Raw genomic sequence first — 138600 nt, 5'->3', positions numbered from 1 at the left:
CCAGGAGAGGACCCTCAATGCTCCTTAGAAACACACTTGCCCCAGTGTTCAGCAGGTGCCAGCGCCTTTGCAAAGCACTTGGTTACATCAGACACCAAACAGGATCAATCCCTGCTGTATTTAGTAACTATGAATTTGGACTTTTACCTGGAAACGTCAGCCCTAACGCACAAATCAACCTCACCATGACATGTGCCTGCCCAGATCTCTGGCAGCACAAAGACCTGTGACTTTGTGCTCTTGCTCGTCACTGTTAAAGTAGGGCCAACCAACCCAGAACAAGTGGCTCTGGGTCTAGACTGCCTGGGGCGGACAGCCTGGTACCTCTGTCACAGAGTGACCAGTTCTAAGCCACCTCAGGAGGAGAAGGACCAGGTGTGCAGCCCTCAGATACCTACTCAGACACGGCCTTGGCTCCCCAGTCAAAGACGTTCCCAGCTAACAGCCCCTTCACCAGGGCGAGCTGCCGCTCCTCCCAGCCTAGGGAGTCCAGTGAGCGCGTCACACTCTGAAAGCATTTTAGTGCAAGGCCGTTTTCTTTCTGCTTCACCTGTGGGAAAGACACACAGGCATGGCTTTGTCGGTGCTCACCCTGAAGGTGGGCCCACACCCCTCGCTGTAGCCTTTAGGGAGGTCTCTGCAAGGCGGCAGATGAAGGGGGCTCACTGAGGACAGCAAACACTAACTGACCAGGGAGAAGGGGACACTTGGTGTCATGCTCCTGAGAGATGTCGCTCAGGCCTGGGAGTACCACGCTACTTACTGACCTGGGGCAGTCCTCGGGGCTACCTGGTGTTGGGTGAAGCAGGGAGGCACTTTGGCCCACGAGATTAAGTGGAGTCAGGAGGGCACTGAGTACGCACCCCTGGAAGCTACTGTGTATGGGCAACTGAGTAAGGACAATATGGCTGACAACAGGGAAAGAAGGGGCCCATGGCTCCTAGCCAGAGGGACGGAGGAGCGCTAACACACGGCTGCAGTGGCTGCACCCCAGCTCCTAGAGTAGAGCTGTGCACTGAGAACCAGGCAGTGTGAGTGCAGACCTCCCAAGGGTGGCACAGGAAAATGCTCCTGAGCCCTCTGCGCCTACCATAGCCTGTGTGGCTCACCTTGGAGTAGGGATCTGGGAAGTTGAATTCATTCAAACAGTGTTCTCTCGTGTCCAGCAGGCTGCGCACAGTCAGCGTCCCATAAGCACTGCGGACAAAACCAGGATTGAGGATGGCTGAAGAAGACAGAGCCCAGGAAAGCCCTGTACCCAGAAAGGTATCCTTCCTTCCTCAGGGGCCACAGGCAGGGGCTGGCCTGGGGTCACAGGACTCACAAGGGCTGGTGCCGCAGGGTCTGTAGTTTGCCCCAGTACTTCTGCCGGAACTTCTCTGCCCTCTCAACTGCATCCATGGATTCTGGCTGGCTGGCCACAGCTCGCTTCACCACCTGCCAACACCAGAGGGGTCAAATAAGGTCTTCCAGAGGCAGCACAGGCCGAGGGCAGGCACAGCCTGCTGAGGCTTTGCCCAGCTGTGCTGGGACATACTTGCACAGCTACAAGCACAGTAATGGTAATAGTGCTGTCTGTCTGGTACTTTAGCTTTCAAAGACACCACCCTTGCCTAGCTAGCATCCTGATGCTGCTTTGGGAGACAGAAAGAGACCATGGGGCTTCCCTGGCAGCTACAAAGACTAAGGCTCTGATTTATTCCAAGATTTGCTGCTTGGGACCCAGGGCTGTGTTCCTCATTCACCACACACCCAGATGTCTGAAAGAGGTTTAGGAATTCCTACAGTGGCCACAACCTTCGAGCCTGCCTGAGCTCGAGGTTTAGCCCTGCCCCACACCTCCCAGAAGCTGACACTACCACTATACACAGCGCTGGCATTGGAAAAGGTAGAAAACGCACAAGGAGGCGTATGGCTTGAATTTGAAGTGCTCCCAAAAGAGCCCACGTGTTGAAGGCTTGGTCCCTGATGCAAGCAGTACTCAGAGGCCGGCCTTTGGAAGGCGAGCTCTTCACTGATGGAATCAAAATGTTAAGACCATAGTGAAGTAGAATATGGGAGGTGGGGGCCTGGCTGAGGAAAAAGTCACTAGGGGCTTGCCCTGTGAGAGAGAAACTGTGTGTGTGTGTGTGTGTGTGTGTGTGTGTGTGTGTTTTTCCTGAGATAGGATCTTACTATCTAGCCCTGGCTGGCTTTGAACTCCCTATACAGACAAGACTGGCCTCTGACTCACTGAGATCTGCCTGCCTCTGCCTCCTGAGTACTGGCAACAAAGGCGTAGGCCATCACAACTGCCTTGAAGGATAACTCTTGTTCTGGCTCCTTCTAATCTCCCCCTCTCTGCCCCGAGTTGCCAGAGTTGGCAGCTTTGCTGTAGTGTGCCCGCCTTGCCATAGGGTCTTTCTACCATTTCTGTCAGACTCTGACATTGAGACAGAAAAGAATGAACAAAGAAACGGCACCACAAAGCAACATACAATCCTATTCACGCCAGAATCACAACAGGTGCCTGGCGTGGTGGTGCAGGCTACTGTAATCCCAGCACTCAGCAGGCTGAAGCAAAGGATCCAATCCTGAGCTACAGAGTAAAAGCTTTCTGCAAAAAAGGCCAAAAGCAAGGAGGCCTGCGTGATGGCTTACCTGCTGGAAAGATGTAAACAGTGAAGGCGCATGCTGCTCTGAAGAGCCGTGTCACTTGCTATGTCATGCCCATACCCTACACTCTGTCGGAGACAGGCATACTCTTTCCTTACTAAGACCACATGACCTCTGGAAGATGTGTCTGCCCTCTTCCCCTCCTTTCCCCTGTTGACCCTCGTAGGGATGGAGCCGGCTGAGCCCAGGAGCAGCCCAGGTGCTGGGAGACCACATGGTCTCCACTTGCTGTGTCTTGGAGCCTCACCCCATCCAGGGCCTCCTCGAAGCATGTGAGCCAGTACTGACGGGCCAGTGCATCATCGGTGAGGTCTACTGTGTCAGGCACATAGGAGGACGGGTCCAGGAGGAGGGGCAGGTTCACCAGGGGCCTCTCCAGACGGTCCATTTCCAACAGGTCAAACTACGAGGACAAGAAGAGGTCAGTGGGAAGGCTGCTGTCATAAAGGTCACAACTTGGATGTAAGCTCTGGCTTTCATCACGAATGCAGTAACTCCACCTGCCTTCTTGCAGCACCAGCCAGACTTCCTGGATTCTGCCCATGGCTTGGCTGTGGCTGTGAAGTGAGTCTATGCTTGAAAGCTTCAGATCAGCTCCCACCTGCTCCCTGAACCACCACCCACTTATTCTGACAGCAGCCTGTGGCTCCTAAGCTGGCCCTGGCTGCTCGCACACTGGCTCATGCTGCCTCCCTCCCGGCACTCAGCTTGAGTTGTATCTCTGGTTCTCAACGGTGCTGGGGAGCTGCAGTGCTAAGTCCCAGCAGCTCTCTGGCCCTCGGTCTCATCTGTGTGAGTTCTGGCAGACTTGCTGCTGGTACACGCCCTGGCATCTGTCTTGTCCAGCTGATATGCTGTCTGCACAAAGCACTACAGGGCTGCTCCTCATACACTGGCCCTGAGACTCCATCAGGAAAACCAGATACTTAGGTGGCCACATGAACTGAAGAGCCACTGGTGCCGAGCCCACATGTGTTCTGGAGCCATGGCCCGCCCTGCTAGCACTTTCTATTTTAAGTTGAGAGGGACAGAAACAGCGTGTGCACAGCAGTGAGGTGAACCATGCTGTCCGTGCCCAGCACCAGCTCTTGGCCCAGAGAAGTGTGACCTCTGCTCCAAAGCCGCCTCTGTTTGACCTCAAGTGTCTATCAGCCACACCACACTCCAGAACTCAAGCCCCTCTGCCAAGGGATTTCAACTGCAATGACTGAACATGAACTCTGGATTAAGACTCACAGCTTGGACAGAACCACAGGCGTAAATGCTTGCAAACCCCGGGGACACATACAGGTGGAAAGTTAGCAAGAAAGGTCTGAGAAATTCCCAAGCTGAGCAGAAACGGGCAGGGGTTGCCTACACTAACCACTGGGTCACCACTGATACCCCAGCCTCAGCGCCCCCTGCGCACAAGAACACATAGCTCTCCAGCTTCATGTCACTAGTTACTGCACTACCAGGTTTCCCATTCTGTAGGTCTTGCCATTGCCAGGGTGGGGCTGGCTTTCCTGGCAGAGATCCTGAGCCTTATCTCTGTGTCTCTTGGCACTGTTCACCTCTAAGACTGCTTAGCACCTGTCAGCTGTGTCTCTGTGACAAGTTATCCCAGCACAGGCGATGCAGGTCCCAAGGTGTGGGCCAGAGTGGGGCAGGCACCGCTCACCCTGCCGTGTTCTACTGAGGGAAGCGTGAGCCGCCTTTCAGTACCAACAGAAGAACAACTTTGATTGCCGTTGTCTCCCTTCATCTCAGGATCCACATGGTGGGCCACAACATGGCCACTTGACAAATTAAAAACCAAGGGTGGGAGATGCCCATTTCAGAGCAGCCTTCCCCGCCCGGCCTGGCCCACAGACAAATGCCCAGGGGGCATGTGGAGCGCTCTCACCGTAGAAGCCCGGACTCCCTACCAAGGGATGCTGGGTCACCACAGTGCCAGCGATCTTGTCCCAGGGCAGTGGCTTACTTCCTGCTTCTACAAGTTGCCTTTCATTCCAACTGCCCATTTCCCAGACATACATGGCATCTGAGTTACAAAAAGCTCCATAGCCAACTGTCAGACGGCCAAACAGCTCACAAAATGGCTACTACACCACAGAGCCCTAACGGAGGGCTCTAACAAGGCAGGTGCTAAGGAGTCTCCTAAGCCACCAGTTCTGCAGTGCTCAGCCTGCCTCTGGCCAGGTGAGCCCAATGTCTGCAGTCACAGTGGATTTCATCCTACTGTGGAGACAAGAGGAACAGATCTAAATCATTCCAGGGAGACTTCCCAAAAAACACAAATCTTCTGGCAGGGAACTCTGACAAAGGTAGACCTACTCGGCCTCTCAGGCTCCCGAGGGCTCTGGAAGCCTCTGTGCCTCCTGCCCTCTAGTCTAATTTGTCATCAACATAAAACCAGCCTGTGTGGCGAGAGGCCACAGTGGAGACGGCTGGGCAGGCTGCTCCGGAAGGGCCTGCTACTCACTGTGCCGCTCCTTGCCCGCTGTGTCGGGCACAGCTCGGGCGACGTGCTCATCAGCCCGGAGCTGGCTGCGTAGTTCTCACCCCAGCTGTACTGGTTTGGATCTGGAAAAACGAGAAGCTGGTCACCGTCTCAGCCTCGCCCTTGATTCAAAGGGGAAAGTAGAGGAGGAAAAGGGATAAAATCATTGGTCTATTTACATGCTACGGATTTCCCCTTTCTGTGGCTTCCTCGAGCCTCGTGCCCCACCCCCCGTTCCCCGCTCTCCCACCCGAGTGCCCAGCCAGGGGCGCAGGCCATGCCCTGCACAGCTGGCCACCACTCACTGCAGCGACTCTACTCACTGTCTTGCTCGGCTCCTTTTAAAAACGCCCCGATGGCTCCCAGGTAGCCTTCATGTCTCAGGAAGAGTGCCTGGACTTCACCCTGCCCCGGCCCAAGCCCACAGATAATGGGTCAGCGGCCAGTCAGATCCACTGTGGACCCACCACGCTAGGGCACCAGCTCCTTCAAGGCTGCCTGATAGATAGCCTGCCAACAGATGCCTGCATATCACAGGCTAGCCTGCCGGCTATGGAACCTGATGGGAAGACAGACTCCACAAACCCGCCCTGAGCTTGCTAGTGCCCATTCCTGAGCGCCAATCTATAGCACTCCACTAGCCCGCATACCCCAGACCCACGTGAGGCTCCCTCACTAAAGGACAGTCCCTGATTGCCCTTCATTGTAACAGGCTTACACCCAATGTACAGAGTGCCAAACTGGCTGGGAGGAAGGTGCAGTTGACCAGGTCTGGCTGGGCGGGAGAGCCAGCCATCTTATCTTCCCAAGGAGCCTGCTGGCAAGGAACTATGACTGTGCCCCAGCTCAGAGCATTGCAATGTGCCCCTCGGGTATGAGTTCTAGTCAGCAGGTGGCCATTTTGGGACAGTTTCAGGGGTATGTTGGAGCAACCAGGATGAGCTGAGCCCACACTAGTATGGGGACAGAAAATTAGGTGCGGTCACCTTGGAGAAGAAGTTAATGCTGTAGGTGATTGTGCGCATGGTCACAGGGTGACCCCGGATGAAGAAGCCCCCAAAGTAGACCCTGTCTAAGCCGTGAAGCTTAGCGTAGAGACAGGCGAGCTGTCCAATGTCATTGCTGATCATGTGCAGCAGGCTCTTGGCCATGTCTTCTTTGGAGAACTCTGAGAGGGGAATGAAAACAGAACCCAGGGCCTGAGGTCAGTGTCACTGGGTGACAGCCAGCCAGAGGGGAGGGGGCGGGAACAGAGCTCTGGGATGTGAGGCCCAACTCCATCCCAGATGAACGAGGCTTTGTTTCCAAGAAAGAACAAATATCCTAACTGCTTTTCCTAGCTTGTATTTTCCCAGAAATGGAGGCTGAGGTAGCCATCTGGCAATATTCTAATGAACTAGAGCGGGATTCTGGGAAGGTGAACCCTGGAGGCCCAACATGAACAGTCTCAGGGGGATCTGTGAGATCTGTCTCTCCACACTAGCAGGCACTGAAGCTGGCTGTGTCTGGGTCATTAAGGGCGGATCCCGGCAGGTACCTCTGTCGGCAGTGGCTGACTTCCCGAAACTGCTTGCGATGAGATTGCCGCTCAGGCCCAGGGTCTGGTGGGCCCCACCGTAGATGTCCTGGACCAGCATGTCCACATTGGCATGCCGGCCTCTGGAGGCCAGCTGCAGCAGCTCATCAAACTTCTGTGGAAGCAGAGCAGTGCACGGTAGTGAGGGCCGAGCAGCCAGTGCACCCTCACCACTCTGGACAGCAGAGAGGAGCCTGCAGTCAGATGTGAATGGCCCTCCCTCAGCACATGGGGCAAGGGCAGGTTCTGGCAAGCTGGACACTAGACCACTGAGCTGGCAGAGCTCTGGCAGTTCAAAGCCCTTGCCCTTCAGAATGTGAACGGCTCACTCAGTCACAGGGATCCACGACCTCTCCCTACAGCCAGGATAAAGGCTTGGGAGAGGCTTCTGCAGACATGTACTGAGGACCGTCTAAGAGCCACAGAGTGGGCATTCTGCAGGGAATACCTTTGTTTTGGTGAGCAGAGCCCCAAGGCCCCAGAAGGTGCCTCCTCCAATGGAGCTTCCACCAATCCACTCGAACCGGTCCTCTGTCTCCACCTAAGGAAGAACAGGGCATGCATTGGGCTGCAGGCCACATAGGCTGCTAGGATGCTGGCGTCAGGGCTGCCACGACCTTCCTCAAGAGTTTGCGAGCGAACCCTTGGTGGCACCGATGCAAGTGGTCAGTGCTCAACTATCATGACAATGATGGCTCTATGAAGGGTCAGACCTGTGCCATGCCCAGCAAAGGCTGTGACACAGCACACACACAGCCACCAGGCACTGAGCCTTTCAGCTGTCATTCTGTGGCCTCTCACCTTCACAATGGAGACGCCGGAGCCAATGTTGACTAGGAGGTAGGGGAAGATGTTGGGGTGGTTGGTTTGAAATCGGAACTCTGGGTCTGAGTCTTTCTGGTACATGAAGGCCTCATGTGGGATGTTCTTCAGCACGAAGTTGCACCCCTTAATCAAGCAGGTCATTACATCCTCTTTGTCTACCCTGGAAATGAAAGAACCTAGTCACAAGAGTCAACCAAGGTGCACCTGCTGGGAGGCAGCACAGAGCAGCCAGACTGCCCACCGGTTCTCAGCCAGCAAGGCCACCTGGGCAGCGCCCCCACACAGCACCACAATTAGCATGGAAGTTCAGGGCCCCACCACCACACTGCAGGCACCACAAGTCAGGTCCCTACTCACTTCAGACGCAGCTTCTCCTCGATGAGGTCCTTGAACTTGTAGGCTCCGCCCCCAGTGGCCTGGATGACCTTGGTCTCAGTGTTGACTAGGTGGTCTCTGATGAAGTCCAGGCAGGCTTCCATGTAGGTATTCTCAAACTTGATGAAATGCAGGCGAGCTGTGATCTCCTCCTGAACTGAGATCTCATAGGGCGGCTCATGGTCCTGTTCCATGTCCTGGGAAGAGTTAAGAAGTCTTCAAGAGGCAAGGATAGCCTCGAGCGCCCTGCCCCAGCACATTAAGCATTTACTCAACTGTGACACACAAAATACCTGACGTTAGCTTAGGCCAAGGCATAGACAGCAGAGAGAGGAAAAAGGCCTGCGTACAAGACAAGGAGCAGTGCAAGGGAAGGCATTCTCACAAAGGGTAGGAAAGGACACCTCACAAGAAGTCAGGGAAGAGCAATCAACTTCAGGACCATAGTGTTAACATATGTAAACAGCAGGGGACAACAAACAAAAATGACAATATGAAGTCCAAGGCTGGCGGGAAGCAGCTATCATGTCCATTTCCACTGATGCATCTGCCTACCTTTCCCGGGTGGTCAAAAGACCTCACTTTGGCCACTTTGTGCTGTACGGTGGAATAGTATGCCAACTTGGTCAATGATCCACCTACAAGGAGAAGACAAAAACCACGAAAAATTCAGGACAGTGCAAAGGAGACCCTTAGATCTGCCTCCTTCCTCCAAGCTCCCGGCGGTACTCAGACAGTTCAACAGTCTCGTCCTCCAACACTCGAGTCTGTGGACAAGGTGCTTAGTGCTTTATGAACTTAAGTCACGGATGAGAGGATCGGGTACCAATCACTGTGGGAAGGAACTTTTTTCTTCACAGGTCCTGTGCCCCACTCAGGATAGTAACTAATCTTGAGTTCAAGGCTTCCCTCCCCACACTCACAAAGCCTCGAGGCAGAGCCAGAGCCACTGCGCTCGGCTGTCCCCGGTTTTAAAGAAATTTAGTTTCCAAGATCTGGGGAGAGGCTCCGTGGATAAAGCATTAGCCTTGTCACCATGGGGGGCTGAGCTCAGATGCCCAGAACCCATAGGATGGTTAATACATGCTTATAACCCCAGCAATCACAAAATGGGAAGAAAAACAGATTCCTAGCCAGTCTAGCCTACTTGGTAAAGCTCCAGGCAAGTTAGAGATAAGAAGGTGAAGAAAGGTCTAAGGAACAGCCTGACGTGGGCCTCTGATCACCTCTCTCTAAACACTCAGTTACAAAACCAGGCCTGGACATGCAGCTGACTGTAATTCCAGCTAACAGGGAGGCGGAGGCAGGAGGATCACAAGTTCAAGGCTAGCTCAGACAGCTTAGTGTCAAACAATAAAACATGAGATGTGGGCTGAGGGCCGAGGACACCATGAAAGTGTGGTCTACTCTATGTGGAGTGTTTTCTTCCAGCTGGAAGAAGAAAGATGTCATTTGCAGGAAAGGGGAAACAAGCGGAGATGATCAGATTCGGTGAACCAAGCCAGTCTCAGAAAGAGACTTACTCCTCTCATTTGTGCTTCCTGGACTTTATATAGGCATGTAAAACTGTGTGTGTGTGTTTGTATACACGTGTGACAGGAGAGAGTAAGATGTCTGGGGAGACAAAATAAGGAGAGGGAGGGGCACAGCACAAGCAGAGAACAGGAGCGGAAATATCCTCGGCATACAAGGCACACATCTGAGGAGATAAAAAACAAAGAAAGGGATGGGGTGCAGCTCAGTGGTAGACACGTGCCTGCACATGTGGGCCCCAAATAAGCAGACCCGTCTGTCCACAGCTGACCTTTCATCTTAACAGATCAGGGTGGGTAATACCTGGCATCTTTGAGATGCACAGGGTCAGCAGGGAGGGCTTACCTACAGGGACTAGGGTCAGGAGCGGGCCCATGGAGCAGGCCAAGACCCACAAGTAGGCAAAGGAACTAAGTAAGTCACCAGCCTTCACCGGCCCCAGGCTTTTTTGTTTGCTGTTTTTAAAAATTTTTGTTTTTATATCGTAATTGTCAGGGGCATTATTTTTATTTCATGTGTATGGATGTCTTGCCTAAACAAATGCCTGAGCACCATGTCCATGAAGTGCCTGAGGAGGCCAGAAGAGGGCGTCGGTTCTCCTTGTGAATGGAGTTACAGGTGGTTGTTGGCCACCACATAGATGCTGGGAACTGAATGGAGTCCAATGAATGATCAGTGGTTTTTTTTTTCTACTGCTTATCCATTTTCTTCAGTTTGTGAGGCAGGGATTCATTATGCAGACCGAGCTGGCCTTGAACCTATGGAGTTCCATCTGCTTCTGCTTCCCAAGCGCTGGGATTAAAGGTATGCACCAATCGCCACACCTGGGGTCAGGCAGACTCTCCACATCTTTACATAGCCCTGTCACCATGGAATACTACACACTGCCAACCTCTGGGCTCCAGAAAAAGCACGAGTCCTCTGTCCACTTGAGCCACATACTCCATACACTGCACTGTCAGAGAAGTGCATGCCGAGGACAAGCTCCTGCAGGCAGAAAAGATACCTTCTAGTTTGTAGTTGCAATTGCAGATTCATGGGCCCCCAGGTAACACGTGGGGAAAATGGGACTGCCCGCAACCTGCTGTGGTGGCATCTCTCAGAGGCCTGACCAGGCAAAGGTTTCTCAGTGGCAGGGTAACGGTAAAACGGCTATTTGTAAGTGTTGGCTTTGAAGAAATACTAAGGGGATCAGATACTCAAATTCACAGACGTGCAGGACCAAGGTGCTTGGAGGCCAGAGTTCTCCCTTCTGTGAAACTGACACAATGCAGTCTGTCCTGTCCAAGCAGGACACGGAGAGGCCCATTTTTGGTTTAGTGAGTGCATCATGAGCTTTATCTCATCTGTGGCCATAGTCCTAAGCCTCCTGATCTCTCTTTCCTGCCCCTAATCCCAGCCTGTCCTCAGGCTTGTCTGATTCTAAATGCTTTTGTAATTCACTCTGAGGACACTCTGTTTCCTAAAAGACTGTGCAAAGGGACGGAGTTGTGCTTTAAGCAGGTCATCGGAAATCACAGGAAAGCCACTGAGATGGGTCAGGGTGTAGAGGTGCTTGCTGTCTGGAGTTTGATCCGCAGGACCCACATGGTGGAAGGAGAGAATCCCACCAAGTTGTCCTCTGACTTTCCCATGTACACTGCAGCCCCAGAAGGGCAGGAAAGCCTCGTGCTTACTACCCCAGAGTCTCTTCCTGCCTCTGTGCCCTTCCTACTGCCTGGGTTTCCAGAAGTGAATCATCTTGGCTGATATCAGTGTCCCCATCCAAGAAAGGGAAAGGGCTCGCCAAGTACGCAGAACAGCTGAGGCTTCCTGGATCCAGGGACACAGCGAGGAAAGGGGAAACAGGAGAAGTCTGTTTTTAAACAACACTGTGACAAGCATGTTTTGTAGGTTCCTGAGCTGTCAACCCCAACCTGAGCTGTGATCTCCCATCAGTTGCAGGGGAAAAAAAGGAAAAAAGAGAAAGGAAGGAAGAAAATTAAAAAAAGGTCTGTTCTCAGGAACGCATGACCTTCCAAGCTCAGATTCAGGACTCAGACTGACGGAAGCAAAACCCAACACTAAACATACCCTGCAGTGACCCTCCCTTGCAATGTCCTTCTGTCAAGAGAGCCCGTATCTGGCCTCAGGCCTTCAGTTTGAGGGCACCTCTCCACTACAGATCAGGTTTTATGGCTGTTGGTTAGATGGTCTCTGGGTACCACATAGATTATCTGAGATGAACCCTATTTTCTCAACTGCCTGATGATGCTCAAATTCATTTTCAACTGCTTTGCAGACATAGTTATTTAATTTTGTCTCCTTCCCAAAGAACAAGTGTAAGACCACCGAACAAAGCACAAAACCTAGCCAGGGAGTGAAGGTTTCGTAATCTTGGGACAGCTGCCTTGGGGGTCATTGGAGAGGTTTGGTTGTGGACAGTCCCCTCTGCTGGGGATGCAAGCTCATCACTTCTAGCTCAATATACAGCCAGTTACCACGTTATCTCAGGTGTTACTAGAATCTTGGCTGGTGCTACTCCCCCATCACCCCAGCCCTTGATAAAGCTGAAGCACAGGCCAGGCCAGTAGGCCATCTTTGCTTTCCCATCCACTCTCATTCCTCCCAAGAATGAGCACGTCAGAGACAACCCAAAAGGCAAGAGGGCAGGGAACATATTCAATATTCCAGTAGTAAAGAGAATCTTCAGTCTGTTAACAACCCAGGCTTTTCAAGAAGGCTAAGAGCCAGGAACACACCTATTCATTCACGGAGATAAGTCCAAGAGAGTGGCTGTTGCCCGGCTGTGTGGGGCCTCACTGACCACGCTGGCATCAAGAGACACACGGAAAAACGCCTGCAAGCAGTTGGGTGCAAAGCTCTCCAATAACATGACGCAAAGCAGAGTGTTTGGGGGACGGGGTGGGGGGATGTTGGCCGGTTCCCATCCTGGATCTGCTATCTACGAATCGAAAGAGCCCGGAGAAAACTAGCCTTGTTCTCCACATCTGCACACCAGGACGATGACAGAACCTCCCTGAGGACTTGTTAGTGAGCACGAGGCTGCCCAACGCGAGAAGGGGATCTAAGGTGGGTGTGGAGCGGGTCAGCAGGAAGGTGAACCACCAGGCTCGAAGGAGGCGGGGGCCGTAGCCACGGTCCACGCTGGGCGCTTTACAACTCAGAGCTCGACTAGTGTCCAGGCCCAACGTCCTCCACAGCTGTCTGGGAAGCTGGAGCTCCTGCGGACTGCGCCACGGGGTCAAGGCCAGCCACATCCCGGGGTATTCTGAGATTAGGACCCTCGAGGCTACCCGCCCCGCCCGTCCCTCCACCGAGCCACGCGGACTACGAGGCCCGACGTGCCCCGCTCCAAGCGCGCAGCGCCTACCGGGAGCTGGAGTCCGACAGCCGGCTCGGCCCCGCAACTTGATGCTGCACACACTATTAGTCCCAAGAGGCTGTGCGGCGACCCGTGAGGCTGTGCGCATGGCCCGCGCCCCCGCCCTTCGTCCTTCCCGCCGCCCCCGCTGGTCGCCCCTGCCCGCTGCTCTGGCCACCCTCTCGAGTGCCGGGTCCGCGTCTACCTATGTCAATGGCGAAGCGCTTGGCGTTCTCCAGGTTTCGGAAGATCTCGTCGGGGGGCAGCGTGATGCTCTTGTCCAGACTGTCCCCGCCGCTCCCGCCGCCACTCGCTCCACGCTCCGCCATTTTGAAAGTGCCCGGCCAGCCTCATCAGCCATGGAAATATATGCGCATATAATTGACTGCTAAACGACTGCGTGCATAAATTATGCTAATGTTCCCCGCCCCCTCGCCTGTGCTGGAGGCCAGGCCACTCGACTGTCCTAGACAAGTGTCCTTAGAGGCCAGGACTGCGGAAGGGAGGGCTGTTATTCTCCAAACTACCAATATGAAGCTTTTGGAATATTGTTCTTTCACTAAGCTGGCTAGATGCTAACTTGGGTTGAGCCTGGGGAACCTGTTTTCAGATCTGCTGTGAGGTTGGACCTGCAAGCTGGTGTAATTTCGATTTTTGCTAGGTTAACCCATCATCCCGGTTCCCCAAAGACGTGGGACCTTCAGTGCTAAAACTCCCATGTTAATTGGTGTAGTTTTAAGGACCCTACACACTCAAAGAATGCCCAGCCATGGGGAAGGGATATGGGATAGAGTCGTGTGTCTGCAGCTGGGGAAGATCGGTACTTTAATAGCAATCTGCAGAAAGTATAGGGGAGAGAGAAGAGAGTGCCTGAAAGAGGAGGCAGGGCTCCAAAGTGGATGTGATCTGGAGTTCCCGTTGACCTAAGTCCTTTGAGAGAGAGCACTGTGTCCTCCAAGAGGTCATAACTTAATCTCTTGCTCTTAGGTTCTGTCTGCAGGCCGTCGCTTAATTGACTTCCTAGGCTCCTGGAGCATAGGGTTGAGGCAATGCGCACAGGCTCAGCTGCCATATATCTAGATTGACTCAGGGAAGAGGAGCCTTGTATGTCTGAGCCTGCCAACAGAGTGGGCATACTCTGAGTGGGAGAGCCTGCTCCAGGATGGCAGGGCTCCTCAGAGTGAGGTGACTCAGCATCTTCAGTCCCTGTGAGTGGGGTATGCTTGGCCTGTGTTCAGGACACTCCACAAGGGCAGTTGCCTCTTCCCCTATTTGTAGATGCTCTGCTGCTCCCTTGGTAAGCTAAGTGAGTGAAGATGAGGTTCTCTGTCCTTGTTTACTCTATGTGGGTGGGCCTCAGCAGGATCCTCAGACAGAAAGGAATGAGAAGGGCGGGGGAAGGGGTGTTGATGAACTGCTGGATGGGTAAGATCCAGTAGGGGCAGGGGCCACATCTGTGACTTTGTCATTCAAAAGACATGAGGACACACCTTCCCACTCCTTGCTCCATGGGTTTTGCCCTTGAGACACCCGGAAACTGTGGTTCTAGAGCCCTGTGAACTTAACCAATCTTCTTATAGCCTGCCTTAGCAATGGACCGACCATACCTACCAGGTTCATGGCTTGGATGGAATGGGTCAGCCCTGGCCTGGCCACCTTGTGGAAGGGGAGGGCATTATGAACTGCCTAGGCAGGTGGACTAAGGGAAGCGGGAGCTAGAATGGATACTTTCTCAGGTTTGGCACAGCGGAGCCTCTTGCTGCTGCAAGGGGTCCACTGAGGCCCTCAGCTTCCTCTCAGTGGACAGAGTGGAGGATCTGCAGTTGTTAGGATCCCTTCCCCCACCCTCGCTTGGGAGCTAGCGGGAACCCACGGCCGCCCACGTCTTGTTCACCATGAGAGCACAGCTCCTCTTCATCTCCCACCCGCCCTTTTTCTCTATGTCAGAGGACCACCAACAAGCACCCCTCCTGATCCTGGTTTGTGACATGGTAGATCCACCGCCGGTCGAGGGGCAGGCCACTCCTATGGCTGCCAAGGACAGACCAGAGGCACAGACATGGAGGGCTTGATATTTTATTTGAAGCCTTCAGAACAGCCCGTGTTCTCCCACATGACCAAGAGTTCAAATTCTAAGTACAAAATCGTGCCCACATGCACCCACCCATACAAAGGAATCCTTTAAGGATCGTCCTGGAGATCCCCACCCTCCCAGACAGCCCACTGTGAGCGTGCATCAGACAGCCAAGGCCATGCGGACCTTAAGATGAGGTCCCATGGGCCCTACGCCCACGCAGGGTGCTTTCCTATGAGGAAACACCTGCAGTTCCGCCTTCACAAAAGGCAAATGTGCCCAGGGCACAGCCCGCCTGCAGGGTGCTTGCCCAGCAGCAGCGGGCCCTGAAGAAAGTCCTCTACGGGCTGGGGTGAGCCAACCCCCGACTCTACAAATATCATAGAACCCCCGGTGGTGACCGGAAACTTCGCAGAAGTCACTTGCTGAAATGCAAACACAAAACAACCCCACAGGGTTGGACAGGTGGCAGAGGGTGGGCCCTGATTATCCCCAAATAACAACTCTGCACACACATTCTCTAAGAATGACCCTCCTGCTGGCCAGCCAGCCTGGGGAGGGAGCCTTCGGAAGAAGGTAGCGGCCAACCTGGGGCTGAACAGTGGCTGGGGAATGTCTTCCCACATCCAGAGGACTGAGCTTGTCCTCTGGTCTGCTCCAGGCACCCATCGGCCGCTGGGTCACCAGGGCCTCCAGAGGCCGCAGGCGGGTTGGCGCGAGGTGGAAACGGCGGCAGCCGCCTTCGCGGATGAGCGCGCCGGTTGGGGCGCAGCGCCGGGCACCGGGGGCTCCTTGGCAGGCGCGGCTGGAGCTGGGGGTCGCTGGAAGTGGTAAAGCAGCTTCATCTGCGTGTCGCTGGCGGCGTGCAGGGTCAGGAACTGCACCGCCTCCTGCAGGCACCACGAGTAGCCCTCACTGTAGTCCTGGTGCAAGCTCTTGGGGCCGGCGGCCGCGGCGAAGGCTGTGGGGAGACGGAGCGGCATGAGTGGGACGCGCGCGGTGGGAGCCACACCAGCGGGGAGCAGGAGGCGGGCGCAGGCGCCGGGCTCACCTTTGCTGTGCTTTAGGTAGCTGACGGCCATCTCCAGGATGTCGGCCTTCTCCAGTTTGGAGTTGGGCTGGTGTCGCGCGAACTCCTGCTCCAGCAGCAGCTTCAGCTGCTCTATGCTGCTGTTGATGCGGTCCCGACGCATCTTCTCCACCACCGGCTTCCGCAGCTGCAGGAGGAGAGGCGTCAGGTGGGCGGCGGACGCCGGAGGCCCGGGGGAAACGGGACGGCGTGCGCCGGGCGAGTGGCACTTACTCGGTTTTTCTCCTTGGGACTGAGCATCTCCACCGCCACGGTACTTGGGGCCATGCCTGGAGCTCTGGAGGCGATTGGCGAGCGGAGCGGAGCGTGTAGAGCCAGGCGTCCTGGGCTGGCGCGGCCCGGACCCCAGCACGCCAGCCCTATATAGGCGCGGGCAGTGGCTCGGCGCCTGGGGTCCGGGTGCCGCGGCCGTTCCCACACTCGGCGGCCAATGGCGGCGCCGGCCGCACAAAGGCGCCGGCCCATTAGCGCACGCTAAATTGCCTGTGAATTGGCGCGGGCACAATGGTCGCTCCCCGAGGAGCAGGTGGGCCGCGCGGCACAATGTCCGGGCTGTGGGAACGCGCTCGCCCTCATTAGCATCCCGGGGCCTGATGCTGAGAGCCCCGCGCCTCAATATGCTGCCTTTTCCCAGGCCGCGGAGAGGTGGGGAGGGCAGGAAGGAGTGCTCCCCCCTTCTCTCCCTTCCTCCCTCCCACTCCCCAGAGGCTCCCCACCGCTGGCTGGCAGAGGCCACAGGCGCAGAGAAATGAGAGTTTTACAATGAACAGACAGCGGCTTCCAGAGGAGTGGGCACCCTCCCCAGCTGGGACCTGTTGCCCAGAGGCACTCCCTCAAACAGATGCTGCTGCCGTGCCATTCGCAGGTATAGGATGAGTGAGGGACTCGGGTGTTTAGGATTTAGGACTCAGATGCTTTATTGCCAGTTCCCCAAACTGTCAGTTGAGAGGAATGACTTCTCCGCAGCTAGAAATGGCTACCGCATGGAGCCTGCCAGGCATACTTCTAGGCTAGCTGAATTTGCTTTGTATAGTGCCTAGCATGAAGCCCGCAGGAACCCCTGCACCCACAGGGTTATCTGGGCTGCTCTTAGGTCACCGGGTGCCACAATGCATCTCTGAAACAGTACGACCTTGCCTCCTTCATGCTGTCTGTGATCACTGCTCTCATGGCTTTTAGGAAACCTTGGCTGCCCTTAACTCCTCTCATGATGCACACCCCCCACGTGTATGTGTGCGTTCCAGTTTCACTCAGCATTTTGTGTGGATAGGTATAAGGAGGGAGGAGACCTGAGAATAAGCCCCCGTATGAATGCTGTGCCCGTGTGGATGGGACCTTTTGGAAGAACTGGTAACTGTGGTGCCTAACCAGGTGACCCTTGGAAAAACTGGTAACTGTGGTGCCTAACCAGGTGACCTTACTAGTCACACCCTGGACACCTAGGGGGTGGCCATGTGGGAGTGTCCCTCCATCTGGAACCTGTACTATTTCCCCAATACTCTGAGAGGCTGAGGGAGGAGATGAGGCCTGTGCTGCCTCCCAGGGGCAACTTGGCCAGATCCAAAACAATAGCCAGTGCAGAATGAAACCAGCTTCTCTGCATGGATGTCAGCCATGTCTGAGCTCAGGAACCAAAGGGCCTTCACAGTGTCCACTCAGGGCCCTCCTGTTATGGTAGTGGCCCACTGCTGTAAGTGATCTATTCATCAGGTCTTGTACCAGAAGCTCTTAGCACAGGGGGTTGTTGGGTTACCATGGATGGAAGCATCTGAGACAGAGGCTTGGCTTTGAGACAGCACGGGATGGTCTGTCTAATATAAGATACAGGTGCAGAATTCACCTCCCCTAGACACTGCCACACACACATACCCAGTTCCTCTCTGAGGGCCCTGTTTGATATAGAAGGGCAGAGGTACCCTATAAGCTCAGGACGGAGGCTCAGAGCTGTGTGCCTAGGCCTCTGCTTCTTCAGCCCTGTGGATGAGCAGTGGCTGGCACTATGTGGTGGGCAAGCAGCCTCCTCAGACTACAAGGCAGAGGAGCCCTGGTGGTGCTCAGTGAGATCTTGTTTGCAGCCAACAAGAAGTTCACACCATGCCGTGGATCTTGGATTCCTGGGAGTAGGGAGGGCAGGAAAACCTGGTCACCCGTGTGCTTGCCTGTCCTATATGCCCTGCAAGAAGGGCTCAGGAGCCCCATTAGGTGTTCAGAGGGCCAAGGGACTGCAAACAGACCAGGGAGGGTATGAAACCCACCAACTGGAAACAGAGTCTGAGCCTGAGCCTATGTGTGCCTGGACCATTGCTCCTGGCTGCCTGCAGGAAGGATCCAATACTGTACTCAGATATGGGGGTCATCCAGGCACAGACTCGCTTCCCAAGACTTTGGTGGGGACAGTAGGCTAAGGCTTGTGTTCTGTACGTCCCCTGAGCCAGCTCCTTGCCTAGACAAGACGCGTGCCAGGAGATATGGCCCAACCTCCATCCTACCCACCCACCCACGCACCCGCAGTGGGTTAGGAGAGCGGGCCTTCCAGAGGTGAGGGTGGTGGGTGGGCCACCCCCTCCCCGCTCCTCCTCACCCCCCCTCCCGCCACAAACCCTAGCAGCTTTGATCCAATTTTCAGTTGTGGGAAATATGAAATGAATGGTGTTAAATCCCAGCCGGATGAAAGGCTGGTTGCCTCCCCGAGTGCGGGCCAGATGGCAGCCCAGGCGGCCTCTGAGGCACACGCCTGGCCTTTGTGGGCCGTTTAACACTGTGAATGGGGCCAAAGTGTGGGAAACTCTCTGGGCTCCTGGCTCACACCATTCGACTTGAGTAGCTGCAAAGGGGGAGGGGTAAAGGCTGCCTCTGGCTGGCGGGCTTTGCCTGGCAGAAGCGCTGCGGGTGGGGGAGGAGCTTTGGGCGCCTCCTGCCACCCCAGCCGCTTGCGGCGGGATAGGCGTCCTCCCCTACTTTGCCCTTCCTGTGCATCCCACCTGAGCGCTCTATAGGACTGGGCAAAGGGACAGTGTTAAGGGTCAGGGTCTGGAGTTGGCAAGGCACCTCTGTTGGTTGCTCACACTAATTTGTACATTGGGGTGGAAGTGGGGAATCCTGTAAACTGAGTCTGCCCCGGCATCCCAGTCCCTTCTTAATAAGCTGGCCAAGGAGCTCCTTGGATGAGAAAGGGAAGTTGCAGGATACTCTGCTCCCAGTCTCTGAAGGAAGTCTCATTTTGGATGAGAGTAGAGAGCCCTGTGATAAATAGTTTGGAGGGCACAGAAAAAATTAAATAGAATTATTTTATAACTCAGAAATTCTGCCTCCATATCTATGTTCATAAACATTATAAGCAGACTCAAGCTTTTCTGTACCAGCGTCCACAGTTGTACTGTACACAGGAGTCAAGAAGCCAGGGCCACCCAAGTGTTCTCGGACCAAAGGACAGATAAAGAACAGACGAATCTTTAGAGAAGAAGATTGCTCGTCCATACACAGCGCGGATGAACCTTGAGGGTGTTATGCTAAGGAGACAAACCAGCCCCAAAAGGACAGATCCTGTGTGACTCCAGTTATGGGAGGGACCTAGAGTCGTCAAATCTGTGGGCAGAAAGTGGAACAGAGACTGTCAAGAGCTGGGGCGGGAGGAAGATGGGGTGTCGGTGCTTAACAGGGACAGTTCTGGCTTTGGAAGATGAACATGGGTGGTGGTGACAGCTGTGTCACAGCGTGAGTATATTTAACAAGTGTGAACAGAAGTGGGTGAATTTTTATGTATATTTGGCCACAGTTGGAAGAGCCATAGACATGATGGTGCTTGTGTGAATGTGGGGAGATGCTGGGCCCTACATCTCCAGCCCTTGGTCCGTCCCTGGTTCCAGAGATTTACAGTGGATGAGATGAGGGGTGAAGAGGGTTGGAATGAGGATGGGCCTGGGAAATGGAGGGGGAGCCTGCTGCTCCCTCCAACTCCCCCTCCTGGGAACATGAGGCAAGGAAGCGACCTTATCTGGGATTGTGGGGACATATTCTCCACAAGTCACAACCACACCGGGCTTGTCCTATGCTGAGCCCTGTCCTGGTTCCAACCAGCCTTCAGTCCTTGGCCTTCTGCTGTAAGATGCCTTCTTTTCCCTGGCCAGACCATGGGGAAGGACAGCTGACCAAGGAGGGAGTTGATCCTGTGGCAGAGAGGGATACTTAGTGGTTGCTGAGTCCGTTGGCCTTGGGTGATAGGAGGGGTGGGCTCTCTTGGGTTCTGCAGGCAGAATCTGCCGTGTGTGTGTGTGTGTGTGTGTGTGTGTGTCGGGGGGTGGGGGTGGAGGGGTATACATAACTAAGGCTACACCTGCTAAATGCAGGGCATGGAAAGCAGGACAGTGACTTCCCAGACAGGCAGTGCGGTGAGAGCTTCTGTCTTCAGTTCAACAGCCAGCAGCAGAAGTCAAGAGACTTGCCAAGGCATGTGAATTGTGGGTCAGTAGACCCTGTGTGTTAAAAGTGCCAAACACTTACTCGGCAGGCAGTCTATCATGACTTCCCCAGTTTACATTCGACACCAAGGCACCCAGCCACAAGCCACCCTCCTCTACTTACCAGCACAGAGAACAAGTCCACATCCAGGCTAGGATTTTTTTTTCCTTGATTGAGACAGGGGATTACCATGTGCCCCACCCCCACCCCGCTGGCCTCAAATCAGAGATTCTCCTGCCTCACCTTCCTGAGGGTAGAGATCCCTGACATGTGCCGCCACACCTAGCTAAGGCTGGGATTCTAAGACCCTCAACATTTGCTTGCTTGCTTACTTTCCTGGGTCATCAAGGCAGGTGGGGACAGCTCTAGGAGAGAAGTATTCAGAGCAGAGAGCGAGCGTCAGGTGCTAAAGTGGTGGCTGTGGGGGACAGTCTATAGGAATGGATGGGTGCTTGGGGGTTGGGTAGGGTGAAGAGATGCTGTAGTCCTCTAGTCTGACCTTTGGGTATGTACCCCAAGTGTGAGGAAATTGACACACCTATCAAAAGGAACCAATGCTCTGGATGGTAGATAACCAAATAACTAGTGCAGGGTCAGTGGGTAGCTGCAAAAGGCTGCCAGTAAGTCACACACTCAATGCCTTTTGTAAATCCTTTGGCTGACAGGTCCTCTATGGGGCTAGGAGGAAAGCCTGGAGCTCTCCCTGGCCAGCCTGACTCTTCCCCGTTCCTAAGAACTAGACTAAGGACCTGTATCCAAGATGGCAGGGTTCTTTCCCCCTGCCCACTGTGTCTCTTCCCTTGCTCGGTAGAGGCCAGTGCACAGGGGCGGAGCAGAGGGCAAGCATGGCCTTGCACTGGGTAGAGGAGTTCTGAAAGTGGGGTAAGAGATCCTAACATGCAGCAGGTGATTTTCGGGCTGTGGGTTGGGTCTAGCATGGAGTTACAGTGAAGACCAGTGAAGAAAGATAACTACTGACCAGAAGGCCCACGGGACATGGCGGTACACACACAGAGATCCCCAAGTGTTGACATGGCTTGGAACACCGGGTTTTCTTAACGACACTTTCGTCTTACATTTATGTATTTGTTTATTTGTTTATTTATTTATTGTGTGTTTATGTGTGTGTGTGTAAAGGTCACAGGACAACTTGCAGAAGTCAGTTTTTGCCCAGTACATGGTCTCCAGAAATCAACAGGCTTGACAGCAAGGCCCTCACTTACAGAGCCATCTCTCTAGTAGTTCTGTCAAGTCAACATTTTCTTTTTTTTCTTTTTTTCTTTTTTCTTTAAAAAAAAAAAAACAAAAACAAAAAAACAGGGTTTCTCTGTATAGCCCTGGCTGTACAGGGCTCACTCTGTAAACCAGGCTGGCCTCGAACTCAGAAATCCGCCTGCCTCTGCCTCCCAGAGTGCTGGGATTACAGGTGTGTGCCACCATCGCCCAGCAAGCCAACATTTTCTTACACAGACATTTACCACTGTGTAATGCATAAATAACTTCTGCACACACACACACACACACATGAATACCCTGTCACACAAGCCACACATAGAGACATGCACACAAGCACGCACACACATACATAGCTCCACATTCCTGTTCCTGCAGGCCCAGGGGGCACACTGGCATGAACATCTGCACAGCCGTGTGTGCTGGTGCCTGTGTGTGTCCATACACAGATGCCCATGCCTGTGCAGTCATATACGTGCGCCATGTTTAGGAACACTGTCTCCAGCCTGGTCCTGCTGCTCTCACCTCTCAGATGCCCTGGCCAGCCAAGCATTTCTCTCTACTGCCCTTCCTTGGAATAGATACCTAGGTGCTGTGATGGAGGGAGGAACTGTGTGGCCACCATTACCTTCCCATCCTGTGACACAAGGCTGGGTCAGAAGCAGGACAGTGTATGCTCTGTTGCAGGCTTACCTGGGTCTTGAGGAATGGACTCCAGGTTGTAAGGAGACACCTGCCCCCTGTAATCCCTCTCCCACCTCCACACACAGGGAGGGCCTTGCTGAGCTGTACCTCTTCTGGGCTCTGGCTTAGAAGGAGCATCTCACCTGTGCCCAAACAACAGGTGCCTGGGCATCTGCACTGTACATAGTACTAAGCCAGAGCCACCAAATCAGCGGGCAGCGCCTCCCTACCCACCTCTTGCTTTCACTTTCACGTCAACCTGACCTGAGAGGGTAAGAATATCTATAGAAGGGCTGGGGGTGGGGTGGGGGCTTGAATATATCGATTTCAAGCCCACGGACTAGACTGGGGTTACCCCAGGAATGTCCCTGAAGGGGCCGAGTCCCGGACCCCAGAGCTGCTGGCATCCTCTGAAGGTCACAACCCTGGTCCCCTGCTGTGACTCAGGCAGCCTCAGGCTCTTCTAAAGGCTGCTCATGCATGCCCCCTCTACTTTGCACCTCCCTCTGCCCCAGTCTTTTTGGCTTACCAGTGCCCGACCCCACCCAGGGTTCTGGTGATGGTGGCGGGCCTGGAGCTATCCCATCTCCAAAACCTCCTTTCTCATCTGATTGAGGTGGGGCCTGGGACTGGGAGACATAGTGAGGACACAAGTCCACGCCCTCACCCTCTGTTCCCTCTGGGCCTGGAGACCCCCAGGTCTGGGGAGGTATGTTTCACGGTCCCATGTCCCCACTGGGTGGGCGCTCTGCTTGAGAGGCATTTGGGTAGCTGTGAGGTGGGGGCCATCCTCCTGAGGTTCCTGGAACTCCGAGCACTGCAGCCCTTGGCAGCCCCACATCCCAAAGTCTTGAGAGCAGTTTTTGCATCCGCTTCGCGCTGCCTTAGGGAAAGGGCGGGGGAGGGGGGAAGGGGGGAGGACTCAGGACAACGGAGGTGGGTGGTGGGAAAACTGGGGGCGGGGATGCTCTCAAGGCGGTGAAGGGATTAGGTCGATCCAGCCCACGTGGCCACGCTCTGTCCACCAGCCCCCAGTGGGCCAGGGTAGTGCCGGGTCGCAGTCCCAAGCTGCTTAAAAACTCCGTGGTGTCAGAGAGCAGCCCCTTCCCAACCCCTGAAAAGCAGACGAGCCCTTTATTGCTCTATTATAACACGGAGCCAGATGGTCTTTTGGGAGCTACCCTCCTTATGCCCCCCACCGCCGCCCTCATTCATTCAGAAGCAGGCCCCGGCACTAATGCCGAGGGGCTGGGCACACTTCCCGCGCTGCCCGCCGCCACCGTAGTGTGGGAACCGCGGCCTAGAGTGAGGATCATGGTGACATGAACAGGGGAGGCTGCCCCAGCCTGAGTCAGACGCGGGTTGTCCTCATCCTTGGCTCTCAATCTTGAGAGCGGATACAGGTCTGCCCCCAGAAACCATCCTCGTGTCTCCCCAGCTATGTGGCACATGTCATCACATTTAAACCTGTTTCTGCCTCAGTTTTCTTATCTGCAAAGTGGGGACAATGGTAGGGGCCCTCAATGGGTTTAGGAGGTCAGAGGCAGGTAGTTGGCAAGTATGGAGCACCAGGACCTCCTTGATCCCCCGACCCCCAGAATGATATTCACATTCTAAAGCAACCAACATCCAAACAAGAATGATCCGTGGTGTGAGACGTGGCATGAGATTAAAATGTCAGGGTAGCTGTTGAAATCTTGGTGTGCAGCCATCCATTACCTATGCCTATCTTATACAATACCAGAGGAGGACCAGGGAGGTGCCATCCACCCAGACTAGAATAGTTATCATGCAGCCCTTTACAGAAAACAGCTGTCCCCACTCTATCCCAAAGGATTCTTACTTTTCCCCTCTCAGGTCTGAGGCTGACGTGGGAGCTCCCACGTGTGTGGGGGGGAACAAGGTGGTTTTCGCAAAGCAGAATTACCTCCGGACACCCAGCATCATCATACCTATTGGACAGGTAGACAAACTGAGGCACAGAAAAAAAAATTCAAGGCCAAGTTGCAAATGGTGGCTTAGGCCAGAGTGGAAGGGCCCGAGATTGAGGCAGGGAGGGGAAAACCTTGGGTCCTGTCAGAAAGGACACAGGTGGATCCTGAACCCTCAGTGAGTCACAAGTATTTCTTCCAGGGTCTGCCAATGTCTCCAGACTTAGAAGTGCCTGTTGCCTTCCCCAGCTGTGGTATGAATAGTAATTGGCTTAGCTTGTGTGTGAGGAGCTCCTCAGATTTTCAGGGTCATCAGGACCCACTAAATACGCACGGGATACAACACTTCCCGAAAGGAACAGACCCAGGGTGAGTGGCAGCTGTGAAGAAGCAAGCAAGGGAGCCTTTGGGGGATGGCGGCCGGCTGCACCTGAACGTGAGGAGAAGACCAAGAGCCCTGTCAGGGACTGGGGTTCCTGGGCAATGCCTGGGATGGCCTCTGTAGCAGATCAATTGCACGGGATGCCTGAGACTGGGGACCCTGGGACTCTGATTGGAGGTCCCTTCCTTACCACATCAGCTAGCAGAATATCGATCATCCCACTCTTCTGCTAATGTCTGAGACAGGCAGGAACCAAACCCTGCAAGCACAGTCAGATGGTGTCTCTAGAAGACTCTAACATTTAGGGAGATTACAGATAGGGCTCAGACCCATAACCCAGAGAAACCTCATCATGATCCCTTAATACCTGTTCTGTCCGTCCGTCCATCCGTCCATCTTACTGTCTGTCTTTTTTCCTGAGACAGGGCTTCTCTGTGTAGCCCTGGCTGTCGTGGGACTCACTCTGTAAACCAGGCTGTCCTTGAACTCAAAGATCTACCTGCCTCTGCCTGCTGAGTGCTGGGATTAAAGGTGTGTTTCACCGATGACTCCTGGTCTCTCTCTTGGGGTCCAACTCCAACGCCAGCATAGGCTGTTCACCTCATCAGCTGTCTCTTTGGGACCTGACGTGCATTGCGGTTGCCACCTTGTGGTACCCTCCCATGCAGACTGGCCAGCCAGGATCAATGGATGCTTCTAGCCCAGCATGGAGGCTCCCAGTGAGGCTCACAATGACCTGCAGGGAGGACCCATACCCCAGGATCCCAGCCACATCAGGCACTTCCCACAGCAGTGGGTGAGTGGGTGTCCCCTGGGACTCTTCACAGGTAGAGAGACTACAGGGAGGTTTTGTCAGATCCTACAGCTTCCAGCTTAGGAGGAGGCAAGTCAAACTGCCCATTTCTCACCTGGCAATACCTGTGTGCTCTGATAAGTGCCCACTATGTGCCAGGCTCTGGAGTAGATGGACAAAGGGACTGAGCAAAAGAGGGCCTCTAGATGCTCCTCAAATCTGGCAGTGACTTGTATCTTGAAGAATTTCAGCTTTCCACCCTTCTCCCAGGACGGAGACTCTACTTGGAAATGTTCTAGTAGGTCCCAGAGTCCCCTGAGGTTTCCACAGGTGCCCTGGACAGTCCTCAGCATCTCCCCCAGGACAGCAAGCAACCCCTTCCAGCCCCACTTCCACCTTCTGCTTCTCCTCATGAGATGGAGAGGAGGAAGCCAAACCTTTCTGTATTGCAGTGAGCCCCATATGTGTGCCTGAGACCACTTGGTGGGGCCTAAGGGTGGCAAGGCAGTTCTGCCTTCTTTGTGGGGGAGGGGGGAGAGGAGAGAGGAGAAGAGGAGATGAGGAGGAGGAGGAGAGAGAAGGAAGAGGAGAGAGAAAGAAGGAAGAGAGAGGAGGAAACGAAAGAGAGAGCAACACACACACACACACACACACACACACACACACAGAGAGAGAGAGAGAGAGAGGTTGAATGAATCATTTGGGCGGAGGCCTGCTCTGGGTGGGTTCCCACACCCCACCCCCTGCCTTATACATTCATCCCCACAAAAGGCGCGTGCGCAGCAACAAACTCATTCGCCACGGGGCTGCCCGCGCTTTGTGAGCCAAGCTCCTGGCCCCAGAGGCCATCTGGGGAGCAGTCCTCAGGGCGGGCAGGGTGGGGGCTTCCCCCTAGGCGGCCTTTGAGGCCCTGGACAGCGGCCACAGCTCCCTGGCAACCCTGTTGGATGTCATCACATCTGGCCTCAAGGGCACGCCCAGGAGTCGCGATCTCTTCTCTTGTAAGGTGTGAGACGTGTACTCTAGGGAAGGTTTACCTACTGCTTTAACCACGGCCATGAGCACAGGGTTCAAAGCCACGAGTTGCTACTACATAGAAGCTGGGTCGTCCGGGTCTCAGTTTTCCCATCTATGGAATGGGGCTGATGGCCGTCCCACCCAGGTGTTCGACGAGGAGCACAGTGGACAGAGAGGAGTCTTCAGAGTGGCCTTGGACTCAAAGCTGCTGGACGTCTCCATTCCTGAGCCTCAGGCACTGGCAGGCTCTTCATTTGGTTTCCTAGCGGGACCTATACATATGTTCTGGATTTACACATGGGAGTCCAAAGTGATGGAGGGCAGCTAGGTGTGGCCCTCCCATAGCCCCAGCTCTGAGCTAGGAGGAGGACATCCTACTCAGCTTCTAGGCTGTAGGTGTTGAATAAGTGCATTTCCCTGCCAAGCCCCTGACTGTGGCCCTGCTGAGGGCATATAGGGTAGAGAGAAAAGAGAGAGGACTCAGGTGGGTGAGTCCTAGCTCCTTCTGCAGCGCTGCCTGTGTAGCGGCATCTCTAAGTCTAGGCAGCTGGGCTGGTAGGGCAGGAGCCGGAGTGTTTGAGGGTCTTTCCACTTAAGAATATTTCCTGGCCAAAGGGCTCCTGGGGCCAGAGCCTGGTGGACAGACCCTCTCCGGGGGGTGTCCCTGCCCCCAACCTTGCTGGGGAGGGGGTCCTTGAGAGGGTATCCTGCAGGCTCAGAGAGATAATCCCGGCTTTTGAGAGGCTGTGAGAGGCTGGCCCGGGGACTTTCCCACAGCCCCACATAAAGGGCCGGGCGCCAGCTGCTCTCCCACAAAAGACGCCAGGCCATTCAGGGCCTCCAGGCAGGCGGGGCCCTCAGAGCAGCTATCACAGCCTACCTGGCCACCCTCAAGTCAGACCAAGAATACAAGGAGGTTCCTTCCTGTTGACCAATGAGAGGCCAAGATGTCCCCCAGAGCTGGAGACCAAGGTGCAGTTTTATATCAAGTTCCTCAGAGTAGCTACCCCTCCCTTTTGCCCAAGGCTGGCACCATTCCTGGGCTCCTTCACTCAGCCTCAGGGCCCGGGCAAAGGACTCCCAGGAAGACCCTGCATGCTCTTGCCACTATGCCTGGCACAGTGCCTCTGCTGCTGCCTCTGCCATCGTTGGGCTGCCCTGTCTCCTTTCCTCCTGCCACACGTCCTGCCCAGAGTCACACTGGCTGGCACACCTCCTTGCTCCCTCGCTTGCCCATGATGCCCTCTCTCTGCATTCACTTCTACCCTGCCCTCCCAGCAACCCAGCCTGCCACTCAACCTGAGGGACAAAGAGGGGCATGGTGACCATGTTATCTGGACACCTCAGTCACCTTATCTGATGTGAGGAGCAGTAGTGCCCAGTCTCTGGGCAAGTGGAAGAGACTCTCAAGTTTAGCTGTTTAGAAATGCCAGTCTGGATAGAGTGGTACACCTGAGACTCCAGCATTTGGGGGACAAGGCAGGGGCAGGAGTATCAGGAGTCTGCCATTATCATTGGCAACACAGTGAGTTCAAAACTAGCTTGGCTTATGTGGCCAAAACCAAATGCAATAACCAAACAAAAAAGAGAAAGGGGAGGAATTTACTAAGTCTTGGAGATGTTGGGGGAAGGATGGAGGTGGGGGTCCTCTTTCCCTGGGAGTTAGCTACCTGAACCAGAACTGAGGTAAGAACTAGCCTGGGAGAGAGAGGTGTGTGGGGCTTCCTGGGGAAGGTGATTACTAGAGCATTGAGTGTAGGGGTGAAGGCAGCTGGGGACCTCTGGGAATGATGGTCTTGACATTTTTAGAGCTGTTCCTGACGTTATTAAAATAAATCTGATTAATTGTGCACAGGTGTGCATGAGTGCACGCACACACACACATATATACAGAGGCACGCATGCATGCATGCACGCACGCACACACGCACACGTACAGGTGGAGGCAAGGGGACGGCCAGGGGACAATCTGTATGATTAAGTTCTCTCTTTCTATAATGTGGATTTCTGGGATTGAACTCTGGCTATCATCAGGCTCGGTCTTTATCCAGCATCTCACTGACCCTGACCAAGTTGACTGACAAGATGGAAAGCAAGAGGAACACTAGTCCTGTGCCCTTCCTGTAGGAAGCTGGGACCAGGGAAGAAGCTGGCTAATGACACCCATCTCTAGACCCTGGCTGCAGTGTGCAAGGCAGTGACAACATTCTCAGGGACTGGAAGGTTAAGATCCAAGGGCGTGGGACTGAAGAGATATAGCTCAGTGGTTAAGAGCACTGACTGCTCTTCCAGAGGCTCTGAGTTCAAATCCCAGCAACCACATGGTGGCTCACAACCATCTGATGCCCTATTCTGGAGTGTCTGAAGACAGCTACAGTGTACTTATATATAATAAATAAATAAATCTTAAAATAATAAAAGATCCAAGTGTGAGGAGCCTACCAGCCAGAGTCCAGTGCATCCCAGGGTGTGGCTGCAGCTGAGCTCCACCTCTCACTCCTAATGAATCGTAGCCCAGCCCCTCTTGGGAGGGTTCATGCTCTGTTGTCCAATCCTGCCTCTCCATTGGCTCCTGGGCGTGGGAAAAAACCGCTAGAGACCACACCAACCCCTCCATCCACCCTGCCTTAAAGGCACGCTGACCTCCGGTCTGGCTGCTTTCCACAGAGTCCCCAGCTCTAGGAATGACGAGAGAGTCTGGCCCTTACAGTGTGGGTCCATCAGGGACCTGGAGGCAGCCTGGACTTTTCCTGTTGGAGGTTTGTGGGAGCGGGGTGGCCAGTAGCCCTGCCAAAGCTGGGAACAAGGAGGCTGCATCCCAGGATAACCTTGGCCTGGTGGGAGATAGTGGCTGACTTATGGCCCTGCCTCGGTTTACGCGTCTCTGGCCTCTCCCCCTTACTCTCTGCAGCAAAGAAACATACCAGAGAGAATTGGGAAGGAGAGGTCAGAGCCCCTCCAGCCTTCTTTCTGCATCAAGTGGTAGTCTAGGTGACAAGAGATACATACTGCCACCCAAGTGGGGCACGCTGGAGCAGCCCCTGCCCATAGGGGGCGGGGTGGAGACCTGTTGGCTATGGTTCCAAGGCCTTGGAAACAGGGGTGAAGGCCAGGGTTGCTGGCATGGTTCTTCCTGCAATCGGGACTCTTGTGTGTCCTCTCCTACTTTTTGACTGGCTCCAGAGCAGGGACTGATGGGTTGCCTGCCCTGACACTGGTCCTGAGCCACCGCCTGTCTTCATTTTGGAGAAAGGGTGCCAGGGCACAGGATTTGTGTATTGCAAAGGCTGTACACTGTCTGACTTGTCCACGGCAGAGGAGTCTGGACCAACACGCCACAGAGGATGGATGCATAGGGAGTATCTTTGTGAACTTTCCAGCCAGACCAGAGCTGGATCCTGTTCCTCCCAGGCTGGGTAGGGGGCTTCGTGTTTTATATTGGAATAAGGCTGGATGGACAAATGCTGTCCACCATGCTGTGCACTGGGTGCTGTAGCAGTATGGGGCTGTTTGGGGGATCCCCGGGGCAACACCAGGCATGTGTGTGAGTGCACACAGTGCATACTTCAGAGAGAGGACAGCACAGGCTTTGAATAAAGGCACGGGTGAGCAGTCTCCAAAGTCTGAGTCTGTCACTCATCCTGAGCCTGACTGCAGCCCTGAGGTCCTGGGTACTACCCATGCTGACCATATGTTGAGGGCTTCCTGGGCTGCTGGGCCCCTATCTGTCCTGCTGGCTTCATCCCTGATTCTGTGGCTAAGCCACAGGCCACTTTGGGTCCAAATGACTGGAAGGACCCTCAGGGATGCTTTCAGTAATGCTGACTCCTCCCCCTAGTGTGAGTTGAGGAGGCTGATGTACCCAGCACCCTAGGAGCCATGATATTAGCTGCACAGTCCCAGGGGTAAAGCATACTATGTCTGTTGCAGAGAGGAGCAGTTATGGGACCATGTGACATTAAGAAGTCAAGTGGGGCTGGTGATGGGCTCTCTGTCTCCCTCCCTCTCTGTTTCATTCCTCTGCCTCTCAGGTGCTACCATTGCTCAGTTAGGGATGTGGAATTCTTAAGAAAACGCAGCCCCAAACGTCCTGCAGAGGGACGCCTGGCTGTGAGGTGCATGGAGCAGCCAGGCCTGGGTTTTGCTGCCCTCTAGTGGCTCAGAGGAAGAAAAGTAAGCAGTGTTTCCCACACAAGAGGGACGTCTTGGCGTTCTCAGCCACCACCAGAGGTCACTCTTCAGCACTAGGCTGAGGAGGGAGGAGACCAGAATGGTTCTTTCCCAAGTTCTGGTAAAGTTGGTTCTGGTTCTGGTAAAGACTCAGATGGGAAGTCACCTCTCTCGGGAATTTCCTGTCCCTGTGGAGACTTCCGTAGCACCCAGCATGACCTGGCAGAGGCTCGTTGGCTGAACAGGGTATCGAAGCCTTTGTCCCTTCCCATAGAGACCTTGAACCGTCTCTGGCTATCTTGTCAATGGAGCTTCTGTGTCTATGTGGTCTGAACTGCTCCCCTGGGTACCTCCACTTCACTTCTATATTTGGTTACTTCACCTATTAGCATGTCTGTATTCAGGGAGAGGTCAGCCTGAGGACCTCCTGTGCCTCATTACCCAGCAGACAGTAGGTGCTTCTTAAACAGAGGAGGACTCTTGGTACCTGAGAAGCCCAGGACTCAGGTGAGGCCCAGTTTCCTCATGAGGGGCAATGCCTGAGACAGAGGCCTGCTCAGACCTAGCTGGGGCTTCTGTCTGGGGATGGGGCTTTCCTAGCTATGTAGAAAGAGAGAGAAGCAATCTCTATATAACTTGGCATCAGCTTACATGGGTGGTTCATGGTCCCCAGAGCCTGTCTGTCATTTACATGTGTGGATGTGTGTGTGTGTGAGAGTGTGTGTGTGTGTATGTGTGTGTATGTGTGCGTGTGTGTTGGGAGCAAGACTTGACAGCACTTCTTGTTTGGGCACAATCTGAGGACAGATATCTAAGGACTTTGGGTGTCACAGGATTCAGGCCTAGGGTCCATCATTGATCACTAAGGGATATCCAGGAGGTAAAGCCACATCTACTTGGCATCCAGATCTTTCACGTGAAGTCCACACCTCATGGGACCTTTGTGTTCAGACCAGGGACCGCTGTCCCTTGTTCTGAAAGTGCTGGTCACACTTGTGGGACTTATTTTCTCAGGGCACAGTGGACAGGGGAAAGAGCTGGCAGGCCCAGATGAGCATCTGTCCCTCTCTGTAGCCTCCATCAGGAACTCCAAGGTGTCTCTTGGCCTACTATCTCAGTCCATAGGCGACAGGGTCAACATGGCTTATCATGACAGTTTCGAAGACCAGAGTCCACTCTGCCGAGAGAAACGTGTTGAGAGAACTTGAGGCTGCCCTGCAGCTGGACTGAGAGTGTGCATGCTGGAGGGACCTGGGCTACCTCTGACCTAGTCCGTTGTGCCCTAGGATTCTCCTCCTCTGGGACACTGTCTTCTATTCCTGCATTGCCCTAGCCCCAAGACCCTTCTATCAGAGGACTGATCCTAGATTTTGCTGCTCTCAGACCAGGGAGGTCTGGACAGTCAGCCAGCATGTTACCAGAACCTACCGCCCCTCAACTCTAAAGTCTTTTTTAATGTTTTATTATTATTTATGAGTACACTGTCACTGTCTTCAGACACACCAGATGAGGGCATCGGATCCCACTATAGATGGTTGTGAGCCATCATGTGGTTGCTGGGAATTGAACTCAGGACCTCTGGAAGAGCAGTCAGTGCTCCTAACCACTGGGCCATCTCTCACCTGCCGCCCCTCAAATGCTAACTGAATGTTTGAGAGGCTGGAGGAATGAGTGTGGACAGGACAAGTGAATTCATGCATGAGAAAACGTTTGTTCGAGTGAATGACCAAAAGAATTGCTGTGGCAGGCAGTGCATTTAACAAGTAAGGGAGGGGATGCTTTCCCCTGCCTTGGGAAAGCCCCTTAGGGAGTCAAGGCTAGAGTCTTGCTACACATCAATCAAAACTTTACATATTTCCTCTGTAAATTTGTGTTCCGTGATCCTCTTTATGTAAAAAAGAAAAAAAGGCGGGGTGGGGAGAGAGGTCATTTGAGAACCTCTTCTTTTCACTGTGATAAGTCAGTGGAAAATAAGCTCATGTTTTGCTTTAAGAAGAAAGCTCAGCTCAGCAGGCTGCAGGAAGTGCAGCGGTTGGAGGTTTTGACTGTACCTCCTGATTTCCCTTTTGTGCCTGTGAGCTAAGCTGAGGCAGAGGCCAAGGCCCAGGTCTCAGGCTATGCTCAGTAACTTCATAGGCAACGTGCAAATCCCTGCTCTCCCATTGGGCACACTTTCCTTTTCCTCCCTTTCATCTTTGCTGGTAAATCAAGAGACAACCACCGGTAATGCTCACGAAGGAAGTCTTGCCAGTGTTGACTGGGTCACGGTGAAGACCTAAGGGTTCCTCCTGGTGAGATGGCTCAGTTGTTAAGAGTACGGTACTGTATTCAAGCAGGGGCCTGAGTTCTGTTCACAACACCATACTGGGTAGCCACCTTTACTCCAGCTCCAGGTGATCTAAGGCCCTCTTCTGATCTATAAGGCCACAACACACACTTATACATATCTACACACACACACACACACACTTGCACACTCTTACACACATACATATACCATGTACACACATGCACACCCACATATGCACACACATGTACACAAATACACACACATACACATACCATGTACAAACATGCACACATACATATGCACACACATGCATGCACACACACTCACACACATGCACACACATATACACACACATGTGCACACATACACACATATGCACACACATGCACATACATGCACACACATACACACACACGTGAAAATGAAATAACACATCTATAAGAAATGTAGGGCTTTAATTTTTGTATTTTGAGATAGTATTACTATATAGACTAACCTGGCTTGGAATTCTTTGTCCTCCTGCCTCAGACTCTTGAGGGATGGGACCATAGAAATGCATTTTAAAGAAATACAGTGAGTCAGGAATGGTAATGTATGACTTTTAATCCCATCGTTTGAGAGGCAGAGGCAGGTGGATCTCTATGAGTCTGAGGTCACCTTGGTTTACATAGTGAATTCCAGAGCAGCCAGGCCTACACAGGGAGACCCTATCTCCAAAACAAAACAAAATTATAGTAAAATGTACATGATGTAAAGTCTTTTAGCCACTCTCAAGCTCTTGATACACTAGTGTAAAGCACACTTCCTGTTCTTTTCAAAAAACACTTATTACTATTTTATTTTCAAGATATTTTATTTAGCTTAATTCTATGTATAAATGTTTGCCCATATGCATGCCTGCCCATCACATGCTTGCAGTGGCTGAAGAGCTCAAAAGAGGGCGTCAGACTTTACAGACAGTGGTGAGAGCCTATGTGAGTGCTGGAAACTGAAACTAGGTCCTGAGCCAGCTCTCCAGCTCCTGTCTTTATTATTTTAAGTTCCGTGTGTGTTTGTGTGTATGTCTGTGTATGTGCACGAACATGCCAGAACCTGTGGAAGCTGGAGGGGGGCATTGGGTCCTCTGCAGCTGGAGTTGCAGTCGTAAGTAGCACACACACTCATGCAAATGCACATACTCACGCAGGTCTGAGAAATCTCAGGTCCCTTTCAAGAGCACTGCATGCTCTTCACCTCTGAGCCTTCTCTCCAGACCCCCATTTTTCGCATGGCCGTCAGCACCGGCCACATCCAGAACATTTCTGTTGTCTTCGTGGACACCCTTCTCTGGGGCCCCATGTCTTCCTTTGCCTGGATCTCACGGTCCCAAGCACTCTGTGTCTGGCTTGTCTCTCTCAGTGCAGTACCCTCGGAGCTCATCCATGCTGTGAGCAGATGCCAATGCTCCATTTATTCTTGGTGGGTCAGTGACATTTCACAGTAGGATTTTGTTCTCTACCTGACAGAGGACAGATACTTGCTCCTTCCACTTTTCAACTGCTGGGAATCATGGGATATGAATGTCCATGGGCCTGCCCTGGAGTGGCCTCTGGGGATAAGGGTTAGACCCGAACCCTTGAGTTCAAGGCTAAAGGGTGGGGGAGGGGAAAGTCTGCCTGTCTGTGGAGGTGGGCTACACAACTGGACTTGACTGGGAAAGGCATGGCCTCTTGGTTCTGCCTGGTAGTCCAAGATTCACAGGGCTGTGAGCATTCATTCATCCATTGCTTGCAAATACCTTTCTGGTAAAAGGGGCAATATCTGGCAGAGATGTTTTCAAGCCACAGCAGAAGTGAAAGGAGGAACGACAGTCCATGTTGCTTTCCATCAACTCCTGGGGGACAGACATGGCTAGCACTTTTCAGGACTCAGATGAGGAGACACACATTCGTGCTCACAGACGTCAAACATGTCATGTCATGTCCGTGTGTGTTTTTGCATGTGTGTGTGTGTGAGAGAGAGAGAGAGAGAGAAAGAGAGAGAGAGAGAGAGAGAGAGAGAGAGAGAGAGAGAGAGAGAGAAAGACTGAGTGTGTGTAGGGTGTGTGTGTGTGTGTGTGTGTGTGTGTGAAAGACTATGTGTGTATGTAAGTGTGTGTGTAGGGTATGTGTATTATGTGTGTGTGAGTGGGTGTGTCTGTGGTGTGTCTATGTGAGTGTTTGTATGTGTGTGGGAATATGTGATATGTATCTCTGTGTGTGTGAGTATGAGTGTGTGCTTGTACGTGTATTTGTGTGAGTGCATGTGTGTATGTGTGTATGTGTTTGTATGTGTGTGTGTGAGAGAGAAAGAGACTGTGTATACATGAATATGTGTGTGTTTGTGTAGGGTATGTGTGTGAGTATGTATATGTGAGAGAGAAAGACTGTGTGTATATATGAGTGTGTGTGTAAGGTATGTGTATGTGTGTTGTGTGTGAGTGGGTGTGTATGTGTGTCTGTGTGTTTGGTGTATATGTATGTGTGTGTGGTGTATGTGTGTGAGTGTGAGTGTATGTGTTTCTGTGGGTGTCTCTGTGTGAGTGCATGTGTTTGTATGCATGTGTGTGGTATGTATGTGAGTGTTTGTGTGTGTTGTATGTGTGAGTGTTTGTGTGTGTGTGAATGGGTGTGTGTATTTTGGGGGAATCAAACTTAGACCCTCATTCCTATGCAATGAGCACTTCACTGTTACTGACTGAGCTATTTCCCTAGCTCCTGGGGACAGGGCTTCTGAGTTCATACTCTGAGCCCAATGTCCAGACTGTGGAGATGGGACTTTAGGTGACTAATGTTAGGTGAGGTCATTAGAGTGACCTTGAAGATATGATCAGAGGCACCAGGGATGTCAGTAGATAAACAGAAGGTGCCATCTATGGCTAGGAAGAATGTATGGGAGGGGCCAGCCTCGCCACATCTTTGAGCCAAGTCCATACCCGTAGGACCATTAAGGTGTAACTATTTCTTCTTTTTTTGCCATTGCAGTAGATAATTGAGTCAAAGTCTCATGTAGACCAGACTGGCCTCAACCTTGCTATGTAAGCAAATGATGACTTTGAACAATTTCTTTTTCTTTTAAGATAGGGTCTCACTGTGTAGCCCTGGCTATCCCAGAACTCTGTATGTTGACCAGGCTGGCCTCAACTCAAAGACATTTACTTGCCTTTACTTCCAGGCAGGGTGACCTTGAAATTCTGATTCTTCTGTCTCTACCTTCAGGAACTGGGATCGCCACAACTCAGCTTGAGTACTTGTTCAGTCCCATCTGTGCTGTCTCGTCATGGCCTCCAGACCAGCTCCGTTGGCGCCTCCTTCCTGGGTCTTTCCGTCCCTCCCGATTATTCTGCTTGACCTAGAGCTTCATACAGATGCAGCCATATGGTTTCATCCTTCGTGCTTGCCTCCTGCATGAAGCCCGGGCTCAGAGCACATGTGCTGTGTGTCCACAGTTTGTCCGTTTGTCCTGTCCTCCTTGCAAAGCAGGACCTCAGCTTGTTCTCTTTCTTCTGGGAGGAAGATTCTGAAGCCATTTCCCATTCTAAGAGGTCTGAACTGAGTCACTGCCAACTTTTCTCTAAAACATTTATTTATTTTGCACATGTTATAAGCACACACGTGTGTGCACATGCCTGTGTGCCTATATATGGAGGACAGAGGTTGACATTGAATGTTTTCCTTGATCATTTTCTACCCTATTTTTTGAGACAAGGTGTCTCACTGAACCTGGAGGTTTCTGTTCTAGCCAGGATGTCTCGCCATTGAACCCTAGGATCTGTTAATTTCTGGCCCTTCGGTTCAAGAATTACAGACACATGCCACCATGCCCAGTTTTAAAACGAGTACCAGGGATCTGAACTCAGATCCAGCCAGCACTTTACCTAGTGAGCCATCTCCCCTGCCCTGCTTCTGACATCAGTAGATGTTTGTGTACAGACCTGTGTTTCAGTTGGATAAGTAGCTGGGGATTGATTTACACAGATGGTGTGTGGCTAACTGTGCCCTTCCCCCAGCCTTGAGCAGGCTGAATAGACCTTAAGTGTTTGCCACAGTTGGTCTTCCACTGATCTGGGTGGAGTCTTCTGCCTTGTCCCACCTGCAGTCTCCTACAGGAGCAGACTGCCTGCTGAGCTTGCTCGCTCCACATATCCAGCTGAAACCAAGGGTGGATCTGTGGACTCTCTTTATGTAAATACAGTGCTAAGCACTAAACTTTGAGCCTTGATCAGGAACTTTTGTTTTGGCTTCATCTTCTCTTGCCCCCTCCCCTCCCCTCTTCATTCCCAGCCTCCCTTCCAGGTACCCAGTTCATCCATGGCTGCTGGACAGCTACAACTAACTATAAGACTGGACCAAAACGGTTTCACCATCTACAACCTCGTAAGAGCTCTCGTTGCTCCACATCCTTATGGCTCGTGGTTGGGACAGTAGTTCTCTCATGGTGGACGGCCCCTGCTGTGGTGTTAACTTGAATGTCTTAATGACTAATGATGTGTAGAGTCTCCTTTGGATTCTTTGGTGAAGTCAGATTTTTTTAAAAATTTATGTTAAGAAAATCTAGCTTGAGCCAGATGATGGTATATGCCTTTAATCTCAGCATTTGGGAGGCAGAGTCAAGTAGGTCTCTGAGTATGGGGCTAGCTAGCCTGGTCTAGCAAGTTCCAAGACAGAGAAGAACGGAAGGAAGGAAGGAAGGAAGGAAGGAAGGAAGGAAGGAAGGAAGGAAGAAAAGAAAGAAAGAAAGAATAAAATACAGACTAGGTTATGGGGACTGAAGAGATGGCTGAAGCTATTAAGAGTACTGGCTGGCCGGGCAGTGGGGGGCGCAAGCCTTTAATCCCAACACTTGAGAGGCAGAGGCAGGCAGATTTCTGAGTTCGAGGCCAGCTTGGTCTACAGAGTGAGTTCCAGGACAGCTAGGGTTACACAGAGAAATCCTGTCTTGAAAAAGCAAAACAAAACAAAGGAGTACTGGCTGCTCTTACAGAGGACTGGGGTTCAAGTCCCAGCACCCACATAATGGCTCACAACCATCTGTAATTGTCCCAGAGGAATTGGTGCCCTCTTCTTGCCTCTGTGGGCATCAAGCCATTGTGTGGTGCACGTGTGTGAATGCAGGCAAAACACTCATACACATAAAATAAAAATAAATAAAATCTCAAAAAAAACACTGAAAAAATCAACAAAAAAAGTAGGTTGTTTGTTGTTACAGTTTAGAGTCTAAATGCTACCCAATGGCACAGCTTAGGACAGTCCTGGGGAGTGGTGGAACCTGGAGAAGATGGAGCCTAGTGGGAGGAAATGAGGTCACTACATGGGACCCCAGCCTCTCCCTCTCTCTTTGCTCCTCATCTGTGTTGGGTGAGCATCCTTGACTCTCAGGTTTACTATAGCTTCAGCGCTGTAGGGACTGGTGTTAAGATTCTAAGCTCCACTCCACGGTTACCTGGCAACAGCCAGGTATGCCCCTCCCCACAGTTACCTGGCAACAGCCAGGTAGGCCTGGCCTACTATAAAAGAGGATGCTCAGCCTCTTCCTCTCTCTCTTGTGTTTCTTATTCTCTCTCTCTCAGCTTCTCTCTCGCCCCCCTTGGGCTCTCCTCCCCTCCCCCCTTTCTCCATGTGGTCATGGCCAGCCTCTGCTTCTCTACTCTCTCCCTCTCTCTGCCTTTCTCTGCCTCTACTACCCTCTTAACTCCCCTTCCCATGCCCTGAATAGACTCTATTCTATACTATACCATTGTGTGTCTGATCCCTCAGTGGGAAGGGATGCCTCGGCATGGGCCACAGAGGAACCCCTTCCCCCACACCTCCGTAGAACATATTCTCACACTTCTTTCTCTTTTTATGATCATAACAACTGGAATTACAGTTCCTCTTAAAAGCTGATGATCTCAGATATTTTGTTACCATCACGGAAAACTGAATAGCATGTTTGTCTTCTCAGGGAATTATATGAATTAAAAGGTGTTCTGGCTACAGATTTGCACTCTGTGAGGGTTTTTCCTGCTGTGTGGCTCCTCTCATTGCCTTAGCAACACACTCTTGAGTGCAGACTGCAGACATCCTTTGTCTTCACACAGCACTGTTTCTTTTGTTTTCTTCCCTGCTTCTGTGGTTTCTACCCACTCAAAGACACTGTTACCTGCTCAAGGTCACATGCATGGTTTCCTGTGTTCCCTCTGGCTTTTGTAGGTTCGGTGTTTACAGTCAGAGCTATGGTCTGTCTGCCTACTGGATTTCACTACGGTAGCCACAGATGTCAGAACACACTGTTGATCTCTATGCTTTTAATACTATTTTATTGCTATTATTTTTCATATGAAGTCCCACTGTGGAGCTCAGGCTGGCCTAAAACCTTCTTTTACATGCTCTTCCCCCAATGATGAGATTATAAACCCAATTTGCTATTTTTTAAGAGATTTATTTTAGTGTGTGTGTGTGTGTGTGTGTGTGAGTACAAGTGCCCATGGAAGCCAGAAGTGAGCGTCAGATCCCCTGGAACAGAAGCTACAGGTGGAGCGAGCTGTCCAATGTGGGTCCTGGACCTGAACTCCAGTCTGCTGCAAGATCTGCAAGTGCTTTTAAGTGCTGAGCCATCTTTCCAGTCTTAGAAGGCCACCTTCTCAGATAGCCAACTCTCTGGATAAAACAAACTTCCTGTTATGCCTTTACGGTGACAGGCAGTATGAGGTGGCATATTCCGGATCTAGTCACATTTTCCTGCTCTGGAGGTGACTAGTAGTTTCCAGCTAAATGCTAAACGCCGTTTTGACTACTTGATGACCTGGATTTTGTGGGGTAGGGTGACGTCTCGTCTGAGGGATGCTGTGCCTTGTGCTGGAGCACAGCCAGGAGCTTGGTGCTCACATTACTCTCCCTACAGCACCCTCTGTGGTAAAGTGGTGCTCTGGTGGGTCTTCTCTAAGACTCTCTACTGAGCTCTGGCCTTCCCAAGGCTCACTGGCTTCCAAGGCTACTTCCAAAGTAGTCTCACACTGGTTCTTGGAAGCTCTGTGAGTACCTGCATCCCACAGTTTTCCAGTGCTCAGGGGACACGCTCAGCACATACAGTTGACCACCTGTGTGTTCTTGCTCCCTTCTTTCTGAGCATCATTTAAGTACCACAAGCCCTTCCCTGTCAACCCAGCAAGACATCATGACTTTCTCAGCTTATCCCAGCTCCCAGCCTCTGAGCAGAGACCACGAGGCCCCACTGGCACTAACCCATGACACTTGACATGAGACTCTTCTCTTGAAGTTCATGCTTTTTCATATTGCTCAACTTTTAAAAACGGTTGATTCATGCATTTTCAGTTTCAAGGAAACCACTTATACTTCCTCCCTCCCTTCCTTTTCGTTTTGGAGACAGGATGCCCTTGTGTTGGGATTGAGGGCTTCTCTATGTAGTCCAGACTGGCCCTGAACTCAAAATCCTCCTGTCTGCACCCAGAGTACTGGGACAGGCATGTGCCAACATGCCAGACTCTACCAGTTCTCTTCTGATGAGCATGTGCACTGTTTTTAGCATGCCCACCACTCTCGGGGCAGTCATCTTGTTTCTACCATCCGTACTGGTCTCGGCGCAGCCACATGTATCACTATACTGGTACTCCTCATGCTTCACTGTCTATTCCTGGATCTAACTGGGAGCTGATTTGAACATATGATTTACTTACTTACAAACAATTTTCCAGACAGGTTTCCCTGCAGGACAGTTCCAACAGGACAGGACTGTCCATTGAGCTAGAGTCCACTGTCCTCTTAGCCTTCACCGGGTGGCAAGTATTGACCTTCAGGATGGTCCCTCTAGGGAGTGCTCTGCCTCTCCTTACCAAGACTAGCACTCTTGTCTTCCTCCTTTCTGTCTTCACAGATGCCTTTCCCTCTCTGCAGAAGGCAGATGCTGCCCTTGCCTGCTTGATTTGGAGGGTCTTTTGCAGTTCCCAGAAACTTCCATGTGTCAATGACACGTGGCTTTTTTCTAGGTCCAATTCCCACCAGAATGTCAGGGGGTCCAAAGATCTATGACAGGAGGACCCTCTCGGCTGGTTCCTCTTCTAGGGCTTCTCCTTGAGCTGTCCCAGGAGTAGGATTTGGCAGAGGCTCAGCTCTGCCATCATGTCTTGGCTCAGGGTGCCTCCACGTGTGGTGGGAGAGTGGAGGCACCCAGGGATCTTGTGGAGGCCGGAGAATGCAGACAGGGTGGTTGTGAGTGTCCTTGCTTACAGGGCCAGGGGAGCTCCAGGGAGGAATGCACAGTCTAGAGAGGCAAGTGGAGTGTCTGGGATAGCAAGCAGACAAGATAAACAGGAACAGCAAGGGGGATATGAGGATGGGCCTGAACCCAAAGAGGCACTGGAGAAGTGGACACAGACTGCGGTTAGATGAGCAGCAGGCACTGGTGAGTAGGACCCAAGGGTGAAGGAGGGGGGAAGCTGCTCTTGTAGTTTGTCATGTACCCCTAGGCCCCGCCTAGACACCAGTGTAGATAGAGGGTGTATTTATGGGCCCAGGATGGGACAGCATGGCAGGAGGGAGTGGACTCAAGGACTTCTATTGAGGTGGGTTCCAGGGCCCGTAGGAAGTAGCCAGAAAGGTCAGGTGTGGAAAGCTGGCTTCTGTCCTGGTTCTTAATTCTAGGTAGTCTCAGAGGAAAGTGGACAAAAGGAAGCAGGGGCAATGGAGAGAAGAGGGCCACTGTGAACACCAGACTGAGATGTGGCAAGGTGTCTGCCTGAGGCAGCCGCTAGAGTCTGGAGCTAGAGTCTGCTCCAGAGACCAAGAGCACCTGTAACACGTGCTTCTGCTTCAGCGTCTGAATCCTGGAAAGCCCCAGGCTGCTGATCTCTGTCACAGCTTGCTGACGATCAGCAGACCCTAGCTCTCTGTCTTCTTTGTAGATACTGGCCTCCCTTTTCAGTCTGTCTCCACCAGGACAGCTGGAGCAGGAGTCCCCCCTCCCCTACCCCGAGATCCCAACACTGCTCCATCTCTGGTGGTTGACTCCTCCCTTCTTACCTCTCAACGGTTCCTCCTGGATGACCTTAGAGTTCTTTCCTCAGAGCTACCTACTCTATCCACTCTCCATGCAATACCCAGCTCTCAGTGCAGGGTATCTGTTTTCATAGCTGGCACAAATGGCTCCCAGCATGCCTGACCAACAGTGGACCTGTGCCCTTACCAAAGAATGCCCTTCCCTCTGTCTTCTTCACCCTCCAGAAACCCACTTGCCATATACAGCCCATAGGAGTCTTGAGCACCCAGTGATGGCATCTGGCTCTTAGGATAGGTTTCCTCCCTTAGGGACACCTGAGGTGAGGGGAACACTAGGACCTCACTTTCTTCTTCTAGGACTGAGATCAAATCTGTTTCTTCCAATTTGTTAGCCAAGCTCACTACAAAAGAAAGAAGAAATACCACGGGGAAATTCCACATGCCGCGGAGGCCATCCCGATGATGGTCAGCACAACAGGGTGACGTTAGCACTATAGAGATCAGGGTGGGACCGGGGGAAGTCCTCCAGAGGATGGCTGGGTGACAGGGATAGGATCTGGAAAGACGCTATGTCTTGGGTCTTCTGCCCCTGTGGAGGTCAGAGGTCATCTGTGTCTGTGATCAGATCTCCTCTGCCTTAGCCTCCCATCTGCAGCTGGCAGGAGATTGGCCTCTGGGCCTCTGGGCTCAGGGTTTGGATGGGACAGCCAAAGGGATCAGGGTGGTTGTAGAGTAAATCGAGACAGGAGGAAAAAGTCCAGGCATGTTGGCATCTCTCCATCTGTCAGGTGGCAGAAATGAGGGGGTAAACCCAGCGGGTGATAGCCAGTAGAGCGGTGGATAAGACCTGGAACCAGTCTCTGCTATCTGGTTTTGTCACTGGGAGCCTGACAAAGCTATCTGGTGATGGGCATGGGATAGCCTGGGTTGAATGAGCAACCCCAGTTTTTATTTGAGAGGCAATGAGGTAGTCCTACACAGTAATCCCTTCAGAGGTTGAAGAGTTATAAGGAGTAGAAATGGGCCTCAGAGAAGATCTCAATGAAGACACGCTGTTCAGGTCCATGTTCACTATGGATAACATCTAGGGGACACTGACCGGCTTTCTCAGACCCAAGGTTTTTATGCTGGTGTCCAGTGGTGGAGGGATGGACAACTGGGCATTCCCCTACTCAGCCATACACTACATGGTGTCCATACGTCCTGTATCTTGCTCCTGGTGTCCCAAGCGGATGATGATCATGGATTGTGAATCACTGGGAATGGCAGCTTGGAGGCCTTGTGGGGCTGTACTGGGTTCAGGGATCTCACCTACGTCATCAGAATCCTCCGGCTTCCTACCCTGGGGCATGTCTCTGAGAGCCCACAAACCTGGGAACATGCTTGCAGTCCAGAGCCTTCTGTGTGTTCTGAGGTACCTGTGAGCTGTAGGGCTTTGGCCATTTCCCAGTGCTCAACTGTGGGATGGGGTTTGAGAACTGCCTTTCACAGTTGTTGGGCTTTCAGAGGCTGTCCACTCTGCATTGTCTACTACAGAGGCACACACATGGCTGTGTGGGACAGCCTCTGTAATATACAGCGGACTCCTTTGTGTCCCTTTGCGGTGGGATTCTGGAGGGCTCTGGACTAGAACTCTGGCTAGTTTCATGCCAACTCAACACAAGCCAGACTCATATGAAAGGAGGGTCTCTCAATTGAGAAAATCCCTCCATAAGATCAGGTTATAAGGCATTTTCTTAGTGGCTGATAGGGGAGTGCCCAGCTCATTGTGGGCAGTGCCATCCCTGGGTTGGTAATCTTGAATTTTATAAGAAAGCAGGCTGAACAAGCCGGGGACAAGCTAGTAAGCAGCACTCCCCCATTTCTTCTGCATCAGTTCCTGTCTCTAGACACCAGCCCATCTTGAGTTCCTGTCCTGACTTCCTCTGCTAATGGACTACAATGTGGAAGTGTAACCCAGTCAACCCTTGTCTCCTCAAGTTGCTTTTGGTCATGGTGTTTCATTGCTGCAGTAGTGACCAAAACTCAGAGTCAAGACCCAGAGAGAGCAGCCAGGTATCCTGTAGCCTGGCTCACAGGGTTCACTGGAACAGGGTGTGTCCTAGGTGTGGGCAGGACAGGGATATGAGGAAAACCAGTCCAGAGCTGGGTGCCAGCCAAACCCAGGAGGGTGGGTGGTGATCGATTTATCTGGATGGAGCAATCACATGTGGTTTGTTTTAACGGTCACCAGAGGGGGGAGAGGCAGTAGCACAAGTCAAAGGATATTGAGAAACTTGATTTCCTGTGTTCCTTTGAAGTTGCTTAGTCCTCTTTGCAGACTAGTGAACAAGCCAGCTCAGTAGGTCAACAGGGTGTCAAGGGAGAGAGTGAGAATTGAAAAAGAAAAACAATTAGACAAAATTATAACACGACTCCAGCCCGTACTGAGGCTGAAGCAGTTTTATTTCTCTCCAGCCTGCTTTTATATCAATCTAGGTATATGTAAAAAAACAAAACAAAACAAAACAAAAAACAAAAAACCCACAGTCAGTTCTTTGACCAAAGACAAAGTAACCAAGAGAAGTAGTAAACAAGGAGATCACATGGGATAGTGATTAAGTAGTAAGCAAAAGGATCACACAACTTAGTGATCACCTAAGGAAGTAATTCAGCAAAGTCCTGTGATCACCATTTCTGATATTCTTATCTGAGCCTACTTCCTTGTCTGAGTCCAGTAACAAATGCTAAATTCCTAAAAGCGGCACCAAAAACTCTCAACAGCCTAGGTCTATAGTAGGCCCCCAACCCCAGGTTTCCAGAGGCCCATGATCTCAGGGAAGCCCAGAACAGTACCCTGTAGTCCTGCTTGAAGTCCCCGTCCTCATCTGCAAAAGGAAAATAAATCTTCTCTGCCTGGTCCCTCTCAGGGGACATTTAGAGAGGCCCACAGCCTGCTCGAGGTTGATAAGAAGTCCTGCTTCACCCTTAGAAGATAAAGGTTGGCTCCTGCTCTTAGGGCCAATGTGCTCAGAAGGGTACAAGCTGAGGAAGCGGGCAGTTCTGGTAATGGGGATATCCCTGATGTGGTGTCTGGGAAGTGACTAGAGGCTTCTAGGGGAGGGTCCTGTGAGAGGGGTGTGTTGGGAGGTGGGTCAAAAATCAAGTTCCCGGTTCCCTGAGGCTGAGAGGTTCCTATTTCAGTCTGTCTGTTAGAAAATTCCAGGTAAACATCAAGGTGTCTGCAGGGACCTGGGAGACAAACCTACTTCCAGAGGATATATACACAGGCTGGGAGAACTTGCTAGTGTCCCTGTACTGTGTGTGAAGCTGGGGTATGTTGGACTTTGAGGCTCTTCCAGCACCACACCCCTTGTGTACTTAGTGTGTCAGTGCTCTGACAGAGCTCAAAGAGAATACGCTTTTCCTTTCATTTTCACTTTTTTGCCAAGGCTCATGAGACGGTTTGAGGAGACCCAGAGCCCACGGGGCCCCTGGCCTACAGCGTCTTGGTCAAGAAAATGGAACCTCTCCCAGGATGGGGGTCATCACCCTGGAGCCAGGCCCTTACAGACAACTCCTTCAGGCTGGTGAGTTTTATAGATAGCCTCCAGGCTCTGTCCTTTTAGCCCAACTCCAGCCACAGACATTTCCTGTCCCTTGGCTCTGTCCGGGCAGCTAGTTCACGGGGATCTTTGTTGCTGGATCTCCAAATCTCTGGAGATAATGGAGAACCTCAGATTGAGAGGCTACAGGCAGGTGAGGCCTCTGTCCCACCACCCCCGAGGAGGGCTCCACTCACAGATATTCTCTTTCAAGTCCAGGAGGGGGTGCCATGGACATAGTAGCCCTTGGAAAACTCTGAACAACCCTTAGCTGACCCTTGGCTATCTCTGGACAGCCCCTATAGCAAGAGGCCAACCATACGGATCTCCGTTCCTGAGGATAAGCACTCTCAAATAGTGGAGACAGAGATCAGGATAGGCTAGCAGGTGCCAGAGTGTCTATCCTGTTTGCTCAAGTAGGATATACTAACCATCAGTCAGCCCCCCCCCCCCCCCGCCTCAGGATTCTGAAAAGCCTGTTCCCAGCCCCAGCTGACCCTACTGCTGCCTCTCGGGCCTTACACTGTCCGGCAAGGAAGTCAGAGGCAGGTTAAGCAGGCCTGGGCCCGAACCCCTCCTACAGAGATACTGTCTTTGTAGGCTGCTGCTTCCTTACTGCAAGGAGAGCATAAACCAAGGGACCTGAGGCCAGCCTGGGGGAGGGAGTCTTAGGGATGAGGGGAATCCTCTCCTCCTATCCTCATCCCCTCTCCCAGGTGTTGTGCGTCTTCCTTTTGAACTTGCTGCAGCACATCTCTGCCCTGCCCTCATGCAGACAGGAGGAGTTCTCTGTGGGGGACGAGTGCTGCCCCATGTGCAACCCAGGTAGGAGCTCCCAGGAGCCAGTGCTGTGCCAGGGAGTAACTCCTGTCCTGAGCCTCTGGGTCTCTGGGTCCTCAATCCAATGGCTGTCCAGGGTTACATTCAGGGATAGTTCCTGGCAGCCTGTAGTCCTCAGTGTCTGGGACCTTTGAAGTTCACTGCCTGGGGTTGGCCTGGGGCATAGGGCAGGCTCTATGTCAGCATAACCAGAGATTGAGACTCAAAGTGGGCTGGGGTCAGAGCCGGTTCTGAGTGACTTAGGAGGCCCCAACCCCGAGCTTCTGAATTGCTCATGGAGGGCACACAGACAGCAGTTGGGCCAACAAGCCCCGTGGGGCCTTAGCTGTGGTTGGTGCCATACTTGCTGGATCCACGTGAGGGTGCAGGGAAGGCTTCTGTAGGTTACCCCAACCCCCACTGAGGAGCTGTGGTTCCTGGCTGCAGGTTACCACGTGAAGCAGGTCTGCAGTGAGCATACAGGCACAGTGTGTGCCCCCTGTCCCCCACAGACATATACTGCCCATGCAAACGGTCTGAGCAAGTGTCTGCCCTGCGGAGTCTGTGATCCAGGTAGGAGCTCCTGAGGAGGTGGGGTGGGCTAGAGCCCTTGAGCTCAGGCATTGGTTCTAGTAGAGGGTAGGCTGACCTTCCAGCTATTGTGTTCTCAGGGTGTCTGTCCCTCCTCTGGTCACTGAGCTCCCACTGTCTTCCTCTTTTTCTCCCCTTCTATCTGTTCATGTGGGTGTTAAGAAGCTCTTTTCTGCCTCAGTTTCCCTGCCCGTGAAGGAGCTCTTACATGGGGCACTGGGATTAATGTGGTCATTATATATATATACATATATATATATATGTATATATATATATATATATACATATATATATATATATAACCAATATGTATATAATATAATATATAATAATATATAATATGATTTTATATATATGTTTTTCGAGACAGGGTTTCTCTGTGTAGCCCTGGCTGTCCTAGAACTCACTCTGTAGACCATGCTGCCCTCAAACTCAGAAATTCACCTGCCTCTGCCTTTCAAGTGCTGGGATTAAAGGCATGTGCCACTACTGTCCAGATGATCATGTTATATATATATATATATTTCCCTTCATATGAAGGAACCCAGGAAAGGCTCACTCATAGAATCATAGCTGCCTGAACCCAGGCAGACTTTGATGGGGACACAGTTCCCAGAATGTTTGAAATTGTAAGGTAGCAGCCCCACACTCTCCAGACACTAGCCTTTGTTGACTCTGGATTCATTACAGTGCCCATATGCGGTTGGCATCATGCAGTTGGCATTCCCGACAAGGATGACCCCCTGCTTACTCATAGTGTGTGAGGAGGGTTGTCCACACCCCCTACTGAAGATGACCCATGTCTATCACAGTGTGCGAATGAAGATGATCTCACCCTTACAGAAGGAGAACCTCTATACTCACACAGAGTGCCCTCATGGGATCAGCCTCACTCCTACAGAGTGACTCTATCTATTCGATCAATTCCCATAAACAGTCGACTCAGACCTAGAGGCAGAAGACTGCCAATTCCCATTGATGAGGATACTGATATTCCAAGAGTCACTGCGGCACTCTGCTGGATGGCAGAGCCTGCCAACTCCACACTTCCAGGGCTGTGGGCACACAGTTGGAAGTCCTGCTTCCTGGAGTAGGAGAAAACAGAAGCAAGGACAATTTAGACTTGGTCAAAACAGAGGTCCTGGGCAAAGAACCACTCTGTGACCCTATCAGTCCTAGACCAAGCTCCCTGCTCAGAGCCATTGTGCTATGTCTGGCTCCCCCTGTAGGACAAATCTGGTACCACATGTGCAGGTGGTGGGTAGCTTCTGGCAAGTGATTCTGTAGAATCAGACCCGGGTACATTGGGACGGCTAGAGGATGGGTGCTCCTCCAAATCCCTTGCTGGTGCTCCCATGGCCTTGTCTCTGATGGCAGACATGGGCCTGCTGACCTGGCAGGAGTGCTCCCGCTGGAAGGACACTGTGTGCAGATGCATCCCAGGCTACTTCTGTGAGACACAGGATGGGGAGCACTGCTCCTCCACGTGCTCCCCACACAATGCCTGTGCTCCAGGACAGCGGGTACAGAAGAGAGGTGAGTTGGCCCACTGAAGGTTCTTGTGGGAGGCTGCCCTTGTTCCAGTGAGCCTGCTGCCTGGGGTCTAGAAAACCTCCAGCTTAAGGATTTCAGAAGGAGCAGAGCAGAAATCTTGGCCAACCCTAGGGCACCCGCCCCAGATCAGTCCTGGTGGCAAGAGAGGAGACAGTGCTATAGGTTCATAGGAGGGAGGGTGAGACAGCAGAAGATTCAGGGTGGGAGAGGGGAGCACAGGGGGACAGGGAAAAGCTGAACTCAGAGAATCTGGAAGATTCAGAAAGAAAAGGTTGTCGGGTGAGAGTCAGGAAGAGGACAGAGGGCAGAGGAGGAGGGAAAGGGGAGCTGGAGCAACACCATTGACTCCCACATCTGGTCTAACCTCAGCTATCCAGCCTCAGGTCTAACCTCAGCTATCCTGCTTCAGTTCATATGTTCTCTGGGGAATGGGGGAACAACTTGTAAACTGTGCCCAACCCCACTACTCACCTAGATGTGAGGACTGCCTTTGCCTTCTATCTGGCATCTGGCTAGACTACCCAAAGGGTCTGTGGGGTGAAGGACCCCTGGGTTATTACATCAGGCTCTTTCCATGTCCAGGATGTCCTAAAACTACCCAGTCCCTTCTCACACAGTCTCACAGTGCCATTGACCACCACAGCTCCCTCTACCAGCCACAGAGTAGTAAGTGTAGGAAGGCTCCAGAGCAGACAGCTCCCAGGCCCCACCCCAGGGAAGCCCAGGTCCCTGTAAGCCTGAGCCCAGTATGCCTCTGCTTGCCCTGCCTGAGCCCAGTACACTTCTGCTTGCCCTCTTCACTTCCCAGGTACTTACAGCCAGGACACTGTATGTGCTGAATGCCTGACAGGGACCTTCTCACTTGGAGGGACTCAGGAGGAATGCCTGCCCTGGACCAAGTAAGTGACCAGCATCCTAGGGAAGGAACTGCTCTGTTCCCCTGGAAGATGAGTATCCAAACCCAGCTGAGCTGCATCCTGGGTAGGCAGAGTAATACGGAGCCTTAGCTAGGACTCCACAGGCCGTGGCCAGTTCCCACTCTATGGCTGTAGGACCAGAAGTCTAGGATATGGGACTTCCCTACACTTCTGTAGTTGGGGGCTGGGTGCTGATTGTAAGATGATTGTCTTAGTCAGGGTTTCTATGGCTGTGAAGACACCATAACCGCAGCAACTCTTACAGAGGAAAACATTTAATTGGCGCTGGCTTACGTTCAGAGGGTCGGCCTGTTATTGTCATGGGGGGAGGCATAGCGGCATGCAGGCGGACATGGTTCTAGAGATACAGCTGGGAGGTCTACATATGGATCTGCAGGCAGCAAGAGGAGAGATTGACACTGCACCTGGCTTGAGCATTTGAGACCCCAAAGTTCTGGGACCCACTTCCTCCAAAAGCCCACACCTACTCCAATGAGGAGGTGTTCCTAATAGTGCCACTCCCTGTGAACCTATGGGGGCCATTTTCACTCAAACCATCACCATGATGTTCTCAGGTGAGGCCCCTTCTCCATTTGAGCCAGGATCTCCTCAGTGTGGATCTTGGACTCTAGAGCTAACCTGAGAACTTGGGGTCTCTGAAGAGAGCTAGGCTTCCTTGAGTGATGCCTAAGGAAGGCCATCAGCTCATTAGGCTTCTTGGGTGGACTGGCAGGGCTTCTCTTGGGAAGGGCATCAGCTCATCCTCTCTACCCCATCTCTCTTCACTGAGGTCAGTTCAGTCCCCAGCTCTAACCCCAGCACTCCTCCCTTTCTCACTCCCTCCTACCCTCCTCCTCTTCTTTTTTGCTTCCATTTCTACCCTTCTCCTTCATCGCCCCCCTCCTTTCTCTGTTTCCCCATAAAGGGCTTGAAATCTGTACAGACCTGAGTCCTATCTCAGAGCTGTTATACCAGCTGATGGGCTCTGAGGTGCATGGACCCTGCCTTGCTCCCCAATATTGCCCAGTCGGCTGACTTGTCCCCACAGCATAGGTTTCTATGTCCATGGCTGCTCTCTCCTAGGTGTGGTGCATTTCAACAGGAAGTAACACGTGGGACCAGCAGCACAGACACCACCTGCTCCTTCTGGGTCTTCTACTCTGTCATCTTTTTGGTACTGATGGCGATCGTTGGAATAGGTGTATTCCTCTTCCTCAAGCGAAGACTTCGGCATACCAGTGAGCAACAACCCACCCTTCCAGGGCTCAGGGCTCCTGGAGTGGTCCCAGGGTCTTTGTAGAGTCTGGATCTACAGTGGCTAGTGGTAGAGCCCTTCCTCAGAGCCTAGCTGTCATGTGACCTCTCTAGGACCCTCCGTACTCCCTCCCTCCCTCCTTCTCTCCCTTACTCTCTTTCTTCCTTCTTTCTTTCCTTTCATTGTCCAGTCTCAGCTGTGTCCTGCTGAGCGGGGCTCTAGGCATCAGCTCGCAAACTAGATCAGGCCTGGGAAGCTCTGGGCTTCTTGCCTAGGCTCTGCATTTGGGCCAGGTAGCCTATCCCCCCTTTCTGCCCGAGTTAAGTCCCCGCTTATGGCAGTGAGCAGGTTCCCCAACACTGCAAAGCAGGTGAGTGGTTGACTGTGACCTCCAGGAGGGTGGGTAGGGATCTGTCCTTTCACCTGGTGGGCCTCCTGTGGCCCTTGACACATGTTCGAAGCTCGCTTCTTCTTCTATTAGACTCTGGAGGCAGATCACACAGCTGGAAGCCCAGAATGTGGGTTTTCCATGGCTGTTTGCCCATCTCCCCTCTTGTCTCAGCTTCTCCCACGACTTGATGTCCTTGTGTTTCAGGCCCAGTGGCCACGGAGCTGGAACCTTTCCAGGTATCATTGCTAAGGGTATTTGGGTCAGGGAGGTCAGGGAGGCGGTTCCAACTGGTTGAAAGACCCAACTCCATGGTCCATGCTGAGCTTTACATGTCCCCAAGAACCATGCAGTCCCCAGCTTGGTGCCCAAGAGGCAGGAGTTCACCTCACGTTTCTTTGTCAGCAGGAGCAACAAGAGAACACTATCAGGTTTCCAGTCACCGAGGTTGGGCTTGCTGTGACCGAGGAGGAGACAGCCTCCAACTGCACACAATCTGGGTGATGAGACACCTAGGAGACCTTGGTGGGAAGCTTCCATATGCCAGGCGGGCATGGCAGATGCCCTGGGCTGCTTCAGCATCACAAAGCAGTGGAGATGTGGTCATGGCTCAGGGTCTAGGAGATGCTTTGTCATTCTGAGTGTTAAACAGGGTCATCTGCTCCCATCCAAACGCTAAGAGGTGGTGATCGACGCGTCTGTATCAATGACAGCTCTTTCAGTCAGCCAATAACCTCTGCCTGTCCTGGAAATATTAAGCTTATCCAGAGGACTGCTGAACACGGCCTCCTGGGCCTGGGGTGCATGTGATAAGACATGGCATTAGTGGATTTTATTTTGAAGTTTCTGAGCCTGGAATCTTGCCTGGACTGCATTCTCAAGATTCTTTCTGTTTTTACTTTGAGGCAAAGCCACATTCTCTAGGCTAACTATGGACTCCTTCTGTATCTTGGGTGAGCCTCAAATTTGACGCTTCTACCTCCACTTTCCAAATAACACTGTGATTTTACTTGCATGATTCTCCAGACTGGGGTGAGAGGCACGAGTGGTTTCTATTCATTCTCTCTCTCTCTCTCTCTCTCTCTCTCTCTCTCTCTCTCTCTCTCTCTCTCTCTCTCTCTCCCTCCCTCCTTCTCTCCCTCCCTCCCTCTCTCTCTCTCTCCCTCCTTCCCTCCTTCTCTCCCTCCCTCCCTCCTCCTCCCTCTCTCTCCTGTGTGTGTGTGTGTGTGTGTGTGTTTTATCCCCTTTTTCTGCCAGCCCCAGATAAACAAGTTTTACTCTCTCACTGTTTCACCAGACCCAGAGAGTTTTTTGCAGGCCCCAGAGAACCAGGTTTTACACACTCAGAGAAAAGTCTGCTGAGGGATTGCTTGATCGCTGATCTCTTCTCAGTGTACCTGACTAGTTGAAGCTGACCTTCAACACTTGTTCCTTAGTAGCTAGCTATCTGAAGCTAGCCTGGGGCTTACCAGTTCAGCTAGTTTGGCCTACCACTGAGCCCTGAGCCCTGGGTATCCCCTTGGCTCTGTCTTCTCAGTGTTGGGATTAAGGCACACAGGACTGTCAAACTTTTAAAGTAGATTCTGGGGATGAACTGAGTTTCAAGAATGCAGGGCCTTTTTGTTGTTGTTGTTGTTTGTTTGTTTGTTTGTTTTGTTTTTTCAATACAAGGTTTCTCTGTATAGCCCTGGCTGTTCTGGAACTCACTCTGTAGACCAGGCTGACCTTGAACTCAGAAATCTGCCTGCCTCTGCCTCCCAAGTGCTGGGATTAAAGGCATGCACCACCACCACCTGGCAAGAACACAGAGCTTTATGCACTGGAGCATGCACTATAGTGAATGAATTTCTAAGTTATTCTCTACTTATCATAGGAAATAAATATTTTTGTTACATGCCCTGTCTCTATCTTGTGACTCATCAAACATCTGTCTGTCCTGTGAGAGTGATGGTGGTTGCTCCCATGCATGTCCCAGTCACTTGCACCGGCAGGAGGTACAATCACCCTCACTGATGTGACGGCAACCACAGTTTTTTTCATCCTGCTCAGTGGTTGATTTCATCACTGTCATATTTTCTGGCCCCGGTGTTTCCATGGGCATCCTTTCCAATAGGAACATCTCCCATCAGTTCATGGCAGTGACTGCCTGTCAAGCCTGGTGCTGTGTTCCAGGCTCACTCGTCCCCCTGACTCAGTCCTGGCATCTCCCAACAACTGTTTGCATTTATAAATAATAGTGTTCAGGTGTCGAGACTGTGGCTAAGTGTGCTCATTCTGAGGTGCACAGTGGTCAACCTTGACGGCTTGGCTGAGTTCAGAGGTGCCTATGAGTGAGTTGGCTTGGTGAAGCATACTCAGGTACACTTGTGGAGTGTCATCCATGGAATATGCCCAGGTGGAAGAAAAGGGGGGACGGAAGCCATGAGTGCCACCGTCCCTCTCTGCTCCCTGGCTGCTGTGAGCGGAGCAGCTCTCTGCTCTTCCATACAGATCTATATAATCCTCGGCCACACCACAGGCCCAGAAGCGGTGAAGCCAGGGACCGTAAGTGCTGCTAAAACTGTGAGCTGAAACAATCTTCCTCCTCGAACTATTCCTCTGAGGTGTTTGCCATAGCAACGGAAGGTGTATTAGTTTGGGTTCTCTAAAGTTACAGAACGTATGGATAGTCTTTATATAGTTAGGGAATTTGTCGATGACTTACAGTCTATAGTCCAACTCCCCAACAATGGTCAGCAGCAGCTGTGGATGGAAGTCCAAGGATCTAGCAGTTTCTCAGTCCCACGAGGCAAGCAGGCAAGGAAGAGTGAGTAAATCTTCCTTCTTCCAATGTCCTTATATATCTCCAGCAGAGGGTGTAGCCCAGATTAAAGGCTGTAGGTCTCCAACAGAGGGTGTGGCCCAAATTAAAGGCATGTGCCTCCATGCCTTTAATCTCAGATAATCTTGAACTCAGAGATCTCCTTGTCTTAATCTTCTGAAATTCATAGCCACTATGCTTCAAGATCTCCATGCCAAGATCCAGGTCAGAAACTTATATCTCTGAGCCTCCAGATTAGGATCATAGGTGAGCCTTTCAATTCTAGATTGTAGTTCATTCCAGATACAGTCAAGTTGACAACCAGGAATAGCCACTACAGAAGGCCTCATTAGGCTACACATCACTCCTCTGTGTATCTGTCATTTTATCTCCTTCTTAGCCACTGTTCTGTTGTGAAGAGACACCATAAACAAGACACCCCTTAAATATTAAAAAAACAAACAAACCAACCAACAAACAAACAAACCAGACCTCAGGTTCAGAGGGTTGTCATCTTGACAGGAAGGAGACAGGCATGGAACTAGAGTATAGCTGAGAACTTTATATCCTCATCTACAGACAACAGATGGTTCTTTCTCTCTCTCCCTCTCCCTCTTTCTCTCCTTCTCCCTCTCCCTCTCTGTCTCTGTCTCTCTCTCTCTGTGTGTGTGTGTGTGTGTGTGTGAGAGAGAGAGAGAGAGAGAGAGAGAGAGAGAGAGAGAGAGAGGGTGGGGGAGAGGAAGGGGGGACTGGTCCTGATGTGGGTTTCTAAAACCTCAAAGCCCACCCCCAGCGATACACCTCCTCCAGTATGGCCACACCCCTCAATCCTTCCCAAACAGTTCTAGTAACTGGGGACCAAGCATTCGAGCCTATGACCTTTTGGGGACCATTCTCCTTCAAACTACCACAATCTTATCTATTTATCTTTCTCATCTGTTTGTATCATCCACCCATCTTCTCTCTTTATCATCTGTCTTTTATCTTCCATGTAGCTATCTTCTCTACTGCATGTAATCCTGCTACTCACCTTCTTATCATCTCCTGGGACACAGAGAGGAACCTGTATGGTAATGCTAGAGAGCTTAAAGACAGCAGGTTAAGGAAGATGAGTTAGGAGGCAGAGGTGGGCAGATTGGACTTGCGCAGGGACATTTGCTGTATGTATCTGGTGGATTGTAATTACAGTACGGAACAAGACTGCATTCGTGTCTCACAAAGAGGACATCAGCACATGAATCTGTCTGTGATCATGAACAGGGCCTCCAGAAACACAGAGGGCTCTATCCACCAAGGAACCATACTAACTTTGGGTGCATGTTCACATGCGTGAATACTGCTTGGCCTTACACGACCTTCCTGAGCCTTAACCACACAGCAGCCGCTGACCTACCTGGTCTGTTTCCTTCAGATACTCTCCCAGCAAACTGGTGGAAACAAAGCCATTAGTGAGTGACATGGAACCTTATGTGGGGAGACTCTGCTATCAGCACCCAGAACATGCTTGACGCCCCTGGTGTCAGTTTGAGATAAATCAGGTAGACCAGTCCTGACTGACATCGCATTTTCCCTCCTCACTTTCTAAACTCTTTGTTCTGACCTAAATTGCAAGGGTCAGTTTTCTGCCACCCAGGCCCATACATACTTTGCCTGTAAGTCACCAGTAAAATGCCCTTTGTGTTGATCTACATCTGTTGGCCTCTGGCTTTGCTCTGACTACATCTAGGGTCTGGTCTTCAAACACAAGGCCCAGGTTGCCCTGGAATAACATAGAATAATGGAGCTGTGAATTAAAAATGAGATGCTACTGGGGCTGGAGAGATGGCTCAGCAGTAAAGAGCACTGACTGTTCTTCCGAAGGTCCTGAGTTCAAATCCTAGTAATCACAATGGTGGCTCACAACCACCCGTAATGAGATTTGATGCCCTCTTCTGGGGTATCTGAAGATAGCTACAGTGTACTTACATATAATAAATAAATAAATCTTTAAAAAAAATGAGAATGCTAGGATTCCTGGGAGATGTCTGAGTGGTTGTTAAACAAGATTTGGGCACAGTGGGTCTGAGCACTGCTCTTCTTGGTGCTGACAGAATGGGTGGACATTCAGGAGTAGAGACACGAGCAGGGCCTGAGACACAGCCACCTTCTCTGCCACTGAAGAACCCTCTTCCCTCTGTTCTGTTCTCCTATAGCAGCACAGGGCACTCACGGTCAACCAAGCACAGACAGAGTTCACATCTACCCGAATGAGTGGACGCCTGGGGCAGCTGCATGGCGCCGTGTTCCTACTGTTCCTTGAGTTGCCTATCTGAGAGTGTAGAGAGCCCTGGGATGCCCAGTCTGGATCAGTACTGGAGCCAGGGGTCACCAGAACCAGTACCTTGAAGCCACACACACTCAAGCTACATGAGGGGTGCAGTGGGAGCCTGAAGGCATCATCCTGGGTGTTGTTGTTGTTGTTGTTGTTTTGTTTTGTTTTGTAGCCAGTGGCCCACAGTAGATGCCTGTCCTGAACACGATTTCATTCTGATGGCTTGACATCTGGAGCCTCTCCTATCCTTCCAGGAGAAGCTGAACCGGCGGCCTGGGAGTTTGCTATTTACGCCCAGACTGGCCAGTCTGAAGCTCACCAGTATGAGTTGCTTTTCTCAGTGCTTGGCTCAAACACCTGACAGGAAACCATATAAGGAAGAAGGGGTTATTTTGGCTGCTGGTTTCAGGGTACTGCCCATCATGTGGGAAAGACAGATGCATGAGTTGGCTGGTCACCTTGGCTCTGCCGTGAGGAGGCTCAGCGATGGGCAATGACTGAACCTCAGCTCCCTTCCTGAGCGTTATTCAGTTTGAGACCCTTGCCAGGGGAACGCCCCCACACTAGGCTGGCTCTGCCATCTCAACCCAGTTCATTCCCATGGCGATTCTGAGTCCCATCAAGTTAATAATCAATATTCACCAATGCACTGTTGGACTGAGAGCCGGAGCCTGTGCCCAACAAGCTCAGTTTGGACTCCAGCCCCTGAGGAGGAAATTTAACTTTTGTTTTTTAAATTTTTAATTTTCAAAAACCCGAACTGCCAGCATGCATCATGGTAATGTCTGTATGGTGAGCCACAGGACAAGGCTGCATTGCGTCTTGAGGTAGCTGGCTAGAGCAACCGGGCAACATTAGGCCACTGTGCGGGTTTCTAGCCCAGCTTTGTGTATTGTGTGACTTTCCCTGAGAGAGGTGAGTGAATGCTTAATTAATTACCCCAGATTGGGCGCTGAAGACCTTTGTCCTGTAGGTCCTACCCCTGGGGCCTCTGAGGTGCCGCCTCAGAAGTGTCCCAGGAGGGAGGTGTGTCCACAGAAGCTGCAGGGATGGGCTGAGGGGTGGCAGGTGGTGGGGAAAGTGCCAAGGTTCACCTGAGGCCTAGGAAGCGGGAAGGCCTGGATTCGCTAGAACAGAGTCTGCAGATGGCCACACTGGGAAAGGGGACAGATATCCAGGGACTCTGGCAAGTCCATCTTTCTAGTCCTGATCTGAGGTTGAGGTAAAAGTGGAAACCAGTTATGCGTATTTCAACAGTCCTGGGTAAGGTGCAGTCCCACCCATCACTGCCTCTCCTGCAAAGTGGCGTGACAAATTGGAACTCTCTTTCCAAAATAGTTTCTCTTCTTGCTGGTCCACGCTTTAGGCTTTCTTCTCTCAAGAGTTCCGAGGTAATTTCAGTCCCCTGGGGTCTACTGCTTCGATGGTCTGAAAGTTAATGAGAGGAATAAATGAGTCTTTAGAATATCTTCCTTTCTGCCGGTTACAGTCACACTACCTAGAAGTGTCCTCTGAGACTTATACCTCGGACCAATGGTCCCTAGAGCCCCAGAGCTAAGATTGGCCCCTACAGCCCAGAGTCTGTAAAATCATCAACCACCCTATGCCATGTCTTCAGCTTGTGACCCCAGAGTTCATGCCGGTCAACCACAACTGGCCCCTGTACCTCAGAGTCTGGGAAACCATCATCTATACAAACCTAGCCTATGCCTGCTCAGTGACCTTGTCTGGCCTTTCCCATGGAAACTACATGAAGGTTCTCACCTGTAGGGACCTTGCTTCTTCTGCTTGCTGATCATCCCTGGGGCTTCCCCAGGTGACCTTGGTGGCACGGGGGAGGGGCCATAACAAGCCTGCTTCTCGGTGGTGGTGGTGGTGGTGGTGGTGGTTTCCCCTGATCTGCAGCCTTGCCAGCCTGCACTGTTGTAATACCTGCACTGTGAGACAGGCCACAGTGGATGTCTAGAGAGACAGAGCAATCTTAGGCCATGGGGTTGGGCTTTCAGCCCAACTTTTCTTCACGTATTGTGTGACTTTTGCTTAGAAAACATGAGCAAATGTCTAGTTACCCTAGATAGGAGACTGAAGACAAACCAAAAATATGATACTACCTAGGTCTAGCTTAGAGAACCGGATGGAAGTCCCTTCTCTCAGCTGCCAGGATCCTAGCCCTAGATCTCAGGGCTGTGTGTGAAGCAGTTAGGGCCAGGCTGGAGCCTCCCTGTCACAGGTTTCCTCTCCAGATGGCCCCTGCTTCCTGTGCCCTGCAGGTCTTTTCTGTTGTGGGGCCTCTGAAGAGGCTACCTTGGAAATGCCCCAGGGGTGTGGTGTGGTCCACAGAAGCTGGTAGGAATGGGGTGAAGGGCTGGCACCTGGTGCTGGAGCACGACAGGGAGGCAAGTGGGAAGGGAAGTGGGGAGGCTCACCTGAGGCCTGGGAAGGGGTGAGGCCAGCGTGTGTGGGGTCTGCAGAGTGCCATGGTGGAGACCTAGGGTATCAGCTCCAGAGACTGCACCTGTGCAAGAGGCTGACTCTTTGTTTGTCCCTAGCCTCTGTGCCCCAGCAATTCGGCTGCTTAGCACCTCAGCAGAGTACCTGAGCCCAGTCTGCTAAGGTAACTATGGTGGAAGTGGCAGCTCAGGGCCAGCCCTGAGGGCTTAGGGGCCTATAAATCAAAGGAAATGGAGGGATACTCATGACTAAAGGGGAGACACCCTGGATGATGCTGTGAGTTTCAGGCTCCCCATCCCGTTCCAGAGTTTCCCCTTGAGGAATTCCCCCCATAAGCAGCCTCACCCTCCTCTGTAAGGACAGATCCTACCTACATAGGATTAATGCTTGGGTTCATGAGACAAAGGTAGACAAACCAGGAACAACAGAACATACATACATGACAACAGCTAGGATCAGAGCACTTGACTACAGTGAGAAGCCTCAGGCAGAGGACTAGGAACTGAGAGAGAGTTTTGCTGTAGCAGATGGCTAGCTTCCTTAAAAAGGAGGCCCCAAATCTTTGCTACCCGCCCCAGGCACAAGGAAATCAGAATTTGGACAACCATGAAGGGTGAAAGTAGGTGAGAAGCAAGATGTTTCCAGCCTAAAGTGTCCCTCGACTTCATCATAAACACAGGGAAAGGGGCAGGGCTGGTGAGCAGGCTCAGTGAGGAAAAGACCCTTGCTGTCAAGCTGGTGGCCTGAGTCTAATCCCTGGAACCAACTCCTGCAAGTTGTCCTGTGATCTCTGCATGTGTGCTGTGGACCATGCTCACATGTACACAGACACACATGCTCACATGTACACAGACACACATGCTCACATGTACACAGACATACGTGCTCACATGTACACAGACACACATGCTCACATGTATACAAACACACATGCTCACATGTACACAGACACACATGCTCACATGTACACAGACACACATGCTCACATGTACGTACACAGACACACATGCTAACTTAAATGTAATATTCCTACAAGTTGTCCTGTGATCTTTGCATGTGTGCTGTGGCCTATGCTCACATATAACAGAACACACATTCATACACAAAATAAATGTAATAAAATTTAAAATAGGGATAAAGATCAAGAAAAATCAAAAATAATAGCTAAGCAAGTCTTCCAGCACCACATTCACGTCCAGTCTGGTGCAGCCCTGGTTCTGTGAGGCAGCATGCATGGACCTGACTGGAAGATGAGAAGACCAAAGCGCGTTAGAACCTAGGATGGACAGAGGACCAGAGTTGTCCGGACCTGCTCTGGGATGCCTGGGAGTTTCAGGAGCAGGGTGTGGAGCCCAAGGTCTGCTGCAGTGTTCCTGAGGTGCTACCTCGGGGAGCTGGGTATCACAGGGCTGACTTTCATACAGATTCACACAGATTCTGATCATCTCCCATGGAAGCTTCTGGGAGTTTCAGAGGCCCCAAGTTGGTTGGTCACAGCCAGGGGTCATCTGCAAGAACAGGAAGAAAAACCAGCTAAGCAGCAAGGTGAAAGACATCATGGGAAGAGGGGGCAGAGCGCTCCTGAAAGGAGACCCTGGACAGTCCTGCCTCAGCAGATGGAAACGTTACCCTGGCTGGCACTATTGATACCACTGTGCCCAGTCCCACCCAGCCCCACCCAGCCCCACCTCAACTCCATCTCTACTGTACAAACACCCTTATCATTAGAGACTGGTGCAAGTGCTCAGCCCCTTGTCCTGCTGGAATTGGCGACCCTCATGGTGCTACCACTGCTGCTTCTGAGTAAGGGCCATGGCAGGGGTCTTCTCGGTGGGGCTGGCTTCCCCAAACCCTTCTCCCTCAGGGACAGGGCAGTGCTGGAGGGCCTGGGAAAAGAAAGCTCTAGATAGCAGCACATAGGCTTTCACTCCTGGGAAGCCAGACAAGGTTGAGGGACCTAGGGAGAAGTTTGAAGTGGAGGCTCGGGGGCATGGGGACGGAGAGAGGACTGCAGCCTGACTGTCACCTGAACTCCTTTTTTGTTTTGTTTTGTTTTGTTTTAAACCTTTTTTTTTTTACATTTTTTCTTTATTGATATATTTTTTTATTTACATTTCAAATGATTTCCCCTTTTCTGGGTCCCCACTTTCCTCAAGTCCCATAAGCCCTCTTCCCTCCCTCTGTTCCTCCATCTACCCCTTCCCACTTCCCTGTTCTGGTATTCCCCTATACTGTTGCATTGAGTCTTTCCAGAACCAGGGGCCACTTCTCCATTCTTTTTGGACATCATTTAATATGTGGATTATGTCTTGGGTATTCAAAGTTTCTAGGCTAATATCCACTTATCAGTGAGTGCATACCATGATTGATCTTTTGAGACTGTGTTACCTCACTTAGTATGATGTTCTCTAGCTCCATCCATTTGTCTAAGAATTTCATGAATTCATTGTTTCTAATGGCTGAATAGTACTCCATTGTGTAAATATACCACATTTTTTGTATCCATTCCTCCATTAAAGGACACCTGGGTTCTTTCCAGCTTCTGACTACTACAAATAGGGCTGCTATGAACATAGTGGAGCATGTGTCCTTATTGCATGCTGAAGAGTCCTCTGGGTATAAGCCCAGGAGTGGTATAGCAGGGTCCTCAGGAAGTGTCATGCCCAGTTTTCTGAGGAACCGCCAGATTGATTTCCAAAGTGATTGCGCCATCTTGCAATCCCACCAGCAGTGGAGGAGTGTTCCTCTTTCTCCACATCCTCGCCAACACCTGCTGTCTCCTGAGTTTTTGACCTTAGCCATTCTGACTGGTGTGAGGTGAAATCTCAGGGTTGTTTTGATTTGCATTTCCCTAATGATTAATGATGTTGAACATTTCTTAAGGTGTTTCTCAGCTCCCTGAAGTTCTTCATGTGAAAATTCTTTGTTTCGCTCCATACCCCACTTTTTAATGGGGTTATTTGGTTCTCTGGGTTCTACCTTATTGAGTTCTTTGTATATATTAGATATTAGCCCTCTGTCGGATTTAGGGTTGGCGAAGATCCTTTCCCAATCTGTTGGCTGACGTTTTGTCCTTTTGACAGTGTCCTTTGCCTTACAGAAACTTTGTAGTTTTATGAGGTCCCATTTGTCAATTCTTGATCTTAGAGTGTAAACTATTGGTATTCTATTCAGGAACTTTTCCCCTGTGCCCATGTCCTCAAGGGTCTTCCCCAGTTTCTTTTCTATTAGTTTCAGTGTGTCAGGTTTTATGTGGAGGTCCTTGATCCATTTGGAGTTGAGCTTGGTACAAGGAGATAAGAATGGATCGATTCGCATTCTTCTGCATGCTGACGTCCAATTGAACCAGCACCATTTGCTGAAAAGACTATCTTTTTTCCACTGGATGCTTTCAGCTCCTTTGTCGAAGATCAAGTGACCATAGGTGTGTTGGTTCATTTCTGGGTCTTCAATCCTATTCCATTGATCTGCTTGCCTGACATTGTACCAATACCATGCAGTTTTTTATCACTATTGCTCTGTAGTAAAGTTTGAGGTCTGGGATACTGAATCCCCCTGAAGTTCTTTTACTGTTGAGAATAGTTTTAGCTATCCTGGGTTTTTTTTTTTTTTTTTTTTTTTTTTTTTTTTTTTTTTTTGTTGTTGTTGTTGTTGTTATTCCAGATGAATTTGAGAATTGCTCTTTCTAGCTCTATGAAGAACTGGGTTGGGATTTTTATGGGATAGCATTGAATGTGTAGATTGCCTTTGGCAAGATGGCCATTTTAACTATATTAATCCTATAGAGGAGCAACTCTGCCACCCTTGTGTCTAATAGCTGTGAGTCTTTGCTTCCCATTTCTTAGTCGCTTGAGTGTGGAAGTTGTTAGACTGCAGAGTCAGCAGTGTTAAGGGGTGGCTCACCCCTCCCTCCTTGCCTCAGAGCAACCACCACAAGCGCTTGGCCAGAACCACACAGCCTTGTATGGAAAACACTGCCGTGGGAAGCCCGCCCGGCCCTGTGTGTTCAGCCTCAGACTGGTGTCCTCCTCACTAGTAATCGGGGTGTGTGTGTGTGTGGGGGGGGCAAAGATTATGTCTTCACGACACGGGGGTGAGGTGGGTGTGGGTGTAACAGTGCTCACTTCATCTTTAAGGACATCCCTGGTCTCAGCTTCCTTGAATATGGATACTGTTTACTGATGTACATATTCATTCCCTCGGAATGCTCCATCTTGTCCAAACTCCTGGAGAATGACTCTGTGGTCATCAGTTTAACAGGGCTGCCTGCTGCCCGGGGCTTACCCTGGTACCTGGTTCACCAAGGCAGGAGGCAGCGAAGGGGTCCAAAGCTGCTCTACCTTTGGCAATTCTTCAGTCAGAGATTGCTTGACCAAAAGCTGCTTACTTTTTTTTTTTTTTTTTTTTTTTTTTTTTTTTTTTTTTGGCAGTTTTCTGTCTTTAACTCTTTGCTATTCTGTGGCCCAAAGCCTCTGACTACTGGTAATTTGACTCCAGGCTGATACAGCAGGGGATTTAAGAAAAAGTCTTAGTTTTTCTCTGGGTCAAGGGGCCCTGCTAGGCAGGGGAGAGACTTGTAGATTGTTAACTCTTCATGAGCCAGAGAGAAAAGAAAAGGAAGAATAACAATTCAAACACACACATAGACACACATGAACATGCACGCGCACACAAACACACATAGACACAGACATACACACAGACACACACACAAACACACACATGTACATACATGCAAACACAGACAGACAGACACACACACACATACACACATACACACATACACACTTACACTTTGGCCAGGCCCGACCACCTGTCTCAACAAATTCACAAGTGTTCATGCATATTTACATACATATACATATACCTTCACATGAATGTATGTACAAACATATAGACAGACAGACATATACATATATACATTTGCTGGATGGGCCTGAGCCCCAAATACCACACACTTTACTCTTTTTCTCAGCCTCTCTTATATTTTCTTAGACAAAGGTTCTTTAGAAAATTACCTCATAGATAAAATGTTACACAAAAGGGAGTTACAGAAGGATGCCAATAGTTAAGTTCAAGGGGCTGGAGAGAGATGTCTTAGAGGTTAAGAGCACTGACTGCTCCTCCGAAGGTCCTGAGTTCAAATCCCAGCAACCACATGGTGGCTAACAAACATCTGTGATGAGATATGACGCCCTCTTCTGGTGTGTCTGAAGACAGCTACAGTGTACTCACATACAATAAATAAATAAATCTTTAAAAAAGCAGTTAAGTTCAAAGCATTCATATCTGATGAACAGGAAGGATCTGTCACTTCCATTTGAGCATAGGGAGGCATCCCCCAGCCCCCTAGTTATTTCTGGCTATTTTTATTTCTGGTTAATCGAGTTTGGAGTCCTGAAGATCTCCTGCTGGGACCAAGAGCTGAATTATGAAGTTTCAAAAGTTTTGAAGAATTTGGAAGTTTCACACTCTGAGATGCCAGGCGCTTTGGCAGTCAATGAAAAGGATTGGTGGACTTCTGAAGCAAGGAATTCCAGTTGTTGAATGTTGTCTTGTTTTCCTGTTTTTGCTCTGACTTTATGTTTTGTCTTATGTATCTGGTCTATATTTATGTGTTCTGATTTGGGGCTGTATCACAAGGCCACACAATGGTTCCTACAAGACAGGTGCTGCCTGGGCCACCCTGCTTCCTGCCCAGGTCTAGCTAGGGGCAAGGCTGGGCCATGGGATCTGTGTTGACCTCTGACCTCTGACAGTACTGCTGTGATTTTGGTGGTTAAAGATTTGATGGTGTTCTGAGTGCTTGTTACTCAGTCACAAGGATTTTGAAGTTTCTTTGGCTGTCTTCTAGATATAGACTTAGAGAAGTCTTTCATCAGGCTAAAACATCTCTATATACCTGGCTTTCTAAAAAACAATAACAACAACAAACATCATGCTTTTTAACCCGAAGCTATAGTTCTTACATAGATGCAAAGGCTTGAGTCTACTTCGGAGGTTGATTTTGTGCACTGTGTATTCCTTTAAATGCTGATTGCTGTGTCCAGAGATCTGATTGCAGTACATACACTAGCCTGTCTAGACGCTGTACAAAATTGTTTCCCTTCATCTCTGGCTGGTTAATAAAGATCTGATCAGCCAATAGTTGGGCAGGAGAAGAGGAGGAGAGAAGTCTCCATGAGGAGTAGACGGATGGAACAGGAGCAGCCAGAGAGAGACTAAGATGGCCGCTAACCTATGTAGCTGGGAAGTTGCTGGGAAGTGGTCAGGCTAGCAATGGTTGGATTATCATAGAAGAGAACTGTGCCTAGCAATAGTGCAAGAAGCTTTTTAAATAAATATACCAGGTCTCCCTGTCATTATTTCAGAACTAGGGCAGATGTAGTGGCTATAACTGGTTGTCAACTTGACTATATCCGGAATGAACTACAATCCAGAATTGGAAAGCTCACCTGTGATCTTAATCTGGAGGCTGAGAGATAGAAATTTCTGACCTGGATCTTGACATGGAGATCTTGAGGCATAGTGGCTATGAATCCCAGAAGGTTAAAACAGGGAGATCTCTGAGTTCAAGGTCATCTAGGACTAAAGGCGTGGTGGCACACATCTTTAATCTGGGCCACACCCTCTGCTGGAGACCTGCATAAGGACTTTGGAAGAAGGAAGACTTTCTCTCTCTTCTTCACCTGCTTGCCTTGTGGGACTGAGCAACTGCTAGATCCTTGGACTTCTGTCCACAGCTGCTCTTGACTATTGTTGGGGAGTTGGACTACAGACTGTAAATCATCAACAAATTCCCTTACTATATAGAGACTACCCATAAGTTCTGTGACTCTAGAGAAACCTGACTAATACAGTGAGCATAGAAAAGTCCCGTATTTTTATATTGGTATCCAACAGAATTGGATTACAATGGTAATTGCAATGGTACATTGGTAGACACAGAATCCAAACTTAGACAGAAATTCAAACTTACAAAGAACCAGGCTTTGAGCCTGAAATGTGCTGGGTTGAAGGCGGGCTCTGTGGTGCCATGTGCCCTGTGAGTAGAGCAGATGAAGTCCAATGCCCTAAGGTGAGGTTTGGCGTGAATAGGGATCAGAATGGGCAGCTTCTCCCAAGCACTACCTGGTTCTAGAGGAGGGTCGGAGCACGTGCTAGAGAGAGCTAGGTGGCCAGAGAACACATGGGTGTCAGGCCGGGTGGGTGTGGGGGCTTATCTAGCATGCACGCTTCCACAGTCTCCCACGAGTGTGCAGCTACATGCTTGACCCACAGTGCCCTGGGGAAGGCTGTGCTTTTGCCTGTATCTGGGATGCACAGACCCCAGCCAGCAAACATCTTGCAGCAAGGCACAACTGCCTCTTCTCTGTGAGGAGAAGGGCTGGGTAGGGCTAGCCACAGCCAGGTGGTGAACTGAACAGCAGAGGGAAACAGAGGGAGCACAGATAAACTTCTGATCCAGGTAAAAATGTTTGGAATTACACTCAAACACCAAAGGGAAAAGGGGGACTGGTTATTAAAATATCATCAACAGAGATAAATAATTTGAAATTAATAAAATTAAAAATAGGCTGCATAAGGCTGGAAAGAGTTTAGAAAAATAAATACAAAAAAGATAATTTAGTTTAGAAAGCAGTAAGAGAAAATAAATACACATAAAAAATAAAGTCCCTGAAAGAGAGAGAAAGAAATAGACAGAAATGTTTTAAAGGGTACATGAATGCTAAAGAAACTTAACACAGTCATAAACACCAAATTTAAATATAAAAGATAAAGTCTCCAAAGAAAGGAAAGAGTTAGAGAAATTAAAGAAGAAAATATTTTCCATGTTAAAAAATGGAAAACACTGTAGAAGAAGGTTTAGACTCCATATAATTTTGTTTTGAGTGTCAGCATGAAAATAATTGTATGTTTACTAATAATTACAATTTTATATATCCTCTTTAAGAGAGACTAAAATAAAACAGTCTTAGAGAAGACTAAAAAATTAGGTGCTGGAACCGACATCATAGAACAGAGGTCAGAGTATTTTTCAATCAGGATAAAGAATTTTCAAAAGAATCCAATCTGGAACCTACAACAACAGCAAAAATGGTAATTCCAGATAAGAAAAATCCATGTTGAGAATCTAATTTGAGAAATTAGAATGGAAGCCAAAGAGACAATATACTAAGTTAAAAATACAGATTCTGAGATACAAAGTCACCTTAGAGCAATGTCATACAATAGCTTATGTGTTTCATTTTGTAGAATTTGAAAATTTAAAATATGTACATATGTTGATACATCACACTACTGATACATGTTCAGAATTCCAAGGGACTTCTGCCTTAAGTTCTGAAAAGGATGATTCTGAGATTGCACATTTATTAGAAGTAATAGCTGTCTTGAAAATGCCTTTGCAGATTGGAGTTGATGATGCTCTGACATGTGTATCCATCAGAATACAACATTTTTTTTAGACATTATGGCAAAAATATGTATCTTAAAATCCTACAGGTAGGCAGTTGTAAGAAGTTCTAATTATACTTTAAAGAAAATACTCATGGAACATAAAGGGGACATGGGGTCTCCCAGAGACAGATTAAATAATGCTTTATTGATTTAATTTTTTAAATGTCAAGGAAACAGATAGCATAGAAAGCCCTGGAATTTAGAAATATGTGTTAACTTCAGAATGGAAGGAAGGAAATTGGTCGCACTGAGGAAGAGGTCTTTGTTTCAATGGGGGAAGAAAAGCTATGGATTCCACCAAAATTAGTAAAGAATAGATTTGACCAGGGGAGACCTCCTGAAAAATTTGGCTGCAGACATGGAAGGGAAATCCAACAACAACAAAATAGGTAACATGAACACTTATTCCTTTGCATGGGAACAGCTCTGAGACCATCTGGGACACAAAAATATCTCCAGCAGGACTTCAGCTAAGCAAAGCCAACAAATCTTGCTGGCTACAGACCCCTCGGGTCTTATCATGTCATCCTTTCAAATGGTATAGATGAAATTTATATTATGTTTGGTTATGCAATCCAAACCAAGTTCAAGAAAGGACAGATGCCTTACCTGCTCAGACAGAGAACAGAGAGTCCTTAGCCGAGTGGTGAACACTGAACATCCCATACATATGCTAGTGCACAAATGTATATCCTCTTTGAAAGTTTATACATCTACAGAGCAAAAGAACCAGACACCAAAACATGAGATAAAAGCCCAGGTGTGTTGCTTGTAGCTTTTGCTACCCAACCTAAGCTCTGGGAACAGACTGCACTACCAGCCTCCCCACCCCCCACAGCTTACACACACACACACACACACACACACACACACACACACACACACACACACACGTTGCTCATTTTCAACTTGCCTTCTGACAGAATTGCTGGGCACTACATCTCCCGCCTGGAAAAGCATTGCCTTTATCAATATTCTTACCTCTCCACCTGCCCTAAACTTTAGTTGTTCAGTTACATCCAGTCCCTGCCAACCTCCTGACTGTAGGCGCAACCACAAGCTGCAGCTCCTCCCGAAATCACATGGCTGCTTGGTTTTTCTCTCTCCCAAGCCTGATATAAACTTTGTCTCTCCTCTCCTTGCCTCTCTCCCTTGCCTCTTGCTGTCTGAAAGTCCCAATTGTTCCTGACACACAGCAATTGGCTCATGGCTTCTTTACTGACAGATCAAGAACCAATTGGGGAACAGGACCTCAGTGTCAGACCCACCCCCACAACTCACTCACTGCCTCAAATGCTGTTTCCTCAAAGATCTACAGCCAGAGCAACTTGAAACACCTTGCCTTGCAAGGATGGTCCAGCCTCACAGACTGTTCCAGCCAGAACTTCAATTATACCCTGTATGCTCCCATCACACAGAGGCTGGAGAAAATGTTGCAGCGAGATTTCTCAGGACTTGAACAATATCCCAGTTTCCTTAGAGCCCCCCAAAGAGAAAATCACTCAAACACAGCAGGAAGCAATTTTAGGAGACTGATACCCCATTCCCAGGAGATGGGGTGGGTGGAGTTTGGTCATTTGGTGAGTGATATAAGCTTGCCATAGGTTAAGGGGGATTGGTTACAAGTTGTCAATGGTCTTGATCAGGGGAGAAACAAAGTATAGTAGGTTAGATTTGGGGAATTTATCTTTTTCTTTTTCTTTCCTCTCACATCTTTCCTTTCAAATGTTAGGGAAAAGGGTGGAGAAGGGATGAAAAGAGAAAGGGGAGATACAGAAATGATAGGATAAAAGGGTCAATTATTGAACCTACTTTTTTTTTCACTGTGGGATTTTCTGGGCATTTAACGTGGTATTTATTTATTTGTTGATTGATGCTTTAATCCCTTTTTTTACAGTCTAGTCTTCATCCCCCTCCCAGTCTGCACCCCTGACCGCTCCCCATTCCCACCTCCTCTCCTCCACCCCCAACCACCATCTCCAAGAGGATGTCCCTACCTCCCACCCCTACCTCACCAGATCTCCCCACTCCCTGGGTCCTCAAGTTTCTTTCTTTTTTTTGTTTTTATTTTTGTTTTTTGTTTTTGTTTGTTTGTTTTGAGACAAGGTTTCTCTGTGTAGTCCTGGCTGTCCTGGAACTCACTCTGTAGACCAGGCTGGCCTCAAACTCAGAAATCCGCCTGCCTCTGCCTCCCAAGTGCTGGGATTAAAGGTGTGCGCCACCACCGCCCTGCGGGGCCTCAAGTTTCTTGAGGGTTAGGTGCATCTTCTTTCACTGAGGCCAGACTAGGCAGTCCTCTGCTGTGTGTGTGTGTGTGTGTGTGTGTGTTGGGGGGTCATATCAGCTGGTGTATTGTGCCTGGTTGGTGGCTCAGTGTCTGAGAGATCTCAGGGGTCCAGGTCAGTTTGAGATTATTGGTTTTCCCATTGGCCACCCTCCTCCTCAGCTTCTTGCAGTTTTCTCCCAGTTCAACCACAGGGGTCCCTAGCTTCTGTCTATTGGTTGTCTGTAAATATCTGCATCTGACTCTTCCAGCTGCTTGTTGGGCTTCTTGGAGGGCAGCTATGCTAGCTCCAGTCTATAAACACACCACAGCATCAGTAACTGTCAGGACCCTGTGCCTCTCCTTGAGCTCGATCCCAGTTTGGGGCTGTCGTTGGACCTCCTTTCTCTCAGGCTCTTCTCCATTTTTGTCTCTGCATTTCCTTTAGACAGGAACAATTCTGGGTCAGGGCTTTCGACTGTAGGATGGCAGGCCCATCCCCCCACTTGATGTCCTGCCCCTTTAATGGAGATGGACTCTACTAGTTCCCTGAACTGGCTGGTTTTGTGTGTCAACCTGACCCAAACTAGAGTTACCACAGAGAAAGGAGCTTCAGTTGAGGAAATACCTCCATGAGATTCAGTTGTAAGGCATTTTCTCAATCAGTGATCAAGGGGAGAGGGCCCATTGTGGGTGGTACCATCCCTGGGCTGGTGGTCCTGGGTTCTATAAGAAAGCAAGCTGAGCAAGCCAGGGAAGCAAGCCAGTAAGTAACATCCCTCTATGGCCTCTGCATTAGTTCCTGATTCCTGACCTGCTTGAGTTCCAGTCCTAACTTCCTTTGGTAATGAACTGCAACGTGGAAGTGTAAGCTGAATAAACCCTTTCCTCCCCAACTTGCTTCTTGGTCATGATGTTTGTGCAGGAACAGAGACCCTGACTAAGCCATTCCCCCTCCCCACTGTAGAGCACTTCATCCAAGGTTCCTTCCTTTGAGTCTTGAGAGTCTCTTACTTTCCAGGTCTCTGATACATTCAGGAAGGTCCCCTCACCTCCTGTGCCCTGAGGTTATCTGTTTATATTCTTTCTGCTGGCCCTCAGGGCTTCAGTCCTGTTACTCCCTGCCCCTTGAATCTACTTTTAATCTAAAGACCATCAACAAGCCAGATAGTTCCACATGCAACTATTTTTTATCCTGATTTTTTTTTAATCCAGAAAAGTGGGGAATTAGATTTTATTAACAGCCTCGTGATCTGCAGGGCCAGGCCATATCGGGCTCTCACCACCAGAGATATCCAGTAGTTTGCATGACCTTTACATAATCTGTATAGCAGGGATTCCCCCAAGCTCCCACAACCAGGACTAGAGGGGGCTAACAGCCCAAATGACCTGTATGTTACTTGTATGGCCAAGACCATGGCAGATCCTTCCCTAGGGATGATAGCCTATCTCTAGAGCCTGTGGGAAAAGGGGGGAGGGTGCGGCGGGTCTGCCTGGCCCAGGAAACTAGCAGGCAGAGCCTGCATAGGGAAGACTGGCAGGCAGGGAACACCAGGGTAGGGACGGCAGGCACCTGCCTGCCAGAGTACCTAGAGAGAGAGAGAGGCTGCCTGGCTAGCGGAGGGAGGGGGTTCCTTGCTCAGAAGGAAGTGCTGTTCTGGCATGGGCCTTTCGGGTAGCTGTAGAGGAAGCTTGGCTGAGAAGAGGTTTTCATGGCGGCTGGAAACTCTGAGGCCTGATCCACGCTCCTACGCGGTGGGTTTTGATAAGAGACAGTTCATAGTTTAATGCATTATTATAGAAAAGTAGAAAGAGAAAAGGAGATACAGAAGTAAAGAAAGAAAGAGAAGATAGAGGGATGAGAGCTGGCCATGACCACGTGGAAAGAGGGGAAAGAATGGGGAGAGGGGAACAGGGTCAAGGACCAGGGAAAAACCTGGCTCACTGGTTCCTCCCCTTGTAGAGTAAGTAAGCTCCGGAGTAAGCCTTGCTCAACCAGGCCACAGACCGCCTTACACAGTCCCACATCTCCCCCTTTTACGTTTTTTAAAAAGAGAGGAGTCATTGGAGTGGCTGTTTCATTTGTAGTGAAAATTTTGGGTGGAGTGGAGGTATCAGAAGCCAGAGTGGTAAAGAGGGTTGAGGCAGGGAAGGCAAGGAATGATCGAATCAATGGGTAGTACAGTTTGAGGGTAATAACATCATTTTGAAACAGCAATCAATCAATCTAGATAGACATTATGTTTTTCTCACTATCACATAATCCCCCCAAAGCTCAACAGCCATTTGGCAAGAAAGTTCATCTGTAGCTGGAAAGTCCCAAGTCTGTCCTCTGTGGGGTTTGGCGCGCGCGTGCGTGCGTGTGTGTGTGTGTGTGTGTGTGTGTGTGTGTGTGTGTCTGGATCTCAGCGTGTGTCTTGGGAGTCTTCAGCCAGATGAGGTGTCTAAGGGAAGGCAGCTGTGTTGTCTCATGTAGGACTCAGGAGATGGCACTGCCTCTGCTGGATCTGTGGCAGCGGGCAAAGTGTAGGGATAAACCTGTAGAGGAACAACAGAGGAGCAGAACCCCAGCAGGGGGATACCTGCATAAGGTGGATGGCAAATGATGAGCCTGTAATAGTTCTGGAAGGCATCTTTAGGTCTGTTTTGGGTGACTGAAGAAAATAATATGTTAATTGTGTGTCTAGGATAGGCCTGTAAAAGAAAACTGGTTGTTAATTAGCGTAGTTAATCTGACCTGTGGACGCCTATTAGATGTCTTTCAGACCTTAAAAGAAATTTTTAAACAAGTTGAAAATTTTGGGCACGTGACACAAATGCTGGGGAGAGAAATAAGTGTTTAAACAAGGAAGCAAGAAAAACCTTTGGTTGCAAAGCATTGTTTCAGTGTTCCTGTAGGGGGAGCAAGAGAGCAAAGCCTCAGGTGCAACTTTCCAGGGCTTAAGGTGGAATGGGGGAGGAGGGGCCTGCCTGTCTTCTTGGAAGAAAAGACATCTGCTTTGAGTTTCAATGTAATTATATCTTCTTGTGCACCGGGGATTATATTACAACAGGAAACTTTCCTAAACTGGACTGTGTTTAAATATTTTGGAAACAAACAGGCTCCAAAGTTTGACTCACCTCTTTGCAAATCATTCTTCTATGATTGTGATGCTTGCAGGGACCCCTACAGATCAGCCATATTACCAGGATGTGGTCAGAAATGGCAGTCTGGGACAGTGGCGCAGAGGGATCACCTGTGAGGCCTGTTTGGTCTCTTGCACCTTCAGGGCCTCCAGGTAGGATAGCCAGGCTCCTATTGGCCTTTCCTTCTACATTTGCAACATGTGCCAAGGATGGTGTGTTGGTTTCAGTAAGAATTGCGAAGGGTCTTATATCTGCATGCTTAGTCACCAGGGAGTAGTACTATTTGAAAGGATTAGAGGGATTAGGAGGCGTGGCCTTGTTAGAGGAAGTATATCACTGGGGGGTGGGATTTGAGTTGTCATGCTCACCCCACCATGAAAATGGACTAAGCCTTAGAAACTGTAAACAAGCCTTCCTTCACTCCAGTCGACCCTGCTTGCCCTGGCCTAAAGATTTATTTATTATTATATCTAAGTACACTATAGTCTTCAGATGCACCAGAAGAGGGTGCCAGATCTCTTTTACGGATGGCCGTGAGCCACCATGTGGTTGCTGGGATTTGAATTCAGGCCTTCTGAAGAGCAGTCAGTGCTCTTCACCGCTGAGCCATCTCTCCAGCCCACAAGCCCTCCTTTAAATGCTTTCTTTCGTAATAGTTGCTTTGGTCATTGTGGTTTGAATATGCTTGGCCCATGGAATGTGGCACTATTAGGGAGGGGCGTGGCATTACTAGAGGAGGTATGGCCTTGTTGGGGAAGTGTGTCACTGTGAGGGTGGGCTATGAGGTCTCTATCCTCAAGCTCCATCCAGTATGTCCTCCTGGCTGCTTGTGGAGGCCAGTCTCTTTCTGGCTGCCTTTGTATCAAGATGTAGATCTCTCAGTTCCTTCTTCAGGATCATGTCTGCCTGGATACTACCATGCTCCCTGTCATGATGATAATGGACTGAACCTCTGAACCTGTAAGCCAGCCCCAATTAAATGTTGTCCTTTATAAGAGTTGCCTTGGTTATGGTGTCTGTTTGCAGTGATAGAGACTCCAACTGAGACAGTCATGGTGTCCTTAGAACAATGACTACGATAGGTGAAATTCCCTTCTACCCAAATACTGTTCAAAGACATTGCTCAGGGTTGTGTTTGTCTTATAACTCTCGAGAGACCTCTGCATTACCCTGCTTGTGGGCAACACACACAAGTCCCCCAGTCTGCTGTGTCACACGTAGTTACGCCCCGGGAAATCAGCCTAGTGTTGATGCCCAGAGTTTCATATTTTCTCATCACAGTGATGATGATAGCTAGCTTGCTCAGTTACAGGCTAGAAAATGCTTTGTGGAAGACATGTACTTTGTTGTTCCCAGAATCCACCTGGCCATTGCTGAGCTCTGGCCAATGGCATATGAGCATAACAATGTGGCTCTGCTCTGCCAGGAAAAGGCACGTTCCGAGTGCCTGGTCTCTCTCTCAGCCTGGATCTCAGAATAAGGAAGCACCAGGAGAGCCCTGCTCTCAGGACACAGACACACAAGTGAACAAGAGATATAACTTAGTCTCGGGGATCAACTGAGGCTTAAAGTTGTTACTGTAGCACAGCCCAAAGAAAGCTGATACAAGATGATATATTAAAATTTACAGGTGAATAAACCCAGCTGTCCTCTGAGGTTGGCACTTCCCTGCTTAAATGTTTAGTTCCAGGTGTGTCTTAGTTTGGGTTACAATGTTATGAAGAGATTCAACCATGGTAACCCTTTGAAAGAAAATATAATTCTAGTAGACATGGGGCTGGAGGAGGAGCTGAGAGTTGTGTATCTTGATTAGCAGGCAGTGAAGGTGACTGTTCCACACTGGGCAGAGCTTGAGCAGAAGAGACCTCGAAGCCCATAGGCAGGGTTTCACACTTCTTCCAACAAGGCCACACCCACTCCAACAAGACCACACCTACTCCAACAAGGCCACACCTCCTGATAGTGTTACTGCCCTTGGGCCAAGCATTCAAGCACATGAAGTCTATGACAGCTAAGCCTATTCCAACCTCCACACATGTGTCATTGATATGAGATAGTCAAGAATATGCCAATCCAGTTTTACTGGTTTGGCATAAGAAACAATAAAAGCAGAAGCTAAAATGATCATGCAAAGGAAGCACTGGAGGAAAAACACAACAACCCTATCCCCAAGCATAGGAAATCAACATTCCTGAAAGAATTCTGGAAATACAGGAAAGCAATGGCCACAAGTGTTTTCAGGACTCCATATCCTTGGGCTAGGTACCTCTACCCTATAAACTTGTCACAAAGACTCTACGATGCTCACCTCCTGATGACCTACCTTACCTCTTATTAACTCCATCTCGGACTCCACGAAGATGAGGTGGGCTCTGCCACACTGCGTTGGCACATGAGTGAGTGGCCTCAGGGAAGCGCCTGCTGGCCTTTCCTGCTCAGCATGCAGCACGTCCTGCAGACATCTTCCCATGCTCCTGGGACCCTCTGCACTGTACCCCTCAACACTTAACAGGAGGCAGAGGAGCCCCATCTCTGATTCTGGTGGTACCCCTGGTGGCTCTACAGACCAGGCCCTCCTGGCTCTACAATTGAATTTTCTTTCCTTTTTGTAAGTATGTTTGCGCACCTGTGAGCACCTGTGTGTGCCCGTGGAGTCCAGTGGCCGGGTATTTTATTCAGTGCCTCTCAATCTTGTTTCTTGAGACAAGGTCTATTGCTGAACATGGAGCTCACTGATTAAGCTACACTGATTGAGCCCCAAGGATCCTCACGTCTTTGCTTCCCCAGGACACGGGGTTACAGGTATCTGTCACTTTACTGAGGCAGCTCCCCAGCCTCCTCTTGCCTGCATATATGTTTGGACGCAATGTGCGTGCCTGGTGCCTGAAGAGACCATAAGGGAACATCAGATGCCCTGAAACTGGAGTTGCAGAGGGTTGTGAGTCACTGTAGGGATGCTGGGAGCCAAACCCTGGGCCCTCTGCAAGAGCAGCTAGTGCTCTTAACCACGGAGCCATCTCTAGCTTCTCCTTTTGACTTAGTATGGTTCCTAACTTCCTACCTGGCTGTTCGGTCTCAGCTGGGTTTCTTGTGGTAACTCTCTTCCTTTCCCAGCCTCTGCATCTGTCACATGCTTGAATTTGGCCCTAGAAAGCATCACAGGGCTTACTTAGTGAGGAAAGGACAGGACACGCGGATTCCTGAGCCTTCTACCCTTCCTAGGGACATACTACCGCGAGCTTCTGTTTATCTCCTTTGTTTTACACGGGAGCTCACGGTTTAAAAGCTGACATCGACACAGCAGGAAATGGTATTTAATGACGGAAGTTAATAAGATTTCGAGAAAATACAATACTACGGGAGTTTTCAAAGCAGGAACCTAGACTTGGAAAGGCTGGTCCTTTCACTACTGTTAAGTGCCGGCTTCCCTACTGTTCCTCACACTAGTGACTAGTGAGTTCGATTCGCCGCTTCAACTTTTTGGCTCTGATTCTACCACCCTGCTGCACTACTGGGGACCACTTGATGGCGACGTAAACGCAAGCGGAGAGCCACACAAAAGCTAGAAAGCCATGCAAACGCATTCTGCGCAGGCGCATCGCTTGCAGAATGTCCGTGGAGCTTCACCTGCTATGCCATTGGCTAATAGACTCATGCATATGCAAATAAAATAACCCAAGAGGGTGTGCAAGTAAGCTAAAATATCCGGGGCGGAGTCTAGGGCGGGACAAGCTCGGGGCCCTGCGTTCCGAACCTCTGGAGGTGGAGCAACCTTCCAGGACTGGGGCGGGATTATGGGCGGGGCATAGACTGGCAGAAGAGGCTGCGCAGGACCGGGTGAAGCCTCCCCAGGGTCCGGAGTAGGGTTCCTGGAGCAGAAAGGGACGGAGGAGGCCATGAATGCGGTGGACCTTGGTCGCGTAGGAGCGTGTGTCTTGAAGCATGCAGTGACTGGGGAGGTGAGATCTGGCGGACAACGCCTCCTAGCATCTGGCTCAGAGCCCTGGCGACTCACATGGACTGGAGTGGAGGTCCTGAGGGGCCCTATGAGTTCGCGTACTGGGCGTGGGTACTGCTGATGGTCCACAGAGGAACCATCAGGTGGACCAGTCAGCTGCGAATCTTGGAGCAGCACACTGCGCGGGACATGTGAGGCTGCCGGTCATAGAGGGTTGGTGAGCCCATGTCTTCCCATCCATTCTGTAGGCCGTGGAGCTGCGGAGCCTATGGCAGGAGAAAGCTTGCGTGGTGGCCGGTCTGCGCCGCTTCGGCTGCATGGTGTGCCGCTGGATCGCCCAGGACCTCAGCAACCTCCGGAGCATTCTGGACCAACACGATGTGCGCCTAGTGGGCGTGGGTCCTGAGGCCCTGGGCCTGCAGGAGTTTCTGGATGGTGGTTACTTCTCAGGAGGTGCGACTCTTCCCAGACTCAGAGCCTGGGCTGACCTCTCCCTTTCTAGGCCCAACAAGAACATATTCATGTGTCAGCATCTGCAGCTCTTCCCTGCCCTGCCTTCAGCCTGTGCTCTGGCTGGCGCCCAGACCTAGTGGCAAAGTCCCAGTGACTCTTGCCCTTCCCGTTTAAGCAGTGGTGACATTCAATCCTGCCTTGCTACTTCTGGCTTGGGTGGGTGGAGCTGGACACAATAAGTGGAGGGGACAGAGGATAGAATGTAGGAAGCCTGGGACACATACACAGCTGTGGCTTTCCTTTCTAGAACTCTACCTTGATGAGAGCAAGCAAATCTACAAGGAGCTGGGCTTTAAGCGGTAAGTGTGACTATTTGGGAGCGTGAGTCTAGCCAGGGACAGGACAGAGTGGCTACTGCCCTCTAATGCATCTTCTTGCTCTGCTGTCATCATCTGCTCTGCTGTCCGGTTTGTCTCATGGAAACTGACTCTGGTGCTTTAGCTAGCCCTTCTTTGAAATCTTCTTCATCTTCTTTTTAAAAAGATTTATTATTATATGTAAGTATACTGTAGCTGTCTTCAGACACACCAGAAGAGGGCATCAGATCTCCTTACAGATGGTTGTGAGTCACCATGTGGTTGCGAAGATTTGAACTCAGGACCTTCAAAAGAACAGTCTGTGTTCTTAACCGCTGAGCCATCTCTCCAGCCCTCTTTGGAATCTTCCAATGGGTGTTGGTCCAAGCCACATCTGTCCTCAGCAATTACCATTCATAAACAGGGGGGACGTTGGAGTTCAGTGCCTTAGCCATAGCCCATTGTAGTCCTCTGTTGCCACAGACTGACCTGTCATGATAGGCAGTGCCGGCTAAGCCACATCCCGGGGTGCACCCAGCTTGGAGCTCATTCCCCACATGCCATACCACTTCCCCAGGGTCCCCAGGCCAGAGTATTCAGCCTGAGGGCTCTCGGCTTTTGTAGATCCTCCTGGTTAGACTAGTTGCCGTTCTGGCTGAGCCCCGGGTTAGATAAGTGGGGGTGAGAGGAGGAAGGACACTGGGAACAGGTATGGATACTTGCGCACCACCAGAATCTGGACTGGGGACCTCTTTATTTCTTTGTAGGTACAACAGCTTAAGCATCCTGCCAGCTGCCCTGGGAAAACCTGTTCGTGATGTAGCCTCCAAGGTCTGTGGTTGGAGAGCATTGGTGGGGATCCCTGGGGCATTCCCTCTGAGACTGACTTGGGCCCCATTCCTGTTTTTCCAGGCTAAGGCTGTTGGTATCCATGGGAACCTGTCTGGTGACCTGCTGCAAAGTGGAGGACTGCTGGTGGTCAGCAAGGGTGGGTCGGGCAAGACATAGAGCCCCATCTCGCCCATCTTGGTGGCGTATGTCCTCATGCTCCCGTTCTGGTTTTGGGTACCTGGGTGAGGGACTGGGCTGCTTGGCTTGCCAGTGGGTACTCTCAGTCCCTGACACATAGGTGCAAGATGCACGTGACTGACTCCCTGCCTGTGGTTACAGGTGGTGACAAGGTACTGATGCACTTCATCCAGAAGTCCCCAGGGGACTATGTCCCCCAGGAGGACATACTGAAGGCCTTGGGTATCTCTGCAGAAGTTTGCTCCAGCAAGCCACCCCAGGTGAGCAGAGGCCTTGGGGGAACACTGCTTGTTACCAGCACTCATGTTTATATCACTAGCTTTGGGACAGTGCTTGGCGTGGCCAGGAGCTGAGGAGAGCCTCTTAGGATTTACATAATTTTCTCTGCGTTGGCACCCTTGGGATATAGATGTGTCTCTATGATTTTACTTATAGAGGGGAATAGGCGGAGCAGCAGAGAGGCCAGTGGGCAAGCAAAGCAGGGCCCCACTGTGGATTGAGAAAAGCGGGCTGTGTCCTAGGTGTGTCTGTCAAGCCTTAGTGTGGCCCTGATGTCCTGCCTCTCTCATTCTCCAGTGAAAGGGAGTAAGGCATAGATTAGGCTGTTTCCCGTGTCCAGCGTGCCTCCTTCCCTATTTGGGTGGTGGGCACCACTGGCCTCTGAGGAATGTGACCTGGCTGACGGACCCCGTTGTCCCCACAGTGTGACGAAGAGGTGTGTGGGAGGTGACACCTGCCCTCTGAGGACCTGGAGGCATCTGCAGCCTTGGATGTGTTTGGAATCAAAGAATCCTTGTGGAGCCACTGGGCCAGGACATTGGACCTTGTTCATCTTCGAACAGCAACCAGCCATTAAAGTGCAGGCCCTGGGCGGTGAGCGTCTCACTGCTTCCACAGTGCGCCCTGCCGTTCCGACAGCATCGTTGCTCCCTTCAGGCAGGAAGGGTGCTGAAGTGTCATCTTCCTAGAGGACAGACCTCAGGCCTTGGTTATGGGACCCTGGGGACAACCATGTTATTTCCTTCCAAGGTGACCTAACTCTGTAGCCCACTTTATTTGAGGACAGAGAGTCAGGCTGAGGATATAGAGGGGAGAGTTTGGTAGGACTCTGGCCCCAGCCACCAAATGTAGCCCAGTTGTGGGGACCGGGGCGACAGGTGTCTGCTCATCTTTATAGTGGAAGCCCCGAAGCTAATTGGGTTCAGGGAAGAGATGGCAGACAAAGACTGAGGAACTCTTCCCTGATCTCAATGGCTGGTGTGTCCTGGAAGACATCTGGGTCAGGCTGAGCATGTCTGTGTCCCCAGGATCCTAAGGTTCAACCAGAAATCCAGACACCCCACCATTTCAGGGCTCCCCTTCTCACGGGATCTTCCCTCCAGGTGGGCCCTGATGATCAGATTCTAAATCCAAGCCAGGGTGACTACAGGGTCCACCTTGATGTCCTCCTTCTATCCAATGACCAGCTGTAAACAGCCAGTGATGTCCCCTTTGCAATTTAGACCATCTCTGGCTTCCAGATTCCACCCTTGCTCCCCAGGTCTCCAGGTGTCCCTGCCAGGTACTTATGTGAGTCACCAGAATATAGCTCCGGTCCCGCCCTGGAAGCCCAATCCACTGAACTGTGGTCATAGCCTCTAGGGGTATTCTGATCTCCTCATGGTTCCCAGTGCCAAGATTCTCAGAGACTGGTCTTGAACCCTTTCTCTTAGCAGCTGTAATTCCCTCCACCCCTGGCCACAGCTCACCCAGGCCTCCCACCCAACCAACCACCCAACTCTAACATGTACAAAGCAAAATCTTCTTTGAAGCGTTTACTTAGCTCAAGTCTGAAGCTCGAGGACATTTAGCCACACACTATGGAGAGGGTGGAAGACAGCTGACTGCTCCTACCGGGCTGCTGACCCTCACTGACCTAGGGGCGCAGGACCAGGCACCACTCATCCCTGGTGTGGGCGGGTGACTGCACTCTAGGTTGGGCGCGGAGGGCTGGCTGGTGGCTCCAGTGGCCTTCAGGCAAAGACCTGCATGTCTCTGCCGGCTGCACCATTCACGAAGCCTCTGGGTGGCGGGGCGTGGGCCGCAGCATAGCTCAGCCTTGGCTACCAGATGCGACATCGCTTCATGGGGTGCATGGGGCTGCCTCGTGGGCAGTGGAATGCCTCAGAGAAGCCTGGCAGGTTCTGTAGTGAGCCCAGCACCCTGAGGACCAGCAGAGGGGTCTGAGATGTGGGGAGGGGCCCAGGGCAGAGGCAAGGTGTGCATGCTAGCTTGGGGACTGCACACTTGCCTGTACTTAAGAGGACTGTGGACGTCCGTCTTGATGGACTGGATGGCGAACTCTGGCCTGTAGGACCCACACCACACCTGGAGATGTGTGGGTGGTCTGGTTATTGGCCTGAGGGCCTGAGCAGTACCCTTTGCAATAGAGTCCCTACCTACCTAAACTCCTGGTTATAGGACGGAGGCTAACAGGTCCCTTCCCTCCCATATCTGCTGCCTTCTCCCCAGCTGGCAGTTTTGGGATGTGTCAAGCTCATGGTACCCTTGGAACCACTCTATAGTGGCTCTTCAAAGCTGTGAGAGAGAGGACCGGGGACTCGGTCCCCACCAGGGGTTACCTGGGCATAGTTGATGAAGAAAAGCTGGGCATAGGTCAGGTCCAGTCCCGGCAGTCGCTGATCTTTGCCTCCTTCAGCCAGCCACTGTAGGTAAGCCTGCAAGCATCAAAAAGGGGGCGGGGTGCAGCCAGGCTTCCGGAGAGCCACATGCAGGGTAATCTGCTTCCAGGACCTGCCCTAGGTGGCTGCTGGCCTGCCTCCCGAGCTTAGTATAAGTTGTATGTAAGTCTGCTGTTTCCTCTCCAGACCTCTAAAGGCCTATCCAACAGAGCTCTGTGAGAGCCTCGGCCACGCAGCTGCCACCTGGAATCCACCCACATAGGATCCTGGTACCCAGGGCTCTCTATCCCGAAGCTGTACATGTGGGCCACCACAGCCATGTCATCTCTGCTGCGTAGACTCGTTAGGAGCTACTTGTACCAGCTCAAGCGTGGGAAATGTGGAAGACTCCAGGAATATGACCATGGGATACAGCTTCCTCCCCAATTCAACTAGAGGGTTTTTAGGACGCAGCTCCCCCCCCTCCCCCCAGGTTTGGGCATAGCCCTGTCTTGTTAGGACTGTACTGTTTTCTTCAAGGGCCCCGCTAGGGCCCACCTTATATGCTTGTCGCACGCCGCCGTTGTCAGCAATGTTCTCCCCAAGGGTGCTGAATCCGTTCACCTGCATAAAAAAAGATAGGATGGAAGCCAGCTGGCCCTGGCCCCTCTTGTCCCATGGGGCCAGGTCTGGGTACAGTTGCAGGGCCACCACAGTGCTGGTGACATGCTTACGTTCTGGTTGTCTGCTAGTTCCCACGAGAAGTTGCCGTACTGATAGATCATGCACTGCGACTGCTGTTGGAAGTGCCGGGCTGAGAAGTTACTCCACCAGTCCAGCATGTTGCCGTTCTTGTCAAAGTTCCGACCTGCATGGGAGCGGAGGACATGCACACTTGGGACATGCATACTGTCCCCGAGGCCCTATTTTCACTGCCCCACTGCACCCTCCAGCAAGGCCAGCTCAGTGCTTGGATGTTAATGAACTTTCCCCAGCAGCTAGAGTTCCGGGGTTCCAAGCACATTGTGCCATGTTGGGGGGCTGCTCAGGAGAGCTTCCATGCCACCCCATCCTTTCCCCTGAAATTAGGACCAGGAGTCCCAAATTCAGCTGATCCAAGCCCACATGGAGGAGCACATGGCTACCCTCACATGATCCATGTGGAAGAAACAGCTAAGCCATCATCGAGGGTGTCAGGCCCTAAAGAGTCAGACGGGGCAGCCCCTTCAGGTAATGGAGACTAGGCGAAGCCTTTATCCAACTAATCCATTAAGAAGCTAAATGGATGATCGCAGCCTGCCCAGTGGGTTGGGGTGCTCCTGTATGTCCCTTTACCGTTATCGTCAAAGCCGTGTGTGATCTCGTGCCCGATCACCATCCCGATGCCCCCGAAATTCAAGGACTGTGGTTGGTCCTTGCTGAAGAAGGGTGGCTGGAGAATCCCTGCTGGAAAGACTGCCTCCCCCACCCCCGGGAGACAAAGATGAGCTGTTTGTGGGCACCTCCACTGGGACCTGTCATCTGAAGCTAGGACTGCCCAATGTACAGACAATGAAATGCTCAAGATACCGAAACAGGGATGTTGGATTGAGGATCCATGCGCAATTTCTTCCCACCTACTGCTACTGTTTCCTCTGTGTCCCTCCCAACCTATGACCCTTGAGGTGGCCCATAGAGCGACCAACATCACCTGGAACCCGTTCCCCTTTCTGAGTATAGGCAGTTTCCCGGGCAAGGGTGAGGGGCTGTACTGGAGAGGCAAGGTGGGCTTACCGATCAGGTTTCTGTTTGGGGAGTAAAAGGCATTGACCACTGCAGCCCCGATGATCCAGCTGTGGTAAATACACTGGTCATTTGGAGTCCAAATCTGCCAGGAGGCTCCCTATAGTTCCTTTGCCCTGGCTGACCAGATCCTGCCCTGAAGAGCTCTGGGGCAGAGTGGCCAGCTACTACTGCGGCATCCTAAGCCAACCCCAGGGTCTGGTCCCTCTCTGAGGCCCCCAAAGCAGAGGATGCTGGGGAGGAGGACGACTTAGGTCTAACGTTCTCTTCAGCTAGCATCAGGACAGACTCATGGAGCCACCCCTAGCCAGTAGATAAGTCCTGTGTACCAGGCTAGCCCATGTAGCCATTCTACTCACAGATTCTGGTCCACCTTTTCCCGAAGCTTCTTGAGGCTCCTCCGGGCGTTGTTCCTGAGGTTCTGAAGCCCGTTCTCAAAATACAGGTCCTCAGAGAAAGTCAACTATGAGAAGAAAAGAGCTCCATGTGCCTGGCACTCAGCCCGAGTCCTCCAGAGTCCTAGAGGAGGGGCTGAGGGTTGGGGAAGGGTCTCAAGACACACAGGACAGCTGGGCAACTGGAGGAGGGTACCCTGACTCCAAGCATGTATGTGACTTTCAGAAAGATCGGTTTCTCTGGGCCTCAGTTTCCCCATCTGTAAACAGGGTGAGGTTAGAGCCACTCCAGGGTGTAGGGGTGTGGCTGAATGAAGTAGGAGAGCAGGGGGGTGGCTTACATGGAGTGCCCCCTCCCCAGGAGGGGGGACTCAGAACAGGGGACTGGGGTGTGGGCAGGGATAGCTCCAAAGGTACGCACACTGGAGTATTCCTCATCCAGGTATCTATTGTTCTCTTCCAAAATGTAGTCAGGGTAGCCAATCTGTTCCCGGATATTCATGGCCTGAGCAGAGGAAGGACTGCTAGAGTCATCCACCATGGGAGATGCCTCAGCCTCACATGCTGGCTCCGTTTCCTGCTGTGTCAGCAAGTTCACTCCACCAGCTTGCAGACCCAGGCATGTAAGCGGTTTTCTACGTAAGCCATTCTCTATGCTCAGGAGTCAGTGACTGTCTTGTCACTGGCCCCAGAGGAACTTGGATAGGTCCTAGCCTCGGACTGCAGAGCCCCCTTCTGCTTCCTGGGGATTACCCAGGCATGGCATCTGTTCCCGCGTCCCTCCCACCTGGGGCTGGACCTCAAGCAGGGGTCCTGACAGTAGGGACTCCCCTGGGGGTATAGCACCGGTTGTGGCTTGCCCACCTTTTCCTGGGCCTTCTTCTTGGATTCCTCGTCCATCCAGTTCAGCTCATCCAGGTTATCCACAAACACGGACCTTACCTTCTCAATCAGCTCTCTGACCTGGGGGAATGTGTAGCCTCATGTCCTAAAGGGTATGATTCGAACTCCAGGCTTGGTCTAGGACACCTTTAGGAGGAAGCCAGTGCCGCCCTGGCCCTGACCTCCTGGGGGAGTGTGACATTAACGTGGGTGACCATTCCGGCTCAGGGTTGTAGCCTCGCTGGCTTTTTGGAAGCCTGCTTACACTGGGCTCAGAACCCATACAGCCTGTGCCTTTCCCAGGGGCCTCACAGGGTCCAGGGCTGGAGCTCAAGGTCAGAAGCACCTGGGGTGGGGTTTGTTTCTCTGGGCCTCCCTCTGGTCTTGTGGGCTGGTATTAATGCATGTTCCTTTAGGAGTCACCGACTTCAGGGAGAGAGTAGGGGCTGAACCGGCCAGACATGGGAGTCACCGGGTGTCGTGGTGATGATACAGATGGGTATCCTTGCCAGGTGGCTGTCCCAGGGTGAACTAAGAGCTGCTACTGATGGTGCCCATTTGGAGTCAAGGATACGCACCGTGCTCTTGCTGTCCTTGGAGAAGGCCCGCTTGATGTAGAGGGAGCCCACGGCGCTCTCCATGTTGCTGTTGACATAGCTGACACACTCTCGCCAGCGCACCTCCTCCACGGTTGTGCCATACAGCGCCTGGCGTGTTTCTGTATTCACTCGCTTGCCCATCCACTCACCTTCACCCGTGTGCCAAGGCCTAACTTTCCCAGGTCAGGTATGGGTCCCTGAGCTTGTGAGGCAGGCAGGTCTCTTCCACCATGGGCTTCAGGGTACCCAAAGCCAGACCTGGGACGACCGAGACCATATGCTACCCCTGGACATGAGAAGACCACTGCGCTATTTTGAAGGGACTTGTCTTTACTCTGAAAAAGCCAGGGTCCCATTCAGACTCTGCTCTCCCGCCCCTGGACACTGTGGCCTGTTTGGAATTTTCTCAGAGCTTAGGACTAGCATTGACTATGGAGCAAGCATTTAGAAACATATACAGTTTTGGCTGCCAGCTCTCTAGCTCCTGTTTCCCCTGGCTGTAGTGGCTGTAGGATTGCCTTCCTCTCTGTCCCCAGAGATGCGAAAGTGCAAGGTGTGTTTCCATTCAGACTTGGTCCCTGAACTCTGCATCCTGTGGTGATTCCTTGAATTGTTGGTGTCCTGTCCATATAGAAGCCTTGTGGCAGTTTCTCTTGTCCAGCCATTCAAGTCTCTCCACTGGCTGGACCTCTTGTCCTAATCTCATGACTTCTATAGAGCAACTCCCTAGATTTCCTGGTCCCTCCTCTGGCCACACTTGGTTTTGACCGCCCAGGCTTCTGCATTTTTGGCTGCTGGCCATTGACTGCCCCAGTAGGGCAGGGGCTCTTGTCCACCAGGTACCTGTCCCAGACCCAAGGGATGACAGCACATGGGCCCCAGCTTCCCAGGATGAAACAGATCCTGGAATGCTTGCCTGGGCAGGAGCTCCCTCTCCAGGATGCACTCACCTTGCGGTAGTCCACACGGGCATCTTTGAATCTCTGGCTCAGGCTGCCGATTCGATCTAGCACCAGGCGCCACACCAGGTAGTTCTGCAGGGTCCTAGAGGAAGCAGAGGTTAGATGGGACAGGTGAGTGGCTGTCTGCTGACGGAGAAGACATGGGTTAGCCAGCAGGTTCCACCCTATGCGTGGTTTTCGATACTCCAAGACTTAACCTGCTTGTCCCTCTTGCTTAGAACTCTTATCACCAGGGTGAGGAATTGTGGACACCAAAATCAAACCTCTGTGTTCCTCACGCCGGAGGAAAAGTGCTGGATGGGATCTTCTCCCAGAAGCAGGAGCCATGTGTATGTGTGTGTGTGTGTGTGTGTGTGTGTGTGTGTGTTGTGGGCTAGGAACAAAGATGCGGAGACCCTATGGAAACTACCCCTGGGCTCACCGTGCTGAATAGGCATCAATGATCTCCTCAAGGTTCTCCAGGTAGGGGATGCCGTAGACCACCACCTCCTCATCTGGGAGCAGCCCGACTCCAACAGAAGACAGCACGTTTTGTATGAAGAGAGTCCAGTTAAACCCCTGTAGAGAGGTGGGGAGGAAGGAAGGGGCAGGCAGCCCATGCATCTAGGAAACCCAGTTCCCCCATGAAGAACGTTTGGGAAACAGGCCAGGTGAGAAAGAACTGTCAATAGGAATCAGGACCAAGGGTGACATTTCTCCAGAGCCTGTGGGCTGTGAAACAATCAAGAGTCCGTGCAGAATATCTGAAAAATTAAGTGTACTTGGGGGAAAATGCTAAGAGTATCTTAGCAAAAATGACCAAAGTAGAAAATATGATAGTCTTACATACTGCATAAGCGGGATATTTATTTTTGTTTAAACATCTTTTTTAGTACTCATGCTTAGAACTGAACACAGGATGTCATACATGCTAGGGCAGAGCTTCGTTACTAAACTCTCCTAGTCCTATGGTCATTTTTACTCTCAGTAAATATTACACAGTGCTAAGCTTAATGGCATAACTTTAATTACTTTGGAAAAAAATGTTTTGAGACATGGTCTCTTGTCAGGCTAGTCTAGAACTGCTCTCGAGGAGCTTACTGTGTGAGGTTTTTGGTTTTTGTTTGATTTTTCAAGATAGGACTTCTCTGTGTGGCCCTGGCTATCCGGGAACTCAGAAAATCCACCTGCCTCTCCCTCCCGAGTGCTGGGATCAAAGGTATGTGCCATCAAGCCCGGCTTGAGTTTATTGCTTAACTGAAGATTCATTTTAACTTTTCCTATGTGTGTGGTACGCTTATGTATCTGTGAGTGTCTGCGGGTGCCCATGGAAATAAGAAGAGAACATTGGATCCCTGGAGAACATTGGAGCTGGAGTTACAGGTGGTCATTATCTGCCTGGTGTGGGTGCTGGAAACTGAATGCTGGTCCTCTGAAAGTGCAGGTTCTTAATTCTTGAACACTGTCTATAGCCATGACCTTCAAATCCAGGGACACGAGATGTGAAACTCTGTATATAGTGAGCTGGGTCTAGGGTTCTCTCAGGCTCTCCTGTCCTGTCTTTGGGCAGAGAGGTATAGATCCAAGTGCTTCTTATTTAGATGTTCTGGTCAGTAGGAAGGGGCTGAAGGCCCATTCACTTCTGACCTGGGACCTGTCCCAGCCCTGTCCTCTCTCTGGCATGACCCTTTAGAGCAGCTTTATCTTGCTCTAGGGTTGAGGCCTGTCCCAAGGCAACAATGGTTTTCCTGCTGGGATTTTTCTCACTATGCTCATTTAAAGGTACTTTCTGCCGCAGTGCCAGTCATATTGCCCCATTAGAGCCAGGAGTAACTATCTGGGGAATGAGTACCCAGATGGGTTGGGGCTGGGCTAGTGGGTGGGTGCCTGGGTCTCACCTTCAGACCAAACCTGTCCTGCAGCTCCACCAGGTCCATTCGGTGGTATAGGGCGGTGACGTCATGCCTTTTCTCCTGAGGGACTGTGGCCTATGTGGGGACCAGGGGTCACACAGTGTGGCACTCAGCACCTAGCCCAAGCCTCCCAGCACCACCCTGCCTCACGTTGGCCAGATGCGTCTCCAGGGCCAGCACCTCCTCCATCTCCTCCCGCACCATGGCGCTCTCCTTGGGCAGGTTCAGGTCTTTCCGAAGCATAGTGGCTACTGATGTCATGAACTGCAGATAGGCTTCCCGTACCTGGCCGAAGGATGATGGATGGAGCTGAGTGGCTTTGGCCACCTAGGCCCCTCTGCGGGATAGGGGTCTGGGCGGGGTGTGCCTGGAGCGGGCCCTGGGAGTCTGTCCTTCTAGCCTCCCCAAAGGCTCCAGCACAGATAGTACAGACGTGAGTGTGGGGACTGATCATACCACACCCAGCTGTCACTGCCACCCTGATCCCCCTCCAGGGACAAGCCTAAATGACAGCCTTTGTATTCTGGGTCTACTGCCCAGCCCAAACCTGGTATGGAGTCACATGCCCTGGCCATGCCAGCCAGACAGCTCAGGACCAAAACCGTGGTCCCTGTTCCTTTTCACTGGATGACCCATGCCCAGGCCTCTGTGGATGAGGACGGTTTTTCAGAGATGCACAGTGCCAGATTGGCCTCTGCAGGAGCTCGGTAAGTTCTGAGGCTGCCCCGGCCATGATTTGGCCGTGGGGTGGGGGTATTGTTTCTTCAAGATGTTTGTCTATCCACCTGGGCATCCTTCTTCCTTCATGTCCATTCTTGCAGGGGCTTCCCTTGCTCTAGCTGAAGCTGGAGACCACCCCTCCACTAGTGCTTAGCTCTGACAGCTGCTAGGTTGGTGGTCACACACTCAAGCTTTTTGGGATGTTCCAGGTCCCAATTGTCTGTATCCTGCGACCTTCTCCCAGCCTGCTTCCTTGACCACACGGTCTTTCCTCCTGGTCCTGATCATCTGTCAGATCCTGGCAGCTTGATGCCCACAAGCACTCAGCCCTGCAGTGTGGGTCACTCCTGCCTCCTGCCCCTTCCTACCCTGTTCCTGGACAGATGTCCTTGCTGTCCCTGCCTTCTTTCTGTCCATCCCAGCTCTTCCTTCCACCTTGGGCTACTAAATAGTTGCCTCTCTCCATAGATGCAGGAGTGGACTCTACACGGCAGGTTCGGGGCTTCTGCCCATCCTAGGCTGAGTTCTGAGCCTCCCAGACCCTGGACATCATTCTGCATGGGAGGGTCAAGTTAAATGGATTTGCATGGGGCTGGAGTGATGGCTCAGTGGTTGAGAACACTGGCTCCTCTTCCAGAGGTCCTGAGTTCAATTCCCAGCAACCACATGGTGGCTCACAACCATCTGTAATGGGATCTGATGCCCTCTTCTGGTGTGACTGAAGACAGCTACAGTGTACAATGGATTGCCTGTCTGGACGAGCTCACTTACCTCAGGACTGACATAAGTGTGGAAATTGGGTGTCCATGTTTTTGTCCCCAGCACTCAGTGCCTGGTCACATTCCCACAAGTGCTGACAGAGGCTGGTTTGGGAAGCAAGGTTAGTGGGCCCAAGGCCTGTGACATGTGCACATCTGTATCGGACATGAGCCCTCAAGGCTCCCTGCTTACCTTGCGGTTGTTGCCCTCCTTGAAGTAGTACTCCCGGGATGGCATGCCCAAGGTGGGCTGGTCTATCTGGAAACACACAGAGGGTGTGACTACTGGCAGCGTGTGGATCCCTGCAACCCGGCTGAGGTGGGCAGTAGTCCCCTCCCCCAGGACTGTGCCCCGTAGAATGCCAGCTCCCTGTGGAAGGCAGATGCTTCCAAACCCAAGCCTTTCCCTGACACAGAGATGGGGTTGCAGGTTGGGACTTGCAAGGAGGTTAGAGAGGGGCTGGATGGGGCAAAGGTCTCCCACAGGAAGGACTCACGCCCTACCCAAAGTATGCTTCTCTGACCTTCTAGGTAGGGCCCCTGCAGCCTTCCTGCCCAGGTGCCAAAACTCTCACAATGGATAAGAAACAGGCGAAGCACAAGGCCAGCCTCTCTCCTTAGCACAATTCACATTGCAGAATAAGCTGTGGCTAAGCAACACATGCACAGAGCTCACAGATCTTCCCAGCCACCATCCCCGTCCCCACCCCACCCCCACTCCCCGAGGGCATTGCATACATAGATGACATGCCGGCTGGAGTTCTGGTCGTCATTCCAGATGAAGAGGTCGATGAGGACCCGCCTATTGAACTGCGAGTTCAACACAGCCAACTGCCGCTCCAGTTCCCACTTGAGGCCTGAGGAGTCAGCACCCATGCTGGAGACCAGCTAGCCCATCTCCAGACGGGGAGCTTCCTCCTAAGCACAGAGCATTCTGGGGGTGTAGGGAGCCCTGCCTGACTTAGGTAGGGAACTCACTGTGGGACTTTGGGGACTGAGGGACTATTCTCCAAGTGGTCCGTAGGGAAATAGGTTCTGAGGGAATCAAAGTGTGTGTGTGTGTGTGTGTTTAAGTGTTGATAGTCCTGGGCTTGTATTTTGGTGCTAATTCCACTCCACAGAGGGGCTGCAGATGAGGAGTTGCCTTGTGAACCTTCTCCCCACCTTAACTTTTCAAATAAAGGATTGAGCCAATGATTGGGCAGGAGGAAGGGGGAGGAGCTGAGAGTTTAGGGGAGGAGTCAAGGGGGGATCAACAGGAAGGGGAGAAGAGAGAGAGAGAGAGAGAGAGAGAGAGAGAGAGAGAGAGAGAGAGAGAGAGAGAGAGAGAGAGAGAGAGAGAGAGAGAGAGAGAGAGAGAAGAAAAGAGAGGAGAGAGAGACACACGCTCCTGGCTTAGAGAAACCGCAAGTTAAATGGGATAATATAGATGGGAACAGAGTAGTGTAGTGGGAAATCTGCCCAATCTAGGCTTATAGCTTGTATTGTTACTTGTTGAGTTGAGATTTCTTTTACCGGGTAATTGGGTTGGAAACAAAGTAGCAACACAGAGGGATATGAAGACCGGTGTCTCGAATACCAGGAGGGATGCCCCTCTGCAGAGCTTCAGGGAACCAGCCACAATGAGTGCTTGTCCCAGCTGCCACCGACTTCCCCCAGTGTGGAGCCTAAGCCAGCTTTTGAGACCCTAAATTGGCTCTGGAAGGAACAACCCCTTGGGGTTTCCCAAGAGCAGGTGGTTAGCTTGTGGGCAGCTTTGGGGTTAAGTAGACCTCTCCCTGAAGTCTGCAAACAGGCCTATACTTACCCATGGTCTCGTTCCACTTATCCATGGCCACAGGCCAACCTCCTACCATATTTAAGACCTTCAGCAGGGGCTCAGAGTCTCTCTTCTCTATCACACCTGGGAAGGGGAGGAGGCACGTGTGCATACTCAGACTCTGCCGGCTCGGGTGCCATGATGCAAGCCCAAAGCACGCCCGCTTCATAGGCTAGCTTTAGCTCAGAGGTTGCTGGTGAAGTTCACTCTTCCCTGGGGTCGAGGAGGTTGGGAACTATCTGGCAGCTGGTGAGTAAGCCTAGGAAAGGAGTTGTGGCCAGGAGGGAGGCCCAGGGACAGAAGGTCACACAGGGGCCATGTGACTTGTGTCTGCAACACAATGGCAGTCTAAAGACTTGGGCTAAGGAAGGTGCCTCTAAGGAAGTGCTTTTCTGACAGGGAAACTTGGGAGAACTCCAGGCAAAGACTAAGTGGACAGGACACACCCGGAATCTACCACAGACACAGAGGAGGACTCTCAGATGACAGAAGCAGAACTTGAGAGCTGGCAACAAGAAGGGCTGATGCCATCATGTCCAGGCATGTGGCAAGGCTGAGGGGACACAGGAAAGGGACAAAGATCCGGCAGAAAAGGAGGAGCCACATGGCTCTGACGGAGGGTACCAGTTTCAAGATGCCATGGGTGAGAGACGAGAGGTGAGGCTAGAACTTTAGTAAAGATGAGAATCTAGAGGGAGTTTTCTGTCTGGTAGGTATTGGCCACATGATTTGGGGGGATAAGATAGCCCTGGATGGGCCCAGGTAGGGTTGCAATGGAGATGACCTCATAAAACCACTGTCCTACTGACTCCCACTGGCAGTACACTGGACGGATCTCAAACCTCTAGGACATGTCCCAGCTGGGCCCAACCCTGCAGCTCAGAAGCGAGGACCTTGGGCAGTATAAGCACAGGCTGGGGCTTCAAAGCCCACAGTATACAGGGCAGCTGGTATTGAGCCAGGCCAGGGGAGGCACCACACACAGATGCTTTGTATGTGCTCTGCAGGGTGCCCTCTCCTGTCTCATGGTATTCAGTGTGTGCCCTGGCCCTGGAGCTAACCAGGCCCTCGCAGGGGGCGGTCCTACTCACTTTGGTTCATGCAGGAGCGATATAGCGTCTTGGCCTTCTCCACAGCCGGGCGGTGCTGGACAGTGGAATCCTCCAGCACCCCTGTGGGCAGAGGAGAAAGCTGAACAGAGGTTGAGGTGACTGTTGAGGGCCCAGATCAACAATTCATGTCTCCTGTAACCCTTGGTCACTTCTAGCCCTGGGTAAGCATCTCTCTGACAGACAAGGGTGGGCAGAGACATCAGGCTGGGCAGACACACCACAGTGACGGCTCAATTCAACTCCTGGGCAGTGATTTCTCCACTGACCCTGCTAACCGAGATGTTGGGTGGGGAACCTACCCAAGGTTCAGTGTCACCCCCCTGCCCTCTGGTGGTGGCCACTCTTCACCTTTGAGGATGACCTCCAGCTCATCCCTAAGGATGTCGAAGACACTGTATCGGGAGTTGGTCTCGGGGATCACATGGTGCCTCAACCAGCCTCCGCAAGCATACTGGTAGAAGTTTTCACAGGGGTTCCTCGACTGGTCCATGTTTTGGAGGATTCTGGCCGCTTTTTATTCCAAGGGGGTAGAGGGAGGAGAAGAGTGGACACCTGAATTGTGGACATCTCGACACCTGCCTTTGAGCCTGAGAGACTTTGGGGACAGTTTGTTTGAGGTTTATGTGAACTATCAACGATCAGCTTTCTGGCAGCTATTGATCTGCTCTTGAGTAAGTTAATCACTTTCCCCGAGCCACAGGGACTCTAGAAAAATGGGAGGAATTACCTAAGTGGCTTCAAGGGCTGCCCCTAATAAACCACAGGACCTCAAACCCTCCTGTCTTCTCCCATCCGAGGACCTGATATTGGAATGTGCTTCCTGCCCTGACGAAGGCCCCAGCTAGTGACCTTGCCCTCTAAACTGGTGCCAGACTCCTGGATGTCTCCACAGCCCTTCTGCCTCTTGTAGTCTCAGTGGCTTCTCACTCCATGTCCTTGAGGTTTCTTACTTATCAGATAGATGGGGCAGCTGTTTCCCAGAATCTGGAGTATGTTGGTGACAGGAGCCTGAAGTTATGTGCTTAGCACTCTGCCCAGGGAACCCCTAGAATCCTGTCCAGCTGTTTATCTTGGTCTCTTGCAGCTGGAGATTTTATAGAAGGCATCACCGTGGGACTTCAGGATCCACCCGAGAAAACCATATTCTGTGCGTCTCTGTAGACTTTTTTTCCCTCTCATTTCACCTTCCCACAAGATTTTTTTTTCTTCCTCTTGCAGAGGGCTGCCCATAGCACCCAATTTTAAGACCAAAATCTCAGCTTGGCTTCAGGCAGCCCCCAAATAGCTTTGTGGATGCCCCAGGGGAGAAGCTCACCTGCTATCACACAGCCTGGGGTGGTGCAGATGTCACTTTTCTGTGATGAATCTTTGAGGGCTGGAGGAAAGGAAGAGGAGCGTGAGGCGCACAGAGTAGGAGGGTGGTTACACGTTGGGTGGGTGTGGCAGGGTATAGCAGGAGCAGGGCAGATGAGGTGGGCCTCTGTTTTTCCCCACCCACCATCGACACCTCCAAAATAGGTTTGAAGCATAGCCTTGCTGCAGTGACCTGGGGTCCCCTTCAAATTCTCTACCTCCTTGGACCCCTTCTGTGGCTCAGGACCTTGCTCCTACCCTGCCGCCTTGCTGTCCCACCATCTCTAAGGTGCTATACTATATCTATCCCACCCTATCCTTACCATGTGGTTCGTATATCCACAGGTGGTATCAAGCCAGCCTCACAGGTAGTACCCAGCTGTCCCCAGACATCCTACATACAGCAACTACAGGTGACTGGTGCCCCTGCCAATATCCTCTCTCCCCCATCCCTTCTGTGTTCCCTGTCCATCCACATTACCCCACCCATGGCAGATCCAGATGCCAAGCCCACCTCCTCAGGGCTGCCTGGCAGGGAAGGTAAAGGCTACCTCGTTTTACAACCGTCCTCTCATGCCGGGAGAAGTGCAGCAGGCTACTTAAGAGGGGCAGCTGCTTCCCTGGGGAGAAACACAGTGCTCAGCCCCTCCGTCACCCTCGGAGCCTCAGTGATCATTGCATGTCAGTGCTCAGGGCTATAGTGTTCACCACACACCATGGAACGGAGGCAGGGGGATTGTGTCTACTCATCCTCTTCGCTTCCTCCTCCTCATACTTCCTGCTGGCTTGAGTGGGAGGGGGAAGGTCCCCCCTAGCTTGCTTTCCTATTTTCAGGTCCTTCCTGAACTACCCAGGTTCTGCCTGTCTTCTTAGGATGTGCCTACAGAAGGCTGCTCTTACAGCCCCAGCACAGGAATAAATAGGCTAATTTGGGAAAATTGGGTCCTTGCAGGCAGGGGGGCCTCCCTAGTGGCAACCCTCACCCCCGCAACTTCTGTATTCGCACTGACTGCTGAAGATTCAAAGCTACCTACACCCCTTGACCCTGTCCCTCCACTACATGTGGGACATGGAGTCTTAGCATGGAAGTCTTCAAACCAAGGGGTGGGGGGGGAGTTGGGAAAGAACAAGTATAGAGATGGGATGTATAGGATGTATAGGATGTATAGAACAAGTATAGGATGGGGGTTGGGGGGGAGTTGGGAAAGAACAAGTATAGAGAGCATGCTAGTAAGAAATTAGAACAAGACTGAGGTTACGGTAAGGAGCAGCTAGCGCATGTCAGCTGCCTGGAGTAGATGAGAGTCTGAGGAACAGCTAGCCCTGACTCCAGCTCACAATCAGCCCTTTGTGTAGCTGATAAGAATGAAGTTGTAGGCAGCAATGTAAAGCTAGAGAGTGACCGCCCCTTGCAGCTAATCAAAGCAGAGGCTCACAGCAGAGACCTTGATGCTGGGACAGGGAAGACTGTCGTGGTGTCTAACTCTCCAACCAGAAACAACTGACTGCCGCCCTGGCTGCATCAGCATAAGAGGATCCAGAGGAAGGACCCAATGCCTGAGACTGCCCAGCCACAAGCAATGACAGATTTCAAGCCTTGCCTCTGAGCCCCTCTGATGTTTATTTCTGAGTCTGGTACCCCAATTGTGTATTGTAGAGCCTTGTCCGTGAGTCTCTCTGTAAAATTTGCTTCTGAGTTAGGTACCCTATGTATGTATTGTAGACTGATGCTTGTCTTTGTAGTAGTGAGCCTTGCTCATGAGCCTCTCTGCTATTTGCTATAAGCACTCCGTGAAGATGAACTAACACTTATCACAGTAACGAATAAACCTTGATATCAAATGTTATCTGGGCTCTGCCTTTCCTTCCTAGTTTTAAGCTGGACGTGACTTGCGGACCAAGTCGAGCCTGGACGTGGTATTGAGATTCCCCATAGTCAGACACACAGACCTGTGAGGAGGGAATTGGTGGTATCTGTGGGGTTCCTGGTACAGCTTAGCACAGACAGTGCTGCCAGCAATGGGTGTCCCTTGGACATAGGCAACGTGAAAGGCTGTTCGCTCCACAGGTGAGGATGTTATAAACCAGACCTGACTCAGCTATGATAGCAATGTGGACTCTGTCCTTGAGGAGCCTACTCCTTCTCCCCAATCCTGTGGGGCAACCAAGGGGAACATTTCAGGGGGACTTCTGAGCTCCAGGGACAAGAAAGTTGACTCCTCAGATCTGCAATGAAAGGTGTGGGGGGGGGTGGCAGTCAAGGGAAGAGGTAGGATCCTTGAGCTCTGGCTGCCTTATAGGGGTGTGGCCACCTCAAGAGCAGAGCCTGAGGGTGAGTGAGACACTGGACCTTGGATCTCACAGAGTCGATCACGCCTCCAGAAAGAGGATCCGTGACCAGGAGGGGAAAAAAAGCATTTGCAGACTGGGCACGCACCTCAACGGGGTGGGTAAACCTCTGAAGCTACCTCTGGAGAGATTAGAACATCACAAAGAAGGTGAGGACAAAGAAGCCCCAAAGAGCCCTCCTCCTTCCACAGGCCTGAGCACAGGAAGGGAACCATGGTGCAAGGCAGGTCACAAGCATGCTTCTGTCTACAGCGTTCTGGGTGCAGATGTGGGCTGCTGTGAAGAATCAGGGTTCCTAGGGAACCTGATGCAGAGGATGTAAGCTCCATCCTGTGATTCTTGCTCACACAGCCTTCAGGGAGGTTGTGGTGATGCCCACAGGCACAGGAGAACAGAGAACCTCCCACTTCTAGTCATTGTTCCCCCTCCCCACCCCTTGTGAAGCAGATGAATCAGGAAGAAACCCCAGGGGTCAGGGTGTCGCTCAGTAGGTAGACTGCTTGCCTAGTGTGTGCTCTAAGCCCTGGGTTTCATTCCCAGCACCACATAAACCATATCTGGCAAGTAGGACATAGAGAGCGGCAAAAGAATTAGGAATTTAAGGCTACCCTTAGTTATATGGTAAATTTGAGGCAGACACCTGGGCTACATGAAACTGTCTCAAACACACCTAAAACCTTGCTAGGCATGGTAGCATAGACCTCTAATCCTAGCACTTGGGAAGCAGAGGCAGGTGGATCTCTATGAGTTTGAGGCCAACCAGGGTGACATCGTGAGGCCCTGTGTAAAAACAAATAAGCCAAACATAGATAAACAAACAAACAACAAAACATGAAAACACCAAACCCTAGCCAAGACAAATAAGCAAATCAAGAGGGAACCCCAAATGGTCAAGAGGAGTAGACTGGAGTGAGTCCAAAATTAGCAGTGGCTGTCTGTGCAGCTGCTGAGGTCACCGAAGATGTGGAGAGCTCACACATATGCTACGGGATTCACTGGACAAGTGGAAGCCACAGGAAAGAATTCTGGGAAGTGAGGTCACTTGGAGATACCCAGGACTGACAGGAGATAGATGTGGGGGGATCAGGAGTTCAAGGCCACCCTCTCTACATAGCCAGTTTAAGAGCACAGGAGACACTGTCTCAGATAAATCAAGGAAGTCATGTGACAGTCGTGACAGCTATTAAATCCCACAAAAGAAGTACTAATGTTAGTGAATCCGGTCAGCAAGTATCTCCAAACCCCGATAAAACATGAAGGGAAAGGAAGAAAATGAAGAGAGGGAACAGCCGCTGAGCCGCTGAGCCAGGCATGGTGGTCCCAGTGTTCAGAAAGCAGCAGAGATGGAAAGATCGAAGCTCAGAGACAGCCTGGGACAGTGAGACCTGAACTCAGACAGAAATAGAGTCCAGAAGAAGCCCCAGAGCTAAACCCACAGGGTGTGAATGGCTACAGTGGATGGGATTCCAGGAAGGATCAAGTTCCTTTGTGTACTGGCTGGTTTTGTGTTGAGTTATCCCAGAGGAAGGAGCCTCCATTGAGGAAGTGCCTCCATGAGATCCAGCTGTGGGGCATTTTCTCAATTAGTGGTCAAGGGCCTATTGTGGGTGGTGCCACACCCTGGGCTGGTGGTCTTGGGTTCTATAAGAAAGAAAGCTGAGCAAGCCAGGGGAAGCAAGCCAGTAAGAAACATCCCTCCATGGCCTCTGCATCAGCTCCTGCTTCCTGACCTGCTTGAGTCCCAGTCCTGACCTCCTTTGGTGATGAATGCAATGTGGAAGTTTACGCTGAATAAACCCTTTCCTCCCCAACTTGCTTCTTGCTCATGTTTGTGCAGGAATAGAGACCTGGACTAAGACACTTAGGCACCCTCTGGTGCTTGTTTAGGTAACTTCTATAGTATGCCACCCCCTCCCCCCAAAACAGTCCTGAGGGTCAGGAGATGGGTCAGTGGCCATGCAAGTGTGGGAACCTGAGTTTGGATCCCCAGTACCCAAGTAAAGGCCAGTAGGCATGCTGGCCCCACCTATAATCCCAGTGCTTGGACTCCCAGTGGAATCATGGAGTTACACACACGCGCGCGCACACACACACACACACACACACACACACACGCACACACACACACACACATGCAAACATATGTGTGTGTACACGTGTGTGTGTGTGTGTGTGCTACACATACATTCATGAAAGAATAGTCTTCGCAATCCCTCTGAAATTTTGTTTTCCTGAAAATTTTTTTTAAAGATTATTTTGTTTATTTTATGTGAATACACACACCAGAAGAGAGCATCGGATCCCGTTACAGATGGTTGTGAGCCACCATGTAGTTGCTGGGAATTGAACTCACGAGCTCTGGAAGAGCAGTCAGTGCTCTTAACCACTGAACCATCTCTCCAGCCCAAATTTTGTTTTTCAAATCATTAAAAACTCCTTGACTCAACTAAGACCTTAATTTTGTAAAATTTATTATGGCTGTGAGCTGCTGTGTAGTTGCTGGGGATTGAACCTGGTTACTCTAGAAGACCAGCCAGTGCTCTTAAACCACTGAACTATCTCTCCAGTCCCTAAGACCTTAGCTTAAATGACTTAAGGTTTTCCTCTCCTTCTCAGCCCCTTTCTGAGGAAAAACACTACAGAGGGTCTGGGAAGACGGAGCAGTCAGTGAGGTCCTTGCCAAACAAGTATGCTCCAGGTTCAGTGACAGACCCTTTCCCAAAAAATAAGGTGGAGCGACTGGAGAGAGAGGTGACTCGAGGGTTAAAAGCATGTACTGGCTGGAGAGATGGCTCAGTGGTTAAGAGCACTGACTGCTCTTCTGAAGGTCCTGAGTTCAAATCCCAGCAACCACACGGTGGCTCACAACCATTCGTAATAAGATCTGACGCCCTCCTCTGGAGTGTCTGAAGACAGCTACAGTGTACTTATATATAATAAATAAGTAAATGCTTTAAAAGCATGTACTGTTCTTTCGAAAATCAGAATTGAGTTCCCAACTCTGGGATTACTGATGTTCTCTTCTTGCCTCAGGGGGAAAATGCGCTGTGTGCACATGTCCCTACATGTATGCAAAGAACTAAAATACAAATATAATAAATCTTTACAAGACAAAGTGGAGAGTGATAAAGGACTCTGTCACATTGATCTGCAGCCTCCACACCTGCACACACAGTGCATGCACACATGCACACACAAATACACAAGTCACACACTCACATCACACAGACACAAATCACATACAAACACATATCACACACTCACCTCACACACAGACATCACACACATCACACACACAGATATCATACACATATCACACACCAGACATCACACACACATCACACACAGACACACATCATACACAGACACACATCACACACAGACACATATCACACACACAGATATACATCACACCCTCACATCACACAAACACACTTCACAGACACATCACACACAGACACACATCACACACAGATATATTACACACAGACACATCACACACACAGACACACATCATACACACACATCATACACAGACACACATCTCACATACATCACACACATGCATCACACACATCTCACACACATGCATCACACACATCATCACACAGACATGCCACACATTCATCAAACATACATATATCACACACATCAAATACATATTACACTCACATCACAGATATACATCATACACACACATTACACACAGACACATATCTCATAAACATCACACACATGCATCACACACATACATCACACAGACATGCCACACACTCATCAAACATATACATATCACACACACATCACACACATCAAATACATATCACACGCACATCACACAAATATACATCACATACACTCACACACAGACACACATTTCACACACACACACATCACACATGAGAAAGAGACAGAGAGAGAGAGAGAGAAAGAGAGTTCTCAGTGATGGAGAGAACCCACGCTCCCCCCCCCCTCACTGGCTGAGCAACCTTCCAGTTGGGCGGGGCTGGGAGGCAGATGTGGCTGTGGTGTAGCCAAGGGAACAGTCAACAGGAAGCTCTCCCAGTTGGAAGCATCTCAAGACCGGATGGAAATTCTCAGAGGGAAACCTTCCCGCTTACATCACACAGGAGGCCAAAGACAAAGGCCACCGGGATCCACGCAGCCTGAGCACTTTCACCTGTTCCCTCCAGGAGAGGAACAGGACCTGCAAGGTCTCTGTGCCTGGATGAGGGTCCCCTGACAGAGGTGCTCAAGCTGAGTCTGGCTTGGGTAAGCTTGACCTCAGCCAAGGACAGATAGTGTTGTTTGGGGGCACCCAGGTGTTGGGTCCTTTACAGGTGTCTGCGTGACATAGAGCATAATATACTATTTGAAATACTTAAAGAAGTAGCTAAAACTGACAAGAAGTTCAAACCCGATTTGAAAAGAATCAGCTGTAAATGCTAAAAATGAGACCATATGGGACATGAGGTGGTTTGGAGAGCTTGCTGTGCAAACCTGCCACTTACTGTGAAAGAGCAGACTCCCAAAAGTTGTTTTTGTGCTATGTGGAGTGTGTGCGACTGCATTCACATATGCACTCTGTCTCTGTCTGTCTCCCTCTCTCTGTTTCTATCTCTCTGTCTTTCTCCCTCTCACTGTCTCTCTCTGTGTTTTTCTCTGTCTCCCTGTCTCCATCTTTCTGTCTCCTTCTCTCTGCCTCTGTCTCTCTTCCTCTCACACACACCCATACATTTTCACCCACACACGAATAACAAATATAATAATACATATTTTTAAAAAGAAAATCATGTAGTTGTTGAAGTTTACAAACAGTTGCAGACCCAGCATGGTAAGAATCAACTAACGATTTACAACAGATTGCTTCTAAGTGGGCATCACTGAGGCGTCTGATCGCCAGAAAGGCCTGAAGGGCTTGCAGCAGTGTAGACTTGAATTCATGTTCTGGAAGATTCCCTAGTCCCTCCTACGCTGAGGTCTGTGATGGACAGTACTTTTGTGCTCACCCTGTTTAAGTGGTGAAGCTCTAACTCCGAGCATGTGTGTGCATGTATGTGTGTGTTTGTGCATGTGTGTATGCATGTGTGTGTGTTAGGGTTGGTGAATCAAAGTTGTTATAAGGTGAGGAACGTGATACAATGAAAAGCATCAGTAACTGCATATGGTCTGTGTGTGGTACTTAAAAACACGGTAGAAACCAAATACATGATAGCAATACCGCGTGTGTGCATGAGTGAAAGGCTGACCTGCCACTCGGAAAGCAGCTTGATCACACTTCATTTGCGTATAGGAAGCATAGAAAGAGAGCAGGAAGTGGAGCCGACCTATAAAGCCCACCCCCAGTGACGTGCTTCCGTCAGCAAGGCTCCGCCTCCTAAGGGTTCCATAACCTTTCCAACAGCGCCACTAGGCGGAGACCAAGTGATCGAACACGGGATCCCACGCCAGGCATTTTCCGTTTAAAGCCATGCAATGACCAAGATCAACCTGATAATCCAGCTACCCCATACCAGCAAACTGTTTTAAAGGTTTGAAAACGGGGTATGAAGGCGTAACTCTGTAATCACAGCACTTGTTAGGTAGGGACAAAAAGATCAGAAGTTCAGGGTCATCCTTGACTGTATATAGTAAGTTGGAGGCCAGCCTGCTCTCTGCTCTCTCTCTCTCTCTCTCCCTTTCTCCCTCCCTCTCTCTCATACACACACACATACACACCCCACACACATCTCTCTCTCACACACACACCCACGCGGGCGTGCACACACACATCAAATACACAAAAGGCACAAACTGCTTTTTGAACTGCTAGAGACAAACTTTGCATAACAATCACTAGACAGAAAAAGGACCTGTCAAGAGAGTTATGAAATGATGAACTCCAGACAATAGCAAGGAAAGCAAATGTAACTCTGGGCTTTTTATAGCTCAGGTGTTAAAAACAAATAGAGAGACCAGGAGCTGGAGAGATGGCTCAGTGGCTTAAAACACTTTCTGCTCTTGCAGAGGGCCTGAATCCAGGTCCCAGCACCCACATGACTGTTCAGTCATTTGCAACCCTAGTTTCCAGAGTTGACCCCTGAGGGTACTTACACTCATGTGTGCAGCCCACCATATATTTGTAATTTAAAATAATGAGTATTTTCAAATACGGCATAAAATATTTAACTGACAAGGGTGGTTTTAAGCAAAAGGTTCAGAGACATCTGTATTGGGATGTGCAAGCTTGGTGTCTCACAACCTAATTTACCTTCACACAGGACGAAACGTCAAGATCGATCGGGTCAGTGGCAAGACTGACTTCTTGTTACCAAATCGGATAATGACCTGTGTGGTGGCTAGTTTTTTCTAAGCATTCCTGTTGTGTTAAATTTTCAAGCCCTCACGTGAGCCCCTGATGCATGCATGCACTCTTATCATTTCTGTTTTGCAGGTCAGAAAACTGTAGCACAGAGATGTCGTGGAGGTTGTCCGTGGTCACACAGCAGGGACAGGAGCTGGAATGCCCTGCTAGGCAGTATAGCTGGGAGCTGGTGTACATACCAACTCAGGCTGTTCCTTTCCTCACTGAGTCACAGGGAGAATACACCCAAGATGAACTGCAGACTCTGAGGACACAGCTCAGGTCCAGGCTACAGACATCTTCCTGCAAAGAGGGCTGCTGGCAGGCTCAGCCTCACTTACACAGCTTAGCTTCTCTGCCAGGAAAGGAGCATAGGCACAAACAAGTAGACAAAGGCAGCGTGCCACTAAAACGATATTTACAAAAACAGGCAGAGGCTGGGGTCAGCCAACCTGAATGATGAACACCGTTGCTCGTGAACAGAGTTCCGGATGACCATGAATGAAGGCACAGTACTTTCAGCTATTTGTGAAAATACTTGATGTTCAGAGCCTGCCAGATAGCTCAAGGACAAAGACACTTGTTCAGAAAGAAAGACTGGGACCTGAGACTGATCCCCAGAATCCACGTAAGGGTGGAAGGATTGAATCAGCTCCAAAAGGTAGTCTCTGACCTCCATACCACATCACCACATACCCCACCACAAGGCACACAAAATAAGATTTCAGGGGTGGGGGAAGATTTGCATTAATTTTAAACTAGCAAATAATTGAAAGAAAAAAAACAGCAACTATCAGGAGGATAAAAAAAGAATTTCAAGCAAATTGAGGGGGGAAATAGCTCAGATTGAACAATAGCAAGAAAGGCTGAAGAGGCATCAGAAATACCATCATGGTAGACAAAAGACAGATTCTGGAGATCCGGGGAATGCAAATAAGGAAAATCCTCCCAGTAAAAGACAAACTCAAATCCCAGCCTTGCATGGCTGCAGAAGTGGAGCGGTACACGAATGCTTCGGATAAAAGAAGGGAAGTACTCATGTCCGATTCTCTGGACCTAGTTGAATAGGATAGTGGCACACGCCTTTAATCCCAGCACAGAGGCGGGTGGACCTCTGAGCTGGAGGCCAGCCTGGTCTACAGAGTGAGTTCCAGGTCAGCCAGGGCTATACAGAGAAACTCTGTTTAGAAAAAAACCAAGCCAAATGAAACCAAACCAAACAACAACAACAACAACAACTCTGGGCTCATGTGGTAGCAGGAGACACTGACTCTACAAAATTGTCCTCTGACCTTCATGTGTGTGTCTGTCATGACTTGCTCTGCCTCAAATAAATGTAACAGAAAAATTGCAAATAAATTGGTTTTATTTTTACCTATATAGATGCTTTGCTTGTATGTATGCCTGTGTGCCATGCATGTGTCTGACACCTGAAGAAGACTGAAGAAGATATCAGATCCTCTGGGACTAGAATTACACATAGTTACGAGCTGCCACATGGGTGCTGGGAGTCAGACTCTGGTCCTTTGGAAGAACAGCCAGTGCTCTTAGCCACCAAGCCATCTCTCAGCCCCATAGAAAAACATTTTTTTTTAAAGGAGCAGAATCTAGAATGAAGAGCATTGCTAAGATCACTGTATAATGTCATATAGTATACTGATACTGTATGTATATCTGATAATAAAATTACAGTCAAAGCACTCATACACAAAGATAAATAAACCACAGATATATAATTGCATACGTTTATGAACCAAGTTTGTAGTTTATGGTTATCTTTTTGATGGAGAGTGATTGAGGAAAACATAAGAGTTCTCCCTCCCTTTACTGAGATTCTGTTTTAGTTGATGGGTAAGGGTGTGTATGTCTGTGCATGTCTGTGCATTGTGTGCACTCCTGGTGCCTGTGGAGGCCAGAAGAGGGTGTTGGATCCCCTAAAACTGGAGCTGCAGACAGTTGTGAGCTGCCACGTGAGTGCTGGGAATCAAAGCTGGAAAAACAGCCAGTGCTCTTAACTGCTGAGACACCTCTTCAACCCTTTATGGCTGAATTTACGTTCAGTCATTAGCCTTAAACGATAGACAAGTCAATCCTCAGTCCCACTCACTCTGGGAAAATGGTAAGTCTTTACTGCAAGGTTTTCAGAGACACTCCTTTGAACAACTGGAAGACCAAGTGACAAGATCTGGGGCTAGAGAGATGGCTCAGCCATTAGGAGCACTGACGGCTCTTCCAGAGGTTCAGTTCCCAGCAACCACATGGTGACTCACAACCATTTGTAATGAGATCTGACACCCTCTTCTGGGGTGTCTGAATACAGCAACAGTGTACTCACATACATAAAAAATGAATAAATAAATTTTTGAGACAGAGAGAGAGAGAGAGAGAGAGAGAGAGAGAGAGTGAGTCAACTTTCTTTAAAAAGTATCTGAGTTGCCTAATATCAATGGACTGGACATTATAAATGTATAATCATGCCTTATAGTTTTCATAATTGTTATAATTGTATTCCACTTATATATTTTTTAAAAAGAGCCTCTTATTGGACTGAAAAGGGGTAATTTTAGAAATATCATTTTGTGTATTGTATGGATGCATCACCTGTAAATTACAAAGCCTATGGCCTATGGTGGGACATTAGGGGGAGAAAAAATTCTGGGAAAGATAAGGCAGGGAGAGGAGCCCAAAAAGAGGCGAGGAGAGGGTACAGGTAACCAACCATCTGATATAATGTAGGTTATAAAGAACAGTTTATCTTTAGTTATGATCTAATCAGAGTAGAGCCTAGCTCTTTGGCCAAGCTATTTGTAAATATAATTTGAGTTTGGGTCTTATTTTCGGGAGCATGGGGCTGGGAGGCAGATCCAGGGCCTAACTTCAACAACCAAGAGAATGAAGGAAACCAGTCTTTCAAGGGGCCTTGACTGAGCTCACGTGAACCTATGGACTCTCAGCAGGTTGGAGCTGGCTGACATGGCCCACAAGAGCGTCTGGCTTATTTTACACATTTTTTGTAATTATACATTTTTTTTTTTGTAAAATTGTACTCGGCCTAGGCTAGTGAGATGGTCAGTGTTATCAACTAGATAGGGTCCAGAGTCACCTGGGACAAAGGCCTTTCCTGCATGCTAGAGGGGAATTACCTTGACTGAACTGAGTGTCAGAGCTGCCTACTGGGGGGTAGGGACCCCAGGATTGTACAGAATTAAGACAAGGAGCTGAGCATAGATAACATGCATTGTGCTCCTGATGGCTTCAAGTTCCTGCTGCCTTGACTTCTGAAAAATGCTCTCTCTCTTAACTTGCTGTGTTTTTATCACAGCAACAGGAACAGACCCAAGGTTAACCAGTGTCAAGCGCCAGAGTTCTCACCAACCAGCTCCAACTGAGCTTCTGGTGATGGTACAGCTGACCCAGAAGTCAGTAAGATTTAAAATGGTGGTGTAAGGCCACACGATCCAGAAACCAAAGCGTAAACGATAGCTCACAAATCAGAAATGATAAGAAAGCATCAGAACAGAAAGGAGAGAGTACTTGTGGGTAATACAAAATTTTCCATCTTTTCAGTCCTGACTGAAGCCCTGACTGAAGCTGAGGCTATAGGGTTATCCCACGAGCTCAGGAGCCCTGGAGGAGGAGGAAGCAGAGATTGTGGGGCCCTGGCAGAGTGAAGGAGCCCCTGGTTACCCCAGAAGTCATACTGCTCAAAGGATAAAGGGAGAGACAGGCAGGGAGAAGACAGGCGGGGACAGAAGAGGAGAGCCCCACTCCCATCCCCCAGTCTTGTACCTCATGGCTCGGGGTGGGGCTACTGGGCCTCAAAACCAGGTGTTTTGAGACCAGTGAACTTCAAACAAAGGTCTCTGGAACCCTGGGCTCCACTGGGGCAGGGGGTGGGGGTGTGGAGGTGGACTGTTCCTGCTTTGGAGTTGGTTATGCATGTCAACACTTGCCTGAGAACCACGTGGGCAGAGACCACAGTGGACAGCCAACACTACGTGGGCCCTTGAAGGCAGCCCTGGGTGGGGGATACCCACCTCCTTCTTAGGGAGATCCCACTTGTGTTTTCCAGCTCTCTCTCATCCGCAGTCCCCTGAGGGAACTTCCAGGCTCTGGTGCCTTGGTGTGAGAGCCAGAGCCAGAGCCAGGCTAGTGCATCACTGAAGAGAGCTGCGAGGTACCTGCCAGGTACCTCTGGCAGGAGTAGTATAGTGTAGTAGGCTGATACTGTATGTATATCTGTATATTGTATGTAGTTCTTCCCCCTCCCTCCTCCTCCTTCCTTCCTTCCCACCCCTGGCTCAAAGGAGATGAAGGGATCAGAAGGTGCAGGGTGCAGGGCTGCCGGGTGTCCAGATGCTCCCATGCGAAGGAGAGCACCCTAGTCCTACACGTGGTCCTTTAGGAAGGGGTCGGTGGGTGTGTGAAGCCGTTCCTAAGACACCTGAGGTCTACCCAAAGGGCAATCTAGCCACACCTCCACTCTCGTGGGTTCTCAGGCTAGCCCCTTCCTTCCAACTTGCAATAAACAAGAGCCTGTAACGGAAGCCTCCAGGTCATCCTGACTAGCGCCAGGTGAGACAGCTCTCCGGAGACAAGCCCCTTGGCTCAGGGGCTTGGGCTCATGCTGCTGGGCCATCTGGGAACTGCAGCAGCCACTCTGCTGGGCTGGGCTGCGGACTCGAAGGGGGCTGGACCGGTGGGGCGGGGGACCTGTGAGCAGTCTGCGGCGTCCTAGAGTCCTGCTGAGGCAGAGGGGGCGGAGGCAGAGCCTGCAGAAGCGGCTGCGCCAGCAAGCCGGGACAGACAGAGCTTTCTGGATGGGGTCGCCGGGCCCTTGCAGGTCAGTGTCCCTTCCGTGGTACCGCTGGGGTCAGCAGCATGGCCCCTAGGAGCTGGCGAGGGGCATTGGCAGACCCCACCCCTTTGCCCCACGCTACGAGGCTGGCTTCTCTCAGGGACATGCAGGGATGGACTGAGGACCGGTAAGGGGGCAGGGTATCCTTGCTCACCTATGCTGTAGAAGACACCCAGAGTCACTATGGCTCCCAGCAACAGCAGCAGCAGCAGCACCAGCAGCCCATACTCCAGGAAGCCTAAGCGCTTGTTCCCAGTCTGGTCCGCTCTCTTCACCATCCCCACTGGGCTCTCCGACTTCCCTATCAGCCGGTTCTGGGTGGAAGGCACACTGCTAAGGACCGCAGGCCAGGGCCAGGAGAGAGGCAGCTGGAACCTGGATGCCTAGAACACACTGAAGCTGGTGCTTTGGGAGTGCTCTGTCCAGGTCTCTGCTCTCAACGCTGTAAGCTGTGCCCCGAGTGCCCAGGGGACCCTGTAGAAGGGAAACCTGGCCAACTAGTCCTGATGTCCAGTGCTCCTCAAAGTCAGTATCTCTCTTGTTCCATTCTCTGACATGGCAGGGACTAAGCCCGCCTGAGGTTATTCTACCCAGGAAATGCAGGAGGCCCAGCCTAGGTGTTCATTGGCCTCTACAGCAGAGCCTGTTTGGGTTGCCTGTGCCCAGAGGCTTCTGGAGTTTGGGAGCTTGGAAACCAGGAATGCTGCTGGGGAGGTTGCTCAGGCCCTGAGCTCCTTGCTTGCCCTTTCTCTGTTCCTGTAGGAACCCAGGAATTTCAGGGGTTGGTGAGTTGGAAGGGCAGTGTGTGTGGGAACGATGCATCACAAGAGGGTTAGGGCTGGCAGCTTAAAGCACAGCCCCTTTATCCATCCGGCTTAGACGTCTCTGTCTACATCATCTTCCAAATGGCCCAGCCTGGGGAGGGGGCCTAGATGCTCCTGAGGCAATCTTCGAAAAGTTGGCATGGCTGTTTCTGATGAGGCGCAGATGGGTGGGGCCCTAGGCCTTGCTCCCTGCTTCTCAGCTGTCAGTCAGCTGTTGCCTGTCTCTTGGGGTCCACAAGCCCAGCACTTCCTCTGGATGCTCAGACAGTGGCTGTCTGGTTCTTTGCATCCTCATAAGGCATCTCCTTTCCTCCAGACAGTCCCATTCTCGAGTTATTGAAGCCAGGCTTTGGAATCACATTTTTTTGCTCCTACGCCTTTAGTTTTGCTGGAGTTTGACCTTGCCTCCTTCCTATACCCCACTTGCTCCAGGCTGCCATCACCTTGAGTTGCAGCCAGACCTACTGAGGGTGTGTTTCCTTTTCTACCCAGAGAGGATCCTTCAGCACAGAGTCAAAAGATCTCTCTCTCTCCCTCTCCCTCTCCCCCCCCCCTCTCTCTCTCTCTCACCTCCCTTATATCTCCCTGCTTCCTCAGGCCCCTTTGTCAGGACACCCATCTTCCAGGTCCCTAACTAAGGAGAAAATGAAGAAGACTCCATTTTTCAGGGTCCTTCCCCTAACTGGCTTTCAAGTTCAACTGAGCAAACTTTACTCCTGTTCTGTGTTACCCTAACATGCAGTTCTGTAACTTTGAGTGTTTTTATTCTTGTCATTCCTAGGAGAATATCAGCTCCCTCAGGGCGGGGGCTCCTGTGTCTTCATGTGGGGCATCCACAACATAAGTTGAACGAGTGGGGGAGTGGGTGTGTATGTCAGCCTTGCAGGACAAGCCTGGGCCTGGCCTGGCCTTTGCAGCTCATACTCCAGCATGTTCTGACTCTGAATGCATTAGCTAATTCTCTTCTGCATTCTGCTGGCTTGCATCACAGTCTGCAAACTTCACTTCTGACTGACAAGTCCCACACAATAAATAAAACAAAACAAAACAAGAAAAACACAGCCAAGTGTCCTGGGTAAGGAGTAGAGTGATTGTGCTGGGTAAGGCAGAAAGGATTCAGAAAGTGGAGATCCCCACAAAGTGGATCTTCATTTCTCTAGGACTCTCTGGATTGTCATGAGGAGACAGGGGCATTCCAGGCAGGAAGTGGTATCAAAGTGGCTACCCAACAAGGTGTAGGTGATGAAATGCTCAGTGCACTCTCTGAGTGAAGTGCTTGGGTTCTTAGAGGGTCCTGACAAAGCTTAGGTGTCATGTATGGTGGCACATGCCTGGGATCAGCATTTGGGAGGCTGAGGCAGGAGGATTGCTGTGAACTCAAGGCCAGCCTGGATTACAGAGTGAGACAACAAAAAACAAAAAAAAAAACCCCAAAAAAACAAAGATAGCTGGGCAGGTCCCTCTCAGTGAATCTTACCTGGTGCTCTCAGCCACTACTAGGCAAGTCCTTAAAGGCTAGGTTGGGATGTCTCAGAGCTGGGGTGAGCTGGCCAAGGTGGGCTCTGGGTGGAGTAGAGCAGCGGTCAGGCTGAGCCGGCTGTGAGGTCACACGGTGCTGGCTTCCAGCCCACCTTTGTGATGATATGAACTCCGTGGAGATGATGACATACCAGGGCATTCCGTGGGCTTTCATGTAGGGGAGGGGCGTGTGTGCTTTCTAGTATAGGGACCCTGCTAAGTGGGTGTTCTGACCCCCCCTCCGGCCCTAAACCCCATTTCCGTCTTATTTCTGTCTCTTGACTCTCTAGCCGGAAGGGACCAGGGTCTGCTGGCCTGGCCCTGGTAGGTTTTCTTCTATGGGCTGATATGAGTGGCTCCTCTCTGCAGTCTCTGGGTGGGGTAGGGGTGGTTATGGGGGCTTGTCAGTGTAAGGGAGGACCCTCCCATCGTGATGGACATGCATGGCAGTAGGGAGGGTCCTCACTGGAGATGATAGTGAGATGCTAGACTGCTTGCCAGTTCTGACTCCAACCAGGGAGCCTCTAGAGACGGGGAGAGCTGGAGCGGGGACTTTGGGCTCAGGGGCTATATTCCAGATTTTCAAATATGAATGTGCTCAAAGAAGGAAACAGGGCTCTAAGCAAGAGCTGATCAAGCCCGGGTGACCTTTGAACAGCTCTCCTGTCCTTCAAGGACATCCAGAAGGGCTGGACCGCAGAGCCTGGGTCCCATGAGAACAATCTCCGAATGGGGCTTTTGGAAATATTGGGTCCATGCTCTGATGGCTTCTGAGGGTGGCCCCTGGCCTGGGAGCAGGGCAGTCTCCAGCTGCAGCTCAGAGCTGGGCTCAGACCTTAGGCCCATCACCTGGGGTTTGGCGTAGGATTAAGTGTTACTTTTCTTTAGGTGTGACCGAGTGCCTAACAAACGCAATTTAAGGAAGAATTTAATTGAGCGGTTTGAAGGTTCAGTGCATCAGGGCAGGGAAAGCACAGTGGCCAGCACGTGAGACAGCCGACCTCACGGACGCTGACGCCCATCTCACTTTCTCCTTTTAACCCAGTCCAGGATGCCAGCCCATGGGATGGCGCCACCCATATTCAGGGTGGCTCCTCCCTCTTGAGTTGAACCTTTCTGGAAATCCTCTTGCTAACACACGCAGAGATACATCTCCGTTCGGGGGTGGGGTGGGGGGATGTCAAATCCAAATCCAGGCAAGTTGACACCGATTAACCAACAAAGAGGGATTTGTCATGAAAACTAATGCAAGCCCAACGCCAGGCATAAGGTGTGGTTAAGCTTCACCTGAGAAGGGGCTGGGCAGCTTGAGTCGGGAGCTAGTCTCCTGAGCAGAGAGGGGCAGCTGACTGGCTGATGGATGCCTCGGGACTTTGCAGTCTGTGGTGTATGAGTTAGCACTACGGCAGTCACACTGACGCCCAAACAGTCAATAGCTCTCTGAACTGATGCTATGGCCTGGCTTCTGCTGAGCCTTTGGGGACGCTTCCTCCTGCCCACACAAGTAGGAAGACTGGCTGCTCAGTTAGCCTCAGGGATGCTCTTGTCCCTGGCTCCCCCAGCATGGAGACTGTGGGTGTGGGATACTCTGGCCTGGTGTGTGTTTTTGTTTTCCATTCCAGTTCTGAAGACTGAGCTCAGGTCCTATGCTTGTACAAGAAGCACTTTACAACCCGGGGCAGTGGTCACGCATGCCTTTAATCCCAGCACTTTGGAGGTAGAGGCAGGCAGATTTCTGAGTTCGAGGCCAGCCTGGTCTACAGATGAGTTCCAGGATAGCCAGGGCTACACAGAGAAACCTTGTCTGGAAAAACAAAAACAAAAACAAAATAAAACAAAACAAACAAAAGTAGCACTTTACTGACTGAAGTGTTAACCTCCTCCCCCTTACTCGGTTCTTAAGAGAAAAACTAGGACACTGAACAAGAACTGGACTCTGAAATTTGGAATGGGCACATCTGGATGGGCTGAGGGGAGAGCCCCTAGTCCTTCACATGCCCCTCCACCGGAAGCATTTGGGGATGCTAGTCTTTCTTGCTTGAAAACGCCATGGTCAGTCAGTGCTAAAAGACCTAGCAGGTCAGGTTTGGGGGACCCCTGAGTACGACTGAAGTCCAAGTTGGGTCTTTGAGGCTGTAGGTCTCACACACACACTGTGATACCTCCAAGAGTTCTGGGAAGGCAGGTGGAAGCAGAGACTAGGGGCATAGCCAACTGGGCACACAGATCCCCTGATGACGACTCTGCTGTATTCGATCATACTCTGCTGGAAGCCACCCATGTTTTGCTTTGTGAAAACTGGATTCCGTGGTTCACAATAGACTAGAGACACTGGAACCATGCAAGGGCTGGGCACCTGCTCTTGGGACATGTGACTTGTGTTCTTTCCACTTCAGCCAAGCACACGAAGAGGAGCTGGATGGCTGTGGGAGGAGCTGGATGGCTGTGGGAGGGGCTGGATGGCTGTGGGAGGGGCTGGATGGCTGCAGGAGGGGTTGGATGGCTGCGGGTATGCTTTGGGGGGCTGTAAGGAGGTAGGTGGATCTTCAGAGTGTGAGCTCTAGAATAGTGATTGGCCAGTAGCCCTGGACATGGCCTGTAAGCATATACCCCAGCTAGGGTGAACGCACAGCTTCACCACAGTCTCCAGGCTGCTGGGGTGCCTGGTCTAGCCTGGGACTCTTCCATGAGACAATGTGTAGGCTGAGGGGTTCGGCCAGCTAAGACTCATCTCCATCTTCAAGACAGAGGTGGTGGTAAGGAGACACTGCAGTTCACTCACTGAGACAAAATCCTACAGGCTGGGAACTTTATCAAGTGAGATTTATTTCTCATGGCTGTGGAGGTAGAAGTCCAAGGAGGAGGCCTTGGCGGGTGTGTGGGGACAGGCCTGCATCCTGGTTTGTAGGTGGCAGTCCCCGACTCCGTTCTCATATGTGGGTGGGCTGAAGTGCCTTCGAAGCCCGGGACCCCGTTCTTTAGGGCTCTGTCATCACAACCTAACTCCTCCCCACCTGCAAGACCCACATTCTGGCAACATCCTGCTGGTAGTGGGATCTCAACGCACAGATTCTGGGAAGCCACTCAGACCACAGCAAAGTGCCAGATCAGCAGCAGTGAGAGAGGGAGAGGAGGGAGGGGGAGAGGGAGGGAATAGAGGGGGAGAGAGGGAGGGAGTGTGCCCACATGCGCACCTGTGCTAAGACTTTGGAAGATGGGCTGGAGAGATGGCTCAGCAGTTAAGAGCACTGGCTGCTCTTCTGGAGGTCCTGAGTTCAATTCCCAGCAACTACATAGTGGTTCACAATCATCTATAAGGGGTCTAATGCCCTTATTAGATGTGGCACACAGGTGTACATGCAGATAGAGTACTCATACATACAATAAAAAATAAATAAAAAGACTTTGGGAGACCACGAGGTGTTAGGTGACGCCCCCTGGTGGCCAGGAGGAGTTCTGCCAGATTTGAGTACCTTCCTGTTTAGAATGACAAGGGCATTCAGGAGGGGATGAGCACAAAGGCAGGCCACCTTAGGTTGAAAGGTAGCAAAGGCACGGATGCCATGCCCAGGTGACAACTGCTTGACCTTGGTGCTGCTGGGTGTCGGCAAGTGTCTGCAGTACCAAGGTATGCCCAGGTGGAGAGTTGGACAAGAGTCGGGTGAAGGGGTAAACTGGTGGAGACATGCCCCTGGCTAGCCTAGAGATCATTGAGGTGAAGGGCAGCAGGAACCAGGGTGTGCCTCACAGAAGAGCCTTTCTGGGCTCCCTGCTCTTCCCGTGGAATACGCTGAGGCATAGCTTGGAGGGTCCCAGGTATTAGAGTAGCAGGGAGGAGGGCTCCCACACCATGGAGGGATGGCAGGGTAGGTGAGAAGGCTTTCATAGGAAGGGGACTGCTAATCCTACGCAGTCACTTCACCACTATCTGGGAATGGGCAGGATCAGGAAGCCTGTATCTGAGCCTGGGGGTCGGTCTGTGATAGGTCAGATGGTGTTAGGTCAGATGGTGAGTTTCCCTGGTGCTAAAAGGACTGCAGGAAGAAGGGGTGAAGAAGGCAGCCTGGGGCAAAGGGAAGTCTCAGAATTCAGACCCTCACAGGAGAAGCCAGGAAGGGGTTTGCCATGTCATGCCAAGCAGTCCTGTCCATTATGGTGAGTGCATGAACTACTCCAGCCGGGCCCCTGTGACAGCTTTGGTGACGGTGGCAATGAAAGTGCCAGGCTAGACCCCACTGGCAGGGATCAAGACTGGATAGGATCCTAGCTTAGATGCACCAAATCACACGCTGACACTGTGGACAGGCACAGGCCGAGTGGAAGCCTGGGGTCTCTCAACCTTATGAGGATTCAGGGTCCTGTGGAGGGAAGAGGCTGCCTGGGCTGTGCCTGCTGGCATGGACACTGGGTCCCTGGAGAATGACCAAGGTAAGTTCCACACAGTCAGCCAGGAATCTGAATCTTGGTTAATGCGGGAGCCTGCTCTAAGCAGCATCCTCCCTGGGGGAGGGCTCCCTGGGCGAGCGACTCCCCCGCTAGGCTCTGAGGTGCTAACCTGATCTTGCCCGTGTCCCAGGTGCGAGCAGAGTCCTGAGGCTGCCCACTGCAGTGGGGCTGTGAGCCACCCAGGCCAGCTGTTCTGCACAAGCGGGAAATTTCTCCTCTAATCCCGTAGCAAAGGACAGGCAATGGTGGCCAGCGGAGAGAGCTACTCTTGGATCTGGGGAGCCAGGTGCACTCTAGATGAGAAGTTAGGTGCTGGTGGAGGAGTCAGGCAGGTTAGATCAGGTTATCTACTGGTTAGTGTAGACTGCAGCCAGAGGCGGCCACCTTGTGAGTCCTCAGCTTCAGCTTCTTTAGCCCACTGTGCCTGGGGTCCACCAGGAGTCCGTTCTGGGCTGCTGTCCAGGCCTCCTCAAAGTGCTGTTCCTCTAGACAGCGCTGGGCGTGGATCAGGAACACATTGGCTGTCGTGGCCCGGCCTGGCTGCTCCAACAGGCTGCTCTGCGCCTGGGCCGGTGCCAGGGCCAAAGCCTGGGTGAAGGCCTCTGCAGCTCCATTCTTATCCCCCAGGCTCAGAAGCAGGCGACCCCGGGTGCAGAAATCTTCCGTCCGTCTTGGCAGGTCGTTGTCCTCTGCAGGCTGCTGCAGCATCCAGTCCAGGTCCCTGAGGGCCCGGCCATACTCCTGCAGCTGGGTCAAGCAGGCCACCCGGAGACGCAGATGGTAAGGATTGTTGCCCCCCGCCAGGATGGCCAAAGAACAGTAACTCAGTGCCTGCCCTGGATTCCCTAAATCCAAGAGGCTGCTTGCTTCCTTGGCAGCGGTCTGTGAAGGGGACACAGGGAAAGAGCTCGGAGTTAAGTCTCTGGGAACAGCCAGCCTCTGCTGGTGTCTGATCTCCTCCCTGTGCAGAAGACACCCACACTCTGTAGGCCTGGTCATGGGTAGGGGTAAGGGACTGGTTCCCTCCTGTGACTGAGGGCTGTGGCTAGCCCAGCATGTCTGCCTCTCCATAGCCCCTAGACAACATCGTTTCCTCAGCAGAGGCAGGTCTGCACCCAGAGTTGCTAATTGTCTTTATCTCCTCTTCCCCAATCCTGTTTCTCTAGGCCACAATGAAGGCAGGCAACTTTATATCATAACTGCGTTAGACTCACAGGATTCCTCCCCTGCTCAATAACCTTCGAGCCTCTGGGTCCCTCCCTCCCCCTTTTAACTGCATCCAACCTCACCACTGCAAACAACACCATAAACTCTAAAGCCTTCAGTTGGGGGTAAAGCTCAGAGCATCCCGGGCTTGGCTGAGTCACTCCTTCAGGGGCAAATACCACAGGCCATTTAGGTTAAGCTGAAGGGTTCCAGGGGCCTATAGGGATAGAGGACCTGCTTTCCAGCATGGGGTGCAGTGCCATCGCCCAGCACTAGACTGAAGGCTCCCAGGAAGGACTCAAGGCTCTGAGGCTCACACAAGGGCACCCACTTTTCTTGCTCCCTGCTGTGTGACGCTGCAATAGCCTCTTGCCCTCCCTGCTGCATGGTCCACGTGGCTGCTGGGTACAGATAGAAGGGATTCAAAAGCTTAAACACAGATTCAGTCTTGCAAGCTCTGTGCCCTGCTCCGCCCAGCTCCGGGAGGGGCAACAGCCGTGCAGGCGCAGGCGCAGGCGCAGGTGCAGTACATAAGGACCCCCGCTTGGGGGCTAGTGAGACTGCCGCGTGGCAGGAAGCCAGGAAGGCAACTTCCGGGTTGGCCCCTGTTGCTGGGCAACCGAAAGCTGCCTTGCCAAACCCAGCCCCTGGGGGTCTAAGACACCCTAGACCCTGGGATTTCACCAGTGTTTTCCTGATTCTCTACTTGAAGCTCAGGAACCTCCCAAGCCCTCCCTCTCAAGTCCCCAATCCCTGCTTTAGCTCCAGGACCGCCCCCTCCCCCACCCCAGGAACTCAGGACTCTCCAATCCTTGGAGCTTGGGGATCAGGATTCCCTTCCTGACCCTTTATAAGTTTAAGGATCTCACTTCCCCACCCTGCTCCAGTTCTGGGACTCCTGTCTGGCACCAGGACCTCAAAGACATCCCTGGCCCCACTCAGGACTTCCCAAGCCCTGAACCTGTGTAAGGTTGGGAATTCTTGCTCACCTTCCCTGGATGTTCGGACACTTTATCTTACCCCTTTCTCTTAGCTCACAAGCCTTGCCTCTGGACCTCCCTGCTCAGAGGCTTTAATCCCTTAGAACTCTATACTATAGAACACTTATTCTATTCTATGGCATTCAAAAACTATAGCCTAGACATTCCCCTCAGTTCAACTCCAGCCAGTGCCATAGCCCTGTTCCCCTTTCTCAGGCAGCAGGTCCTTGCTTTAGGAAGCATTCAACATGGTTCAGCCAACTCTCCTGTTTCAGCCACTCTGGTAGGCCCTTTTCCATGTCTTTTGACTGGCAGAACTCAGTGCAATTGACAGAGGAAGGCATTCTGAGGGACACTTGTCTTGCCCCATGTCAACTCCTGACCAGGGTCCCTCTGACCCGAAGGCCTGGACCTGTTAGCACTTAGGCTCTGCCCCACAGTTACCTAGTGTGATGGTTTGTATATGCTCTGCACTATTAGAAGGTGTGGCCCTGTTGGAGTAGGTGTGGCCTTGTTGGAGTGGGTGTGGCCTTGTTGGAGTAGGTGTGGCCCTGTTGGAGTAGGTGTGTCACTGTGGGTGTGGTCTTTAAAACCCTCATCCTAGCTGCATGGAAGAGAGTATTCTGTTAGTAGCCTTCAGATGAAGATGTAGAACTCTCAGCTCCTCCTGCACCATGCCTGCCTGGATGCTGCCATGCTCCTGCCTTGATGATAATGGACTGAACCTTTGAACCTATAAGCCAGCCCCAATTAAATGTCCTTGTTAAGGGTTGCCTTGGTCATGGTGTCTGTTCATAGCAGTAAAACCCTAAGACACCTGGCAAAAGCCAAGTAGGCTTGACTCAATATTAAAGGGGCTGTTTGACCCTTCCCCTCTCTCTTCCCCTCCCCCCTTCTCTTCACATCTCATGACTGGCCTGTCTTCTCTTCTCTGCTCCTCTCTTCTCCTCTCCTCTCCTCTCCCCTGCTTCCCCCCCCTCTGCCTTTCTATGTCTCTACTTTCTCAACTCCCTCCCCCCATGCCCTAAATAAATTCTATTCCATACCATATCTATCATATGGCTGGTCCCTCAGGGGGAAGGGATGCCTCAGCATGGGCCCGTAGAGGCCCCCCTTCCACCTCACCATACCTCACCTCTACCAAACATATCCTGGTTCTTTCTTTCTTTTTATAAAACACAATAGGACCTGTACAACCTGATCTGAGTCCCAGAGTGGGCTTTGTACCAGGACGAGGTTCCTCAGCCTGAGTTACCCGTGGCTTGCATGCACAGCAAAGAAGCAGGGGTAGTATTTTCAGAGATCTTCCCTGGCCATGTCTGGGTCTTCTTACTCCACCTCAGCCCAAGGAAGCCAGCTATCAGCAGGAAGGGAAGGGCTGCCTGGGGTGAATGTGGAGTTCTGAAGCTTGTGGTACTGGGGCAAAGTCAGCACAGAGCTTGTGGGGTGCTACATACCTTCATGAGACTCTGCCGCTCTGGGGACGCAAGGAGACGTAACAGGAAGCCGAGGTCCTGAGCGTCTATCTCTGCCAGGCACTGCAAGCCATGGGCAGCAGCGGACACATCTCCCTTTTTAAGCTGGAGCAGGCCTCGCCGGGCCTGAGCAGCCTCTGATGATGGGGTGAGGTGTAGTGCTTCTTGCAAGTGGGTGCCAGCCTCTTGATACTTGCCTATGGGAACCAGGGAAAGATGTTCAGTGAACGTAGGTGTGGCTGGGATGGAGACATGCCTGGGAAGGCAGGCATCTAACCCCAGGGAACTACTTTCATGACCCCCTACTCTGTCTTGAGTGGAGTCCAGTTGATGGGTGCTGACTTAGCCCCAGTAAGAGCAGAGCTGAGGGGCAGCCCCCTGAAGGCTTTGGAGGGCAAAGGCAGGTTACAGAGAGCTTCCGTTCAAGTAAGGGTGACAGAGACATAGAGCATGTGGATGTACAAATCCTACTTGGGGTCTTCCCTCTGCCAGCAGAAGGATGTGACTTGAAAAACCAGAGGGTAGGGGCTGGTGAGATGGCTCAGCGATTAAGAGCACCGACTGCTCTTCCAAAGGTCCTGAGTTCAAACCCCAGCAACCACATGGTGTCTCACAATCATCCCTAATGAGATCTGCTGCCCTCTTCTGCTGTCTAAAGACAGCTACAGTGTACTTACATTTAATAAATAAATCTTAAAAAAAAAAAAAAGAAAAACCAGAGGGTAAAGCCAGGTGGTGGTAGGACATACCTTTAATCCCAGCACTCAGGAGGCAGGCACAGGTGAATTCCTAAGTTTGAGGCCAGACTGGTCTATAGAGCAAGTTCCAGGATAGCCAAAGCTATACAGAGAAGCCCTGTCTCAAAAAACCAAACCAACCAACAAAACAAAGAAAAATCCAGAGAGTTGCCACTCGACAGGCCCCACAGGGGTTGAGGTCACAGGATTTGGAGCCTTAGAAGTCATAATCCAGGGCTCTTTCTCCACCTCAGAAAGAGTAACACAGAGGATAGGGAATGTGGGACAGAGTCCCATGTCTCCTGCCCTTACACATACCCAGCCCTGTGAGGATGTCTGTGAGAATCAGGTGCCAACTGGGTTGTGAAGCATTGATTCTAACCAGTGCCTCCCCTGTGGCAAGGAGGCCTCGGGTGTCCTCTTCCCTGAGGGGCACCCCAGCGTCCAGACACTGGTTCAGGAGGACCCGGCAGCGGGCATAGAGGCCCTGGGTAAGGGACAACTGGACTTCTGTCTTCAGGGAGAGGATCTCAGGGATAACAGTGCCCGGGTCAAGCTTCAGGGCAGAGATTATGTCATCCACAGCTTCCTGCAAGGAAGGAGAGCCCATGGGTGTCAGCGTGGGAGGGATCATTCCCAGGGTTTCATTTTCTCTCCCTGGAGACCCAGAAGGTCTGTCCCACCCTGCTTTCCACTTTACCAGCTCCAACTATCCATGGCCTACCAACCACCCACATTCGCCATGAAATCATTTAAGATCCACTGGTTGCCCCCAGGGCTTGCACACCTATCCTCACAGATTGAGGTATGAAAGCCAAAAGGCAGGGTTACTCAAAGGTAGATCTATGGCAATGCAATGTGGCTCTCCATCCCTGCTAGTGCTTGTGGGGAGGAGAACATGGAGTTCTGATGTGCACCCTGAGGGCTGGAAGGCCTGATCTCGCTCACCCTCCTCAGGAGAGGAGGAAGGCAGCACCGTGGTCTTCCCCACTCCTGCTTGCCCAGCCCCAGGTGGGGAGGATGGGCTGGCACCTGCATCTGGTCCAGGGCCAGGTGCACGAGAGCTCGTCCACACAGAGCTTTCACATTCCCTGGTTCCTCCCGGAGTATGGAGTTGAAATCAAACATGGCCGTCTTCTTCTGACCCAGGAGCCCGTAACAGCGTGCTCGGACAAGGAGGGACTTACTGGCTCCACTCCCTGAGGGAAGAAAGTGTGGTCAGGCACAACTTTGGCTGGCTCTCTTGTTCTGGGTCTCATCTAGTGGTCAACCTTGGTGGGCACTGGGACACAAGGTCTACCCTGGGGCCCCACCACTCCACTGGGTACTGAGACAGATCCAGGTAGCCAGGGTTAATGGCCACAAAGCAAGAGAAACCCAACTAGGAGAGAGGTGATGCCCGGAAGGACCGGCAGATGGTTGGGGTGTCCTAGGAAAGCCTGTGAGTCTGTTTTGGGGGAGTAGGCAGGGGTTGAGTAGGACATGTTAGGCCAGGATAGAAAAAAGAAGCACATAGTAGATACAGTATGAGGCTCAAGGTGGGCAGCAATTCCCAGTGAACTCCGGAAAGAAACTCTGAATGAAGAAAGTGTGGGGCTGGAGAGATGGCTCCGAGGTTAAGAGCACCAGCTGCTCTTCCAGAGGTCCTGAGTTCAATTCCCAGCAACCACATGGTGGCTCACAACCATCTGTAATGGGATCAGATGCCCTCTTCTGGGGTGTCTGAAGACAGTTACAGTGTACTTACTGTAATATAATAATATTACATATAATAAATAAATATTTAAAAAGATAAAAAGAAAATGTGGTGAGGCACAGCTTGACCACCAAACAGAATGCTTCCACCAGACTCCTCCTGTATATCTGTCTGGTGTCCCCACAGGGAACCACACGGTGACCTGCAGGAACCGGTTCACTGATCGTGTCCCTCCCATGGGCTCTCTTCCACTTACTCTGACGGGGAGCAGTGGAGAGGCGCCAGTACAAGTCACCACAATCTGCATGATCGCACAACCTCCAGCCCTGGCCACGCCCCTGCCCAGGGACTTGTATGTGCACCATGGCACTCACACGCCGCACTCCAGCACACCCAGGGCAGACCTGCCGCAATCCAGATGGGATGGCTTGGTGATGTGTGGAGGGCAGGTGTGGCCATACAAAACCTGTCACTGCTATGAAAGGCTCAGGAGAGCCAAGGTCTGGCCTACATCTCAGCATGGAGCATGCAGGGGAGGGAAGTCCAGGGGCAGGGCAGTGTCTCAGTTAGCCCAGGCCCTTCACAAACCTTGGTATGTTCATGGATAGCCAGGGCTTCCAGTACTAGGTGCTCCTGGTAAATGGAGCAGCCATCTTGTCCACACCCTAGAGGCTCCAGGATGCAGGATATTGCAGAGCAAGCTCGTTCACAGATCCCATGTGCCCCATGCATCTGGCACAGGACTGGACGTGGGTTCCTACCTGCAGCAAAGATGGCCAAAGAGAGATAGGCGATGGCTTCCCTGGTGTGGGTCTCACTATCCGACCCAGCTGGCCGAGCCCGCAGGATGCTTAGTGCCCGTGTGTGGCAGTGGTCTTGCAGCAGCTGCAGGTCTTCACGATGGAAGATGTCCAGCGTGTGCTGGAAGCAGGCGGTGTCTCCAGACTGGGCTACCTTCTTTACTAGCTGTGGATGTGAGATCAGAGCCACTGCAGTCCTCACCACTGGCACCCTTTTCTTCCTCTCCATGCCTGCTCCAGCAGCTGCTGCCAGTACGAGGGCTGACTCTGTTTCCACAAGCCTGGGGTTGGGGGAAGCTGTCTATTCTGAGCCCTGGGAGGTTTTCCATGAATTGCAGCCCCAGCCGCTTAAGCCTTTGAAGATGTGTTTGTCTCCATCTACTGTGCCTCCTCCAACAAGGACAGGGAGGAGGGGAGCAAGGACATGCTGAGCAGAGTGGAAGCCCACTCCGTAAAACGACCAGGTGGGATGGGGCTCTCCTTTCCCTGAGTCACCTGGGTGGAGACCCCACTCCAATATGCTAACCCAAGGAAGGCTTGAACAACAAGAGTGTGCAAGGGACTTTCAGAACAGCATGTGATGGGGACTCAGAAGGTGTAGACCAAGAGTCCAGGGTGTGACCAGGCTCACACACAATGTGGTCATTGTGTCCTCAGGCAGACACAAGCTCCTCCCTCCAGATTCCAGTCTGGGAGACTTGTTTCCCATGGGCCTGGTGCAGACTCCCATCCCTGGTAGAAAAGGATTGGTTGGTTCTAGGGTGATCTTTCAGCCCACCTGTCTACCCTGGGAGATGGCAACATTGTTTCTCACCGGCCTGGTGCAGATTCCCGTCTCTGGTAGAAAAGGATTGGTTGGTTTTAGGGTGATCTTTCTGCCTACCTGTCTGCCCAGGGGATTAGGATTCCAGCAAGGCCAAAGAAGAACATAGAGGCTGGCTGGTCCTCAGCCCAGACTTTGAGGTCCAAAATCCCCCAGAAACAGGGCCTTGGTGCAAACAGAAAGCCCCACAACACCTAAGCCAAGTCTTAAACTCTGCCAGGAGAGGGTCTCAGAAGCTGGCCAGCAGGGTCAAGGGCCTTGTAAAACCCATGCTTCTGCCGGGCATGGTGGCACATGCCTGTAATCCCAGCACTTGGGAGGCAGAGGCAGGCAGTTTCTGAGTTTGAGGCCAGCCTGGTCTACAGAGTGAGTTCCAGGACATCCAGGGGTACACAGAGAAACCCTGTCTCAAAAAAACAAAAACAAAACAAACAAACAAACAAAAAACCATGCTTCTGTCCCTGACTGAGTTATGTTCAAGTCCAGTTTATCTGGGAGGATTGAATAGAACTCAGCCTACGAAACATTGGTTCGTGGCCACTTCTCATTATACCACAGCCAAAGCAAATAGGAAGCCCCTAGTGTAGTAAGCAGGCACCTCTAAGGTCCCAGGGACCTCAGTCAATTCCCTTGGCAATTGATAAGAGCAGGCACAGATGAGGAAGCTGAGGGTCAGGGGGGCAAGGACTGGCTGCAGGTGGTGAAGTGGATCCTAGTGAGGTCTGCCTTTTCCAAAGTCCAGGCCGTAGGGAGCCGGTCAGGGGCTACAAGATGCATGGCTTCCCCTGCAGAGCGGCATCCCCCGCAGAGCTGTGCCCATTCCTCCCTGCACAGGGCCTGCTCACCTGATTGGCATCATAGCAGAAGCCCCTCCGCAGCTGAAGCAGGGCCAGCCGCACCAGCACAGGGGCTGCCTGGGGCCTCCGGGAAAGAGCCGCCAGCAGGGATTTGTGAGCATCATCCAGGCGGCCCAAGCGGTACAGGGCATCAGCCGCCAAGAGGCAGGAAGTCTCGCCCTCCCCATCCATCTCCATTAACAGCGTGGCCAGCTGGTAAACACCGTAGGCATCCCTATGGAGAGGGTGGCTCAGTGTGAGACCGGCCTTTTTCTACATCCCCTCCACTGAGGTCAGGCCTCGGGTGAAGCTTGTTCCCATCCATGCTCCTAGTCCGGGTAGCCCCTTTCCCACTGAGCTGCAGAGGAACGACCGTATCACCCCTGTCCAGATCCCTATCCGGCTCCTTCACACTCTACCCCTGCCCCTCCTAGCATCCCAGAGGGCAGGCGCTACACAGAAGCAGGCAACAAGGACCCCAGCAGACCCTGCCTCAGTTTCCTTTTGGTAAACACAAGAATTGATGGTTTGGCTTTGCTGGGCTCACCACAGAGAAACATAACTGCAACAGCAATCCACACCAGGGCCAGAGGAAGCTCATGCAGAGGTGTGGGTGTGGACTGACAGTGGTGGGGGAGGGCTAGGCAGCTGGAGGGGCACCCACCAGGCAGCAGTGTGTCCCTTGCGTCTGGGGACGGAGGGGGCAGCACTTGAAATCAAAAGACCCTTCCTTGGAGCTGGCCACTGAGCCAGAGCTACACCTGTTCCCCGCCCCCCTTTAAGATGAGGGGTTGTGGAGACAAGGTGTCACAAATGCATTTAGCAACAAAGGGAAACTTAAAAACTCATTATCTACTGCCAGTGGGACAAGCTACAGCTTCAGCAAAAACTCCGATTTTTTGAGACATTGTATGTGTACAAAAAGAACACACCACAGGGGACTAATGTTCAAGGATTTTGGGTTTTTTTTCCATTTAAAAAGGAAAAAAGTGTGTGTGTGTGTGTGTGTGTGTGTGTGTGTGTGTGTTGTGTGTGTGTCGGGGGTGGAGGTGGGAGGGAGCAGAGAGATTGCCCAGTGGTTAAAAGCACTGGCTGTTTTCCTAGGAGACTGAGATTCGATTCCCAGCATCCACCTGGTGACCACAATTGTAATTCCCATAGTCTGAAGATCTGTCTCCCCCTTCTGGTTTTTGCAGGCACTGCATACATGTGATATAGATACAGGTCAGCACGTTTTTAAAAATCCAAAATAAAACAAGAAAATCGTTAAAAAATTGTGTGTGTGTGTGTGTGAGTATGCATGAGTGTGCACGTACATGAGGGCAAGTGCTTTTGCAAGACTGAGGCATGGGATTCCCCTGAAGCCGGAGTTACAGACTGAGGTGAGCTACCGGAGACACGCTGCTGGAAAGTAGGCTCGTATCAGCACTCAGTCTTAATGGTTGAGCCATTTCTCCCGCCCCTTTTGATTTTCACCTTTTGGTTTGTTTGCATTTTGTGTTTTTGAGACAAGGTCTCCATTCCTATGTAGCCCAGGCTGGCCTGGAATTCACTGTGGAGCTCAGGCTGTCCTGCATCAACCTCTCAAGTGCTGGGGTTGCACGTGTGAGCCAACATCTCCAGTTTGTTCCTAACATTAAGGCGAGAAAGCCCACAGGCACCACTTTCTGAGACCCAGGATCCTGAAATCTCAGCCCTGGCTCCAGATCCCGAACTTGGCATAGCGAAGCCATCTAGCGGCTCCCAGCGCAAATTTCTATCACACTTCCCCACCTCCGGCGCGGGGCAGGTTCTCACCCCTCCTGCGCCTGCGCAGCCTTCCCCGCGTAGCTGAGCGAGCGCACCAGCATCTTGCGGCCCTCTTCCAGCAGCACGGTCAGCAGCAGCCCACGCTGGTTCCAGGGCACGTAGGCCTTGGCAATCAGCAGCGCCTCCTCCGGATGTAGCCGGCAGGCGGTGACATAGTCCAGTGCGCCCAGGAAGGCGCTGCCCGCCAGCACGCGCAGCAGCCCTCGGCCGCACAGCGCGCGCACGCAGCCCCCCGCGTGCGGCGCCGCGCGTTCCACCACCGCCTGGAAGTCCTCGCGCGCGCGCCGTGCATCGCCCGCGTGTAGCGCGCAGAAGCCGCGCAGTGCCAGCAGCGGCGCGTGCTCTCCGATGCGGTCCCCCGCGCGCTCGGGACGTCTGGGACGGAGGAGGCGCTCGCACTGTGCGCGAGCCCCTGCCACGTCCCCGGCCAGCAGCAGGCACTCGGCCAGGCGGGTGCCCAGCGCTGGTCGCCGTCGGGCGGGTGCCACGCGGAGCAGGACGCGGAGTGCGAGGGTCACGGGAACCAAGAGCTCGCGGTCCGCATCCCGGCGCAGCTCGTCGCGGCTTCGCACAGCCTCCAGGAAGCAGGCGAAGCCCAGGTCCGCGGCCTCCTGCGCCTGCGCTTGCAGGCGTTCGCGGTCCTCCGTGGACAGTAGGGTCTGAAACTGCCTCCGCGCCCCGGCGGGGCTCTCGCGGAAGGCTTCCTGTAGGTCCCGTAGCATGTCCCCGGCTGGGCCATCCTGGAAGAAGGTGGCGGCCGCGCGGGTGACCAGCAGGACCGCCAAGTGCTCACCTAGGGAGAAAAACAGGTGTGGGCCTGCCTTCCTACAGCTCGCTCTGTCAGCTCAGGGCATCTCCCCAAAGTCTGCTAGAACCCAGGACTCCAGAACCACAAGCATGTTTCCGAGCTCATGGGCACCCAGATAATGATGCTGCAGGACGTGTGCCAGCACCGCAGTTAGCAGCTCCCGGTGCCACCCAGAGTGGCTCCTGTGGGCATCACCTCTCGGCCCAAATGGAAGTTTATTTATATTCCTTTTCGCCCTGACTTTTAGTAATGGGCTTTAGTTTTCTTTTTAGGGATGTAGTCCTGCCCAGCCCATTCTGTGAAGCAGGGTTCTGACTCTGACTTCGTAGGGTCAACAGTCCTGGATATCTTTGCTGTTCTGCCTTCTTGGGACTCAACACTTGTCTGTAGGAAACAAGAGACAGCAGAAGACCTAGAAAGGAGGCGCTCAGTTATCTGAAGTCCTTACCCGAAGAGTGGGTGGACCTGGGCCTCTGGTTAGGTGTCTGCCCCCTCCGAATTGTTAGGAGGGGAGCTACAGTTATGAACACTCCCTGGGATTTGAGGATGGAAGTGGGAAGCACACTGCCACATCCCCGAGGCCAGCGAAACAGCAAGCAACTGGTTTGCACAGACTGGCAGAGCCAGCGAAACAGCAAGCAACTGGTTTGCACAGACTGGCAGAGAAACCCACAACCAGGGTTCCCTGCCCAGTCCTGGTGGCAGAAGCCAAGACTGGAAACAAAACGCTGGAAGTCAGCCCCGGAAGCAACAAAGGCCCCTCATCAGCTGCTGACGTCACACTCATAGCTCCCTCCAAGAATACAGCCACGCACAATACATTTTTTAATTGTCCCACAGGCCAGTAAGGCTGTAACCATTTTTCTTCAGTTTTGCATATCAGAGAATCTCTATTTTATTTAAAATTTTGCTGACTCTTCTCTCATCTCTACAATGATGACTTTTTTCGTTATTATTTTACTTGTCAGGTAATTCCATTTTTTATGGGGTGGTGGTGCTGGATATCAAACCCAGCTCTGTGTACACATACGTTAGGCAAACACTTAACCACTGAGTTATATCCCAGCTAGTACTTTTTAAATTTTACACCAGACATCCGAGCGATGCTTTGTAAAGACTCTGGATTTAGCTCTGTGTTTCAGGTGAGGGCAGAACGTTATCTTAATAACCAGTTGTGTTATCTAGACTCAAACTCCAAATTCTGTCTTCGGAAGCAAATGTTCTTTTTAGCTCCTGAAGCTGTCACCTGATGCTTTACACTGACCGTCTTGTCTCTCCTCCCCGTGTTCAATCCAGGGGTCAGTTATAGGCTTATATTCAGATTTTTGGTTCTCATCCCTCCTGTAACCCCTCAGGACTTTGAATCCCAGCTTTCCACTTTATTCAGCTACGAACTCTGACATCCTCTCAAGCTGGTAAAACCGTGGCTTTCAGTTGTACACATGACTGCACAGAGGGAAAATCTCCAAGCTGCAGTCTCACTTCATGTAGCCCTGGTTTTATGCATCCAGGCAGTGAGCATCTGACACTGCCAGGTACTTGCTTTTGGTATTTTGTCCAAATTAGGAGGCTACTGCCTGTGGGACAGGAATCCTGCCAGATTGAGATCTTTCCCAGGACCATATCTGCGGTTAGCTTTCCCAGTTTTGACAGCCTGGGTCTTCTAAACTGCTAGCTCACCATTTTAATTTTCATTTTTTCTTGGGTTCACTAATTTTCTTTCCAATCAGCTGTGTCCAAAGAAAATACTTTTCCGTTGTGTTAATTTGCCTCCATCCTGTTACCGTGGTGCTGATGATTTCCCTTTTTTTTTTTTTTTTTTTGCGTGGTGCTGATGATTTCCCATTTTTTTTTTTGCTTGCTATCTGTGTTTTCTCTTTGGGGAAAGCCCCCCCCCAATTCCTTTATTCATTTGCCTTGCTGATATGTGGGAATTTCACAAATACTTTGCATATGGTTATCTTTTCTGCCACTGTATCTTTTGAAAACATTTTCTTCTCTGAGAATTGTTCTTTCATCTTTGTACAGGTGTGTGGGAAAAACTTTAAAATTTTAATTTTATAGAATGTATTACATTTTCTCATTGTCTCTACTTTTATATCTTTTAAAAATAAATATAATTTATTTATTTATTTATTTTATTTAAACGAGTACACTGTCACTGTCTTCAGACACACCAGAAATGCATCAGATCTCATTACAGATGGTTGTGAGCAACCATGTGGTTGTGGGGAGTTGAACTCAGGACCTCTTAACTGCTGAACCATCTCTTCGGCCCCTACTTTTGTATATTTAAAAAATACTTAGCCCCTACTTTGTATCTTTTAAAAATATTTATTATTATTAATTTTGATGGAGACAGGGTTTCTATATGTAGCTCTGGCTGCCCTGACACTCATTCTGTAGACCAGGCTGGCCTCAAACTCCAAGATATGCCCGCCTCTGCCTCCCAAGCATTGGGACTAAAGGCGTGCGCCACCCTGCCCAGCTGTCCTTTATGATGTAATGCCTACCAGATGCAGCAGAGCCAAGACATGGAGTTCCCAGTTCTCCTCAGCTGATTCCTCCCAGTATCTCACTCGCATCTTCACGAACCCTACCACTCAATAGACACTTTGTCCCTCTTACCACAACCCAACAAGGGAGCTTTGTGTGCTCGCCCCTTGGTGACCTGTGAGACTCTCTGGACAGCTGACCCCAGACAGAAATCCACAAAACACAGCAAACAGAAAGAAACCTTCTCTTAATAATTTGGTTATCTTAGGTGTTTTGCTCTCTTAAGAGAAAGCAGGTAGCACAGGGTTACTGCCCCAGCCAACCCCTTTGCAGTCAAGTCTTCAAGACTAACTCTTCAAATCATTCTCCATCCTTCGTTAACGATGTCCACAGTCCTGCTACAAATGACTCAGTGCGCTCTCACTCTGCAACGCCTCCTCCCAGGTAAGGGCCATGGCCTCCTGTCTGAGAGTCCAAGGACCCTTGATAGATGGCCCCAGTCTGGACCATCCTTCCAGCTTCCCAGCCTCCTCTGTTTCTTAGCCTCCCACCTTTCCAGCTCCTGTCCCTCCAGCCTCTGCTTTCCCACTCCCTCAGTTGCCCCTGCCCCCGCCCCCGCTGCCCCCACCCCTGCCCCAGCCTTCTAGGTCCCAGCAGGTCTAGCACCCCTCTTGCTCCCGAATCACAGCCCATACACAACAGCAGAAGAAGCCTGCTCACATCAGTTTGAAAACCCTCCTGTAGTTTTAAGAGTAAACTCCAGACTCTTCCAGGCCCTAGCCTGCTGCCACTTCCTCCCCTTCAGCCACCCTGACTATTTGGTGGCAAGGACATTCAAGCTTTCTTCCCAAGGGCATTGGCTTTTTATTTTATTTTATTTATTTATTTTTTAATGTGTGGACTCTGAAAATTCACCTCTCCTGAGAAGCCTTCCCTGACTGACAGCCAGATTTGCGTCCCCTTGCATTTAGTAAGGCAAGACTTTGCTTCTCTCGGATTCTCTGTCTTTTTACTGTGGTGTCTGCAGCCCCGTCCCAGCCCCGCCCCAGCCCTACTCCCAGACCCAGCTCTGGTCCCACCATAGGCAGGTTTTAGCTGTGGCTGGAGTGACTGTCGCCTGGCTCTTGAGGAATGTGACTTGTGAGTCACTCTCCTACCTTGGGGTCTCCTCCCTGTTGAGTCAGGCTGAAGGTCCCGGCTGCACGCTGCCCGGCAATCCTCAAACCTGCCTCTATGAAGCAGAGCTTCTGGTGACATGGCACCCATCCATCTGCCTCTGGGGTCAAGGGCCTCCAGAAGTCCCCAGCAGTTGCTCTCTTGCTGGTTAGCATTGCTCTTCAGATTTCCTGAGAGGTAGTTCTGGAGGGTGCCAAGCAGTTTGGGGAGGTAAGGCTGCTGGTGGCTATGGATGAAGGCCACCGTCCGGTCTGCGCTGGAGGCAAAGTTCTTTAGATAGGCAGCTATGCCCTCTCTGGCCTGGTCCACAGACAGGACCCAGGCCAGGGCACGCGTCAGCTGCAGCTCCAAGGCTTGCTGGGAGTGTGCATCCAACAGAGTGTTACAGCGCTGCACCACTTCCTCGTGATGCCCTTGGGCCAGCAGGCCAGCCAGAAGGTACAGGACAGCGGCAGGGTGATCCGGGCAAATGGCACCCAGGAAGGCAGAGGCCAGTGGCCCGGTCAGGGATACCACCGCCATGCCATCCCAGTGGATAGCAGGAATCTGGCTGTCCCCACGACACCAGGCCTCCAGGGTAGCCACCACAGGTGCCCCTGGGGACTCAGCCAGAAGAGTCCGTACATGCCGCACGGCTGAAGGGGCGTGGCAGCTAAAGGCAGCCAGGTAGAAGGCTGTGGCTAAGGGTAGCTCTTCCAGGGCCAGGTGCTTGTCCCCCTCCTGGCAGAGGCAGGCCACAAGCTCCTGAGCTGACATCATGGTCTCAGTCCCCACTAGCCCATGTTCGGTCTTCCTGGGTACCTGCAGGAGGACAACTGTAGTTAAGTGTCCGAGTTATTTTCACCAGCCCCGCGGCTGCCCTTGAGTATGACCTCAGAGAACAACCTCCCGACTTTGGCCACTAAATCCTCAGAATCTGTGCAGACCCCACTGTGTGGAACCTGAGACCTGGCCACTAAAGAGATATTTTGGCAGGCAGGCTCCATAGCTGGGCATGGGCTCTGCGAGGGCCTGTCAGGTTGGAGTTCACTTATCTCTTGAGCCTCAGTGGGATGAGACCCTGCCTACAAAGGTCAGCCTAAGAGGGCTTTGGTGATAAAGCTGGGTGGGTAGGAACAGAGCGATTACGAGATCAGGGTCATGGGCAGACCCTGGGATACCTGGCTCCATCTACCTCCCGGAAGGTAAACAAGTGTTTCAGAACTCCAACCCAGAACCACATCCCTACCCACCTGCTCATGCCTGCATGATGCAGGCTGAGGGCTAGGGCCAAGAGGTGCCTGCCAGGTCTGGAGCAGGGTGGGGAGCACTACAAGGCAACCCATGGTGGGGAGCACTACAAGGCAACCCATGGTGGGGAGCACTACCAGACAACCTGTGGTGGAGAGCACAAACAACCCATAGTCAGCTCAGAGAAAGACTCTAGAACTAGTCTGTCTTCTAACCCTGCCCTCTGACCCTAGGAACTACTCTTGGCCCCAACAAGCCCTCCGTGACAGACACGTGTACATATGCCTACCCTGCTCACACTCACAAGCTGAACCAACCAGGTCTGGGTATGGAAAGGCTCTGATGACTCAAATTCCTTATTAGGCCCGGGTCGGGGATGGAGGGTGCAGCTGCTGGTCAGCCTCAGGGGCTCTGGGTCTTTAGAGACACTGGCCCAACTCTGTAGACACAGAAGTAGGTGGGGCTAGTTTCCAGGGAGAATGTCAACATCCCAAAGCTGCTGGACTGCTCAGCTCTGCCCTCTAGTGGCCAGACCTGCTCAGGCTGCGGGGAGGGCAAGGGACGGAGGCAAGGCTTCTCTGGGCGTCACCAGGCAGCCTTGGAGAAGAGAACCTAAGTCTCAGAGGAGCGAAGCTCAGGAGTGTACAGTGGTCCAATGCCATGTGCTAGCCCCGCCCCACAAGTTCAGCCTTTGTCTCTGTGTCCTCGAACTCAACCTTGAACGCGGTATACCACTCCCTTCCCTGTAGGTCCACGTTGGGGGACCTGTGGTCTTCTTATTTGCCCCAAGTCCTTGGCCCCACTGGGCAAATAGGCTAGGGTCTAGTTCTGTGCCCACAGCCTATTTCCTGGGGCTGCCCTGGCTCTGGCAGCCCCGCGGAACCCCTCTTTTTTGGGGATGGCCAGGTCTAGATTGAGGAGGGGGCATAGGGTTCAATTTTAGAAAGAGGAAGTAGAGGCCGTGGTCTGAGAACCAGTCCAAGCTCAGTCAGCTGCCCTCGAGCATGCTGGGTAACCAACTTCCTATGATTGCAGAGGGGTCTGCTCTGGGCAGCCCCTCCACAACTGGCCTCACCAACGTGTCCAGGTATGGACCAGCACTGGCCCACCTGGGGGACCTGGGGACTCGATACAAGGCTGCTGGGGGGTCAGGGCAGCTTCCTCTGTGGAGGGGTCTGAGGGAACAACGTGGGCGCAGTCGGCAAGGCCCACTTTCCTGTATAGCCCGCTTTCTCTTCGGCTCCATGACATTCACAAAGGCACAAAACTCTTGCAGTCGGCAGTGGCGAGGGCTTATTAAGAAATTTCCTATTATGTTACTTTGATTACTTTCATTTTAATTACCCTAATTAGGCGAGCTCTGTAATGGAGTGGGCTGTCCTGTGGGGCTGCTGGAAGGGCCTGGGGCACGGAGGGGCACTGACTATGGCAATCACATTAGCCCTGATCTGTCCCCTGTGCCCTGCCTGGGTGTATGGAGCCTGAGGGGCTGCAGGCACTGGCCAGATGGCCCATCTTCTAGTCGGGATTGGGCTGTGACTGCAGCTCCCGTTTGAGAGCGGCACGCCTGGGTGCAGGAACCCACCTGTCCATGCAGTGTCTTCTATATTGTGCTTACATTTCTGATACTATGGTAGGCAAACACAGGCCACTGGAGCTGGGCAGGGAGCCTAAGGCCCGTGGCCCCCAGTTTCAGAATCTGGACATGGGCACCAATCACATGGCTTTAGTCTCCCTAGTCCAAAGGATTTCTGCTGTGACTGACTCAAATCTAGCTGGTGGTGACTGTGCTCTACATAGGACCTGCCACCCTAGACAGCCTGTGTGGTTGGGGTTCCAGGATGTCTGAGCAGAATCAGCCCTATTCCATAGTGACACCCCTTAAAGAACCCATGAGAATAGTTGCACAAGAGGTGTTCCGACCATCTCACCTCTCCTATGTGGTGATAGCTTTGTATCTGAGGCTGTGCCTGCACCCAGGGGAAGGGGGGCAGTCATTGTAGCTCCCAAGGCTTCCTGTATACAGTGTTTAATTAAGCAGGGCCTTGGGATGCCCTTCATTGGAAAGAGCACTGGGCTAATGATGAGAAGGGAACAGGCCAGACGTTGAGAAAACTCTGAGTCCAACCTTGTGGGGTGTGGGTCTGGTAGACAGCACTCACAGGGCCTATGGGGGGGGGCTCTTTCTCAGCTCCCCAGAGGAAGACTGGGAGAGACTGTTCCCATGGGAGGTCTTTATGGACCCTCTTCCCAGATTCGCAGTGTTCTCCCAAGAGGGCTGGATTAGAAACAGGGCGTCTTTCCAGAATTCATCATGTCGCCCACGTAGTGGGTGGTGGCCACCCTTTCCTGCAAACTGCCCGTCAGATACTGATGTGTCCCTGATGGCTAGCTTTAGCTTTAACTCCAGGGGCTTGGAAAACAGTCTCCCTTCCTGGTGAGGATCTGACCCTGGGAGCTGGTAGTGGTGCCGGATACAAGGTAAAGGCCTTGGCACAGTTCATAGGTGAGTTGGCCAGTTTGTCTATCCATCCCCAAGGGAGTCCCAGTTCTCTTTGCCACTGATGTGTTCTCCCTAAAGGCTTCCCCGGGCACCTCATCCACCTTCCTCCCTCCCCTTCTCCTCCATAGGCTCTTACCACAGGGGCTCATTGTGTCTAAGCCAACTCGAATCAGAACAGGTCTCCAGCCAGGATTCCTCAAAGGGTAACCTTGGGCTCTTGGGTGCTTTTCCCTTCCCACTGCCTTAAGAGCCAGGTATAACACAGGCTAATTCTGTGAGCTTTGTTCCTGCCCATACTCACCAGGGCCATCTGCACCACCAAGCATCCAGGGTGTTCTGCCAGGCTGCGTAAGCTACCCCAAGCCTCCCTAGCCACCAGGGCTTTGGATACCTCCCCCCATCAAGATTCTATGTGACCCCACTCAGTAGAGAACCCTTCAGGCTTCAGAAGATTTACCTGAGGCGATCTGGCGGTTACCTGGTGGAGTTTCAACCTGCCTTCTCTGTTGACAGCCAGCAGGAATTGTACACATATGATAGGCCTCTCCTCTCCTCTCCTCTCCTCTCCTCTCCTCTCCTCTCCTCTCCTCTCCTCTCCTCTGGTCTCCTTTCTCCTCATCAGCCTAGACCCTGCCCCAGGGAAGATTTGCTCTTGGCAGGCCCTGCAGCTGGCAAACACGCCCAATCCACACCTGCCAGGGAGCTAGCTCCTCTTGTTCCCTGGGGCTCTTGTTCCATCCTGAGATCAATAATGTAGTAGGATTGGGGTGTTCCACTTTTTCCCAGTCACCTGCCCACCTGCTGCTTCTGTCTGCTCCTCTCTGCCCCATAGGAGTAGGAGACTGTACCCTGGAGGTGGGTGAAACACTTTTCCTGAATAAGGAAAATGATACAGGGGCTATGTGAGCATTCATGGAGGCTGTCCATCTGGGGATTCCAGACTCCTCTGGCAGTCAGTTCAGCTGTAGACAGGGTCACGTTCATGGAGGGGAAGCCATGCCCCCATGGCTGCTTTGCTCAGGAGGGACCCCATCTTACCAATGAGAACTGGGTTATGAGGTCAAGTGGTACATCCAGGCCTTTAAAAGGGACTCTTGGCTCAGAAGTGTCCTGTTGGCACATTAGGGACCTAGTCATAGCCACCAGGATCCCCCAGAGAGGCTGTTCACGCAGCTCTTCTGCTCCTGCCTCCACTGCCTCATCACCATCAAAGGGTAACACATGGTCAATGGTATCCATCTCAGTATGTGTGCCTGCCACCCATCTGTGCCAAAGCTGAAGCACAGCTCTCAAAGCCCACTCAGATCCCAACCTAGGGATCAACACTGCCACTTCTCAGCCATCTCAACACCTGAATGACTCAGACCATACACAGCCGTCCCTTGTAGGGTCCTACTACAGATGCCCAGGGAACTCTACCGTCTTCCCCTATAAGCTGGTCCTTCAGCAGCATTGAGTCAAGTTTCCTCCAAGTGTCCACCTGGCTCAGTCACCCCCACTTAGACCCTCTTACATGAGATGATTTCTCTGGTTCTCTCTGCCACCATCACCATCGGTCCTGTGCTCACTCAGATATTGTTGGCTTCCTCTCTGGGATTCCAAATGCAGATTGGAACCACTCTATTGTGGAGGTCAGGGTTGGGGTTACCATCACCTAGCAGATGCCTGGCAGGCAGCCAGAATGGAAGAGAGCAAGAGGACTAGTGAGGGAGAGAAGAAGGAAGGAAGGAAGGAAGGAAGGAAGGAAGGAAGGAAGGAAGGAAGGAAGGAAGGAAGGGGCAGACAGGATTGTACAGGTTCCAGCAAAGATCTTCATGTGGCACTGTGCAGGGGACATCCTGGAATCCTTAACTTCAGCCCTGAGACACACAGATCTTCCCAAACTCGACTGTATAAGCAAACACAGCCTGCTGTTCCTAGGCAGACTGCATTCTAAAACCTGTCCTTCCAATACAAAGAAGTACTCAGAAGAACTGCCCAACTTTCTCCCTCGCTTCCTCTTTCGCCCGGAAACTCTGTCACCAACAGGGGTTGGGGAGAGCACAAGGAGAGATTGATGGTGCTGTGCCGGGAGCCGCCACTCTGCAGTCTGTGTACACAGCCTAGATTGGCCAGAACTAACGAAGTTTATCAACCAGGCTACCAGGAACCATTAATCACCCAGAAAAATAACAGAGTGAAATGACTTTTCAAAATGCCGTGGGTATAATGATCATCTTGGCCATTCTGCTAACTGCTGCCATTTGTGTCTGAGATACTTAAGTATGCAAACAGTAATTAACGTGGTAATGAACGGGGGCTCAGAGCCTCCCCCTCCCCAAGCTCATTTGCATGTTAATTATCATCAGCGACCAGGGAAACAAGTTATAAACAGCCTAATTAGCAGCCGAATCATTTTTACAAGAAATCACATGCACTTTGACACGAGAGTCAGCATGAGATTAATGATACCAGGCAGAGCTACACCTCCTATTGGGGTGTGCATGCTGGGGTGTACAGGGTGCCCTCCCTGCCATGGCCTTGGTAGTCTGGATGACAGAGAGTAGGTTGGCTGTTGGCTCGGTGTAGACCGGAAGTGTCCAGATCAGCCAGAGAGGACAAGGGCCAAGGGCAACTGGTAAGGAGATGTTCCTGATCCTGTCAAAGTCGCTAGGGAGCCTGTACTGGAGGCTGGTGTCATAGAGGGAGGGAGGGAGGCTCCAGCCTGTTAGAGTCCTCTAAAATGTATTTGCCCTAATTTTCACATGCCTTGTTATGCAGCTTGGGGTAAATAAGGCTAATGATGCACTAGGGGCTAGAGGCCTGCTGACAATGAAATAAAGAGTATATCTCAGGTTAACTTTTTATGCTTGGTCTTGATGATGGAAGATGGGACCGTCCCTAGAGCTGTCCAGGGTCGGTAGGATTCTTACTCGTGACAGCAGAGGTGACTGACTGGTCCCTCTTTACTCTGACTAGCAGAATTTTGCTAAAACTTGACTGGGCTGGGCTGGTTAGAGGCAGGTGAGGCTTGGCCACAACTGGACCTGTCGTCTATTATTACAAGGTCTAAGATCTGCTCCCCCCAACCCCCCGCATCAGGAACCCTAAGGCTAGCAGGCTGTGTTTGCCAGTCAGAAGCAGCTGTGTAGGCTCTGGGTTAACAGTCTCTGACTGTACAACAGCTCTGTGAAGTGCAAATAAGGTAGGCCCAGCTCCTGCTCTCAGCTCCTACACTAACTCTCGCACCTCACAAAGTAACAAAGTATCTCTGTCCCCAGCTGTGTTTTATTGGGCTGGAGTTTCTGCTTGGTGTTTCCTCTTTAGAAAATCAGCCTAGGGGCTGGAGAGATGGCTCAGCGGTGAAGAGCACTGACTGCTCTTCCGAAGGTCCTGAATTCAAATCCCAGCAACCACATGGTGGTTCACAACCATCTGTAATGAGATCTGACGCCCTCTTCTGGAGTGTCAGCTACAATGTACTTACATATATAATAAATAAATAAATCTTTTTTTTTTAAAGAAAAGAAGAAAAGAAAATCAACCTGACTAGTGCCTAAGATCCCTGTCATTCTGGCCCGCCCCTGCCTGTCTCCAGAGTTGTGGGGTTTTTTTTTTTGTTGTTTTTTGTTTTTTTTTTTTCTCTCTTTCTCTCTCTGATGCCCTCCTTGGCACACAGTAGGCCCAGCGAATGGTGGAACTGGTACTTGGACACCATCCTGAGTTTATTCCAAGAGGGTTTGGCAGATATTTCTTGGAAGGCTCCTCTTACGTACAATGTTCATGTTTTTGAGCCTTGCAGTCTCTGCAAAAGCTTTTCTTCCATCTCCATGGAGCATAAACCACCAGACTGCACCGGTGTGAGGAGGTCAACACACTCTGGGGCTGAGCTCTGTGTGTATGACAAGGTACCCTCCTCTGCCTCATCACATGACCATGAAGACCCTCCCCCCTCAGTTCCAAACAGATCCTGGGGTCTCGCATACATGCACCTGATTAGCAGGAAGATTGTCTCCACCTCCTTTGCTCCTGCTGTGGCTACTGAAGGGCTGTTCCCACACCTGTAGAAAAGCCACCATCTCTTGGCATGAGGGATCTTGGGGCAAGGAACAACTCTTTGTCCTTTTCTAGGTATCAAGAGGGTCTTGGGTATAGGCTGCTGCTCAATATTTCAAAGATCAGATTTTCTGAGGCACAAGGAACAGCTAGCTCTGGTCCCTGCCCCACCCCACCCCACCACCACCCCCTGGTGGGTCACACTTTTTGAGGTAGCTTCTGGACAGGTAGTGTTTCCCAAGTTTCCTCCTGTTGGGTGTTTGTTTCTCTGACAACAAAGCAAGGTGACCTGCAGGTGAGAGGCCTGAGAGGCTTAGGTGCTTGTATCAGTTAGAAGGTGACACCCCTGGATAGATGACCTCAAGTAAGTAGGCTCCCATCTTGCTGGCTAGGGTGAGATGCAGGTGGAGGTGAGCTGCCCAAAGTGGGCACCTGGTCACAGTGGTCATGTTAGGAAGGGCGGTGGCTGGCTCCGTGTTGGCTGCCTGCTTTGGAAACATGCAGAAAAACAGATTTGGGGAACTCAGGATGCAATGTCTGTACTTCTCTACAAGCTGTATGGTGTTTCCCACTGAAAACTAGGCCCAGGATTCCAAGGGGTTTGGAGGGCAGAGCTGCAGTGGGAATGATGTTCAGCCTTCTGATTTCCTAGGAGGAAATCAAGGTCCTAGAGCAAAGGGAAGAACCCCTAAGAAGTGAAGAGGCTCTTCAAGATCCCTGGGCAGAAGCCGCCTCACTGACCTCTTGCTGCAGCTGTATGCTTGGGAGGTCAGGTGAGGTGAGAATCTCTCAAGCTAACCTGTGCTTCTTAGCTTTTGCCTGTCCCTCTTTTTTTTTTTTCTTTTAGGTTGCTAATCAGGGCAGATACATCCCAGCTGAGGAGGAGTCATAAGGACATGTAGGCCCTGCAAGAACAGATTCCCGCCGGAGGAGCAAGAGGGCATTCTCAAATGAATGGGGAACTCTGGGGCCCCTGCAGTAGTGAGCCAAGGTGGTAGGCAAGGAGAGAGGGATGTAGGGTTGAGGGTGTGCTTTGGTTCTGGGTCTGTAAGACCGTTGGGACATGAGAGAAAAGACTAGGTTGTAGGGGCTCTGGGAGGTGAGCATGGGGGTCAAAGAACCCAGGAGGGTCAAGGAGCACACTGCAGCAGGGCTCCTGGGCCGTGGTGTGTCTCCTTGCTGTGGTCAGGGTAGGTGATGCTAGGACAGAGCTCTGCTAATGTCTCAGTGTAGGTGAGACTGGGTATAGCACAGCAGGTACCATCCCAATGGGAGCAGAGGGGGCTGGAGAGATGGCTCAGTGGCTAAGAGCACTGACTGCTCTTCCAGAGGTCCCAAGTTCAATTACCAGCAATCATTTGGCGGCTCACAACCACCTGTAATGGGATCTGATGCCCTCTTCTGGTGTGTCTGAGAATAGTTACAGTGTATCCAAATGGGGGCGGAAGTGCAGCAGGTGGTGATCCCTAGGGAACTATGAGCTGATTGTTCAGTTCTCTTACCTATGGTGCATCAAGTCCTCAGTAATGGAGCCAGCAGAAACCCATGCTTATGGCTTAGCCCACCTTTAGCCTCATAGCTATACTTTGCCTGGGAGATGCAATCTGTTCTGTTTGGTTGAGAACCAGGGGCAGTCATGCAGACCCATCTTGGACATAGGTAGCTGTAATTGCCTGTGGGAGTGTATCAGGACTAGAGTGCAGACAGGCTTTGGGTGAGCTTCAGCTGGTGTATTCCCATGGGATATAGGTGGGGGAAATCACCCCTTGTCAAAGGTGAGGACACAGAGCCAGAGAAGAAAGGGGACCTTCAGGAGCACGGCCACCCTCTCTGTGCCTTAAGGAGCCTGCAGCTCTTGCCTGGGAAGTCACGTGTAGCAAGGTTGGTTAGAAGTCCAGGGTAGTGCTTGCTGCTTGTGTCTTAGGCCTCATCAGGAAGGCCCTGAAAGATGGATTTTCATATCAGTGAGTCTGTGTATCTGGGACCCTGAATCTATATAAGTGAATGATACTCTCCAAGGAGTCTGGTGTTGATGCTCCAGGCTGTCACAGAGACATGTATGGAACCCACAAAAGGTAGAAGGTTACCTATGCGGTGGGGGCGCAGCCTACGCCTCCTCCTTTCTTGCACTGGCTCATCACTGGACTCCTGCAACACCCGATTCCTTTTCCAAAACCTTGGCTTTTCTGCTCCTCATCAATCAACACAGAGCCTTGCCCTTTTTATTTTTTAAAGATTTATTTATTTATTTTAAGCATCTGAATACACTGTAGCTGTCTTCAGACACATCAGAAGAGGGCATTAGATTCCATTATAGATCATTGTGAGTCACCATGAGGTTGCTGGGAGTTGAACTCCGTACCTCTGGAAAAGCAGCCAGTGCTCTTAACCACTGAACCATCTCTCTCCAGTCCCAGTCTTGCCCTTCTTAAGGAGCCCACTCAGTACTGTCTCTGACCT

The 138600-nt window shown here is 51.4% G+C and overlaps 6 protein-coding genes and 1 long non-coding RNA gene across 17 annotated transcripts in view; 2 read left to right on the top strand and 5 right to left on the bottom strand.

The window, feature by feature from the left end:
• The window catches only part of Pank4 (pantothenate kinase 4 (inactive)), a 16310-nt gene extending 3159 nt beyond the window's left edge, over positions 1-13151 (bottom strand). The window contains exons 1-13 of the mRNA XM_052178340.1: positions 13016-13151; positions 8469-8551; positions 7896-8110; positions 7515-7698; positions 7162-7254; positions 6675-6828; positions 6124-6305; positions 5461-5542; positions 5120-5220; positions 2903-3058; positions 1325-1437; positions 1110-1197; positions 399-550 (exon numbers count right to left, since the gene is read on the bottom strand). Coding sequence (XP_052034300.1) covers positions 399-550; positions 1110-1197; positions 1325-1437; positions 2903-3058; positions 5120-5220; positions 5461-5542; positions 6124-6305; positions 6675-6828; positions 7162-7254; positions 7515-7698; positions 7896-8110; positions 8469-8551; positions 13016-13139 — 1727 coding nt within the window. The 5' untranslated portion in view covers positions 13140-13151. The remainder of the gene's footprint in view (positions 1-398; positions 551-1109; positions 1198-1324; positions 1438-2902; positions 3059-5119; positions 5221-5460; positions 5543-6123; positions 6306-6674; positions 6829-7161; positions 7255-7514; positions 7699-7895; positions 8111-8468; positions 8552-13015) is intronic.
• A 1719-nt stretch (positions 13152-14870) lies between these two features.
• On the bottom strand, positions 14871-16739 carry Hes5 (hes family bHLH transcription factor 5). Its single transcript, XM_052178339.1, has 3 exons — positions 16188-16739; positions 15936-16101; positions 14871-15845 (listed from the first exon to the last, which is right to left on the bottom strand). The coding sequence occupies exons 1-3, from the start codon at positions 16437-16439 to the stop codon at positions 15565-15567; spliced, it is 699 nt and encodes a 232-aa protein (XP_052034299.1). The 5' UTR covers positions 16440-16739; the 3' UTR covers positions 14871-15564.
• A 28134-nt stretch (positions 16740-44873) lies between these two features.
• Positions 44874-52945, top strand: Tnfrsf14 (TNF receptor superfamily member 14). 8 transcript variants are annotated; one of them, XM_052178336.1, is made up of 9 exons: positions 44874-44988; positions 45375-45512; positions 46277-46352; positions 46859-46919; positions 48315-48473; positions 49300-49390; positions 50492-50646; positions 51259-51290; positions 51457-52945. In XM_052178336.1, the coding sequence occupies exons 2-9, from the start codon at positions 45379-45381 to the stop codon at positions 51553-51555; spliced, it is 807 nt and encodes a 268-aa protein (XP_052034296.1). In that variant the 5' UTR covers positions 44874-44988; positions 45375-45378; the 3' UTR covers positions 51556-52945. The 8 variants fall into 8 exon arrangements, with proteins under 8 accessions (XP_052034296.1, XP_052034295.1, XP_052034294.1 ...); XM_052178335.1 differs by having other exon boundaries at positions 46794-46919; XM_052178334.1 differs by having other exon boundaries at positions 46244-46352; positions 46794-46919; positions 51460-52945.
• Positions 52946-56878: 3933 nt separating this feature from the next.
• On the bottom strand, positions 56879-68253 carry LOC127681754 (uncharacterized). Of its 4 annotated transcripts, none has more exons than XR_007977166.1 (6): positions 68055-68253; positions 67683-67786; positions 59923-60121; positions 58589-58677; positions 57927-58124; positions 56879-57590 (listed from the first exon to the last, which is right to left on the bottom strand). It is a non-coding gene; the product is annotated as an uncharacterized LOC127681754 (long non-coding RNA). The 4 variants fall into 4 exon arrangements; XR_007977167.1 differs by having other exon boundaries at positions 57927-58099; XR_007977165.1 differs by lacking the exon at positions 58589-58677 and having other exon boundaries at positions 56880-57590.
• An 8014-nt stretch (positions 68254-76267) lies between these two features.
• Positions 76268-79129, top strand: Prxl2b (peroxiredoxin like 2B). The gene is made up of 7 exons (XM_052178329.1): positions 76268-76421; positions 76669-76873; positions 77181-77232; positions 77997-78060; positions 78142-78217; positions 78400-78518; positions 78962-79129. The coding sequence occupies exons 1-7, from the start codon at positions 76359-76361 to the stop codon at positions 78986-78988; spliced, it is 606 nt and encodes a 201-aa protein (XP_052034289.1). The 5' UTR covers positions 76268-76358; the 3' UTR covers positions 78989-79129.
• A 944-nt stretch (positions 79130-80073) lies between these two features.
• Positions 80074-107041, bottom strand: Mmel1 (membrane metalloendopeptidase like 1). Its single transcript, XM_052178328.1, has 23 exons — positions 106897-107041; positions 93744-93812; positions 93155-93214; positions 92188-92349; positions 91819-91899; positions 90716-90811; positions 89647-89765; positions 89102-89167; positions 87581-87715; positions 87416-87505; positions 85960-86096; positions 85527-85620; positions 84556-84684; positions 83960-84058; positions 83517-83600; positions 83060-83163; positions 82692-82750; positions 82254-82373; positions 81653-81786; positions 81477-81542; positions 80880-80975; positions 80549-80625; positions 80074-80460 (listed from the first exon to the last, which is right to left on the bottom strand). The coding sequence occupies exons 1-23, from the start codon at positions 107018-107020 to the stop codon at positions 80361-80363; spliced, it is 2301 nt and encodes a 766-aa protein (XP_052034288.1). The 5' UTR covers positions 107021-107041; the 3' UTR covers positions 80074-80360.
• A 6790-nt stretch (positions 107042-113831) lies between these two features.
• On the bottom strand, positions 113832-129131 carry Ttc34 (tetratricopeptide repeat domain 34). The gene is made up of 8 exons (XM_052175770.1): positions 128354-129131; positions 123881-124685; positions 122093-122318; positions 120386-120590; positions 118961-119127; positions 118247-118517; positions 117174-117388; positions 113832-114412 (listed from the first exon to the last, which is right to left on the bottom strand). Exons 1-8 carry the CDS (start codon positions 129129-129131, stop codon positions 113885-113887), a joined length of 3195 nt encoding a protein of 1064 aa, XP_052031730.1. The 3' UTR covers positions 113832-113884.
• Between the last annotated feature and the right edge of the window lie 9469 nt (positions 129132-138600).

The sequence above is a fragment of the Apodemus sylvaticus genome, chromosome 3 (assembly GCF_947179515.1).
Source record: "Apodemus sylvaticus chromosome 3, mApoSyl1.1, whole genome shotgun sequence".
Lineage (NCBI taxonomy): Eukaryota > Metazoa > Chordata > Mammalia > Rodentia > Muridae > Apodemus > Apodemus sylvaticus.
The sequence above is the reverse complement of the archived record's forward strand: the minus strand, read 5'-3'. Positions and strand labels throughout refer to the sequence as shown.

Excerpts from the sequence above, each read along its gene's own strand:
- Hes5 (XM_052178339.1), bottom strand. The coding sequence starts at position 16,439 with ATGGGCCGGCGCCTTTGTGCGGCCGGCGCCGCCATTGGCCGCCGAGTG. Across the intron at positions 16,102-16,187 it reads GTCCCAAGGAGAAAAACCGA|CTGCGGAAGCCGGTGGTGGA; the intron begins GTAAGTGCCACT and ends CTCCTCCTGCAG. Across the intron at positions 15,846-15,935 it reads CTACCTAAAGCACAGCAAAG|CCTTCGCCGCGGCCGCCGGC; the intron begins GTGAGCCCGGCG and ends GTCTCCCCACAG.
- Tnfrsf14 (XM_052178330.1), top strand. The coding sequence starts at position 45,444 with ATGGAACCTCTCCCAGGATGGGGGTCATCACCCTGGAGCCAGGCCCTT. Across the intron at positions 45,513-46,243 it reads CAGACAACTCCTTCAGGCTG|GTGTTGTGCGTCTTCCTTTT; the intron begins GTGAGTTTTATA and ends CCCCTCTCCCAG. Across the intron at positions 46,920-48,314 it reads CTGCGGAGTCTGTGATCCAG|ACATGGGCCTGCTGACCTGG; the intron begins GTAGGAGCTCCT and ends CTCTGATGGCAG.
- Prxl2b (XM_052178329.1), top strand. The coding sequence starts at position 76,359 with ATGAATGCGGTGGACCTTGGTCGCGTAGGAGCGTGTGTCTTGAAGCAT. Across the intron at positions 77,233-77,996 it reads AAGGAGCTGGGCTTTAAGCG|GTACAACAGCTTAAGCATCC; the intron begins GTAAGTGTGACT and ends ATTTCTTTGTAG. Across the intron at positions 78,061-78,141 it reads TTCGTGATGTAGCCTCCAAG|GCTAAGGCTGTTGGTATCCA; the intron begins GTCTGTGGTTGG and ends CTGTTTTTCCAG.
- Mmel1 (XM_052178328.1), bottom strand. The coding sequence starts at position 107,020 with ATGGTGAAGAGAGCGGACCAGACTGGGAACAAGCGCTTAGGCTTCCTG. Across the intron at positions 87,506-87,580 it reads TGGAGACGCATCTGGCCAAC|GCCACAGTCCCTCAGGAGAA; the intron begins GTGAGGCAGGGT and ends GTCCCCACATAG. Across the intron at positions 85,621-85,959 it reads ATTGATGCCTATTCAGCACG|GACCCTGCAGAACTACCTGG; the intron begins GTGAGCCCAGGG and ends TGCTTCCTCTAG.
- Ttc34 (XM_052175770.1), bottom strand. The coding sequence starts at position 129,131 with ATGATGTCAGCTCAGGAGCTTGTGGCCTGCCTCTGCCAGGAGGGGGAC. Across the intron at positions 119,128-120,385 it reads TTTGGCCATCTTTGCTGCAG|GGAGTGGAGCCAGTAAGTCC; the intron begins GTAGGAACCCAC and ends TTCTTCCCTCAG. Across the intron at positions 114,413-117,173 it reads AGCGGCAGAGTCTCATGAAG|ACCGCTGCCAAGGAAGCAAG; the intron begins GTATGTAGCACC and ends TCCCCTTCACAG.